A 144,179-nucleotide genomic window follows, 5' to 3' on the forward strand; every position below is an offset into this window, starting at 1 on the left:
ACAGTATGGCGTTGAAAACTAAGCACTCAAAGGAATTCTTAAACATAAACTAAGAAAGAAAAAGCTGGATAATAACCTGTTAAAGGATTTCAGACCAGAATATAATTGTTGCATAGGGTATATTATTTTATGCATGTATTTATAAAAATATTGAAATCACAATGAATTAAGTTTAGTGAATGCCAAAAATTATATTTCAAAAATCGGATTTAAAAACGTTATGTTTTAGCTATTTCCAGAAAGTATGTGGAAAATACATCACTGTGTTCGTTTTTAACATAATACCATTTTACACATAATACACATTTGTTAAGGGATGGAAAATAAAAAATTATGAGTTACAGTCGAAATAAAACTTGTATTTCCAAAAAGTATTGAAAATTTTTGAAACTAAGTACGTTAAAATAATTGTATTGCGTAATTAATTCTAGGGTTATATTTGTTCATAGCTAAGTTTTAAACTTGCATTCTTATTATCGTATAGAATATAGTAGAAAAAGAAATGCATTTCTCGTAAACAGTTTAAGTTTACACAACGACAAAATCATAATATATCAATTTTTTCAAACAGATTTAAAATAGATTCATTTCAGATGAAAAATATCTCGCCACTATTGCTAGTCTGATTAAAGGTTACATAGTACTTATATCTTTCATGCAACATTCTATATTGAATGTATATATGTGTATGATATTTATTACATCCCAAGCAAAACAAATATACACACATTATCATACTACATATGTATAAATATTAAATAAAACATTGCAATATAAACATATTTAAAGTAATATATAAAAAAGTAATACCCTAAAAAATAATAGTACCTATCTTAAACTGTACTCCACCTAAATAATAAAAAATAGTTATATTGTTATATAATACAAATACATGACAAGAGGTAAGCCTTAAATGTTTTTCTCGATATTACTTACAGATACATATTAAGTGCCAGGAACAAGGTGTTAATTAAGTTAAACAGCTATACTTAAACAAAATATTTTTTTTAATATTCTTTACGACAAAAGTTTAAAGATTTCGTTTTTTAAATTAATGCGAATTGTTGTAAACATCTTTGGTGCCTGAAAATAATAACTTTAGTAAAAAAATTGCTATAGCGTTTTGGTATATAATATTCATATTTGATACGCAATTTTAATATTTACTGACTGCACATTTAGAGAGTTATCAGATTATTAAACGGTTTGTTTCTATAAGTTTTTAAAAGCAAACTTTATAGAGTACTTAAAGAAGAAGAAAAAACTGTGTTGTAATAACTATGATGGGTGAAATAAAAGAGAAATGAAATGAATATCGTACAATATCGTTTTAAACGTCTGAAGCATCTGAGTAATGGGATTGCACATCATTGTAAGAGCATAAGATACGTGTGAAAACTTTGTTTACAACAGTTACATTGATTTAAAACTGTGTTTCAATATTTATGTATTCCTGTAAATTGACATTTATTTATGAATGCGTGATATATTTTAAAATAGGCAATACTAATGCTATTTGTAAAAGAAATTAAATAATAGATTACAGATAGTTTCTTATTATAAAATAAATTATGTTACAAGTAAGTACACTAATGAATTCAACTGAATTTTGCTTGTCTATTTTGTGTCTGTTATAAAACAGAGAGCTCATTTAATAATATGTTGTATTGCATACCAAGTTTATAAAGAACTGCAGTTACACGCGGCTTCTCACGTAATTTTATTTTCAAAATCTGGGACGTAGTGAGATATTTTTTAAATGGCATTCTTAATAACCCTGAAATAAGTGATAGTTACTGAAAGATATTCCAATCTCATGATAAAAATAGATTTAAGATTAAAGATGGAGCCCTGACATTTGTAAAAGCGTATGTCATTTGTAAAGTGTAACTGACTTTGACTGTGTATAACAATAACCGCTGTTGAGTAAGAAATATCCAGATAGGAAAATTAAAAGGTTTGGTAGAAATATACTTTTAACTGTACATTTAAAAAAATATTAACTGTGCAGTGCTGGGTCAGTACTGTACTGCAGATATCCAATCAAAGATACTATTTAACCTTTATTACAAATTTAGACTAATAAAATCCATCATAGTAGGTTCTTCATCCAGAGAAAAGTAGGTTTATTAAATCTGTGTATGTATATATATATATTTTATATATATATATATTATTTCCGTGATCGGGGAAACAAGGCAAAATCAACTCTAGCATAAAACTACTAAGACCGGAGTAAATTACAATGGCCATAAATATACAATTTTTGGATAGCAATCATGAAAATAATACAATTTTCTCTCAACAGGTTTTCTCTTTCTTCTTAAGAATTACAAGGAATATTATCTATATTAATACATTTTCTTTATATAACATTCCACCGTAATATAAAAGCAAGATAACTTTGTGATTTTTAATGAAGTTCGTTGATAAATCTTGATATTTACAAAGAGCCTTGAGTAATTCTTTTGCATAATAAACTCGTTTTTTTAAAGTCTTTACTATACGATCCCTATACTGAAAGGTATGATAACATTCCAAAAACTTCATAACAAATCGATTAAAATATTTCCTATTGTTTTTGTTTTAAATTTGTTTACCATATTTTTTCAAATAAAATGTACGTATATATGTTCTCTAAAATTTGTGTGTTACAATCATTTTATGATTTTAAAATCCAATAAATTCTTTTTCATTTAAATTATATAACGCGCATGATATCTTAAAATCTGTTCAAAATGTTCTGGTAGTTCGTTAAATTCATTAATATTTTATTGTAAACTGTTATTAAGCGTACGAAACTGCCTTAAAAACTAAGAGTACCTATTCTTTTCCATTTAAACTAAATAGCGAATAATTCATAAAAAATCGTTTAAGATTGACTGGAATTTGATTGAATTCATTATATTGGTTTTATTTTATAACGGGTTTAAGCGTAACAAGTGAAGAGATTTTGCAGAGTTCATTTACATAAGACGAGTTTTATGATTTAGTGAAATAATTTTCATTTAAGAAAGTTTTTTTCAAAAAATTTTGATAAATCTATCAAGATTAGTGAGCTATTCATCAAGTTTAGCTAGATTTTGTAGACAATTTATTGCAATCGTCTTCATGGTAGAACATAAGAATTCGACTTAAAGTAAAATAATTTTAAATTTAGAATGTTTTTCATAACATTTTGCTTAATCTTCCAAGATTCGTAATAATTTAGTACAAAATTCAATACCTCAAATGTTAGCAAATATCTAGAAACAATAAAAAGAAAACAAAGTGCTCTTATACGGATATTTAGCTACTTTGACAATTTTAGACGTAGCTTCAACGCATAAAATCGACAAAGAATACCAACAATGCAATAGCATCACAAAACATATCTTATTCTGTAGCCAGAAAGACTCAGAATGCAGTGGTAACCAACTTCAAGCGTCAAAAATTGAAATACTCCACTTGGTAGGCTAATTGAAAAAACTTGGTAGGCTAATAGCGTTAAATGTTATGATTTATGTTATTACTTATGTTATTATTTATTGTTATGACATTAAATTTAGGAAATATTATTTAAATTATAGAAACAAGCCAAGGAAAAATTTAAGACTTGCAAAGCTGTCGTATTATGCAAATGAGTTTGAAAAAAATGTAGGTAATGCTAAGGCCATATGGAACACTATGAACAGAATAACATGTCAGAGTAAATCTAGTAATAAGATATCTTTAAATATTAATGGACAAATTAATGATAATTTATTGTAAGGATATAGCTGAAGAGTTTAATAGGTATTTTCTTGGCGTTGTTCAAGAAGTTGTGGGAAGCTATACGATAAGTGAAAATTTGGAAAATATGACCTATTCCAATAGTTTTCCGGCACATTATGAAGTGAACAAGTTTTTTATGGAGCCAGTTTTAAGTTCAGATATAGAGAGGGTTATTAAAACCTTAAAAAAACTGTAAATCACCAGGATTAGATGGTGTCCATTCTAACATGATAAAAATAATACATCCAGCAATATTGGACATTTTAACTTTCATTGTGAATTTAAGTTTCGAAACAGGGGTATTCCCCCAAAAGTTGAAACACGCAGTTGTCATGCCTATTTACAAAGCGGGTCCGTCTAATGTATGCTCTAATTTTAGACCCATATCTTTAGTTTCAACCTTTTCTAAGGTTTTTTAAAAGATTATGAAAGAATAAAATGTTGCTTTTCTTAAATAAAAATATTTTTTTTTTTTTCAAAGAATCAGTACGGGTTTAGGGCAGGACTAAGTACTGAGTTAGCCTTGTGCAGCTTTATGGAGAAGATTAATGCGGGGATAAACGATGGGAAATTTGTAACTGGACTGTTTATTGATATTAAGAAGGCATTTGACACCGTAGATCATGAGATTTTGCTAGAAAAAATTGGGTAACTGTGGATTTAGAGGTACAGCTCAAAAGTGGTTTAGTAGTTATTTAAGCAAACGACAGCAATGTGTCAAAGTGGAAAATAGTTTTAGCGAAAGAGGGGAAGTTATTTGTGGAGTGCCACAAGGTTCTGTACTGAGTGCAATCTTGTTTATAATTTTTATTAATGATTTGTGTAATGGAAACTTCAAGGAGGAATTAACAGCTTTTGCAGATGATACTGCTATCTGCTATAAGGAGAAGACAAGGGAACTTATAACTTGCAATATGAGAATGGATTTAAATGCTCTTAACTGGTGGTTTAGAAAGAATAAATTGGTCTTGAAAACTGAAAAGACTACGTATATTAATTTTTCTTTGAGACAAAATTTTAATGTAAAAAATGACTTAGTTTATAAATGTCAAGTCTATTTAGAAAGTGGAATTTTATGTGATAATTGTGCTAAAGTTCAAAAAGGTACCAGCACAAAATATTTAGGAGTTTTATTGGACCAAGATTTAAATTGGAAGTTACATCTTACAAAATTGAAAAATAAAATTCTACAAAGTGTACGTCTGTTCTATTTTGTCCGCGACATGTGTCCCCAGAGTATTCTAAGAACTCTTTACTTTGCTCTAGTTAATAGTAGATTAGAGTATGGTATTACATGTTGGGGAGGAACCTACATTACAAATTTGAAACCACTTGTTACTTTGCAGAAAGTGTTTGTAAGAATTATTCTGAAGAAAAGTAGACTTGATTCGTCTTTTCCATGTTTTATCCAGCTCAGAATATTACCATTGGGATCTCTTTTCATATTTAAAACCTTGAAATTCGTATTTAACAATAAAAATTTTAAAAATAATGAAATTTTGCATAAAATGAATACAAGAAGCACTTGTAATATTTTTGTTCCGAAACCTAATTTAACTTTTTATACTAAAACATTTAACTTCTTAGCACCATGGCTATTTAATAAACTGAGTGATGATATTAAATTACAAACAAACTATAGATTATTTGTTGAACTAGTCAGGGTGTGGTTGCTAACTCAGGAGAATCCTGAGACTTTATTGTGTATTGTACGATGACATTACATAAATAAATTGACAAAATAGGTTTTTGTTTTAAGGAGACATTGTTAGGTAACAATGGTAGGCATCCATACAGGTTTCATGTATACCTATGTATGTATGCGGTATGTTTGTATATGTATGTATCTGTATAAGTGTGTGTGTGTGTGTGTGTGTGTGTGTGTGTGTGTGTGTGTGTGTGTGCGCTCGCGTGTAAAATATGATTGATTTAGGCATTTTGTTAAGAAGAGAAAGTATTTTGTTTTTTGTATGTTGTACTTGATTATTGTAATTAGTTATATTTTTAGTAAATACAAAAAGATATAATGCTTTGTTTTGTTTTTAGGCTATTTAATTAGTTCAGTTTGTAGATTAGTACATTGAAATGTATAAGGTTTGGCATAGAAGCACATCTTTTGTTTTTAATTTTTATTTGTTATATCACAGTAGAGTTGTTAATAAATTATAAACTAATGCTCCTGAACTCATTAATTTTTAATAGTTATAATTATTATTATGATGGAACCCCTAGATGGGCTAATTAGTAGCCTTAGGGGCCCTATTATTTTCCTTTTGAGGTCAGCCTGGGTCTTAGAATATGTATAATTTTACTATTCCATTGTTTTGAGATTTAAAAATGCTAAATATGTTTTGTAAAGTATGACTTCATGAGGAGAATAAAGATATTTATTTATTTATTTATGTTGGCCACTGGTGTGGTTGTGGGGCAATCGTAGTTTTTATGGTAGGTTTATAATATTTTGTGAAGTTGATAGAATAAGGTGTATCTAGTTACGAATATTAAGTGAAAAATACAAAACCGTTGTTCAAAAGTTCTGTGACACTGAAGAAGCATTTTAAAAGTAAATACTAACTGGTAAAATATATCCAAAGTCTTTTAGAATTTGATTCTTAATGTTTTTCATTTTCATTTTTGATTCACTTAATGAGAAAGAGGTAAAAGAGGCGAGAAAGGTACGTAGAGCACGATAACCCGTATAATTGCAGAAAGTACGTGATATCTGTTTGTCTAAAACTTACGAATTAAAATGGAATTGTTTTTGGTACCAAATTTTAATTCATATAAAACCACGTTTCCCTTTGTGTTTTCATTTACGTGACGGAAAATCATATAACAACAACAAACAACAACAACAACAACAATAATAATAATAATAATAATAATAATGATATAACGAGGATTGTATTGGATTATTGAAACATCGCGTTTGCACTAAGTGTGCACGATGACTTTTAGCCGAACAGGAACTTGGCAGAAGTACGGATGATGAATTGAGATGTGAATAGTCTGTTTTGTAATTTGTGGTTTGTTTAACCTTCCCAACATGAGAATGTTGAGCTAAGCTCCAATTCACCTTCCTCCTAGTGCAGCGCCTGGGATCTGACACTGTTACAGACTTTACTCCTGAAATCTGGAGTCATGTTCGTCTGGAGAGATAAAAAAGTCGGCGACGAAGAAGCTCAAAATAAACTCGTTGCGTCATTTCGACATGAGAGACACCAAGACCACAAGATATAGTATAATCTAAGTGAAGAGGTATTCTCATTGACTCATCAGGTGTGCAATTGATGATTCCCATGGAATTAACCCTTCCCAGCATAGATACTTTCCAACATGCTTATTTGCGAGCCAATCTTTGATGATTAGTAGCTTTTATAACATAATCCGTCATTGACACGAATTTTTAGCATTTCAAAGAGCATTTCAGAATTAGTAAATTGAGAGTCCCTGAGTATCTCTGAGCCATTGTAGATACACTCATATAATTTTTACCATAATGGCATTCCGATCGAACATTATTCATTGATGTATTCGTTAAAGTATAGCATATTTTACTGCGAATGCTCCACTCGTATCGAAACATTTTCCTCCGCCTGACGGAAGGAAGCTGCGGCCAGCAACGGATGCGGTAACCAACGGCTACCGACTGTTGGTTGTCTGTTCAATGGTCAGTATCCAGGATCTTGTGACCATGGATCGCGCTAAACCCGGCTCCTTCAAGAAACGGCTGACCCGCGTGTTGAGTCTGGGAGGGATTGAGCCACCCACCCTTCCGCCCAGCCCGGTCCGGAAGATCAACGGCAAGTTAAGGCCAATGTAAGTCATATATAAGAAAAAATATCTGCTCTGCTACATCATATCTTCTTTTATAGCAGGAATATTAAAATAATAACAATACAAGCTATTTTTGTGCAAACGCAGTTTGAAGTGCGTTGAGAAGTTAGTGATTTACTACATGAATCAATAAATGTTATTTGTTAAATTTATTAATCCAAAATACTATCAAAATATTTAAACATGAACGGATTTTTACAAAGGTTAGCTACGAAGATTGAAATCTATCCTCTTATTCAGGTGGATACAAAGGTTAAGCTAACATAAATCAATATAAAAGCAAGTAGGTTATTGATTTGTGCTTGCTTATTAAGTATTATGTACTAAGTCTTTTTACACCTTAAACAGAGCATAGATTTCAATCCTTGAAACGTAGTGTTCTGTCCTTGTAACATATAAACGTGTCAAATGTTGTAAATCCTGTTTTTCTCTCGTAGTATAACCTGTTTAATCACATTTTGATTATCAGATAATCTCAGGCCCATATAATATATATATATATAGGTGTAAATAATACCTATTTATATCTATAGGTCCATATAAAAACCTTATATTATATTTATACGGGTGTCTAGTTTTAAATACATATTTTCAAAATTTTTCAGAAAAGGTAATTGTGATAAATATATTGATAAGTCTATATATTCTGGATAATGCGGGTATTATATATTTAATTTAGTTGGACTGGATATATAATAAGTCTGGGTATCCAAAGATACAGAAGGAAGTTGGACTTTCCACTTCTATTAATACTTCGTGTGGGGGAACCATGACCTCTGATGGATTAATTATAGACGCTTAATAAATTGAACAAGATTTAATAAAACTGGCCAGTTCACTTTAACGATTAACAAGGCAGCCCGATTTTAGCTTTATAATAACAATTTTAAACCGAAAAACATTTCCGATTTTATTTTTAATCGTTGGTTTATGGGAGATGTCACATGCTAAAGATACAATTAGTACGCATACAAACCTTTTTATTACTATATTAATCGTTCAAGTACTAAAAAATATAAACTGTACAAAAAATAAAAAAGTAATAAAAGAATACGAATTAGTTATATGAGTGATCGTATTTGTTTAAATTTGGTAACATTTTTATAAACTACGATTAAAAATGGAAGCGTAAACTGTTTGAAAATCAACATTTTTCTTATGGGCTAAATCTCAAGGTCGTATCTTTACATCCAGCTCTTAAGCATAGAATAATAATGTTATACAATACCTTACTCTATGTCTTGACATCGTGAGAGCTCTTGGGTCAGCGAGGTCTGAAATCCCTCAGGGGTCGTTTGGACAGAGTATAATTTTTAATCCATCTGTAATAAAATTAATGCTATCAAAGATAATATAATGTTTCAGGAGTGATGGGGGAGTGCAGGGGGCAACATTCTACCTCCCATCTCCAGTCACCTCTCCTACAAGGTTAGTGGGATTTTATAACTTATTGCTTTTCTTAATTGAACGCTTACATTTTAAATCAAGTCACCACATCCACAATAGACTGTTGTGAAGCCTGAAGCCCTTCAGTCTCGAGTAGCAAGCCTACCACTAATCTGTTTACTGCACGGGGTAACTTTGCCACGCTCTCTACAGTTTCTTTTTCTATGGTAGCATTGTTTTGTTCAAGTTATAAAAATTTATTTCATCATAAACAACAATAAACAATTCATTTTAAGGTAGCAAAGAACGTGATTAGCTATAATTCAGTTCTAGCCCGTTGAAAATTACAACAATTACCTGATATTGACTGCACGATGGCAGTGTAGAAAAGATTATGTTTTAGTTGATGCTATAAGTCTACATCTTTGGTAAGAAATCAAACTGAAAAAGTTATATGGCGGTTGGTTCACAGTCAGAGGTTAGGAAGCATTGATCATAATTTATCTTCAAAAATTAATGTGAAAATCATAAAATCTTAATCAATATTATATATCACCTAAAACAATTAATCTACTAACTTAATTATTGCCATTGATAATAAACCATTACATAAACAAAAATAGTCAGTATTTGTATTTAATGTATTGCAAATAATTTAGTTGAATATATATTTGTCATCGGATCCTTTATTTCATAAACGAAATTTCTATTGTATGGAGATCAACGAAATTAAAACTAAAAATTATTTTATGGATAGGGCGACATTTTTGATGTTCATAATCGCCAAACTAATTAGTTTCCAGAAGAATTGGCATGTCTTCTGTTGAACTGTGAGGAAATCAGTTTAAAATAAATTATTTATATAAATGATGGCTCATTTACTATAAAAATAAAATGTAAATGCTAAAAACCATAAAAATTAATGAAATCTCAAGAACGATAAATATAGTGCCTGTTTAATAAATATTTAAAATGTCTTATAATCTCCACTTTAAAAACTTGTTAATTGATTTCCACGAACAAATTTTGAACTATTTTTCTCACAGCCTTTGGTTACAGTGAAACAGTGTTTGATTTCAGCTTTTACTATTTTAAGAAACAAAACAAAGCTGTGCTATTTTTACTAAATCAGCAGAAAAAAATAGGAATCCACAGAATTGAATAATGTCTGTGAAAGATTTTTATAGATAAGACGATGTTCAATGGAATCATCAGTTTCGGACATTTTGCTAATTATTGAAGCAGTTAAAACCTCCAATTGAAAGCCAATTTGCCTTTACAGTAAAAAGTGACATTAAGTTGTGTTATGTAGATGAACATTTCTATTTAGTTTTAAGGAATAGTGTTATTGCAATGCTTTATTCTATCAGTTTAAACACGTAATACATGAAGTAGAGCATATTGTAAGAGTACCGTAATACATTTTCCGTTAGGCTTATTGTTCTTGATATATTATAGTTAGCCAATAATACTCTACTTGGTTGAAATTTTTTTCTTAATTAAGTTTTGGGACTATCCACTAAAACTAGTTTGATTCGGTTTTTGTGGAACTGATGGGGGCAGCCTTGGCACCGACTGTTTCCCCCCAAATTCACTCATACTGTAGCTGATATCGTTCATGTCCCCATAACTGATTTTTAAAATTGCCAAAGAACTCTCATTACAAAAATCAACCTGGATCACTGATCAGCGCATCCATCTGGAGGCGACTGAACAGCTTCGTGCCCAGGGAGGACCGAATATTGAACTGAAAGCATTACGTTTGATAGCGCTACGTATAAATTATTATCTCATTGAGATTGTTTATTACCGCCCTCTTCATGTAATGTCAAATTTCAAACATAAGGTTCAGTACAAAGCTGTGGAGGAGGCAGCGCCTCATCAGGACCTGGAAGCATCTGCAAGCTGGTATTACCTGTCCGTCGTCGTCCGACAGTTTTCATTTTCGTTGACGTCTAACTCACTTGTACAAGGATCCTTGTTCAGGAATCAGTTCTTTGCTGCCGGTAGATATCCAGAATAGACCACGGCATTGATAGCTTTTGGTGAAATATAGGTAGTAAGTGCACAGCAATCACTCCAAATGTTTGAACGGGAGTGTTCTAGTGTATGGAATGTTCTAGCTTGGGTTCTCGCATGATTACCACCAAATAGGTGGAAGTGAGTTATAGCTGCGTTCTCCAACTGGTGTGTTGAGACCATATATACATAGTCGATGGATCAATCCAGCAGTAATCTGCCGTACACATCTATTGGGTTGGTCAGATGAAGGTTACACATCGGTTTTTGCTATACCCAGAGGAGACTCCTCTGGCAGGTATAAACCACGAAAAGTGAACACTCCTGGGAGATGGAGTGTCACAGCGCTGAGGAGCGTGAATTGTTCCTCCTTGAGTTCTTGTCCCGATGACATGTGGCAGTGACCAAAGCTAATTTACAACTAGTGTGTAGGGACGCTACAGAGTATGGAGTGTTCCAGGTCGGGTGTGAAGAGTGCTTATCCAACCTCTTCTCATTGTGGCTGGAGCTTTAAATAGAGCTGAAACTGGGACACGAGCTCACGTAGTAGTTGAGTAATGAAACATACATTAACACTTCTTTCTATATAAAATTGTATATCACTTGAATATTTTGTTATAGTTTTGGAATACGTATAAAACAAAGATGTACTCGTATAAGTAAAAGCAAACATTTCACAATAGGAAAATTCATTCCTCTGCTGTACATGTTCTGATTGTTGATTTCAAGAGTCAACAAATGCGATTCATTAATGCCATCCACTACGTTCTTGTAATTCCAATTAGTTTACAATGCAAACGCTGTGAATACCGCACTGCACAATGAATGTCGGAATCGCGTGCATAGTTTGCACAGTACCTTAAATTGTTAGTTACGTTTACTAACAAATAATAGCACCATTAGTATTATCGTTTGTAATGAATTACATAGTTTACTGATAATTCACAACTAGGGACTTATTAAATGTGAGCGAATGATTTAGTTGAAATTAAAATTAAATACCTAACTCTGCCTTTTATTTATATAGACAACTTTCGTATTAAATTTATAATTAGTGCAATTTTAAAATATTCAAATCAAATTTTAATATGTTTTTTGTAGACCTAAACTCATAATCAAGATCGTAAATTAACGAAATAGGTCCGAGAGGGAGTTTCGAATGTTAATATCTTGTATTGGAGTTTATGGAAAGTCAATACATTTAAAGCTGTTTAAATTAATTTTTACCCACTGTATATTTTTGGATTGCATGAATGGCTGATACGAGATAGTAACGTATAACGTTCGCCATTTATGGAAAGGATGTTTTGAAGGAGGTTGAAATCAAAATATCCATATTCATGTCATGTGAAACCTTTTGTGCTGTTTTGTTTGTCCCAGGTTAAGCGTTAGAGATGGTTTTGTAGCCTTAACGTCAGTCTGATAAAATAAGACATCCTTAAACTTTTTACTTTAAATTTAGATTTTACACGAAATGATTACAATGACTTCTACTACTACTACAATACACTGTACCACTTGGAAGCAAAAGTGTTAAAACAGGCTGTTACAAGGTTTTAACAAAATAAGTCAGTCATGAAAAAAACTAATTGTACCTATTTATTTCGACCCACTCAATAATTAATTAGTGTTCTGCAAAGATTTTGTCAAGATAAAAATATCAATCTTTTGGATATAATTGTGTAATATTTTTATAAATTGGTTTTTCAGTTGGGAATTATAGATGAGAATCGTACAGATAACATCAAAGTTCTCACAGCGTTGAAACATTGCTTACACAGTTAAATTCTTTAAATATTTCGGCTTCTCTCTGGAGAGTCATCAGTCAAAATATGTTAAACTGTAACCGCCATTAACAAGCGTTTGTCGGTATAGTCGTGTTGAAAGGGGTGGAGCTTAGCTGAAGTTTAACGAACCAACTACCAACCATGATCAATAGTGCTACTTATCAGCCAGCTTGTCAACGATATGCCATCTTGTTATTTAAACTTATTTCTTTTTTCTTATTTCTAAGATTTCTCTTAGTAACCTTAAATTATAATCATACGAATATTTATTTTTTATTGCTTCAGCAACGAACTAAAATAAATAATTTTATTCAGCATACTTAACAAATTCAGTATATATTTCTGTAGTTTAAATTGATTATTTTATGACAAAAAGAGGTTATGAGTTGAAATCTTTACATTTCGAATAATTGGATTAAAACCATTTAGATTATTCAGACTTTAACACTGTTTGATACATAGAACATGTTTGAAGAGGGGAGGGTTGAAATATAAACACAATTACCATAAAATGTGTTTAGAATATTTACGTACTATTTCAACCACAATCGTAAGAAAGGTAGACTTTATATGACTTTGATATTTAAACACTAAATTGAATATCCCATTCATAGGTAAAGGTGTTGCTTTGGCGAATCGAATAGGTCGCACATTTAAAGTGCAGTGTTATTTTCAGTTATTTAGAAGACCTGCCGTTTCGAAACCGTACAAAATACTTGTAAACGAGTAATAAAGTTATAAATACATTACTGGTTTCTAAGAATGTAGTTTTTTAATTCTTTATTTTTTATCAGTATTGAATCATAACCCAGATAAACATGTACTAATGTAAAAACCACAATTTTAGATAATGTAAACGATTGATTTATTTAGTGAAACAAGTCAATAATGTCCGCTATAATGAGACTGTAACTAATGGAGTCTCATAATAATTATGTAACTAACATAATTCCGAAGATTACAGATAGCAAAGTTGAGAATAATTACGGAATTCGCAGGCCATTTTCAACTTTTCCCTTAAATTTGTCTATACATCGTAAGAACCCTAGATGCCGGCCTTATTGAAAATTATACAATTAAATAATAGCAATACAAGTGAATACAATAACTATCGGTATTTCAAAGGAATTCCATCCCAACTGTGTATACAAATGGTACTTAAAAATTTAAAGATGGCGGCAGTCCTCATTTGTTTGTTTGAACGTTTTTAGGACGTTTTTAAAGAGGTAATTATTTCTGGCATACCTTATGCATCTTTAGGGTTCCAATATGGCGGTTGCTCAAAGTTTTAAAACCGAAAATTTAAACCTCACAGGGCGCCGAGAAAAACGGAAACGTAGTTTAAGAATTCTGTCATAATTTACAACTTTGTTTTATACGTTTCGAAATCTCCTAACGTTTGAACACGGGGTCAGTTTTGTTGCTAAATTCTGGAATTCCTCAGGGATTCTATTTAGGTCCTCTATTTTTGTTGTCGCTTATCTATGCTATAAACGTCCATTCTAAATTGTAAGATCCAGAAGTACACTGGCAATATTTAGATCTTATTACCGATCGCCTGAATGGTACATCAGTTAATTCTGCAACTAACCATTTATTCTGCTTTAAGATCAATTACATCCACCTCAACTTCAGGTATAACGGAGGTAGTTTCTTTTATTCGAACATTAATCATGTGTACTTTGTATACAGTTTTTGAATTTAGAGTATTGCACTGTATTATGGCAATGTTCGCCACAAAACTCCGTTTAGTAAAGTACACAGTAATTAAATGTAACGTGGAAGTGCAGGAAGCAGTTGGAGATATATCACTGTCAGAGGCGCTGGTTGTGAACCCAGGAACTAATAATACTAATGACTACGATGACACGGGCCGAGCTAACTCCGCACCGTGTCTGCTAGCAAGGTCACTGGCCTACACACTGCACTGACTAAAACTGTCGTACACTGCACGTGACTGAGGCCACGTGACCTCTCGTACCAGGAGAGGAGAAGGAATCGCATGGACAGATTTTGGTGTGGTTGTGGAGGATAGGAGAAGGGATTAGTATAAATAAATACATTAGTTAAAATAAATAAATTTAAACTGTTACAGTTGATGTGGAAACGAAAATAGAAGAACCGTAAAGATAAGATAATGGGAAACAGAAAGGAAAACTGGTGAATTAAATACTAGTTGTAAATGACAATAAAGCTTATTTTTAGGATGAGGAAAGAAAACCTGTCTCAGTTTATTATATAAAACATGTCGCGTTGAAAAGTTATTACTTATCTATATTATTATTAGTGTAGTGGGAAGATTTCAAGGTCATAACAACATTTTATCTACATATATTCTGTAAGCGGAATATACATACAGTCAGTCATATTTATTACAGCGATGTTACAGAGAATCATAGGCGTAGAATCGTCCAAATGAGTTGTAAGAACCATTACAATTAAGGTATATGTATTTAAATTTCTGTAAGTAAGAGCTAGTAGTGTAAGTAGAATTATTTTCTGCAAGGATGGAAAACAATTGCATTTTATTCCATCAATACGAAAAGTCAAAATCGAGCAAATTTTACAAAGGTTGTTAAACAACAAATAATCAGATCACAATTAATTAAAAACTAATTTATTATTTATATATTAATGTCTTAAAACTGTAGACAAACTGTACAGGTATACATAAATTGTATATTTTTTATTATACATTTCAAGATTTTTGTTCTAGGGAAGAATTGATCCGCGGGCCCACTCCACGATTTCGCTATGATAATACCACCCTTAGTGATCTAATTATTATATCTAAATTTAGGACATATCCTTCATTCATCGATGATTTTATTACAATGATGAGATTGTACTTAGATTTTTACTGTAATTTTGGTTATCTGCTTCCCAATTACGTGTTTGGCTTCAGTGCACTCCAAATTGTTTGGTATATTTAGTGTTATTATATATTCAATTGGCTTGACTATAAACATATTTTGATATGAAATAAAAAATTATAATCATAGCTACATTTTATAACTACCCTACATTAGTGAACATATCGAAAAATGTTGGTTAAATAATTGAAATAGTGTTTAAGCTTAACTATTTTATAATACTTTAACAGCATATACAACCTATAACTTGGAGGGAGGAGTTGTTATTTGATTTTACTATCACAAGAACAAAATAAAAAGTTTTTTAAAGAGAAACACAAAACTGATTTCGAGTCCAAATACACGTATACAAGGTAGGGGGGGGGGGGTAATCTAGACCACGTGTCGCGTATCAGGCTTCCCTAAGAATAGAATGTGGGACATCCCGTGAATGGACATCATCACCGAATTCGATCTTTCCTAACGAGAAATTAAGTGTCGTGATTAGTTTTAAGTCTTTAGTTCAATTGTTTCTGGAGACATTCTCCGGACAGAAATAAGAGAAATTTTGCATACCTGAAGAGTGATAGGCTTCGCTAACTTTTAGTAAAATAATTCGTAAGTTACAATAATACAATATTTAACTAGAATACTTCAATTAGAGAAAGTAAGAGTACGCCAGACTTCGTGTCACGAAACAGGCTTCCCTTTAGCTCAATTCGATCACGAACTATCCTGTAGGAAACAGACAGAAGGGTAATTTTGTAACCCTCCTGAGTGAAAGAGAAATATGCACAATTTCAAGTGAATCACTGAACTCATTTTCGAGATGCCTGGCAGTTAGTTACGCTTCCTTACATTGAGCCACATTCCATGGAGAGACATTACCATAATCGAACTTGAATTTTGCCTATATAGAAATGAAGTTTAATGCAGTATCAAGTCTATCGCTCAACTTATTCTCTAGATGTCTGGCGGACAGTTACGCTTCCTACCACTGAGCCAAACTCCATGGAGGGATACAACCAACATCGAACTTGAATGTTGCCACATGTTGCCTATGTAGAAATGAAGCTTAATTCAAAGTTCTAAGTCTATAGCTCAACTCGTCCTCGAGAAGTCGGACAGTCAGTTACGCTTCCTACCACTGAGCCAAACTCCATGGAGGGATACAACCAACATCGAACTTGAATGTTGCCACATGTTGCCTATGTAGAAATGAAGCTTAATTCAAAGTTCTAAGTCTATAGCTCAACTCGTCCTCGAGATGTCGGACAGTCAGTTACGCTTCCTACCACTGAGCCACATTCCATAGAGGGATACAGCCATCATCGAACTTGAATGTTGCCACATGTTGCCTATGTAGAAATGAAGCTTAATTCAAAGTTCTAAGTCTATAGCTCAACTCGTCCTCGAGAAGTCGGACAGTCAGTTACGCTTCCTACCACTGAGCCAAACTCCATGGAGGGATACAACCAACATCGAACTTGAATGTTGCCACATGTTGCCTATGTAGAAATGAAGCTTAATTCAAAGTTCTAAGTCTATAGCTCAACTCGTCCTCGAGAAGTCGGACAGTCAGTTACGCTTCCTACCACTGAGCCAAACTCCATGGAGGGATACAACCAACATCGAACTTGAATGTTGCCACATGTTGCCTATGTAGAAATGAAGCTTAATTCAAAGTTCTAAGTCTATAGCTCAACTCGTCCTCGAGATGTCGGACAGTCAGTTACGCTTCCTACCACTGAGCCACATTCCATAGAGGGATACAGCCAACATCGAACTTGAATGTTGCCACATGTTGCCTATGTAGAAATGAAGCTTAATTCAAAGTTCTAAGTCTATAGCTCAACTCGTCCTCGAGAAGTCGGACAGTCAGTTACGCTTCCTACCACTGAGCCAAACTCCATGGAGGGATACAACCAACATCGAACTTGAATGTTGCCACATGTTGCCTATGTAGAAATGAAGCTTAATTCAAAGTTCTAAGTCTATAGCTCAACTCGTCCTCGAGATGTCGGACAGTCAGTTACGCTTCCTACCACTGAGCCACATTCCATAGAGGGATACAGCCATCATCGAACTTGAATGTTGCCACATGTTGCCTATGTAGAAATGAAGCTTAATTCAAAGTTCTAAGTCTATAGCTCAACTCGTCCTCGAGATGTCGGACAGTCAGTTACGCTTCCTACCACTGAGCCACATTCCATAGAGGGATACAGCCATCATCGAACTTGAATGTTGCCACATGTTGCCTATGTAGAAATGAAGCTTAATTCAAAGTTCTAAGTCTATAGCTCAACTCGTCCTCGAGATGTCGGACAGTCAGTTACGCTTCCTACCACTGAGCCACATTCCATAGAGGGATACAGCCATCATCGAACTTGAATGTTGCCACATGTTGCCTATGTAGAAATGAAGCTTAATTCAAAGTTCTAAGTCTATAGCTCAACTCGTCCTCGAGAAGTCGGACAGTCAGTTACGCTTCCTACCACTGAGCCAAACTCCATGGAGGGATACAACCAACATCGAACTTGAATGTTGCCACATGTTGCCTATGTAGAAATGAAGCTTAATTCAAAGTTCTAAGTCTATAGCTCAACTCGTCCTCGAGAAGTCGGACAGTCAGTTACGCTTCCTACCACTGAGCCAAACTCCATGGAGGGATACAACCAACATCGAACTTGAATGTTGCCACATGTTGCCTATGTAGAAATGAAGCTTAATTCAAAGTTCTAAGTCTATAGCTCAACTCGTCCTCGAGAAGTCGGACAGTCAGTTACGCTTCCTACCACTGAGCCAAACTCCATGGAGGGATACAACCAACATCGAACTTGAATGTTGCCACATGTTGCCTATGTAGAAATGAAGCTTAATTCAAAGTTCTAAGTCTATAGCTCAACTCGTCCTCGAGAAGTCGGACAGTCAGTTACGCTTCCTACCACTGAGCCAAACTCCATGGAGGGATACAACCAACATCGAACTTGAATGTTGCCACATGTTGCCTATGTAGAAATGAAGCTTAATTCAAAGTTCTAAGTCTATAGCTCAACTCGTCCTCGAGATGTCGGACAGTCAGTTACGCTTCCTACCACTGAGCCACATTCCATAGAGGGATACAACCAACATCGAACTTGAATGTTGCCACATGTTGCCTATGTAGAAATGAAGCTTAATTCAAAGTTCTAAGTCTATAGCTCAACTCGTCCTCGAGAAGTCGGACAGTCAGTTACGCTTCCTACCACTGAGCCAAACTCCATGGAGGGATACAACCAACATCGAACTTGAATGTTGCCACATGTTGCCTATGTAGAAATGAAGCTTAATTCAAAGTTCTAAGTCTATAGCTCAACTCGTCCTCGAGATGTCGGACAGTCAGTTACGCTTCCTACCACCGAGCCACATTCCATAGAGGGATACAGCCATCATCGAACTTGAATGTTGCCACATGTTGCCTATGTAGAAATGAAGCTTAATTCAAAGTTCTAAGTCTATAGCTCAACTCGTCCTCGAGAAGTCGGACAGTCAGTTACGCTTCCTACCACTGAGCCAAACTCCATGGAGGGATACAACCAACATCGAACTTGAATGTTGCCACATGTTGCCTATGTAGAAATGAAGCTTAATTCAAAGTTCTAAGTCTATAGCTCAACTCGTCCTCGAGATGTCGGACAGTCAGTTACGCTTCCTACCACTGAGCCACATTCCATAGAGGGATACAGCCATCATCGAACTTGAATGTTGCCACATGTTGCCTATGTAGAAATGAAGCTTAATTCAAAGTTCTAAGTCTATAGCTCAACTCGTCCTCGAGAAGTCGGACAGTCAGTTACGCTTCCTACCACTGAGCCAAACTCCATGGAGGGATACAACCAACATCGAACTTGAATGTTGCCACATGTTGCCTATGTAGAAATGAAGCTTAATTCAAAGTTCTAAGTCTATAGCTCAACTCGTCCTCGAGATGTCGGACAGTCAGTTACGCTTCCTACCACTGAGCCACATTCCATAGAGGGATACAGCCAACATCGAACTTGAATGTTGCCACATGTTGCCTATGTAGAAATGAAGCTTAATTCAAAGTTCTAAGTCTATAGCTCAACTCGTCCTCGAGAAGTCGGACAGTCAGTTACGCTTCCTACCACTGAGCCAAACTCCATGGAGGGATACAACCAACATCGAACTTGAATGTTGCCACATGTTGCCTATGTAGAAATGAAGCTTAATTCAAAGTTCTAAGTCTATAGCTCAACTCGTCCTCGAGATGTCGGACAGTCAGTTACGCTTCCTACCACCGAGCCACATTCCATAGAGGGATACAGCCATCATCGAACTTGAATGTTGCCACATGTTGCCTATGTAGAAATGAAGCTTAATTCAAAGTTCTAAGTCTATAGCTCAACTCGTCCTCGAGAAGTCGGACAGTCAGTTACGCTTCCTACCACTGAGCCAAACTCCATGGAGGGATACAACCAACATCGAACTTGAATGTTGCCACATGTTGCCTATGTAGAAATGAAGCTTAATTCAAAGTTCTAAGTCTATAGCTCAACTCGTCCTCGAGATGTCGGACAGTCAGTTACGCTTCCTACCACTGAGCCACATTCCATAGAGGGATACAGCCATCATCGAACTTGAATGTTGCCACATGTTGCCTATGTAGAAATGAAGCTTAATTCAAAGTTCTAAGTCTATAGCTCAACTCGTCCTCGAGATGTCGGACAGTCAGTTACGCTTCCTACCACTGAGCCACATTCCATAGAGGGATACAGCCATCATCGAACTTGAATGTTGCCACATGTTGCCTATGTAGAAATGAAGCTTAATTCAAAGTTCTAAGTCTATAGCTCAACTCGTCCTCGAGAAGTCGGACAGTCAGTTACGCTTCCTACCACTGAGCCAAACTCCATGGAGGGATACAACCAACATCGAACTTGAATGTTGCCACATGTTGCCTATGTAGAAATGAAGCTTAATTCAAAGTTCTAAGTCTATAGCTCAACTCGTCCTCGAGAAGTCGGACAGTCAGTTACGCTTCCTACCACTGAGCCAAACTCCATGGAGGGATACAACCAACATCGAACTTGAATGTTGCCACATGTTGCCTATGTAGAAATGAAGCTTAATTCAAAGTTCTAAGTCTATAGCTCAACTCGTCCTCGAGATGTCGGACAGTCAGTTACGCTTCCTACCACTGAGCCACATTCCATAGAGGGATACAGCCATCATCGAACTTGAATGTTGCCACATGTTGCCTATGTAGAAATGAAGCTTAATTCAAAGTTCGAAGTCTATAGCTCAACTCGTCCTCGAGAAGTCGGACAGTCAGTTACGCTTCCTACCACTGAGCCAAACTCCATGGAGGGATACAACCAACATCGAACTTGAATGTTGCCACATGTTGCCTATGTAGAAATGAAGCTTAATTCAAAGTTCTAAGTCTATAGCTCAACTCGTCCTCGAGATGTCGGACAGTCAGTTACGCTTCCTACCACTGAGCCAAACTCCATGGAGGGATACAACCAACATCGAACTTGAATGTTGCCACATGTTGCCTATGTAGAAATGAAGCTTAATCTATAATTTATCCTATGGACAGACTTGCCAGAAATTATGAAAGCCTTCTCAATTATATTTTAAAAATCGTACAGTGTTAAAAAATACTCATTGTTTTTAACTGGTAATCAAAAATATTGTTGAAGAACAACAATTACTATACTGAAACTTCGTAGAGTTTTCTTCAAGAACATCTTCAACTAAGTTATTGCGTCTATCACAACGTGGTTTCCATATTATATATCTTCGACTCTTTCAAAATATATACAATTAATTGTCTAAAATTTAAAAGAAATGTAAAGTTATTGAAACAAATATATACCTTAATTACAATTATAAATAGAATAGATGATATTATATTTTTATTTTAACGTAACATATGATGAAATTTTGACATTAAATTACTCCTATGTCCAAGTATTTAATTTTAGTTATCATATTCCATGGTTATACTTTAGAAGGTGAGGGAGTTATGGACTCAAGCCCCCTTCCCGAAATTTTGAAAGAGAAACACTATTATTGCACCCAGTAGTTTGTTTTAAGCTAGAGCACATTATTTATTTAGAGTTGAATTAAAAGTTTGTAAGCTAATTTTATGTATCAAACTATACAATTTTGTCAGCTACTGTGTGATACCCATATTATATAATTGGTGTCTCACGAAACTTGTGTTTCCTCAAGACACAGTTGTTAAGTGAAACGATATTAACTTTCACTACATAAGAACAGAGTTAATCCTTTACTAAAACTATAGTATACATTTATAACCCCTTACTTTAGTCGAAGAATTGTGAGATGTCTCAATTTTAAAATAGTATGAATAATCTAAATTCAATTTTCTTTTAGTTTTTTGAAGTGTGTACTATTTTAGTACTGAAATAATAGTCTTGAATGTTTGAGGTATTTTCCTTGGTAAAAAATAAAAGCAAGACCAAAACCAAGGATTTAAAGCATTTAATATGAAAATAAGCACCGGAATAGTTGGATATGAAATTTTGTTGTGAAACTAATATTGTTAAAAAGTTATCACTCTAGAAGGACTTCTTTCTCATTCAGCTGAGATCTGCAAAGGTCATCGCTTTCCTGTAGATAAGTCATTTTCTATCTTCCAAACATTACTTCCTCTTTGTAAATATCTTTTTCCCTCTGTAAACTCACACATTTGTAAGTAAACAATAAACACTCTGTTTACAACCATATAGCATTTCAACATGACGTGACATAGTAATACATGTAGCCTAACAACCCCAACTCGTACAAAAATGTCGATTTTTATACGAAATCAAACATAATGGAGAAACTATGAATACATCATGTGGCAAGATATCACGAGAATGATGGTGCATGTTCAGCCATGGATCTGGTTGAGCGTAATCGAAGCCTATCGCTCAGTGAGCTGGCACAATTTATCTTTTGTCCGCCGGGGGATGTAAAACTGTCTTTTCTGTATGACGTATGTATGTCTATCTGTCTGCAGGACATCTCGTGAATGTGATGAGCTTTATACTTGAAATTCTGCACGATGTTACATTTGTAAATAGGCATATGTGGCAACGAATCCTAGAGAACTGAGAGTAGCTAACAAAACTGCGATTTGACAACGCAAAAGTGTTTCATATTTTTAACCTTTTCAATACCAATTCATTTCGACTCGCAGAAAAAAAAATCGCTGCTGACGTCGTTTTCCCTCTTACGGAAAATGACACTATTGATTACACGATAGACCATGTCGTGTACTTACACGATGCATGTTGGCTCTCGGTCCTGGACTAAATTAACCGAGTAAATAAGTGTAACAAAAATACAAGTCCAAGGTTATATTGATTCTGTGCGTGTTTTGACTGAGTGGTGGGACAGGGACAGAATAAAGGCTGTTGCAATGTTTGTAATGGCTAAAGCAAGTGTAACAATGGCGTCCGATAGCCATCGATTGATGATGACGCACACGCACGCGTACGTACGCACGCGCACACATCGGCTGCGTTAGCTTACTCGATCAGAACCACAACACGACGTTTAATGCCTGTTAAATTTATGGTTAGGGATTTTTAGATTGTTAGATGTGATTTAATGTCACTTTATGCTATTTTGTCATTCCTGGAGAGGAATACTTTATGAAGATAAAAAGACATCGCAATCAAATGGCATAAAAATATAAAATATGTTTATTGAAAACCACGTTCCAAATTTCCGGTCACTTACAAACGGTATTAGTTGTTTACATAGAGGCCGGAATGCCTTATTATAAACGGACGATTACAATATATCTTTCCATAACGTATAATATTATGAAGTGATTTATGTTTGAAGTATGAATAATTTATTGGCCAATATGACTCATAAATGATTGATTTTGAAGAATTTAAATATCATAATAATGTTTCAAAGTTGTTATGTGTACATTTTTATGTACTCATCTTTATATATATGATTGTCACTACATCGAACCTTATAACGTTTGTAACATTGTTTTTTGAAGTTAGTGTAGATTAATGCTTTGCTCACTGTAAATAAGTTACTGTTATCGAGAACGGTAAATTAGCATTTTTTTAATATGAGAATTTTCATAATGAACCCACTTAGAGTGTGCAGTTGTTCGTACAGAATCGTCTTCCATTTATTTACTTCTCTGTTATTGGTTAATATTTAGTTTAAAATAATTCCAAATTGTAAAAACACGATGATTTTTACACGCTAAACAAAAAATAAAAGAATCTATAACACGTGAAATTAATTAATTCTTGGTAGGATTAAATTTAAACGACATCAGTTAAAAACAATACAACGTAATTGGTCGAGCGTTAGTCGAAGCTTATCACTTGGGGGGTTGCACAAATCTCACTTATGTCTGTTTGTTTGTAACGATGTCTCGAGAATGTATTCATCTACAGCCTTGAAATTTCTAGTGAACATCGATTTCGATAATGGTTGGTACATCTCCGTAGACTTTGGCTGACTAAAAACTAATTTAGCTATAGACTTGAAATTAAAATATTTTGCTATCCCTAAGAAGGCTGGTACCATTCATATTTTGTCTATGTGTCTGTAAGTCAGTTTTCCGCAGAATACCTTGAGAACAAATTGAGTTATGAACTCGATATTTGACATGAAACATAATTTCTAAACAGACCAGATCTAGTTCTATGGTGATGCCATATCCCTCTAGCGGATTTAGTTGAACGTCAGTAATAAAGCTTATGTTAGTGGGGTTATAACAAATGAATTGAGCTATATGCATATATATTGCAATTAATTCTATTGAGCAATTATTCTTCATTCACGTTTGTTGACAGGGTGTTTAAAATAGATCGTAACCTGCCCTTTAACTACTGCACTGACAAAACTGGGATTTCTTTACGATATTTTATTATTACATACACGTCAACACACTTATTCACTAATAACAATTAAATATCGTAGGGAAACACAGTTTTGACAGTGCAGCAGTTAAAGTGCAGGTTGCGGTCTATTTTAAACAGCCTGTCAACAAACATGAATGAGGAATTAATTGCCTAATCTCCCAGCCGCCTTTCCTGAGCAGACAAAGTGTAGAGGCGTTTCGTAAATGGTGCTGACAATACTGACAGCAGCGTGATTGATGAATATTGAACTGAAAACTCTTGATAGATATGGAAACTAGGAATATTGACTGATACACTTTGACTAACAAATACAACGTAAAGTACCGTATGTCGTTACACTTTATAGTAGTATTTTCTTTAATAGATTGATAAACAAAAATCCGATGTATTATGTATTTGTAATAATTCTTGTAAGTTTATTATTGTTGTTTGTTTAGTAAGAGTTTATTGAGTTAATGTTACTAAAAGTGTATCGTGAAGAAAGTTGAATAACTCAAAGATTGTCAAGATCGTAAATCAAAATTTTGACATTGGGAGAATTGATAATACATACAGGCAAACAAGAACGAAACCATACAATTAAACAATGTATACAGAGGAAATTCTAAATAATATGGAGCAACACATACAATACATACTATCAAAATAAAGACATGTCACTAGTTTTAAAATACTCACCCATAATCATAAACATAGATGGCATTGTCAAATTTGTGCCACCAAAAATAGAAACACAATTTTAGGCCAAATCGCTACTATTTACATAGTAATGATTGTTTTTACATGGTGCATTCAAAATTTAGCAGTACATTCTTGGTAACTTACAATAGACAAAATGAAGGATACGGGTTAGCAGATCTGACAAGGCTGTCTGTGAGCGGCTTTCACACATAATCAGTGAGCTATTCTTCACACCGCGTTCGAGAACTTTATCTTTGTATTAGCCACGATTCGAAGTGCTGTGAGTATAGTGTGCTGTTCTAGACGTTCCACCAAAGTAGAATTAACCACAAGTTCTGCAAGTTGCTACAATGACTATCACACATTATAGTACGTAACACATATCAATTTAATTCACGTTTTGTCATAACCAACCCACTAATAGTACTAGTGACAATGGAGTCATGTTTTTTGTGGCACTGACGAGCCATTTTGTTTTTATCTTGATAAAATCAATGTCAAACTGCAAACACTTTTACTACCTTATGTTTAGTCGCACTATTATAGGAGATGTCATAATTTCTCGTTAACTATATCATTAATACGCATACAAAAGCGGTTTAGTTTTTTGATATTTTTATTCGTTACCAAGAAGAAGTTTCGTACTTGATTGTATTTCATTGTTTAAATATACATAAATGAATGTTTGTCTGTATGTCCTTTATAGAATCGTAAACTATGAGACCAATCATTATGAAAATTTGAACGTATATGTATTTTCCCACGGAGAAAGTTTATATGATATGCCCATTGACGTAACTCACCACCAGGTGGCGCTGCAAAAGATAAAAGTTCTTACAAGCGCCTGCACATTATAAACTGCAATTACGTGACAGTTACGTATATTAAACAGCCAAACACTATTTGAAGGCGATAAGTTATGATGTATATTTGTCTTTAAAATAAATGTATGGTCGAACTTAAAGCTTGAATGTTAGACCACTTTATAATAAAGTACATGTACTTGGATAATACACTTTTGACAGATTTCTTAATGGTAACATCAAGGCAATCTCTAAATCGGCGTTGGGAATATAATTTACTTGAACCAGAAATGCTCATACACGGGCAAAGATTACGAAAAGCGTGCAAAGACGCGGGAAACAGCTAGTATTCAATAAATATGCCTTTATAAGAAACTCAAAAGCATTTGAATGTGTATTAACACCATCTTTAAAATGAGACACCTCTCATAATTCTAAGTTCGAAAAGAAAGACGTGAATATTTCCGACATTGTTATTATAGAGTAAAACCCTAAGGAAAATGTCAATACTCATAACATGTACATGTATATAGCTGTAAAAAACCCTCCATTACAATGAGGAAATTTAAATTGATTTATCAATTTTTCAATTGTATCTTAACACCTATAATATCACGTGGTCAGACATTCCATTAATTCCATTTCTAGTGCTACCATTCATATGTGAAATAAGATATTTCTTCCTTACAATGTAGCTTTCGATTAAATTCGTACTTCGGAGAACACAGTAAATATCGTTGGTGGAGTGGGCAGCGGTAACAAAAATTGAATACGAGTGGGTTGTTGGGGAGGGGGGAGCTACCCACGCTGCACCCTGCAATTCCTGACGTCATCACTTTATCGCTTCAACTTTCTTTTACATGCCTGGTCGGCCATTACTGATGACCCAAAGTTGTGTTCACTTTTACTGAATATTAAAATTACGCACTTTTAAGTTACGTACCTATGTAATTTTCGGCTTAATAACAATAACCAAATACAGACAATGTGATTTATTAGAATTTTCTAAAACAACTGAACATTTTAGGCGGTATAGAGGACAACCGAAACAAAAGTTTATTTATTTCCTTTAAATATAGCTAAATCGGAAATATAGACACGCAAAATCAAGGAGTATTGGTAAAAAATCTGAGAACATTATTAGCGAAATTTCTGAGAAGTATAACTCTTAACTATTTATTTATGATGTAAATAGTTGTAATGAATCTGTTGTGTGAGTAGTTTGTGGAGGAAATAAGCAATATATAAGTGATTACCGTAATTTTATATTTTAGGTAAAATTCATTGTGCATTCACATCAGAAATTAACTCTTTTTAAAACATCTATACACTTTTCCCAATATTTTCTAGCTCTGCTACTGAAAATATTAGGCAGGGTGCACACCGAAGAAACCTGTTTCAGGAAACCGGTTTCATGAAACGAGAAATTTAGTTGCTTGCAACAGATAGGTTAGATTAACACAGGGCTGTGCACACTGCGTTTCATGAAACTGTAGTTTCATTGATTTCTTGAAACTGGTTTACATGCAACCCAAAAAACAGATTTCATAATGGCTTTAGTGTCATGTTTCAAGTGATTTTACTACCATGTATGACTTAAATAAAGTATTAAAAGTGCTTTCCACAGTATAAAAGTAATACTATAGTGTCGATACTTATTTTTTAGATTTTCGGTACCAATACCATTGATACTTATATTCATTAAAATTATGTAACGTTTTTAATGACACATCTCTAACCTAATATATCGAAAAGAATTTGCTGTATTAGTATAGCAGAAATTTCTTTCCAAGGGAAGTTAGCAGAAGCTGTCGAAAACCATCCTTGTACTACTTCCACTTTTGGAAGATCTTGCAATGCAGGAGCATTATGATTTTTCTGTCTTTCAGAACATTGGTTGCAGAGCGGGGAGATTGATTTCTGCTGTTTAAGTGGGTATAAAATGAAAACTGATGGAAACCCGTTTCTGCTGTGTGCATATTTAATTAAATGGTTTTCTTGAAACCAATTTCATGAAAACTGTTTCCTGAAACAGGTTTCTTCAGTGTGCACCCTGCCTTAAACTACGATGATTTATGTTTTACACGTACACAGGCGTTTCAACTACAAAAGATCTTCCGTGTAATGTAACTGCATTTTGCATTTGAAGGCGTTACAAAAATGCAGGCGTTGAGTTATTATTTGTTCTTCAAAACCTTGTTCTTGACTGGAAACCACCAAATGGACAATGGGGTTTCAGTAAGTGTCCAGTGCCAGTATTGTAGAATGCACATAAGCATTGTAGACTACCATAGACAACACTGTAGAGTATTGTAGACTGGATTGCGTGTATACATAGCGTGATAGTCGGCTCTTACTTACGCCGCTCTGCTATCTGCTTTACAAAATATACCGCCACTTTCCTGATGTCTTGTTTTACTCTTCAAATTCTATTATATCCATAGAGCATGTAAATAAATAAATAATAATAAATATATATATATATATATATATATATATATATATATATATATATATATATATATATTAATAATAGTAAGATTACATGAAAAAGGAAACTAATCACATATCAAATCACGTAATTATTTATAGAGAGTATTAACGATTACAGTATTTACTTATGTAGAGTATCAATACTCTCTTATTTAATTATTTTATAGGATATGAGCACTATAAGCTTTGCATTTGAGTACAATCCGAGTTTAAGTTTAATGTTTGGAAATCAGTTACAGCAGTATGTTCTACATAAAATAAAGTTACTTGTGATGGGTTACCTCACAATTAGGTCCAGAAATTCGTTTTCTAATTTGATACAAGAATTACAAATATACTTTCTGTCGAACGTTTGTGTAGGTGCAATGTGTTTTTGTTTGAGTCAATTTCTAACTTATTAACTTTTCTACTAATTTCCCCAAAGATAACTATTCTTTAAACTGTTTTATCACTTTAGTATAATTTACAGGCATCAGATTCAAAGAGAAACGATTGAAATTAAGAATGTGGTTTTTACAGTTTATGAATAGGTAATGAATGTATGGAATCACATGGGTTTTTATTAGTTTTTGAGTACATAATTACATTTTTCAAATTAAATGCAATTTAAAAGAAAGAAATGTTTTCAATGAAATATAATTTCATGAAACTATAGTTTTTTTTTAAACAAAAATGAGCAATATATTACACTCTCAATGTGTACTTCCTATAAAAACATCATATACTGGTCTACAATGGTTTTTTCTGTGGGGCTGATACAAGATAACTCTAATTACTACTTAGCACGCTTAAAATTTTGTCAAAAATAGTACATTTCAGTACTACCCCCTACCCCCAAATCCCCCCCTTACCTATTGCGAAAGTAAGACTACTGTACATAGAAAATACTATCGAGTCCCGCAATATAACTTTCGACACGAGTATTATACATTATGTCTCATCACGATGCAAAAAGCACACGAAATCTGTAAAAGATTATCTGATGTTTCATAGTTTAGCAATTAATCTTCCATTAGGAAGTGTAACACTGTTTTATATTTAATTTTGGTGTTAAAATCACCTGTTTAAACATAGGACTGACAAAATAAATAACCGATTGTTTATACAGGGAAAGAGATGTTTACGTAGGGAAAGAATTGTTTGCATAGGGAAAGTAAAGTTTGGGAGAGAGAAAAGCTGAGTTAGCTACGGAGGGAACGATTACCTTCGCAGATCTCAGCTGTATTGGAGTACTTTACAGGCTTTTTACCATATAGAGTGATGAATAATACTTTTAATGTCATTAAGAAACGTATATTAGAGATTCTGAGACTAAGAATAATAATCAAATAGAAAAATAATAAGTTTTATATAGGCTGCAGACTCAGGCACTCATAGCTGCGCAAGTCATTGAACTGACATGATGCGATGTAAATTAAAATGGAAAATTAAAAAATCAATATTATTTGAAACATTTAAAATGTAATAGTTTTAAGCCCACGGCGTACATTTTATACATAATCTTTTATAAATTAATAATTGGGTTCTGATCTAAGTACTATATTTCGCTTTCAAAAGTCATTTTATATCAGATGTTTTCAAAAATAAGATATTAAAAAAATAGATTATAGTAAAGTTTTAAGTCAAATTTGAAAAGTTTGCCCATTACGGATAATAATAAAATAAAATGTACTTATACGTGGCAAATTATTCATGAAAGGGTAGAATAACGATTTTTGAGTAAGTATTCTTATAATTTTGACAGATATGAATTTTGACACTAAAACATAACTCCTTTTTTGTAAATCATAGTTAAAAAAGGCCCAAAAGTTATTGCCCATTCCATTGCCCCTTTTTTACAAAACCTTAGACAATGATGTTATGACTGTGAGCAATTATTGATGCTGACAATCTCACAAGATTAGTGGACTCCTTAATTTCAAACTACAGCCGGAACGACTATGTTAAAGTAGAAATAGATATTACTGTATCCTAACTGTAAAAGCGTAAGAAATATTGAGATGTTTCTTAGATGATAAGTAATACACAGTAGTAGTTTATAGTGAATGTGTAAATGTATGAAGGTCTTTTCATCTGAGAAGTGGTGGTCGCGTTTGGGCGTCAGTGTTATTTTCATATTTTCCCAAATCACGAATTTCATATATTTTTCTAAACATATAAATATATCCTCCTTTGGTTTACAAAATAATGATTGAGTAGTGATGCACAAGTTTGATAAACAAAGATAGCTCGTATTTATATTTATTTTGTAAATTTTAAAAATATAGCCTTTAACGGTATTCCATAGAACGACCCAATTATTTGTAAGTCTGTCAAATAATACTGTTGCATCCTTACCTGAAATATGTTTGTAAGGACCGTCCTTATAGTTGAATAATAACGAAAGTGACACTTATTCTACAATAGAAAAAACGATACAGATTTATTTAATCTAAGTCTTTAATCAATAATTTGATTCTTACGGTAGTGTAGTTTAAAAAAGACGTATATGTATGCTATATTAGATATCTCTGTTACAAAATAAAATTAAGAAATTTTGTTATTAAGTCTGTGATAACAATTGATGAAAAAAGGTGGAGTGAATTTAATGAATTTTAAATCGAAAACTGTAATGTGCAGATAAAGTGTTATCAGTTGTTTACCACATTATGCTTGTAAATAAACCCATTAGGGAGACTTACCGCGCACAAATGCGCTTTAATACACGCGAAAATCGATAACCCAACACGTAAACGGTTTAATCTGGCAATCTTTTGATGTCAAAGGCTTGACAGATTGTTTGGCAACAAGTGGGATATGGGTCAATATCGTGATGGCAGCGGAGCAGTCAGCTGGCGGTCGAGTCAGCTGATCGATGTAGGGGAGGGGAGGGGGAACTGGGTCAGCAGCTCTGGCGGACGCAGCGTCAACTACAGCAACCCGGCAGTCTCCCTGCGTCGTCTGCTGTGAGACCCAGCGGACTAGGTCGCTTTCAGGTGAGGACACATTTTCACTATTATTACTCAATTTTTCACTGTTAAAAAACACATGTTTATAAATGCTAAATTGTTCCAGTAAAAAACTATCAATGCTTTCCCTGATGACTTATTAGGTTATTTTACTGAATTATAAATCATGTTGCTATTTAGTTTTGTGTTTTTTTTTTATTTATTTTTAGTTGGTAACGTTTGTTTATAGCCAAACCTGTTTGTCATTTAAAAAAAGCATACTATATGAAATCTGTATTAGATCAAAGTATACTGCTGTTTATATTTGACCAATTTCAGTAGATGTAGTTAATACACTGTGTTGATGTGATGTTATTCAATAATTTTCAGCTGGCTGGTTCATACGTGCAAGGTACACATGTTCTAATATTAATTTTATAATAACTCCTTACTAGTTAATTTATTATGTTACTTATAGCATTGTTGAATTGTAATTCACGATAGGGGTTGTTTATGCCATAGAGATCTTCTCATATATTCACATTTGTTTAACCAAAATCATGTAAAGGTACTTTGTAATGTATAAAAGGAAACGAAACAAGAGTCCAATCAACCTCGTCAACAACAGCGCAATTGGCACATCAGTTACCCAACATGGCTGTCAAAGGGTACTTTCAACTTTAACCCCTGCCTTGACTGTTTCATTGGTAAACAACCCCCACCACCACGACTCCTGCCTCCCTTCGTGATGTGGCAGCCTTTTGATCTATTATCCGTTTATATTCGTAACCACGAGACAAGGCATGTAACTATCTAATTAGTAATATTTGAAATTAGGATCTTATGTCACGTATTTGTCTTATTTATGAATTAACAAACCACGATTTGTAATGTTTTATAAATCAAAGAGTGTAGGTTGGAGAGAATAGTTTTTTGAGTTTTAATATTGTACGAAACACTTCAATATTTTTTCAGACAGCAAATAGCAGTTGAATGTGGAGCTGGACGAGTTTCGTGATAAAACATGTTTGGGTTAGTGACACGCATAACTTTTAACACCACTATGATGATAAACGCGTTACATGTTTTATTAACTACATTTACCCTTTTGATATCAACGTCTGATATACGGACGTCAGAAATGTCTAAAAAAGGTCCCATCCTTTATAAAGTAATCATATAAGTCCTTATATAATTTTACATATACCTCTCATAAATACAAGATAAAAAAGGCTAGAAAAAAGTTTTTAGGCATGTTATTTGTAGCATAAAATATTAAAAAAACAGTATATTTCATACCAATAAAAATAAATTTTAATCTAAAGTTATATGGAAAATATTAAAAATTAAATTTTTCAAAGATCTGCAAAACCGGCCACAAAAATAGTGCTGGGAGTTTCTCTGACATAATGTAGTAAATCACCGAGATTTTCGGGAGATATTCCAAAAAAGATGGCTGGGATCGAAAGGGAAAGATTAAAATTACATAAAGTAGATGAGTAAACAAAATCATCTGTTTCTATTGCCTGTAGAACTGAACAAAGACTAGACGACTTTTGATTCAAGATTGTTATTAATTCTTTAACATATATTGAGCTGTTTCTCACCAAGCCAGATAACATGCGATTGCGGTGATTGGTAGGACCTTCTTAACATCTTCTTTTCTTGTGCGATTCACTATAAAATGCCCTTTAGTCCACTTCTTGATATACTCTTTTTAAATAAGAACGGGCTCCTTTAAGTAAATGTTATTCTTAAAGAATTTTTAAAGAGTAAACTAATTTAAACTGATGTCAGCCAAGCATTCAACAGTTGTTGGAAATTGTATACGCAGTTTCTTGAAAAACATGTCAAATAAAAATATTTATTTTACTAAGATCTAGTATCATTTATAAGATTTGATATTGTACGTGGCCATTTAAACAAAACCAAGGTATAACTGCAAATTGTACATGCTGTTGTAACTTGTAACATACGTACGACTTCATATTGTAAAGCCATCTTGATTTCTCACTTATTTAGTCTTGGTTTGTTACTTTTAAAGTTTACTAAATCGTTGATAATTTATATGAGTGATACAAAATAATCGAACAAACCTGATGAATGTTAAGTAGTATAAATATAGGGTGATCGAAAATTATACGAGAAAGAAGATTTCGGGAACTGGTTGAACAAATTAGGTTAAAACAAAATCTTCATTGCAGCTTATCGCTTTTTGTTATGGCAAATTGGTGATAATTGTAGACATCGCCTTTCGATTGACGCCTATCTGTTTTTCTCTTTATTTTAATTAAAACCTTAAAACCGAATAATAATCCGTTTAAATTGCTAAGTGAATTTTGCATTGATGTTTGTCATACTAGGGCAATCAACAGCTTAGCAAAACATAACGACAGTAGTTTGATCAGTTTCAATATGGTGGCAGCAGATGGTAATAGAGCTCATGTAAAAATTATAAAGTAAAATTGTATGTAAAGGACCATTGAACACAGTGACGAAGTATTCCAAAGAGATACACACATGTTTGAATCACATTTATTATGATCGCAATTTTGGAACGGTAAAATGTTATACGAGCTGGCACTAAGCAGAACGTAACAAACTAATTTACAATTACAACACTGTGGGCCTAGTTGGAACAAGGCATTATTATATTTTAAGTAACTTGCACAACATACATGATTTTTGTTTCAATACTACAATAAACACAAGTCGACTGCTATAGAGTACGTGTAAAATGTCTGGAAACACATTAATATTTTTGGAATCATAGCAGATCAAATCTACTAACGTCGCACAATATTATACGGTTTAAATTGGGGGTACACCCAATGGGAGGGCCATTGATATCTTAAATACAAACCTAGTTCAATATGTATATCGTTCTACAGGCCTTTTTTTATTAAAAGATACTGCCGCAAATCACACTTCATAAACTTTATTCATTACGAAAGTATGATATCGAACCTTTAAATGATCACAATGTTGTATGGGATAACTCCTTTAAGAATCACTATATCAGAAAATACATCTTTTTGAATATTGAAAGTATTGAATTTCTAAAATTATTGAACTTTTGAGTTTATTAAAACGAATTTTTGGGTGCTCTTAGACATTTTACACAACCTGTATATTGAAATCATTGTGTTTAGTTTGTGGTCGACAATTGCTTAATTGGTCGCGTGAGTGACAGTTGGACGATATCAGTGGTGACGAGAGAGGAGGTGGTCGTGAAGGGAAAGGGTGGGTGTAGGCTGGGTAACTGGGCCATATCCCCGGCTATCTGCAGAGGGGGGGGCGTACTCATCATCACAAACACGCCTCTGCCATGCCTACAGCCTCCTATGTCCTCGTTCTCATTATCTTCCTAATTTACAATTCAGCACTGAATCGTCAGTGCCATAGGTTAACCAGAATCTCAGGCCCGCTTTAACACAATTACATTACATTACAAATGTGTGACGCTTTACCCGCAACACGTATTATTGTCTGTTGGCGGTAAACAGAATTTGGGAATGGGATTTCTTTAGGGAATTTAGAGATAGAAAAGTTCCGATAACTGCCCTGGAATTGTGGTGTGTGTTAGTTTTCAGACCTTGCCAGAACTAGAAGTTCAGTTACAGCCTCGAAACTTACAACTAACGCCATAACCATTGAATCGACTTTGCACAGACACGTGTTGTTAAATGACGGCCAGGTGACAGACGAGCTAGTAGCAGCCCTGGTGCCAGTATAATCACTGCCAATGAAGGAGAGGTGGGAAACTGACGCCATAACCATTGAATCGACTTTGCACAGTCACGTGTTGTTAAATGACGGCCAGGTGACAGACGAGCTAGTAGCAGCCCTGGTGCAAGTATAATCACTGCCAATGAAGGAGAGGTGGGAAACTGACGCCATAACCATTGAATCGACTTTGCACAGTCACGTGTTGTTAAATGACGGCCAGGTGACAGACGAGCTAGTAGCAGCCCTGGTGCCAGTATAATCACTGCCAATGAAGGAGAGGTGGGAAACTGACGCCATAACCATTGAATCGACTTTGCACAGTCACGTGTTGTTAAATGACGGCCAGGTGACAGACGAGCTAGTAGCAGCCCTGGTGCCAGTATAATCACTGCCAATGAAGGAGAGGTGGGAAACTAATGCCAAAACCATTGAACCGACTTTGCACAGTCACGTGTAGGTATATGGCGGCCAGGTGACAGACGAGCTAGTAGCAGCCCTGGTGCCAGTATAATCACTGCCAATGAAGGAGAGGTGGATAACTAACGTCATAAACCATTGAACCGACTTTGCACAGTCACGTGTAGGTACATGGCGGCCAGGTGACAGACAGACGAGCTAGTAGCAGCCCTGGTGCCAGTATAATCACTGCCAATGAAGGAGAGGTGGGAAACTAACGTGCCAAAACCATTGCACCGACTTTGCACAGTCACGTGTTGTATACATGGCGGCCAGGTGACAGACGAGCTAGTAACTGCCGTGGTGCCAGTATAATCACTGCCAATGAAGGAGAGGTGGATAACTAACGTCATAAACCTTGAACCGACTTTGCACAGTCACGTGTAGGTACAGCTGGCCCATTCGCCTTTTACTTTGCCGTTAAGTCCACTTATGTTACACATTACAATAATCTAACTCTTTCAGGATGCATTTGAAAGCAAGTGGTTTTGTTTAGGCATTAAAAACAACAAAAACACCGAGCGTAACGAAAGCAGGCCATCTCATTAATTAGGCTAAGCTTCTGCCTTGATGACGTAAATTGAGCTCAACAAATTAATTCTCTTCTCGTTAGATCCTGCTCATTGATGAAAAGTCAAAGTGAGTAATTGAATTGTACTCACTAAAGCAAAATTAATTAATCAATAATGTAATGTATGTGCATAAATCAATTGATAACTTAATTATAATTCTGTTAGGAAAAATTGTATAGTAGGCTAGTAAACGTCGGAAAACGTTAACGATAAGTAATTTTGCTTACTTCATACGACTGAACAATACTACACACAACTACTACAAATATATGTATAGTACGAGTGGATGGATATATGTACTTACTCTTGCCGTAGAGCCCGCGGCAATTCATGCAATATCCGTTGGAGAAACTTGGTACTCTGCGTACCGTTTTTGATTGTATCATTTGTGTAAGTAGTACGAACAAAGGTACCATACAAAGCTCACTATTGTTTTATCCTGTAATAGCAGTGGATGGTAATTTATATATATTATATTTTAAGTTTGCCTAGCATCAAATCAGGGATAATAAATGCCGGGGAGAGGACGGGTATGACTAATCCACTGCTGTGCACATTAGTGAGTAGTATTGCCGTGGCACATCTGTTGGCAACACCGTGAGACCAGAGCAATCAAGTAACTTTAACTTTCCCAACTGAGGGCAATGCAGATCAAGAACGAGGAATGATAAATGAACATTCAATTTTAAACTCTGCCAGGGACCTCAATTGTAAAAGGATCTCATCTTCTTCGGCACGGAATTAAAGTTCAATCCGAGTTGACATCATCTCTGGAAAACCCTATTATTACAAATCTAAAGAAAGGTATATATTTTCATAAACTGAGTGCGGGGAATTGTGACTAACTTAATCAACTTACTTTTGTCGGTTGGAAAAGAGCTGAAACATTACACTGAAATGTTTTGATGGTAAGTCTAGCGGCTAGTCCCAGCATTCGGGGTCAGGTGGTTCAATTTTTGTGGGAACGATAATCGAAACAGAAATACTTCTCGTAACCGTTGTAACAATTAATCAATAATAAATAAATGCTTATTTAATTTAAAAATTTGACTTCAGACGGTTCGCAAGCTGAGCTGCTGGTAAGTCACTAATACACACTTTGCCCCAATTTTTTGGATTCCAGGGTGTGCTAGCTTACGATTCAAGATGTCTCAGTATAGATGAGTAGTGGATTTGTCAAAATTGCAGCGTTATTATTCGTATTGAATTATTAGATGTGACTTTTCTGCACTACGGTAAGAGTAGGATGATATTTTACGAGCGGAACTGCCATTCCAGAAATAAAAGAGGTCGAGAACAGGTGATTAGCCATAAAACATTCACCGTCCATTAATGCTGCATCGCTGCGCTCGCTCAGCCTCTGCTCACGTAAATCTTGTAGAGCACTTTAGAGGTTCTTTAGTGAACCAAGCCAGCTTACCGTGGCATTTGTACTGTTTTTACAACTGTTTAGTTAGATATTACAATTCTTTATCGTTGCTCTAATTCCGAAGTCCCTCTCTTAACCCTCCGGAAATATTATTACATTTGAAATAATCAGTGAATATTTACTATACGCATGGGAAATCATTTAATTGTGTATCTCTTAAGACTTTTATCAGTCATAATTCAATAAATGCATTAAAGATATTTTTGGTAAATCTCTGTGGTTTATGTAACTACTACTGAAATGAATACTTAGAAAAGCTGTAAAACAAAAGAAAAAGTCCAAACAATTCTTAGTACTGATGATTAAATGCGTACATCGTGAAATATTAAATTCTATCGAGAAACTGTTTATGTATTTTTGGTCAAGATTAAAATGATAATTACAAACTGACTCTGGCGGGTGGTGGGATTGTACAATTTGGTCAACAGTTGTAGTTATCTATGTGTTTCTCCAATATCACACTATTTCCAGGAAGATAGATACGATCTGTCCTCTAAAATTTATATGTTTATCAATTTACGAATGAGATGATCAATAGTTATGCACTAACAACATTTGATTCGCGGAATCATGTTATTGTGGCTTGAATAAATTAATTCTGTATTCTACTAGTGTACGTATAAAATAACATCATATTTGTAAAATAAACGTTAATTACAAAGTATCCACAAACAATACAGTGTTTGTTATTCAATGCTAGATAATTTGTAGCCTTAGGTATTTCCAGCACTGGCTCATTTCCAAGAATTTCTGTCCAATTAGCTAACAATGGTCGTTGCTGTATAATATAACCCTAGCTGTGTGTATTACTTGTTGTCTGATCGAGAAATAGTGTGGAATCTTCTTTTGGAAAGAAACCAAGGATTACCATGCTATTATGTTCCCCAGTTTGACTATAGTGACCAAGTTCAAGTAAACGTTAGGGTATTCATGCTTTTAAATCAATACTCGACGTATTCCAACAACTGTGTCGTCTCCATATTCGTATTAAAATTTGTTCCCTAACGCTAACAAAATTGATTCCACAACTGTATCGTTATGGTAATTTGGTAATTTATCTGGTCTTGATATCCAGCAGGTCTTGATATCCTGCCAAAATAATGGACATTTTGGCAGGATATCCTGTGGTTTTCATACTTTCTTGCAGTCCTTCTAGGATGGAGGTTTATACTCTAAACCCACTTCAATGCGTTGCCACACATCCTCACTAGAAATCACTTACAGGTAAAGCTAATAATTGAGTCATTAAAAAATCCCATAAATTGACTTTTATTATGTCACAACTAAGTACTTTACTTTTACACCGATGGCAATGACTCATAACTTTATAACCTTCTCATACCCTTTTTTTGATACATTTCTTAAAGTCCACAATACCCGAAGAGCTTGTCTATGCACTATCCTTTTCCATACCGTATGGTATTTATTGCTTCCCTGGCAAACAGTGGAAGTGAAAAATAGTTAATTATAACTTTAGTCAATTAATTATTATGGATCTTCCTGACCGTATCCGTTCCTTGGAAATTAAACGGCCCTAAAATATTTGAAATGTTCAAGATTGAATTGTCCTTTTTAAACTGAATAATACAACAAATAATCAGATGCAATTAATGTAGGATGTTAAAAAATTCCTTGTACGCCTTGAAAATGAAACTTTCCATAACAATATTGCACATAAAACGTTCTTTTGTATATTCGGTGATACAGGTATGTCCTGCAAGAAGTTGTTGAAAACTACTAAAAGAAAGCATGGTTCAAAGTACATATCAGTTTAATTGTCTAAATAAAACAATTAAAGTATGTAAAAATACCATTAGGAAAACCGAACAAATTGTGCAGTTTATTAGAAGCTTGGCTCTATAGACTTGTTCAAGACAGCAACAGCCTTTTCACAGTTCCACAGCAACTGCCTGTGTTGAAACACAACAGTTTGGTCCGTTGGTAATTATCGAAAACTCCCACGTTTACCGACAGTCTGAGACACAAAGCCGGTAACGAGGCTGACAACTACATAGAGAAACATTCCAGAAGGCTGTTTTGTATAACAAGACATACCATAGCCAGCCTCAGTGACGGTGACACAAAGCAACATCCGTCCCACGGTTGGCTACGGCCTGCCAGGGGCGTACCCATCGGTGCATCAAAAGAAGCCCCCCCCCCGAATTTTTTGTTAATAGGGAAATATATTTATACTTAATCTGAGTTTTCAAGTTTGGCGAGTTCACAGCCATAGTTTTATTTGATTTTAATATTTTGTGCCCTAAGAATATTTTTACATCTGATGAAGAGGATAGCAATCCCTAAACTTGTATGTGCATTGAATCGTTTTATATAAATAAATTATAAATGTATGTGCATATATAAACATAGTTTAAAAATAATGAATTCATTCGAGTGAGAGTTTCGTTATCGATCTGAATTCGTTATTCATCACTAATTTATAAAATCTAAAGAAATATATGTTAGAGGTCCGAAGGAGCAGGACAAGCAGGCTTTGATAGATCATCGGTGAGGAGGAGGACCCAACACTTGGCTGGAGTGTTTGTGTTGGACGTGTTATTGATCAGATCTGCAACGCTGGAATATCGCCTTACTACGCACTCAAACTCCTGTCACAAATATTACTTAACTGCTTACTTCCACAACTAATGCTTTATCTGCAACGCTGGAATATCGCCTTACTACGCACTCAAACTCCTGTCACAAATATTACTTAACTGCTTACTTCCACAACTAATGCTTTATCTGCAACGCTGGAATATCGCCTTACTACGCACTCAAACTCCTGTCACAAATATTACTTAACTGCTTACTTCCACAACTAATGCTTTATCTGCAACGCTGGAATATCGCCTTACTACGCACTCAAACTCCTGTCACAAATATTACTTAACTGCTTACTTCCACAACTAATGCTTTATCTGCAACGCTGGAATATCGCCTTACTACGCACTTCAAACTCCTGTCACAAATATTACTTAACTGCTTACTTCCACAACTAATGCTTTATCTGCAACGCTGGAATATCGCCTTACTACGCACTCAAACTCCTGTCACAAATATTACTTAACTGCTTACTTCCACAACTAATGCTTTATCTGCAACGCTGGAATATCGCCTTACTACGCACTCAAACTCCTGTCACAAATATTACTTAACTGCTTACTTCCACAACTAATGCTTTATCTGCAACGCTGGAATATCGCCTTACTACGCACTCAAACTGCTGTCACAAATATTACTTAACTGCTTACTTCCACAACTAATGCTTTATATGCAACGCTGGAATATCGCCTTACTACGCACTCAAACTCCTGTCACAAATATTACTTAACTGCTTACTTCCACAACTAATGCTTTATCTGCAACGCTGGAAATGTCGCCTTACTACGCACTCAAACTCCTGTCACAAATATTACTTAACTGCTTACTTCCACAACTAATGCTTTATCTGCAACGCTGGAATATCGCCTTACTACGCACTCAAACTCCTGTCACAAATATTACTTAACTGCCTACTTCCACAACTAATGCTTTATCTGCAACGCTGGAATATCGCCTTACTACGCACTCAAACTCCTGTCACAAATATTACTTAACTGCTTACTTCCCACAACTAATGCTTTATCTGCTTGCTTGATAACACTGCAGTAGTGCACTTCTCAAGGACTACCTTATCAACGAGCCGCGAACGTATCGTCAACTGTTTCCCTTTTGTCGCTAACGGAGTGAAAGTAAAAACACTGTTTTCAGGTTAAGCTTAGATTCAGTAAAAAAATGAATCGCTTTACAGATTTATTTAGAAAGTTCTTTATAAAACTCGGAGATGTGAAACTAACCACTTCCATCCAACTTTTATAAATAAACTAATCAAGATTTACCTTAACTGAAGAGAACGATAGTAAAAAATCGTCGAACACGTTTTACCTTCAAAGTTTTCAAATGTAATGATAAAATACATTTTAACTATGCAAACTTTGGGTAAATCTGCCATTAAAACAGTAACATATCTCGAGTAAAACGGCAAATTATTTACACACTTCAAACTATAATAATATGCAATACAACGATGGTAAACGTTATAAATCCTCAATAATTCCACTATAAAATAGGAGCTTGTAACAAACCAATAACATTATATATAATTGTAAAAATTGTTATTATTTTACTGTAGAAGCTCTGTTAAGTAAATCCCTTAGATTACCTCAATACTCCAAATTAATTTGTTGCCTAATGATATTCTTTGGTAGTTATTTAAAAACAACTTTTTATTTCTCTAGCTTTAAGATGTTCTAGATCCACTAAGTGATGTTCTGTGATTGTTGACAACGAAAGCCAGATTGTTGTCACTGGTGTGTCTGACCCTCACTTCCTCGGCTATAATTCCCCGGGTATTCTTATCTGCCGTGGCTGGCAGCCAACTCCCAAGCTGACTCGTCTGTTACTAGGTGCACACTGTAGGTTCAATCTCCTCCAGCCACCATACAGTCGTTACATCCTTGAAAGTTTTATCATAATAATAACCCTGCAATGTTACTGTTGACAACGAAAGCCACCATGTCACTGGTGTGTCTGACCCTCACTTCCTCGGCTATAATTCCACAAGTATTCTTATCTGCCGTGGCTGGCAGCCAACTCCCAAGCTGACTCGTCTGTTACTAGGTGCACACTGTAGGTTCAATCTCCTCCAGCCACCATACAGTCGTTACATCCTTGAAAGTTTTATCATAATAATAACCCTGAAATGTTACTGTTGACAACGAAAGCCACCATGTCACTGGTGTGTCTGACCCTCACTTCCTCGGCTATAATTCCACAAGTATTCTTATCTGCCGTGGCTGGCAGCCAACTCCCAAGCTGACTCGTCTGTTACTAGGTGCACACTGTAGGTTCAATCTCCTCCAGCCACCATACAGTCGTTACATCCTTGAAAGTTTTATCATAATAATAACCCTGCAATGTTACTGTTGACAACGAAAGCCACCATGTCACTGGTGTGTCTGACCCTCACTTCCTCGGCTATAATTCCACAAGTATTCTTATCTGCCGTGGCTGGCAGCCAACTCCCAAGCTGACTCGTCTGTTACTAGGTGCACACTGTAGGTTCAATCTCCTCCAGCCACCATACAGTCGTTACATCCTTGAAAGTTTTATCATAATAATAACCCTGCAATGTTACTGTTGACAACGAAAGCCACCATGTCACTGGTGTGTCTGACCCTCACTTCCTCGGCTATAATTCCACAAGTATTCTTATCTGCCGTGGCTGGCAGCCAACTCCCAAGCTGACTCGTCTGTTACTAGGTGCACACTGTAGGTTCAATCTCCTCCAGCCACCATACAGTCGTTACATCCTTGAAAGTTTTATCATAATAATAACCCTGCAATGTTACTGTTGACAACGAAAGCCACCATGTCACTGGTGTGTCTGACCCTCACTTCCTCGGCTATAATTCCACAAGTATTCTTATCTGCCGTGGCTGGCAGCCAACTCCCAAGCTGACTCGTCTGTTACTAGGTGCACACTGTAGGTTCAATCTCCTCCAACCACCATACAGTCGTTACATCCTTGAAAGTTTTATCATAATAATAACAACCTTGACGTATGTATTGTTGACAACGAAAGCCACCATGTCACTGGTGTGTCTGACCCTCACTTCCTCGGCTATAATTCCCCGGGTATTCTTATCTGCCGTGGCTGGCAGCCAACTCCCAAGCTGACTCGTCTGTTACTAGGTGCACACTGTAGGTTCAATCTCCTCCAGCCACCATACAGTCGTTACATCCTTGAAAGTTTTATCATAATAATAACCCTGCAATGTTACTGTTGACAACGAAAGCCACCATGTCACTGGTGTGTCTGACCCTCACTTCCTCGGCTATAATTCCCCGGGTATTCTTATCTGCCGTGGCTGGCAGCCAACTCCCAAGCTGACTCGTCTGTTACTAGGTGCACACTGTAGGTTCAATCTCCTCCAGCCACCATACAGTCGTTACATCCTTGAAAGTTTTATCATAATAATAACCCTGCAATGTTACTGTTGACAACGAAAGCCACCATGTCACTGGTGTGTCTGACCCTCACTTCCTCGGCTATAATTCCCCGGGTATTCTTATCTGCCGTGGCTGGCAGCCAACTCCCAAGCTGACTCGTCTGTTACTAGGTGCACACTGTAGGTTCAATCTCCTCCAGCCACCATACAGTCGTTACATCCTTGAAAGTTTTATCATAATAATAACCCTGCAATGTTACTGTTGACAACGAAAGCCACCATGTCACTGGTGTGTCTGACCCTCACTTCCTCGGCTATAATTCCCCGGGTATTCTTATCTGCCGTGGCTGGCAGCCAACTCCCAAGCTGACTCGTCTTTTACTAGGTGCACACTGTGGGTTCCATCTCCTCCAACCACCATACAGTTACATCCATGAAAGTTGTATCATAATAATAACAACCTTGACGTATGATTGTTGACAACGAAAGCCATTATGTCACTGCTGTGTCTAATCCTCAGATTCCCGTCTGTAATTCCCCGGGTATTCTTATCTGCCGTGGCTGGCAGCCAACTCCCAAGCTGACTCGTCTGTTACTAGGTGCACGATGCAGCTTCCATCTCCTCCAGCCACCATACAGTTACTAAATCCATGGAAGTTGTATCATAATAATAACCCTGCCGTGTGATTGTTGACAACGAAAGCTACTTTGTCACTGTTGTGTCTGACCCTCACTTGCTCGGCTATAACTTCCCGAGTATTCTTATCTGCCGTGGCTGGCAGCCAACTCCGGAGAAGACCCGTTTGTCACGAGGTGCACTGTGCAGCTTCCATCTCTATCTTTCCCAGTTGTGATACAGTAAAAATAATTGTACTCCTAATAGATATTAGAATTCATTATGTTTGGGTTATAAGAGAGGCTCATTTATACAGAAGGAAGGCAAAAATAGATCTAGCGTTTTAAGTCGGTAGAGTGTAGGATTTACTACCCTTTTCATTAAAGTTCCCGTAGCGGCGGGATGTGAGAAGTTTTTGAAATATTTCTCTAATAATGTTTTTTTTTGCATAAATTATAAAGTAAAATATTCATATATAATTCGATATTGTTTTGTGAGATATATTACTACTACCAGTTATCTGTATGTTCTTCTTACCTAGTTCAAATGCTTAGTTTTTCAAAATTAAGTAGATTGTTATACTGTCACTAAGATAAGCGTTTTTGGTTTTGGCTGGTTAGTTATCTACTAATAGGCGAACATAAGACCAAGACCGGGAGTTGTGTTGAAATTTGAGAAGTGAAAGTGGAATACATCGAGTGTTAATGCGACCGAGGTTACAAGTAACAAGCGTTAAACAAAAAGTACTTAGTTTCTAAATTTATAAACATTTTATACTCCGAGTGTGGTTTATGTTGAGGAATATAAATGAGGTATACTTAGTAAAACGATTAATTTTGCGTACGTTTTGCCGTCAGTGAAGGAGGTTTGTACATGTAGCTGGATTATTGCCCGAAAAGTTCACAAGTACTACTTAAATGTTGGTCATAAGTAATGAAGGAATCACAAGTATCCTCCCTTTCCGTATCTGTTCATATTCTGGAACATTGCAGTATGGCCAACTAAAGAAAAGTGGTATAACAGAAATGTAACAACGTATTCTGACTCATATTAGATATGTTTGTTCGTTAGACTAAAACAAGGGAATAAGGTATAACAAAGCTTGGCACAGTTGGAACAGGATGTTTATGGCGATGTGTATATCTAAAATCGGTGATCAGTGATATTTGGGAGCAATTTATAACTAAGTTAGTCTCTTCGTATGAACGCATTTTTGTATTAAGACCTGAACATCACAGCTGAATATTTATTTCTCCCGACACCTAACCTATTCATATAGGTTGTAGGGTTTCTTCGAAGCAAATTCCCGATGATGTCTGTACAGGGTATTTTGAACTTTTGAGCACTATGCAGCTACAGTGTAGAGATATTAAGCTAACTGGTCAGGTGGAGTTTTGACCTTGAAATTGGGAACCATCAAAGTAAAATGTAATAGTTCGTAAATACTCCCTCCCATATTGGAGGTAAAACTGTTGATAAGGAGAAAAGACGTGGTTTAGAGCAAAAGTTCTCATGAGGGATATTTCGCGACCACTCAACATCCAGCAAAGATTTCTGATTCTGTTCGAAGTAGTTCCTGTGTCTGGTGCAGGAAAACGGGAGGATTATATTTGAGGGAATTTCTTTTACTGTTTCCAAAGATTACCCTAAGATATCTTAGTGTTCAAACAATAGTTCCTCATGATGTTAATATAACTATATCGATTTAAACTTCAACCTTTAATAAATGAAGCTTAGTAAAAAACCAATTTCTAATCAATTATACCACACAATTAAGAATATTTCCGGAAATTGTAAGGATGTGGAAGGAGTATCGAGGGATCCGACATAACTTAATGAAAGTAATGATAGAACTAATTGTAAGACGAACTTTGCTTTCCTTTACACTCCATAGAATCAAGTTTAAAGTCTATAGGACCTTTGTGTCAATAGTTATCACACAGACAAACAACAGCACGATTTCGAGAAGGGCATGTCGGGCCCTGAACAATAAACTGACTGACGGGATGTGCTTGACATGTCGCGACGCGCCGCGCCGCCACAAAGCAGTAAAGCCAAAGCGAGGACTCGAGTCTGCTATCATGAGATCATCGCTGCTACACTCCCATATCAGGTCGGACTGTGAGGATCTGACGTCATCTAACAACTGTTTTTACCGTTTGTATTACGTAATGACTACTTATGTAGCATCATCATAATTGATTCATAAATATTTACAGTACAATGTGAGTTGCGTCATACCATGAAGTCGTATTCAAATCAGCAATTCGAATGTATCCTCTTCGCTCTACCTATTACTGTGGAATTGACTCTGATGTTTATAAAACACTCATTAGTTTCCATTTATCGACGTTAAACTGTTTAATCTATATATCATTACTGATAAGCTTGTTTATGTATTGAAACCCCATGTTCAGGCACGTTAATGTCTTACAAGCCTCACACACTAACCCAGAAAATGTTGAAATAGCAATTTTTCGATTTAAATTTTGTCAAATCAACAAAGATAAAGTTGTAGATTAATTGTAATGTCTCTTTTTTCTCATGGAGTGGATTATAAAGAGCACGTTTAAATATTCTGTTCCTGCATCAAGCCAACAAGAGTACAGTCTGGTCAGGTGAGACTGTATAGAGTATAGTCAGGTATGATTTTTCGCGATCCAGTTTACCCTCATTTATTTGATCTCCAACCGACCTTGCCATCAGCCCGCATATGATAATTTACTTCCACATTCACTCCTCTAGTTAGACGTTACTTGACCGTTACTTATTGTGTTATAATACATAAGTAACGCTGCTATCAGTGCTGGGCTTGTGTTGTCTGCTACAATAATCTGGTCAAGGTAACAGGCAGTGGTCAGGAACCTAAATGTGACGACGAAAAGATTTGATAAACCTATTTTCATCTGATGCCAACGGGCATGTTCCACCAAATTAGGACATTAAAAACTTTCTAGATTGTTAAGATAATTTTTAATTCATTACTTCATACTGATCACGGAAATTGCTTTAAACAATTATGTCCACATATCCGATAGAATAATTATGTCACTTAGCGTTACTTATCACTTTTGAATGTAATTTCACACTATATATTATAGTTACTGATAATCATGTTTCTGCCTAACAACACAGTAGCAGAATTGGGCTGTCCACTGAACTGTTTAGGCTTTTCAGATTTCAGTTCCAACTGAAATTTTATATTAATGATCATATTGTCTTTCGCGAAACACCACCCCAAATCTGAATTAATGTGAAACCAATTTTGTATCTAACGAGGTTAATAATTTGAAGTATTTTGGATGAATAACCCACGATAAGTTTTGGAAACGTTTAGTTGGAGTTTCGTTTCAGTTTCCATTCTGGTTATGGCATGGAGCTTCTCCTATCTTAAGTCTTCCTTACTCCTGTCTCCCTATTGGTTTCATTCAAATTAACAAGCAAGTTTCCTCCATTCTTAATCACGAGTACGATACTACAGCCAAACGCAGCGTCTTAAAAGCAATAGTATTCACGTTCCTCTTAAAAAAGATCAAATAAATTAACTTAAGAGCAAAATTGGTTATTTAATCATTTATGAACTTATTGCATGACACTTGTACATATCCTGATCAGCCCTGAATATTACAATAATTGTGTAAGTACGAGTGAGTCATATACCACTATCTGAAGCACCCAGACTAATCGATTTAAAAAGTAAAATTAAACATGTTTTTCTACTAATCAACCCTAAAGATGTTTCAAATGTCTCCATCGATTCTAAAGTGAAAAGTGTTTTAAAAGCAAAGCCTACATAAAAACTCCGATACATAAAAAAGTTTGATAAAGTTATCAAAAATTGTATTAATCTTTGCGCCTGTCATATCGATCACTGAAAGTCAAAATTTTTCTCTCCGTTTCATCACTACTCTGTATTGCAGTTACTTGTAACGCAACGAACGAAGCTATATTATTTGGAACACACTCAGAAAGCTGTGTGATCCAGTTGTGTCAAATTAACCAGCTCTACCACTTGCATCGAAAAACGGAATAAATTAAAATACCTAAATTAATTTAGGTCAGGATCTCTAACCAGCGAGTTTGTGCGGAGTTGTGAGCGGAGGTAGGTTGGGCGGCGCGGCTGCGGCGGTCAGGGCCAGATTGAGCAATTGTAGTAGGCACGGCCGCCTGTCTGCCTGCACGTGTATAATAGGCCGAGATTGGTTTTACGATTATCGGTATAGCTCCGATACATTACTTGAAAACTGCTTAGGTGACAAAGTGTAATGCTTTCCTGAGTACTTTGATATTATCTTGGAGTCCACTATTTTTGGAGAAGTTTTTCTGACAGGAAACCTAATAAAACTACGTTATTACAAATAACAAACTTTTTTCTGACACTGTAAAAAATGACATGTCATTATGACGATCAATTCTTGTTTTCTACCTCTCAAAAGAAGCGATGCCATCGGGAAGGAGGTTACTCTGTCCCTATCTACTACTTGTTATTACGCGATACAGTATAAGTAGTTTTAGATAAGGTAATCAGAAATATGTTATTAGTAATACCAAAGTTAAAGATAATCTTTATGAGCGCTCACGTGTTCTGATATCGAATATGGGTATTGTCTTGAAGGTCTTCTTTCTTTTTTCGCCAGAAGTTTGGGGTGGTGCCGGCCACCAAAGCCTCTGGGACATTTCCTATATGTATTTTTCCCGACCTCAGATCACGTTCCAGATCGTCCAACTTTTTTGACGTCGTATTACGTCGCCAAGTGCCAACCCCCGGGTACCTATTAATTATTTACCTACTTATATTGCATAATAACAAGTAGTAGATAGGGACAGCGTAGCCTCCTTTCGCCAACTTTTGGGAGGGAAAAAACAAGACCCCATCGTCAATTGACATGCAATCTTCACAGTAAGTCAAATTAACATTGTTATTAGTAACATTAAATTACTGTTCATCCTGCCTGACCTCCGAATAATACAAAGTACCTTTTTCTTGAATACAACCATCTTATAAGTGTAAAATGAGGGTTTTATTTTGTTGTGTACTGGGTCATTCAAATATGCTAATGGACCATTATGAGGACGAGTATAAGCAGTGTTTTATGATTTACCCACAACCGTTCATCATATTATTTGAGAATTGGCTCAGATGATTTGTTACTGTGAGAAAATGCCTTGCCCAAACCGGGATTAGAACTCGAGTCCCAAGGATGATAAACTGAAATGCTAACCACTTAGTTTCTAAGAATGCAAAGTCACCAAAAGTAATAGTAAAGCATAAGTTGCCTGCAGTAACAAAGCGGCCTGAGAAACCACCTTCTTTAATCATATGATGATGATTGTATTGTAGTAAGGAAAGTACTCAAAAACATACGCGATTTAAAACAAAAATTGTGTCTACAATCCTTTTTTTATTTATCATGTTTTGATTGGAACTATATACATTTGCCATTAGCACACTAACATTGTGCGTACTTATATTACACAATATGGTCAATTTTGAAATCAATCAAGACACGAATTAAAACTTACACGTGTACGATCATAATTATAAACTTAAATTTGACTACTTACCAATAACTTGCAAATCCAATATGAGTGTGAGCGGTCGAAATTGTTTTCCCCCAGTAATATGTTAACGACGCCGGAACTTGGTGCAAAATCAGCTGTACGCAACAGTGGTGACTTTGCAGTTTGTACAATGCGAGCCAATGAACTCATTCGCTAGCCTTGAATTGCCAATTCCGGTATTACATTACAGTGATTGCACAGAATCAATGTGATTGACGGAGAATATCGGTGTTTTTTTAACAAATACTTTTACTCGTATAGTAAAATATTCGATGAATCATCATCACCTTTCACTGATATTGCACGTAACACATGATTTTATAAAATAAATGTAAACTGTTGTTTAAAACAATTAAAGATTATGATGAATAGTCACAGCATAGATGATAACCACATCATATTCACTACGGACATATGTAATGGAACAATTCATTTTTTCTTAGCAAGAGGGTTAGTTTTGGAGCTGATAAAAAGGTTAAACTTAATAAGAAAAAAATGTCCTGAATAGGGAGTTTTTATTAAAAACATTAGGTTTTCCAGTCATGAATAGAGATTGTTCTACACTGGATTACGAATCACAATTTATTGTATATATAAATATATGTACACGTATATATATATATATATATATATATATATATATATATATATATATGTATATATATATTGTGTCATATATATATACGAGTATATATATAAACATTAGGTTTTCCAGTCATGAATAGAGATTGTTCTACACTGGATTACGAATCACAATTTATTGTATATATATAAATATATGTACACGTATATATATATATATATATATATGTATATATAACACAATCATCTCATGTAAATTGTAGATTAATGAAATACGTAAATTAAAAACTAAGGAAAGCATTTATATGAACATTAATTTCTTAATATACATTTAAAAGAGAACTAGACGGGTTTTTAGCGCTGGCTGGGAAATAAAAGACATATTGAAACAGGTAGTAATAAAATAAACAAATTGTTATGTTCAAAGTATCCTATAGTTGTACCTGGTGGGTGGAAAAGAAGTATCACTTCATTGTATTTAAGTGTAATGTACAAAATGGAATGGAGAATTAAAAAGTACTGTTGATTTAGCCGGTTTTGTCTTTTGAGATTTATGTCGTCCATGAATTGTGAAGAATACTAGTTGTAACTGTATGTCACATATGGCGTTATTTGAATGTTTGCGAAATGACATAACAAGATCCCTAAAAGTTTTCTCTAGACAAATATTTTTTATGCTAGATAAACGTACACACCGGCTTACAGAACGTACGGAAACTAAAATATAAGATTTTTCAACCGATATTAGGATTTTAGCTTAAGTAAAACCTTTAGTGCAAGTAGAACATTCAAAGCCAATAGAAAACTTTTTATGGTAGCCCTATTACTCTTGGGTCAAAGGAAACCAAAATATCATATTCAAACTTAAAAAAATCAATAATTACCCAAGCTGCCACGATTTTTTTTATCGCTTATACATGCTGAATTTAAGGATGGCCTGTATGGCCTCAAACATAATTACAGAAAAATGTGTTTTCAAGCTTTATTTTAAAATTGTCAGCTTCTTAAAACTTTAAAACTAAAATATATTAAATACATATAATAAATTATATTTGAAAAACTGTTACAGATACTATCTTTAACTTTCACAATTAATTTACAAATCAAACGATATCAAGTTTAATATAGAAGATAAATTGCGGGATAATTATTTTTTTAATGAGAACTAAACAATATCTACTGTCATTATTTGCCCAGCATTGCTAGTAAGACTGTTTTAGCCAGCTCAATCACCTGTTTTAATTTTAATTTAATTGTTCTAACCAGCTGATAAGAACATTACAATATTGGATTGTTATCATAATTTTCTTATCAGTTGTAGGAATATGGTTTCTTTTGATTAATACACATTTTTTCAAATACTATTATTCTTACATATTTTAATAACAAATATAAGGTTTCAAAAGTTTTAATATGATATTTTGCTTTGTTTTTGCCCAGTAATAATAAATACCTAAACATTTGTAGAATGTTAAAAGTATTATAAAAAATCAAGTATATAAATCCTTAGTACTTGAAAGGCAATCATTCGATGGATCATACAAAATTAATACTGTGTGAACGTAGATTTTGAAAATGTTCTTTATAATAATCGCTGTTAATTTAACCAAGTAAAATGAAATGACTATGAAGGCGAAGAGATTTCCCTACAATAATATAAGGGTGAAACAAAGTACAGCAAGGATATCAGAAATGTTCTCATGGGATGATGCACCACAATAAGCAAGATTATATTTACAACCCACAACCACATTTCTCGTTGCGCCACGGGACTTGTCCGTGTTTATCACCAACTCGTGAAAGCTTCCTTCTTATCTACGATCTTGCGTATATCGCTTATTTCCCCACGCACTTTCTAGGTTACATGTAGTTGTTTGCATTTACCACAGTTGCCAGGCACGGTAATATTGAAAAAAGTGCGTTTTTAGCTGCATGTATGGATCAAACTACTTATATAGGTATTTTTAGGAGATTCCTTATGCCTTCTTACAATAATTTTGTGGTTAAATAATTTAGTTACCTACCTTGATTTTAAAAATTTATGTCAAGCACATTGTTCACGGAAACATCGACACCGAATAAATTTAACAGTAATCGAAATAAACCTTTATTTATTTATTTTATAAAAACTACCTGCTTAAAGTAGGGCGGTTTTCTGCTGAAACGTACTGAATTATTTATGCTACTTGCAGAGAGGGCTCAAGCTGTCAAATCGGACTAATATTTTGATTGTAAAGGTAATGGAGAAAGCTTTTTCTGCCGGTCTTTACGCCTCTTTTTGTTAATAAATGATCACTCATGAATAGAGAGGTGTCTTCTTTCTCTTTATCACGTGATGATATCACCATATTACACGCGTTTAACCAATCTGTGTTAAAATAGTTTTCATGGTCACAAAAACGAAAAAGTGAATTTAATCAATAATTAACACAAGAGCATTACTTTTGTCAGTGGATTGGAAGACTATTAAATTCAATATTCAAGATGTACTTTTTAAGGTAAATGGAAGATTTCTTAAGAGGATTTCATTTTGTACAATTTTTGAACGGAAAGGACATAGCGAATGAGATGAGTTCGAAAATTCAGCTCACCCATATAGGACAGCGTCCACGGCCCTAGGCACTTAACCTAGGAGGAGGAGGTAGATATTCCCTCTGAAGTTGGATGCACTATGCAGTAGAAGGATAATAGCTCTAGTCACTCATAAGGTCAAAGTAGATGATAGACGTTTTTTTAGGCTTATTCCAGGAATTTGGCCTTCACTAAGAGATATGAAGGGCATACAGTAATATACATTATTCGCAAGAATTAAATATCTATATCTAGCATTAACCCTTTTCCATGTACGGATTATTTCTTGGATATTTATTCAATTGCATAGAATGATCATAGTGCCTTAATTGATATTTATTTTCAGAATTTTTTTATTAAAAGACTTGAAAAATAAAAAATCGATAGTCTTTTGGAGATGAAATAGTTCGTTGTTTAAAAGAACAGTACACACATCTTGATTCATTAGATTTGTTTAGCTTTGGTTTTCATGCGGACTGGCCTAAATTGCAGTATGAACACAGATTTTTTTCACAGCTGTTTGAAATAATCAAACATAAGTGAATTTATTTAGTAAAAAGTGTTTGTTTACTGTTTGCGTTTGGTAAGGTTATTTAGTCAAGTTTTATACTGTTTTGTTTTATTCAATTGTTTCATAATACTTTATTGACAATGACTAGAAGTAGTAAAACTGTTCAAGAAGAGGAAATTTACTGGTAACCAGCATAAAAAGGTCAGTGAAGATCTACAAAGTTTCTGCTAAGCCTAGGCCTAGTGAAAACCAAGCTAGTACAGCTCACTCAGCCTCATTTTACAAAGTTGTCCTCTAATCTAGGTGAGCCTAGTTACTCCAATACTCATCCTTGTACAAATGTAATCATTGATTTGAAGATACTAAATGAAACTCTAAGAACCTTCAGTTTATGCAGAAAATGTGGTAATGGAAATCTTTCGATAAAAGAAATTCCAAGCAAACGAATGGGATTCACGACAAAAATATCTATGATTTGTGACAGTTGCAATGCTAAAAGTGACTTTATAACTAGTCAAAAGACCCAATCTGGCCAATATGACACCAATCTTAGAGCTGTGTATGCATTTAGGTCAATTGGTAAGGGTCATGCTGACGCTTTGATGTTGTGCACGATTCTCGATATCCCTGGACCTCCTGCTAAATTTATGAAGTACAACAGGGCAATTTTTCCTGTTATTAAAAAGGTGGCTGAGGAATCAATGATTGAAGCTATGGAAGAAGTTGTAGATAAAACAGAAAGTAAGGATTTGACTGTAGCTATAGACGGAACGTGGCAGAAGCGGGGTTTTAGTAGCCTAAACGGAGTTGTTACTTGCACATCCGTTGAAACTGGTAAGGTTTTAGATTTACATGTTTCTATCAAAATATTTCCATGGTGCCAGCTAGCTAAAACTGATGAAATGAAAGAAAACCACAAGGACAGTATGTGAATTAAACTACGAAGGAAGTTCAGGAGGAATGGAGGTTGAAGGTGCCAAAGCGAATTTCTGTCGTTCGATGTCAAACAGGGGTGTTCGCTACCTAACTTATTTTAGGTGATGGTGACTCAAAGGGACATGCAGCAGTCAATGAAATTAAACCCTATGGAGCTGATGTAGAAATAGTGAAGGCAGAATGTATTGGACATATACAGAAACGTATGGGCACCCGTGTCTGCGTAAACTGTGTAAGACAAAAAAAAAAGAAAAAACTCAGTGACGGTTAAGCCTATTAGAGGCAAAGGTCGCCTAACAGACTCTGAGATTGACAATCTTCAAGTCCACTATGGAAAGGCAATAAGGGAAAATTGCCAGGAGGTAGCCAAAATTGAGACAAGCTGTTTGGGCAATTTTACTATCACAAAATGTCTCCAAACGATGAACCAATGCATGCCCTATGTCCGAAGGGGTGAACAATCTTGGTGTGGTTATTTGATCATAAACATTCTCTTCCTAAAGCAGTGCTAGCTGAAATAAAGCCTATTTTCAAGGACTTCACAAACAACACAATCTTAGAAAAAAGTTGTTTTGGGAAAGGACCCAAAAATCCAAATGAGTCTTTTTAATACCATTATTTGGAAAAGATTGCCTAAGTAAATTTTTGTTGGGATCACAACCCCGAAAGTAGGAATATATGATGCTGTAATTTCTTTCAATAAAGGGGCACTAGGAAAATTTAGTGTGTTAAAAGCATTAGGCCCAAAAACAAGCAAATTTTGTGAAGCGCGCCTACGTCAGATAGACAGAGTGCGGATTCAAGAAGCGGAGAAAAAGGTTCTTGATGTGGAAAAAGGCAAGAGGAAACATAAGAGACAGGAGAAAAGGAAAAGAGATGATAAAGGAAAGCACAAAGACTATTGAAGCTGGGATGTTTTAGTATGTAAGTAAGCATTTTTTGTAAATACAGTGAATGGTTTGATCTTTTATTGCGTTTTCTGAAAATAAGTATTTTAAAGTCACAAAAGCCACCGTTTTCTCGGAAACCATTAGAGATAGACACTTCAAATTTTTACCAAATCTCTTATCACTATTTTACACCTATAGAGGCAGAATTATAATGTTTAATCAAATAGGTTACCTATGAAAAAATATTTTTGTGAGTAAAAACAGGGTTTTTAAAACAATATTTTAAAAAATTATATTTTGTTCCTCAAAGAGGTTACAGTTTTAATTCTGCCTCCATGTCTTCATAAATACCCCCCAAGTAAGCTGTAAAAATTTCAATGTTCTACCATTAATAGTTTCAGAGATAATGGGGCATGAAAAACAGCAAAATTAACATGGGCGTTATAGAGTGTTCCATGTCCCCTTCGTACATACTTTCATACGAGGTGATATTAAGAACTCAATTTTATGTGAAAGGCAATGATCATACCAGTAACATTGGATGTTACATAGGAAAAAGTATTCGGAATAGTTATAATATAATAATTTATGTTGTCGGAGTATATAATCTGATATAGCAAGATAGTAACAGTGAACCTAGTTACTTACCACCAATAACTTACCGTAAAGCGTCTCCCCAAGTTAGAGGCACGCGATATTGTCACGATTCTGCACTTACGTCGTACTTCGTTTACATTTGCTGTGTCGGACATCACATAGAACATTTATTTACATTAAATTTGCGGTGTGTACACAGAAGACACATTCACTTCAAATACCTTGGCTTTGCGAGATCTGTTACTGAAAGAATGCCTTTCATTTTGACCTTCGAGAAAGGCGGACAAAGAGAATCAATTTATACTCTTTTATTGTAGTGAGCGAAATGTCAGGATGTGAAAGACGCTCCGGAGTTATTTATAAGAGGAGGGACCTCGAGCTATCGATTTATCATCGAAATCAGAGAGAAAATTTCCTCGTGATTTCTTTCTTTCATTATTTCGTTGAACTTTCGCTTGTCATTGAGGAGAGGTTTACTGATGTACCTTACGTAACACAATTAAAGCTCGTTTCAGAGTTGAATGTTCAACAAATTCCTTAATTTGCAATTTGAAAATACTCTACATTTCTTACAATTGTACGTTTCCTTGTTTTTTTCTACTCCTTAACGAGTTCAATTTGATCCAAAACGGTTTTCGTTAAGACAATAACTTGGAAGATAACAAGATTATTCGAACATTTACTGCCTTTTAGTAAAACAAAATCAGTAACAAAACTTCCCGAGAAAGACGGGAGAGCAAAATGCAGATATTAGAACTTATTATTATGATTTTTTTGTATCGCTATGTGCTGGCAAATGTCAAACAAATCTGTCACATTTACAACCCTACCATCGTTATAAACGAACCTCATATAAGGAACTTGATTTTAAATAAAATAACAGTAATATAATTCGATATTCCTGACGAAATGGATAGGAACCGTTTATTCAGGACAGGTGAATTCCACGGTTATGTGTATAAAGTGTAAGAAACCCACCATTGAAATTCCCAAACACGATTCACACCAAAATTCGGGTGGACGAAGAGCGCAAGTCACAGAGGCCAATCAATATCAGCTACCTGCTGTCACTGTCACTCCATAACTGTGTCACTGTTACTTTTAACTCCCCTATTAGTGTTTGTGGAAACAAATAATGTCTACAAGCATGATAAACCATCGATAGAAGCTACAGTGTTTAAGGACAGAGAGAGGTTTGTTAACCGGTTCCAATCAATATCAGCTACCTGCTGTCACTGTCACTCCATAACTGTGTCACTGTTACTTTTAACTCCCCTATTAGTGTTTGTGGAAACAAACAATGTCTACAAGCATGATAAACCATCGATAGAAGCTACAGTGTTTAAGGGCAGAGAGAGGTTTGTTAACCGGTTCCAATCAATATCGGCTACCTGCTGTCACTGTCACTCCATAACTGTGTCACTGTTACTTTTAACTCCCCTATTAGTGTTTGTGGAAACAAATAATGTCTACAAGCATGATAAACCATCGATAGAAGCTACAGTGTTTAAGGACAGAGAGAGGTTTGTTAACCGGTTCCAATCAACGACAATATCAGCTACCTGCTGTCACTGTCACTCCATAACTGTGTTACTGTTACTTTTAACTCACCTATTAGTATTTGTGGAAATAAATAATGTCTACAAGCATGTTAAACTATCGATAGAAGCTGCAGTGGTTTAAGGGACAGAGAGTGGTTTGTTAACCGGTTCCAATCAATATCGGCTACCTGCTGTCACTGTCACTCCATAACTGTGTCACTGTTACTTTTAACTCCCCTATTAGTGTTTGTGGAAACAAATAATGTCTACAAGCATGATAAACCATCGATAGAAGCTACAGTGTTTAAGGACAGAGAGAGGTTTGTTAACCGGTTCCAATCAATATCGGCTACCTGCTGTCACTGTCACTCCATAACTGTGTCACTGTTACTTTTAACTCCCCTATTAGTGTTTGTGGAAACAAATAATGTCTACAAGCATGATAAACCATCGATAGAAGCTACAGTGTTTAAGGACAGAGAGAGGTTTGTTAACCGGTTCCAATCAACGACAATATCAGCTACCTGCTGTCACTGTCACTCCATGACTGTGACACTGTTACTTTTAACTCACCTATTAGTATTTGTGGAAATAAATAATATATACAAGCATGTTAAACCATCGATAGAAGCTGCAGTGGTTAACAACAGAGAGAGGTTTGTTAACTGGTTCCAATCAACGACATCGGTTCTAATCACCGTCGTCAGAGCTTGATGAGACCGGCATGGTGGCTTATCCCTGCGGGTTACGATATGACCTTGGGCACCATTTAACTGTAATAGTATATATCATTATTGATAGTAGAACTGCCATGAAGACGCTCTTTGTCAACGGCCACCCAGCACGCACTGGCGACATTGACACGCAACCTCTTCATTCTACTCGAGTTACAACTATTGTCTACCAAGTGGTCAATCTTACTAAGTGTTTCTAAAGGTTGCCGGAGGGCTTACTGCTTTCTGGGTCACGTTGTGGAGTCATATAATTGGTAAACCGTTTCGGATTTTAAAGAAATCAGATTGGCAATGGCCTATCTTTTTGTATAGACTCGTTTGATTTAGTAATTTTGTTTTCATATCCTCTGAACTATAAATATAATATATTGATTAAGTACTAAAATAACTTTATTTATTACATTAAATAAATAAATATACCCTCTCGGGTCAAGATCAGTGAGTATTAAGAGTACATACAATGTTAATTCTACAGAAAAAAACTCGTGCAGCTCTGTTTGATATAGGTTATCTTTATGATATGAACTAAATTATTACTATAGCATAGAAAATTTGAATAAAAAAGTTAAAAAAAACAATAAATAATTGTTAAAAAAATGTATAACATCAAAAATTGCCAAATTGTGTTACCAGTAATTTGATCCTAGAATTGTGGAGTAAAGCAGCCGCCAAGGCGAGTTCTTCTGATTGATTCATATGAGCTCATATAGTGTGTTAACTAATGGCCATCCGCTAACGTACTCTTTACATATATTAGTACACGAAGGGGGTTGAAATTTCGAGTTTCCATAAAGAATGGTTGAATAATGCATGCCGCAACCTTTTTAACAAGTAATTAAGGGCTGGGACCCAACACGGAGGCTGTATCTCAAACTTAATTCATATTGTAAAGTATATTCGTTTTAGTCGACGGATATGACGTTATCTCGTGAACTGCTACAAGAGCTAAGACGATTAAGAAAGGGACAAAGAGTGATTTCGTATTACCATCTTCCTGTAGTACTATGTAACATAGTATTCTAATATTCTACATGTAACAGATTCAAAAAGGCTAAAAATTTGATTGTAGTTTAAAGTTTCATAAAGGATTTTTTTATTGAATTGTATGAGTTAAGCTGGCACAAAAATAAATAATCTTGAGATACAACATTCTTTGTACTAATTTCAATTGACACAGATTACAGGATAGATCGATCCTTCAAGAATTTAGATTTATCTCAATATTTTTTATAAATTAAAGAGTTCACTTTTTACCTCTCATATATACATCTCACAAAGTGACACAACGGACTATTGAAGACCCCGACAAAACGTAACAAAAGTCTTGCTAACCAATCTAGCATAGTAACTTTAACACACGTGTTTCTATGCCACATTATACAATGTCAAATAAGTGCACTCAGTTTGTTTACTCTACAGTTTTGTCATGTTTGCCTATAAGGCTAACGGAAAAATGTTAGAATTATTTTTACATTTAATTTTACCTCTTGATAGCAGTATCAATAGCATTTTTCCTTGAACCAAGAGGGACCTATGTTCCAGCATAGGAGGAACATAGTTTCATGTCTATAAGAGCTTTCTATCAAAAGTTGTCGCGACAGATGAATATCAAACGACAATATTTAAAAAAAAATACGCGTCTGGTTCTTAATAAAGAGTTTTATTTTTTCTTAACTTTTGATAGCGCTACTGAAGGACATATACTGGATGACATGCTGTTAAAACGAACGATATAATCGACTAACGAGAAGTACAGTCGATTGTGATGAACGTTGAATATGAAAGAGCTATATCCGATGCAGCATATGGCAAAATTCACATTCAGTGGCCCAAACACACGCCTCCGCCTCCTCTGACGTTGTTACTTTCATTCACAACAGAGCAGATGCGCATAGCGCACGCGCGAGTCACAATCGATCCGCTGGACTGTCTCAATATAACTACATCACGTGCAGTTTCCTCCTCTTTGCTAATTGAAGCGTACTTTGCATAACACGTTGGGTAATTTATGGCCAACTAAAGGCAGAATGCGCGGCGAGGACCGGCGCTGGCGCAACACGCAACAATAGCCTTCGTACTGAACACGGTCCGCTTCGCATGGGAAAACATTATATCATAATTAATCGTTCTTGACGAGTTGTCCCAGGGTACAATTGTATAATTATTAAACGCAGAAATACTCTCGAGGCAAATCGCAAACGTGTCTGGCCAGAATTTGCTAAATATTTGGTGATTTGCAGAATTAAACCTTGTTTAATTAAACAAGATATGAGTATGCGCCATACCGCACGTTGTGTAAGACTTCGCCGATATCGCTTGCCAATTTTCAGATCTGGCGAATTTGATTGTCGAGATGTGCCCGGACAGATAGACAGGCAGAAATCATACAGAAAAGAAATTAAATCCCCTCCGCAGACGAAAGGGAGGATGTCAGCCCCACAGTGATGGGCTCAGTAATACTCAACCAAACTACATGGTTAGATATGTACTATCAAAGAACTCATTTTTCTCTGTGTAGAAATGGGGTTTGATTCACAGTTAAGTATTACCTGAGGTAATGCAATTTTCAACATAAATTATAAAGAAAAAGAAAGAAAAGAAAGAAAATATTTATTTCCCAAAAATAAAACATAGTTAATACATAATAAACAATAACAGATATGTATACAATAAAGTCCTTGACCTGCCAGGGTGACCCGACCAGAAAAAAATATGCTATAAGATTTACACTAAGATAATTGAAGCTCACAAAATTAAAATATTAATATTTACATAGACATCAATATAATCTAAAAGTTTAACTTAACTTAAACATTTTTAATTGAATATAAATACAAGTTCTTCTTGAAATAAAAATGCTAACGCCCCTAATCATATTATGCCACTCGTAAAACGTTCAAAATGTTATGTTCAGAAAATACTGATACGTATGGTTTCATAAGTTACAGCAATAAGTGTTTAATGAATTATAGTTTCAATCAGTTCTAATAGCCAAAATTATAATAAACATATTTTCTTTTATTTCAAAAATAATTACCGATTAAAAAAGAAGCATTTCATGGATATCGGAACTAGATTGCTTAACTGTCTACTGTGTTACACAAAACACGCGATTAGATAATTTGAACTTTATCCTTACTGTATGCTTTTGTTGCTTGAAATATTGTTCTGAACGAGCATAGTTTCTCAAAAAACACCTCTCTTGAACATCCGCAGATGCGTAAAAAGTAAACCATTAATTTTGAAAATGTGAAATAGATACATTCATTTTAGTTTTAGGTTTTTTAAGAAAACACTTTAAGTTAAATTTAAAGCATTTTTGAGAAACGCCAGAAAATGCATATTTAACTTGTATTGGTTATTGAAGTTCCTTACATGAATACAATTCGAATACAAAGTAAACTCTAAACTCTTTTCTGTCAGGCTTTGAAGGTAGGCATATACACTCTACAAGTCCACGGGTTTGTTGAAGTTGCATGTAAAATTCCAAGTATGTCTATAGCTGATTTCATTCTATAGACAAACAGACACATAGAAAGAAAATTCTTACAGCCCCCCAGGCAGAAAGACGAGAAATTTTGAGTGAAAGGCTTCAGCGTTTCATATAAATTGATAACACAATTGGTCAAAATTACCTCTTTTAACTCATAAGTGCCTACTTACATTCCTTCTTAAAGGGCTGTGACTACGAAATAAAAAACCAAACTAAAATTTGATTGCATCATCACTCTTACTATCCAAAAAGTCCCGGAGTGGTTAAATATTTTTGAACAAATTTAAGATGGAGTTACAAAAGCACTGTATATAATAAACTATTAATGGGATCTTTGTCATTTCATACCCAGAGATTATGCCATTGTAATGGAATTCAGCAATCATCAATTTATACAGTTCTGTCTGTGAATAAATTAATCAAACTATCATGAACTTGATTACGTTTACTTAATAACTGCAAATTCATGCCAACGGTTGCCATTTCCGGCTCGGTTTTCCGGTTGAGGTCAGGTTTGCGGCAATGTAATCTACTAATATAGATTTGTAATATGATGTGTATACTAAGCTATGGTTAAATTTAAGATTTTATTCTGACTCCTTGTGGGCCGTCCCTCTAAAGAAGTACGAGTAGCAGGTCTTTGGATATGTTTTATACTAGGTTTTTATGTTCAGTAACTGTGTCCCAAGTTATATAGCTCTATCTTAAATCGTTTCAATAGTATTTAACCGTCCCGAAACTTTGTGGACACCTTCTATATTAAAATATTCGGAGTTCCATTGTATAATAACATTAGTGTTTTGTTCATATCATTAAATCATTGAATTATGTACGATTTAGTGTTATGAACCTACATTTAAAGTAAATACCATATACAAAATATAAGTAAATCTATATAAAGAATGCTGTTGTTTTTGTAAAATTCAACATAATGCAACATACGAGTGCATTTCATTACATTTATAGCTACATTATTGTGAAGATGGATGGCTCTTAAGCTTTCGTTTCTGACATTTCTGCGAAATAGAAATAAAAGGTTTTGTTTCAAGCTCGAGTATTTGCAACTTTTCTATAATGAAATGTCTTAATGGGTGGAACAGAGCCGTGCTTTACATTTAATTATATTCACACTTCAGCAGAACTAGAGAACATTAAATATCGCACTAGCAATTCAGTTTTGTTACGCTGTCTGTTTAAATCTCCTGGACAATCTTAATAGTATAACTTAACTCTTAGAATGTACTGGAATAGATATTTACGTTTTATAGCCTTTAATTTTTATTTTACAAATAATATGGATGATAGAATTCAAATTTTGTGTTCGATTAGTACAATAGATATTTTATAAAAGTTAAATAATGTTACTGTTAAAATTAAGTAATTAAAATAAGACATAAACAATCAAAAGCTGTAGTTTAAATTTGTCGCAAGTGTCATGTAGTGACTAATATATAAAATGATTATATTTATTGTTCGTGCAGACGCGTAAATATCCTGCCTTATGTTTTGAAAATTTATTATGTTTGGAACCTCAAGCTTTTATTTTATGTGCAGTCCAATTTTTGACTTAAATATAAATTACTGAAACAATGCAAAGTAGACGAATATTAGAGAAAATTTCGATATTTTTAGGATGTATAATAACTTCTGATGGGAAACGTTTGTCAGAAGGTGTGTATTTTCCATTAATCAACTGAATAGCCGTACTTTTACCAGTCGTATGGGTACGTGACGAGCAACTGAAGCCAATTACAACTGACTAACATGGAGGACTTCAGTGACAGTGCTAAAATGTTACACTCAGTGTAATGTTAATTCACGATAAAATAAGTTGGATTAATTAGATCAGCTTCTTTCTTCTTGGAAGATAGACATTATGCTTCTGTGAAGTTCAAGACTTTTGAGGAGTAATATAATGACTTGAGATATACACTAGTGGTTTATAATAAATTCATTAACCAGGTAAGACTAATAGAAACCAAAAGACTGATTTTGGTTATCGTGAATTTCTAATACTTTCAGGGAGCCCATTTATTAGTCAGACATCAACTTGTGACATTAATATCCGTCTGTTATGTTGAGTTTTTGAAGGTTGTCCCTGCCCTAGTTTCATATCGGTGAACGTACCTGCCACGAATCAAAGCATACCTTGACTACATCAAGGATATACGTGGTGGCAGACAGTCATCAATAGCAACCCATTCAAAGAGTTCTGACAACTTTTCTGTTATTCTGACACATTTAAAATTCCTGAATACTCGTACAATTTTCACATCCCCTCCTCCTAAATTCTCACTCCATACGGAACATACACAGGCCACACAATGCCATTTAGGTCATCTAGATGTCTGAGTTAAAGGAAAGGTAAAAAAATTCATGAAAAATTTCTGTACCATCTGCGCCACAGAGAATTTTTCTGCGGAGCTCTCACTGAAGGAGCCCAGAAAGATTGCACTGCAAAGTTATTGGTGGTTTGTCATCAAACCATGTCCAATTGATCAGAAACAACACGGTTCGAGCCATTAGCCGTCTATGTGTGTTCAGGTCCATTTAGGAAGTAAAACCCGTTTGTTAGAGGAAAAATCCCCTTCTATATAGAAATAAATTTCAAAGCAGTTGGCTCGTAGTTTGGGAAAAATTAAGGATAAAAAGAAGAAGGCATATTCAGGATCAGACACAAACTAACATTCGTTGAGAGGTCTGGCATATTCTTCAATAGTCTCGTTAACTCGGAAATCGTAATCAAGTGCAGACTCTTGGCAAAGGTTTATCGCCCGATGCAAAGGTACCTCTCCATAGTATTTCTACAAAGATTATGCTGGAAGACCTAGGAGGTATATAAGTAGGCACTTTCCGTGGGAGTTTATCGCCTAGCTATGATTGTCTGCATGTCAGATTATTTCTACGATGATAGTGCTGAAAGAATTACGTACTTTGCGTGGGGGTTTACCGCCCAGCGATGATGTGTACCTCGAAAGTTTTCTTACGATGATTGTGGTGGAAGCTGTAGGTGTGGAGGAAGTTCATACATAACGAATGAGAGGTGAGCAGTAAAAGTAATTGCGAATGCGTACAATAACAAATAAAAATATGGCTGTCTGAATTGTCTTTAGAACATTTATACTTTACTCATTCTCTTCCCCAACACCAAATGTTAGGTTTAACTAGCAACGATAAACGTTGAGTAAATAGCGAATAAATAAAAAGTTATTTCCAAGAATATTCCTGAACAGGCTGTTATAAAATTTCAACATAAAGCGTCGAGGCCATATCTGTGAGGTGTATTTGTAGAGTTTATAGCTAGGTTATGTTTGTAATCTCGCTAGCTCAAAGCTCTGTTACAGCACCGGTTTCCGGCGGGAATGATTTCGCTATCACCGGCCTCTGTGATGCTGCCAGCCACCGGCATGTGAGCATCGCCACTGTTTATTCCATTTGCACACGTATATTCCACGTAAACAAACCCTTTTGTATCGTATTTGACTGAAAGGTTACTTGGGATATCGGTAATTTTCAAGCCAAATTAAGAATAAACATTGGATAGTAGTACGCCATGTCGCGTAACATTCTTCGCTGAGGTTGCATGGAATTTCAAGCTACTCAATTTTTGTGCAAATTTATTTATGTTTATCCATAAAAAATTATATTTATGTTTATCCAATATAAAAATATTCGCTAACGCTCAGCCAAATTAATGAAGCGACACGCATCATCAAAGAAATTAGTGATGCTTATAAAGAAATGAGGATTCATGCAAACTTTAGGTCTTTAGGTCAGTTTATTCTTCAGATATCGTGCGGCCAGGCAGACATATAGACAGACTTACAGAAATGAAATTTTTTCTCCCCTAGAGTGACAGGTTCCACTAAAGTTCAGCCAGAAATGACTACATATTGGCAAAGGACTGTGCAGGAGAGACTGTCTTCTATTGAAACTATGCAGGAGAGACGGTCTTCTATTGAAACTATGCAGGAGAGACTCTCTTCTATTGAAACTATGCAGGAGAGACTGTCTGCTATTGAAACTATGCAGGAGAGACTGTTTTCTATTGAAACTATGCAGGAGAGACTGTCTTCTATTGAAACTATGCAGGAGAGACTGTCTTCTATTGAAACTATGCAGGAGAGACTGTCTTCTATTGAAACTATGCAGGAGAGACTGTCTTCTATTGAAACTATGCAGGAGAGACTGTCTTCTATTGAAACTATGAAACTATACTGTCTTCTATTGAAACTATGCAGGAGAGACTGTCTGTATATGCTATTGCTATGCAGGAGAGACTGTCTTCTATTGAAACTATGCAGGAGAGACTGTCTTCTATTGTTACTCTTTCTCAATGACTTGAGCCACTGAATACAAGATACCGAGCTAGACATTTACTCGGACATTCTGTGGGTCGAGAAATCCGGACTTTGTTCACTTTTTAGCATAAAGTAAAAATCTCTACATGTAGTACATTGGAAGTAATATAACATTGCTATATGATCTGTAATTTTCATGGCTCGCCGAATAAAATTGCGACTTATCTATCCCTCACTGGCCAAAATAAAAATGTTTAAATTTTACAGTTAACAGAAAAATTTGACTAATATTATTTTAGATTAAATACATTTTGTATTCGTTTGTGTGGTATTCAACAGTATATACGATAAATTAAAATGAACCTAGGATTATGATTGTAAATAATACAGTAATTAAGTAAATGTATTCATCAAGTTTAAATATAACTTTAAGGTATTCTTTAGCAAAAAAGATATTCCTTACGTTACTTAAAAATAAACAACACGTCAACATGAAAAGGGATAATGTGATCTAAATTCTGATATGTACAAAAATGTCATAGCCATTAAGAAATAGAAAAGAGCTACATATTTTTGAGATTAAAGGCCGATGGAAAAGTGAGGATAGCAAAATTTGAGAAGTTAACAACACGACTTATTATTTTCTTTTAGTTCCTGTCTTTGAACTCACTCATTGAAATGTTTGGGTTTGAAACTTGAAAGGAGGTCACAAACATTGCTTTGATAATAATCATGTACGTTTTAAGTTTAATGTAGGCCTACACCTGTAACGTACGTATAATATGTCACAACAGGGTCAAGTACTACTGTGTGGAGTGGTGTTGACCTTAACAGTAAGGTCACAGCCATTTTTATACCCAGTTAAATCGGATCAGATAGTGAATGGAGAAAGGTGCCCAGTGTACGGGTATATTTTACTCGCGGGGAACCCATTCTATTGTATGGCATAAGTTCTTAGTTCCTTATATAAATTACCATACAGAGTATGATTAACCGTGACACTTTTCAGTACAGTTTGAATTCTTATGTATTGTATCACTTTCCCAGGTGGGTTCACTTCTGGCTAATTTATACCTTCCAGTTGAACCTACACTGGATAGAGCAATAACCTATGTGTCACTAAAATCTGGGCAACCATATGAATTCCACGAGCGACATATCACTAACCGAAAATGTCGAGATATTGGGGTGCAAGGATAGATCGAAAGATTTAGTCTACTGCGGGCCATGACTATGTCTGAGTTGGAGGGGCTCCCTGATTGTTAAAGACAGTTGCTAGACTATACATTAGGGCATGCGATCCCTGCCCGCTTTGGCTAGAGAGGCTGCATTAGAGCTAGACTTCCCTTCTTCCAAGGAGAAATGACTGAGATTAGTGCCCAAAATCCTTCCTCGTGGATCCTGACAGGCTGTCCCTACCCCCAATCTTACCCATCCTGAATATCCTGAGACTCCGAAAACAGAAACAAGGTTCTTTTAGGACATAGGGCAATGGGAGGATTCTCAACGTACTGGCCTAAGAGAACAAAACAAATTATGTCACTTCTTGGTTCGTTATGTAAATTTTATACACAGTATTTAGCCATGGCTCTTGTATAGTACAGCTGAAATACTTATTCACTGTGCATTCATGTGGCTAATGGACAAGCCGCATCAGTAAAGTAAATATGTGTCTTATTACGTTGTAAAATGAATAATGATGTAACGAAAGAGGAAAATCATGTACTTAAGATTCTTATTAGGACCGAGATAAACGTAATAAAGGAGAGTAAAAGTCCTATATTGCTTTCTGTGGCTGGCCAACAAGACGTTCCTGAGTTGACAAGGGTCTGGTCTGGCCACATGTGGCTTCAACGTTACAGCTCTAATGTAGTGTGGTGTAGCAATAGTCCCCACTGTAACACCAGAATGGACCACATTACAGTTTGTCGTGCATTTTATGAACACACGCCGCTCAGTTGATAAGTACACAGATGCAGTGGTTCACTTGACGTCCATGGAAGCAGTACATCAACGTTAACAAGTTCAATCACTGTTATAGCCATGTCACTAATTGAGGCGTGGATTGAACCAGTTAAAACCTGAGTGGATACTTGGCCAGCTCTGCGCCAATACACAAGGTTCAGCAACCCTCTTAATAAACAATGATCGAGCCTGTTCACCTCTTGAAGTTTAATTACGGCGTAATATGCAATATGTCAGTCGGTACCACAAGGTCATTTTGACATAACAATATTTGTTTGTATTACGAGTATCCTTCAAAGCTTGTTAATCCTAAAAAGTGACAACATACCATTACTTAATATGCAAAGTGCTCGTAAATAAATAATTATATGTAAATACATCGTTATCGTGATCTAATTGTAATTAAAAAAAAAACATTATTAGGCTATGATATAAAGTAATTAAAAAAATGTTTAAAAAATGATACAAAACTTACATTTTACAAACTTTTGAATTAAGTAAGGGTTTAGTACTATTCTAAACTAATGGATATTCGTTAAATATGGCTTTCCATATCTCGCTTAGAACAAATGGATCCCCACGAGCTCCCTGTCCATAGAAGAGTAGAAGTTGAAGATCTGAGAGACCACGTTTCCCATTTATATAGCTATCACTAAGTGTGGCACCATGATACTACACCTGTATATGACTGCAGGTGGCTTGCGATACCTGTATTGCAATTGCAGGACGGTATTAATCAACGATCTGTTCCAGAATAGCTCTCTCCTGTTTCCTGTTTTTGGACATCTTTCCCAGGGAATATCGTCTCCAGAAATACACTATGCACAATGACGTAGCCAGCGAGGGGGTCCAAGGGATCCGGACCTCCCCCCAAGTTTTCAATAATTATTTTACTAAACGGTTATAATTATTTAAATAATTTGGCATTACTGATATGTACTGCTGAAAGATCGTTCTCAACAAAGAAACGGTTCAAGAACTTTTTAAGGAACAAAATGGGGCCTTACTCTCTGACCACTACTGGAAAATATATACTCTGTGGACCCCCCCCCCCAAACTTTTTTCATGGCTACGTTCTTGACTGTGCAGTTTAACACATTGTTTCAACAATAAATTTCATTGTAAAATGCAGGATAGCATTTGGTTAATACCAATACATTTTTTCAGAACAACCCGGCTCTTGCTTGTTCCCTGCTTCCAGGCAAGCCGAGAGAATGACTATTACCACAAGAAACATACTGTTTAGCACAACCCATTGTTCCAAGTATATATAATCGTTCTTGTCAATTGCAGGATGACATCAATTAACAAATTGTACCAGAACAAGCCGGCTCTCGCCTGTTTACTGTTCCTGACCAAGAGTCAAGCGACGAGACCCCTAGAAATGATTTGAGTACTAAATACATGTCTATATGTAGAGTAACCGTTATGTTAAATTGCAGGATGACGTCACCCAACACCTCACCCCAGAACAAGCCGGCCCCCACCAGCTCCCTACCACTGGGCAAGTGGCAACTGATGATCCGAGAGACTACGGTCCCCAGCTCCCAGCTGGTCGGCTGGACACGGGTCTGGCGACTCGCTCGTCTCCTCCTCGATACCGGCTGTTGAACAGTTAGCTCTCCTATAGGCCTTGTATCCCGCATCCTTATCCGGGACTCCACAGGTTCACTTGACAATACGTTAGTTTCTCTAGTACTTATAGACGCACCATCCTCCTTCCAGATTCGGGGTGAACCTGTCCCGTACACACTTTACGTTGTGTGTAGTTTTACGATTTCATTAGTTAATTTTCATTCTATGAATGATTTCTAGTAACCCCCTCATGATGAGTTTAAGCCTCATCGGTTGTATTCGTGTTTGGTTCTGTCAATAATCTGGTGATTGTAGGTGCTAAGCTAAGCAATAATAGACTACCTTATCGATTGTTCACTTCAATTTGTTTCAATACTATCACTTTAGTAATAATTATATTTATGTTTATTTAACAATATTATGTTTTTAATCATGAGTTTGTAAAACTTAGTACTATTTATATACTTTTATTTTTTCAATAACACTACTAAATGGTGTTTAAAACTACTACTACTTAAACTATGTACATTTGTATTGTACCTTAGATACATTTATGAGGAGATATAGTCGTCTCCTTTGTTATTATAGTATTTACAGATGGAGTATATTTATTTTCCCTTATAATATGCCTCAGTGTATTATAATATCATTAGTATATTGAAGGCGAAATGTAGTAAAACTACTAAATAGTTAATCGTTCCCTATTACGTTCTATGAGAAGTCATACACTAAAATCTTGTGCAGAAGCAGCAGCCCATGTAAATGCTATAACTGATGATGATGAGTTACTTGCCGTCCTTCTGGGTTAATCTCCGTACCTGAGTCCTCGAGTTTACAGAGGTGCCAACTTAAATCAAAGAAATATTTTAGTTAGGGACGTGTCAAGTGGAACTCCCCCGCCCGCTCGCCGCCCACTAGAGGCTGTGCCGAAGCTTTAAGTTACCTCCCAAGGTTGGCACCCCTCATCCCCTCTCGCCCTCACTAGTTACCACCAAATGACACTTGCCGGGTTAGATTGCTAGTACGTGTTCTACGGCTCTGTATAGTTTAATTCCAATAATATATTTTTGTTTGTGTTGATGTTACAATGTTGATATTGGTTTTGTAATAAATTATTAATTACCTAAATGTTGATGAGAACTTTTATTTAACCTCTCTTCCACATATCCCTAATCTTTTCTAATATGCGGTGTTTGGCATTATAGCTATTGGGAGTTTGGCCTGATGGTTATAGGCCAAAAGTAGTCTAGTAATTAAAAATCCGATTTACTACTTTAGAAACACCACACAGGTCGTATATAGGTAATTAGTTAATTAATTGTGAAGCAACAACTACAAAATGCAAATAGCTGTGCATAATCTTACGTACATAAACCAATATGAAATTCCGAGAAGGGCCCCCCTTTGCTGCAAAATGACCCATTGTCAGAGTTTCATAATTAAAATAAAAATTTAAATCATCTATCGACACCAGTACTTCCGGAACACGGTTAAGTATCTCGTAGGAACTGTAGAATTGTTTTAACATTAAAATAAAGCATAATTTTCCATTTTTTTCATTGAAGAGGGTTGGATGACCCTATCCAGCCAATTTAAATTGGCATAAGTGAATTTAATCATTGGTTTTTTTCTAAGAAAATATACACGATATCAATATAATTCTGTTTTAATTACACTTTTAAAAACTGAATTGACAGAGGCCTTTTATGAAATGTTAACAATGATTAAAAACTAATTATATGATTGTATTGTAGAATTGTACCAAAATACTAGTTCAAAGTATGCAGGTTACATATTCTTAATATTTAAAATTGTATTAGAATTGTAAAGATATTTTGAGCGATTTCCCAGAGAACTGTAAATAAATAAAAAGAATAACAACTTTCGTAAAATTATATTTAAAATTAAAAGCATGTGCTAATAAAACATACATGTAAATCAGCACATACTGTCCATGCATACTGAATTGTCTCCTGTTCTTCATACTCATCTTCTAATTGCCTCTCCATTACAACATTTCTTCAATTTGCCTATAGCTTTCTGAGCTATTCCATTTGCATCCTCAAGCTTGGGCAACAACACAAAGTACTCCCGGACAATTTTTATGGTTTCTAAACCTTAACTCTATCTATATTTCCCAAATGTACACAATTAAAACCACATACACGCCAAAACTAAGTGTGCTCCGCATGACAAGTATTGTTTTCGAAATGTCAGACCAAATCATGTTACTAAGCGATTTTTGTAACCACTTTCATGTAAATTTCCTTCTGAAGTTCTGAGGAGAGTGGGGTTTTAAAATTAGTTTATATCGGACACGACAGTGACCTCTCTGTGTATAATATGAAAACATAGAGGTATACACAATACTGTATCAAAATTGTATACTTATTAGTTATTATTATTACAACTTTACGTAACCAGGCCAAACGAAAACGTAAGTCTTTTTTTATCCACCTTGCAAATTTTATAACAGAACAACTCTTAATTACACTTGTTATTTTGCTAACATAACGTTTGATCGCAACTTTTGTTTCAAATTATACAAGTACCCATTTGTACAAATGATTGGTTGATCTGAAAAAAATCTTATCGTCTTTTACTTCTTCTTCCTCCTCCACTCCATTTCATATCTTTCTATCAAATCTTGAATTCCGATGATGGTTCTCTCAGATAAGAAAGACGCCAATGAGTCGTCAGATGTGGAATCATTCTTTTTCCTCTTAATTGCAATTGCTTTTTTCGTGTCATCATTACAAAATGCAGGCTTGATTTCCTTTTCTGTTACGTTAATTATTTTCTTATTCGGTTTTACTACATCTTCTGAAATTTATTTTTTCGGTTGTATAAGTTAGTATTAGTTAGAACCCTAAACTTACCAGGTTTACGGCCCTTGCTTGTAAGTTTTGTGCGTTCTGCTTTCGGGAATGGTCTAATTTTCTCTGGAGATATTATTGTTACAATTGTTGTAGACTTGCCCTTAGGAGTGGTGCTCACTGAACTAGAAGGACCTTGAGTAGACATCTTTAAACTCAAAGAACCAGGTACAGAACTAGGTGCATCTGAATTGGAAGCTATTGATGTAGATTGATCAACAGTTGAAACCACAGTTGAACCAGAAGGACTTGCACTAAACATCTGGGTCACCGATTAATTCATCATTTAACTTTTCTGGGGCCGTACGTGGATATGAAGATCCACAAGGGTTGGGACTATCAGTGCCTAAACTAGCGAAGTATTCATGATAAGCAAATACATTTTGGTAATAAAGCCACAACCCAGAAGAAGAAAAACCAGCATTGAAATTTGAGGGGGTAAAATCAAGGGGATAAGCTTTTCCAAAAATTCCAGCAATGTCATAATTTGTGAGCGATTTCCTTGGGTTGGGGAAAAACCAGCTTTTACAAGCTTCGTTCCCCTGTCAAGGGGTTGTAGTTTATGGTTTTTGTGTGATAGAATTGTTAACATGACAATTCCGATAGCTCTAGCAAGGTCAGTGGCTTCAATGGAAATATAAGATTCGTGGCTTGATGATATGGTCTAGGAATTATAAGAAGATGTCAGAGTTAGACAATCCAAAATTATAGCAAGTTCCATGACTTCTAGGACGGGCTCCGTAAAGCACACGGTTTTTTAAAATTAATACATGGAAACACAAAACCGGTAGATTGGAATTTCCTAATGCATTAATTCATGCAAACATGGTTTTATTGGAACATCATTCAGTAGACGTGATGACGCCAACTTGATTTTTCTCGAGGCTTTTACCTTCGGGGGTGTGTGAACAGATGTTACACCTGTTTCATCCATGTTGTATACTTTATCTGCTGTTAATAGGTGTTTTACTAATAAAGTGACATATTTATTGATAAATATTAGGCTTGTTAAACCCACATTCACGAGCTATGCTTGTAGGTCTAGATGTTCTCAATGACAATTTTGGGTTCCTTTTGCAACAGTCGACAAGCCATTGATCTCCAGCTGGGCAACTGGCATCCCAAGACGCAGGATATATCTTTTTCTTTGCTTTGGCAAATTGGCATGCCAAATTTTTTACGTCTTCTTTTGAAGGGCCATAGTGTATTGAACTAGCAGTCAACAAATAGTCTCGAAGAGACAACTCTTCTTCTCTGAAAAACACCTGCCAAACTGAGCAATTATTTTTATACGAGAACTCTGTGCTCCCGCTCTCTAAGTGCCGCTGAAGAGTTGTGCGAGACACATTTAACTGCTTCGCATCTGTTCTGACGGATAGGCCTGTTCCCTGAATAAGTTTTACAGCGTCTTGTAAATTTTCTGCATAGAAGTTTGGTCGCTTAATTTCCTCTTTACTCCTCGGCATCTAGAAATAAAAGAAAACCACTGTATGAGAATAAATTAATTTGGACCTTGGGCCGGCCCATGGTCCAAGCAAGTCAGAAAAATATTTTTGGTTATGTTAAGTAAAACATCATTGTGCCGTGTGACTTCATAATAACATGATTAAATACCTAGGAAATGCTATTTAGAGATAATGTGTTAACTTATTCATAATAAGCATACCTTTAATACAGTAAAACCGTGATAATGAGGTCAAATATTTACTTCGACATAGACCAAACAAACTTTGATCACCTATTCACAAACAAAATGCGCCAAATTTACAGAAGTTAGCTGGAAAAGGTTTCAGCAGTGCAGCCAACCCAGTATTGGTACAAAAACAAAATTTCCTCAAAGACAACTGTTATTTCCTTAATGACCCAAGGTACAAGGATCTCTTCTACTATTAATACGTAAATGTTTTAGATTTATTTTTGAAACCCCATTTAAGCTACAGTATTAAAATTTTATCAGTATAAAACACTAGAAAAACGGATGATTGAGGAATTCCAGTCATATTACATTTAAAGTACTGCTTGTTGGTAAAGTTTGCAAAAACATGGAGCATTCATTGTATGTTGAAAGAAGCTCGTTTCTTATCCCCTAAACGAAAGTAATAGACACTTCGCGTAACGCTTTAAGCGCTTATATAATCATAAGCGAGATGGGGGTTCTGCCGCATTTGAATAATAAACAAGTCTTCCCAGGGGTGCAATATTAGCGCAGAAAAGCGCGCAGTACTAGCGCATAGCCAGCCAGCAGGCGCTCGCATCATCAATAAAACATCAACGTCCGTCTGTCTAGAGTCGGACAGATTCGCAATATGTCAGTCACATTTGCATGATTCAACAACTCAAGAGTTCATTGACTCGTTGAACTTCACTGTCCCAGCATGAATAGACTTTGATTGTGCTCAATATGTGAAATGTCAAATATGTAATATTACTCGTATATAGCAAGTTTTCTTTCAAACGTTTTGCAACTTTGTGTAAGCTCCGTGAAAAATCGTACATTTAAAAGAAGTGTAGTATAAAAGTGATAATAGCCTAATTTTATATCAATAAAGATAATCAATAAAATGTTCTCGCTCCACCGGAACTCGGACCCGGACATCCCACTTGCCGAGCGAGAATGTTGTTACACTAATTGAGCCCTTATTATTTGTCCATGAATTATTTCGAGTTTGGCTATTTCTGTACATTTCTATACATAATAATATATTAATATATTGTATAATATATATTAACAAAATAAATTTAGTCAATCCTAATGACGACATTCTCTAACCATAAAATCTGTTTCCAAAGAAGTACTGTCGGTGATTTAATTTGCACTTACACCGTTGGTACAACGACGAGAAATCAGACGAAACGACTTTATTATAGTCATAAGTCAAATATGTATCATTTAAAAAATATTTTAAGAAAGAAAAAATATTGCAGTTGCAAATATAGTATATAAAAGTTATAGCCTTTAATTATTGCATAAATGAGTTTATGAAAAACTACAACACGTTGATAGTTTTGAAGAACTTGATAAAACATGAGCAATGATAATGAATTTAAATCTTTAAATTTGTTCTTTTAGATAATTAGCGAAACATTTCACATTTCAAATATAACCTGGGCTTAAGTAATTTATTTAGAGATTTTCGCAAATAAGTTGTAAAATAGCGGCATCAGCTACGTAGCGTTGAGCTTATTAAAGTGACCTTAATTGCCGTCGAGAGGATTTAAAATTAGATTCGATTTCCCCCTTGTCACAGACCTTAATTAGCGCACTTTCCCCAATCAGTCAGCTCACCTCATCTATTATAATGCACAATCTTACTTGGAGTCGTTAATCATATTTTACGTAAGTCTAGTTGATGTTATGATTTATTTAATTTTAGTGTGATTCAAGATTTGTGTAACATAGGCTTTTTTTCTAAAACGCATGTGGGCTAGTCCTTCTTGAAATTGCACTAAAAAGTCACCTGGAGAACAGTTCAAGTTTGTCAGTACATTCACTTAGCAAGTTGACTGCGGCGAACTTCGTTACTCGAAAACAAACGTCTAGTGATTAAAATTAGTAAATTGTAAATTAAAATTTCAAATTTAGTGAATAAATCTACATCAACCTTCGCAGTTTCAGAACGCGATGCAAAAAAACATCTTCTAAAAATATCAACCTCCTTTTTGAATAATTTTTCAATGAAAATAACGAGTATAACAGAAAACAGAAATATTTGAACTAGCTCCAAAATGAAGAAAATGGGACAAGTTAAGCAATTTAGTATCTACAATGCACTTTAAACGGATCCCACAAACATCCTTAAAGACCAAAAACCTTTCACAACTATATTATCATTGAAAATTATATATAATTTAATGAACTTTAATTATAATACTTGAACTCCCTATTTATGACAATCATACGACAAATTAATAACATTAATGAAATGAACACCACTAAATAAAGTTCAAATAATTATTCTAGTTTCAAAACCAGATTCTAATATTTTTTTATAAAATTTTCAGTAAACACAAAAGAGAATTAAAATCCATTATTAGCAAGAAAACTTTGTGCCTTCTATTTTAATAACGTAAAGGCTCTCTTAGTATTTGAATTATTTATTTGAAATAATAATTTTAGTTTAAAAAGATTTATCTTTCAAACATAGCCATGGAAAATGAATTAAAGTTAAAGTTATTTTTTAAAACTTTTCCCAAATGGAACATCCATCATGTAGAATGCAAAAAAGTAAAACGTACTTCCGTTTTATTACGAGCCTATGCCTACCAATAATACAAACACTATAAAGCAATCAGTTTTGTAGACTTAAACCATCGATAAATATTGGTATTATATTGATTGTGTTGTGACTTATAAATTTACAAACAATAAATTTTACAACAGTATCCATAATAATAAAAGTATTTTGGATCATTGGTTATTGACATCAATCACGTACGCTAAAATTGATAATACCTGGCATTTTAAATCTTACGGGGCTTCTGGAATCTAACCCTTGAAAGCCTGCAGCTCATACTAGTTGTTATAATCATCCAGTTATTACTTCTACCTTTTTGAAATCCTGTTGTCTCAATGCTTCTGGATTCAAAATTATTCAGCCTCTATAAATTCCTGGTCCGTGATAAGTTAAGTGCATTAAGAGTGAGATCTCGGAATCTGAAAGCAACTCGCTTCAGGAGGCTTTCCCCTTCTACAATCCTACAAACTTTAGAAGCTCCTGGCCTTTGGAATAACCGGGTCTCTGGGTGATCCTGGTTTTTATGATCTCTTGGCATCTGAAAGTTCCCAGCCTCAGTTTATGGGAGCTTCTGGCGCATGTGAGTTTCTGACGTCTGGAAACGCATGGCATCAAAACAATAGACGTTTTTGCGGGTTGTTAGAAGTAGCAGTTTTGGGGGAGGGGGAACTTACAGGGTCCATAATATTATAAACTCCGGAAGATTCAGGGCTTCTACTCCAAACCTGTGGTGATTCCACCCTCTATTATCCTAGGGTAGTGGATGGAGCTTGGCTTACCAACCGATCCCTAAGAACTCTCCGCCTATGATAGCTCTGAATCTGAGAGCATTAGATCTCCCTCCCGAAATGTATGAGCTGGAGGCCTCTATAAGCTCTCCGTCTCTAGGAGCTCACTACCTATTTGACATCTGTTCATGACATATGGCGTCAAAAGGAAACAGAATTCGACTTAACTGGTTTCAGGAAATATGTTGCCGTCTTGATGCTGTTCACACATGCATATTTGAGCCCCTAATGTCTCCTCAAGTTTTTGTCCAAAGATTAGATCCTCTAAATATTCCGATATTCGGATGATTTTGGCCAAAAGGAAAATTGACGTCTCTAGACATTTTCGACCTTTAATAAGCTTTAATATTTTGTATTTGTTTTCGTAAAGATCTCTGGGAGATTCCAGTTTCTAAAATCTTCAGAAATTACCAAAGGACCTACAAACTTTCGGTTTTTGGGAGCTTTTGATGACAAACTGGACGACTCCATTTTGTAGGCTATCTCGGATTCTGGAAGCTGCCAGCTTGTAGGAGACCTCTGTGAGTCCTCGGCGTATGGGATTATTGTGATTACTGATATTTCTCGGCAATTGGAAGATTAATTCCTATATTTAGGATATCCCTAAGTCTGAAATCAGAGAAATATTTATCTCCAAGTGATACCGGACTTAAGTCCATAACGACCTTCGGGTGCCTTTGGTGTTCAATAAGTCTAAAGCCTAAAAAATATGTATCCGACTTTTATAAGTTCCCGAAATTTGCAGTTTCTGCCTCTACACCTTAAGGGCTCCCTTGCAATGAGATTTGTGTATAAAAGGACCTTAGATCTCACCCATTTCTTGATTATGAATGTACAAAGTAATATTCTTTGATAAACTTTAAGTAATACATTACTTATTCAGCTTTTTAATACACTCCGTTAATTGGAAAAACTTGAAATGAAAACACGTTCAGGGAAAACAATTTTTGCCCACAATACCACACCTTTTTTGGTTAAATATTATGCTCTGAAGATCAGTAGCTATAAATGGTAAAAATTAGTTTCATAAAATATTCCTATCAATTTACCTTACATTCCACAAATCTATAAGACACCCTGGCAGTTTTAGGGAAAGCGGTTGTACGTAGAAACGGCTTCCACATTGCTCGAAAAGAGCTACTCTTATGTGAATACTCCTTTAATACAAAGCACATGTCAATTTTGGTACTAACCTATGCATTTTTTGTAGTGTAGACAATAGCGTGGAAATGTGTAAATTCACAAACTCTGCTTCCGAGCACAAAAAGCAGTAAATAATTTTATATTGGTACATATGTACCTAGGACGTCGAGAATTATTTAAGTTTTGGAAAAATGCTATTGTCACTGGACCATGGTCCCATTGGCTCTGTAAAGGCTAGTTCATCAAATATCCACTGTTAATATTTTATAATAGTAGGCTACATACCAAGTTAGGCTTAAGTCAATGCACTCACGAGTTATATACGGTGCAAATTATACACGCTTGCACCATACACACTTTATAATTTAAAAGGCCGTTCTGTACATAGCGTGTCTATGGCAAAACGTTCACCAACACGTTCGAGCACTTGTCAGCTGCCGGGGGCCATTGATGGCTATCTGACGAGGAAAGTTGTTTTTGCTTTATTAGATTTAGCTTGCGGCAACATGAGTATCTACTGATACTTGTAGCCAATTAAAGATAAGTGGTCATTCCCGGAAAGTGTTTAAATGCCGTTCCAGTATCTCAATACTACTTGGTTCTCGCATACGGAAAACTGTTGTTACTTGAAGTTGCCACTTATTTGTAGAAGGCCCATACAAATATCGATTAATATCCGTAGATAGGTAGAACGTCCAGATTGAGATTGTTGTTTATAAAATGACTTTGGCCCTAGGAGTGTAAAAATGCTGTCTTCTTGACTCCAAAGTCGCTTGGACATCCTTCGTAACTACTCTTGGTTATAGTCTTTCCCATAGAACATTAATTCCCATTTTGGTTAAAATTAATTCGACCATAAGACGTCTAGAGTAGTTGTATATAAAACGTTTTTGGCCCAGAGCTTCGCCCTATTCCATCCGATTGGCCCCTAAAAACGAACTTTCCAATTTACTTGTAGAATGTTGATGCCGGTTTAATAAAAATTCGTTAAGAAATGCAGCCGGTTACAAAAATACATTTCAAAAGGTACATTTTGAATATTGGCTCCTAATATTGCAGTGAACGTGCTGATATGCACCTAATAAACTATATTTACACTCACAAAATACATTATGGATATGGCGTTGGTAGCAAGGATACAGTGGGGAGTGGAGAGTTAACCGTACTCTATGTGACAACTGGGACCCAGTCCGAGGCCAGAACCGAGCTGCAGGCGGTAATTATACATCTCAATGAGGCTCCTCTCTGCTCGGCTCTCACAAGTTTGGGGAGTCAGAATCGGAATCTATTTATTCCGGTCATTTTTCATAATATAAAACAAAGTGTTCTATTGGAATATACCTTCATAAGTCTTGTTGCGGTGTTGGGTTTTTATTAATTAAGTACTAAGTTTCCGTGATTGAAATAACTTCTCAAACAATTTTTATTCAGACAAGAAAATTACCTGAAACGATGATGAACACTAATAAAAAATAGAGAAAAATTAATAACACGAATAGATTATAAATAGAAATCCACCTGATATTATACAATTATCTAAATTATTTTCCTAGTGTTAGTAAGGCTAAGAACTTAATGCGTGTTGTTTGCTATCGCACCTGTCTTTTCTATTATGAAATGATTGTCAGTGTGTTTTATGGGCTTTTAAACGGCCTTTAACTTAAACTGAGTTATTAATTGAGGACTCTTGGAGCAATTGGAAAATTCTTTAAATATTACTAAATGTTAATGAAAACAATACTCTTCCAATTGTTTATTTTCTTGTGCGAGGTCTTTCGAAACGAAATGTTTCATCACCAGGCGACTCCACGAAAGTTGAGTTTTTTGTGGAGTCGCCTGATGATGAAACCTTTGGTTTCGAAAGGCCTCGTCCAAAAAATAAACAATTTTGAAAAGTATGGTTTTCATTAACATTGAGTTATTAATGATTTTTTTGTTGTCACCGCAGTACAGCAAAGAACTCATGCAAGTGTCAATTATATATTTAATTATATTTCATGGCATTATTTTGATAGATCTAACTAGTAGTAGATAGATCTAAAAGTAATGCTTTACTTTTTAAAAGCGACATAATGTATAAAATATGTATTTAGAAAAGTCTCTGAAATACAGTGTTCGTGTACAGGGTATCTTATTTTAATGAAGCATCATTGTGATCTTGGAAACTATAGGTGTGAGAGTAAAAGTTAAATGGGGACCCATTCCTTATTTTTAGAGAAATTGAAATTTATACATATGTGTTTCAAACTGCATTTTAACGGAGATATGAGAGTTCAAAAAATTGAGGTTCCTTATCTAAATTAATGTTTAGAGAAAACACCTTTTATAAATAGGCGTCCCTTTAAATATTCTAAAATGTAAATCTAACATCATACACTTGGGAACTTTCTTTTGCTTTTAAGATGTGTATAACTGTGTAAACAAGAAAGAAAGTGTATTCATGTTAAGAGCGTCTTCCTACGTTCAAAGTGTATGAATATAAAATGACGCTGTGTTCAATTAAAACTTTTTATTTACTTAAAACTTATCCAATTAGTTTAAGGCTTTGTATCTTATATCTTAAAATATCTTAAAGGAAAGTCCCCATATTTAAGATGGTAGAATATTTCAATGTCTTTTCAGTTATTTCAAAGGATGTTTTCTTAATGTCAAACTACATAAGTATTCTCAACTTCTTTAGGTCTCATATGTCTTTTAACTAGAGGAAATATAAAGAATAAATAGCCTTAACAACAACTTTCTTATCGATAATAGTGATAAAATACAGGGTACTCCCTAAGAAAAACAAAATCGCTTTTATATTGGAAATTGGCGTCCGTTTTTCAAAATTCGAAATATATTATTTTGTAGCTACTCTAAAAGCAAAAAAAAAAGATTCGCCATTTAAAGTCTGCTGTGAGATTATACTTTATATAGTTGATATAGTTTATTTTAGATTATATATTCCAAGATCACAATGGTGGTCCATTATAAAAGCCGCACTCTGTATAATATGTAAATAAATTATGAATGCAAATCTAGCACATCGTAGTGTGCGCTTACATCACATGCTTTAGAAGTATATATTAGTAAACTGACATATTCGATGTAGTAAATCCTAGTATTATTTAACACCAAAGACGGAAAGATGGATATTTTCTTCTAATGTGGTCAAACTGAATATGTACTAATATGTATTATTAAGTGGTAGTATTAGTAAGGCATAGTGAAATAAATCTCCCACTGAGAATTAATACGCGTACAAGATCACTCAATATGACATCGAGGATGACATACGGAACTGTATCCTAGCAACCCACAAACTTCCTGTACCATACCCACTTTATAATTAAGGCCGTTCTGCACAAAGCGTGTTTGTCTTCTGCGATACGTGAAATATCATGTTGGCGCGCTTGCCACAGAGGGGGTCATTGATGGCTATCTGACGAGGAAAGTTGTTTTTGATTCATTAGATTTGCTTGCGGCATAATATCTATCTACTGTTGTCTATAGCCAATTGAAGAAAATTGGCCACTCTGAGAAAGTGTGGCCATACTTATCTAGTCTCTCAATATTACTTGGTTTGCTTCGTATTTTCTTATTAGAAAATTAAAATTTGGATTTTTAAGATCACAATGACAGAGTGAGATAAATTTCTATAAAGCTTAGTACTCTTAAGTGACCACCACTCACTTTAAGCTTATTAACATTTATTAGGAGTTTGAGAGACGTTAAGTATTACAGTTTAAAGTTAGGTTGCTAGGCTGGTGAAGGGCGAGTATAGTACGTTCACCCGTCTTTGGATAGGTACATTTCAAGCATGCACAGTTTTATCCGTCTGTAAAATTAATATACACGTTCAGATAAGGGAATTATTTACGTATTGCTTAAAAGTTTAAAATATGGTAACACAAAACGTATCCATATTAAGTATAAATAATTCAAGAAACATTAAGTATGGTTATATCCTACAGAAATATACCTGCAAAGTAAGTTATAACGTTAATAACTATGTGTTTGCTTGAAACCCTCTCCGTATCTTCGAAGTGCGTCGATCCTACTAGGTAACAAAATAATCACAAAAGCTCAGAATGTTCATCTAAAAGAGAAGTACAAGTACAGTAATCGAGCATTTTAAAACTTTGTACAGACAAACTGAAAACAAACATTTTTAAGAACCTGCAGTTCTGTAAATTTGTCATATGGTCTCTAAAAGTATATTGATTTTTATACGAAAATTATAAAAAATACACTTTTATAGAATTAAAAGCTCAAAACTAATCAATAAAAATAATATACTGTAATGTTCTTACATAACGGGTTTTGCACCAGTCTGTCAGATTTAACGACTTCTGTAACATTTTCAAAATATAGTTTTGTTTCAGTGTTTTTTCATAACAATGCAAGTTTTATTTAACTGGGTATTTCATTATTAATAATTAATCATAGCCAGACTGGGTTTTATGATACGGTCATTGGTATTAGAGGTTAAAATTGGGAGGTTTACACATTTTTACAAACAACTTCTTTATTAGATTAATCTTTAAACATATACTCAATTCAGACATTAATATGCACAAGTTAAATAGCCAATATAATATCATCTTTGATACTATAAAATAATTCAATTGTTAGAAATTGTTCGAGTTGGTTTAGTACTACTAGTGCTTGGGTAAGACACAGCTACTGCTTGGATACCTGTAGTCTACCCACTGTTCTGTCAACAGCTTCTAGAAGCACATTAGCGACGTGTTATCACTATCAGTGATTAGAGAGAAGGCGTTGACCCCTGTGGAGGCGTGACCTCTCCCCTCACACCTGCGTGCTTACACTGTCGACGATAACATTATCTCTGCCTCCTACAATTAGGTCATACCGAAAACACAACTCTCGACATCGTTTATATAAAGTTTATGACATCAAATCTGTATTTATGGGTCTGTAACGTATATTAAGAATGGAAAAGTAATTTGATTCCGGTTATAGTTTTTTGACTGTGCAGACAAATAATAATGTTGTACATTTAGAGTAACACATTTAGAAATGTTTTTATATAAAACTAGACTGGGATTTGGACTGATTCAGTATTGTACCCTTCTAGATGTGCTATATACTTAAAATTTGGAACATTTGTGTAGTTCGGGGTGCCCTAATGTTTGAAATTAATTTTTATATTGGGGTCATATTATAGAGGTAAAAATATCCCACATTTCAGTAGTTTAAAGTTTTAAATATTCTTTGGGATTTCAATATATTTAAATGTTTAAAAGTCTGATTATTTAATTCACAATGGAAACATTTTCACTTATATCCAAAATCTTGGAAAATGTAGATATTTTACAACTTTTTCGTTAGAGGCAGAAGATAAAATTGATGCTGTCAATTAATTCGAATAGAACTCAAATTAGGAAAGGCATAATTATTTTATATTAAAATTTATATTATATTTTATGAACATTTAATAAACTTATTCCTGTGGGAATATTAAAAAATTGTTTTTCTAAATACACCATAATACGTGTTTCAATATCAGAATACCTAAATTATATTTTTGTATTTTTGGGTTGGTATGTGTGTATAATATTGTTATTATCTTAAGCCGAGCGTAGATTAGTCTAGCAAAAACAACGGGCGAGAGCTGACAGGCTTTTTCATAATTGATGTGATACATATATTATGTACATATAAGTGAATTTAACTGTAGCATCTGCACTGTTGTAGTCAGATTTCGTCACCTTAACATTAGTAAAGGTATCACTGATATATCAAAGTTTTATAAAGTAGATCAATACAATGTATAAAATATGGAATATATAACAAATGTTAATAGTGATATGAACAACCCAGTTCATTTTTTTAAATGTAACTATAAAACAAAAATATTTTCAGTTTCACTAGTTTTATTTTGGCGGCCGTATCGAGTTCACCAACTTAGATTTAATATTTTGAATATGAATATCATCCAAAAAACGTCGGCCCACGTGATGGTATTTTCATTATTGTATTTTTGGAATTGTAATTATTGTGTTATATTGAAAATAAAGATTTATTTGATCTGTATACCTTGCTGTAACATATAATATTTAATTATTTATTTAGTATGAGTACAGTGCTATAAACTGTTGTTCAATATATCAGTAAAACAGTTATCACGAAAGATTACATTTATATTTATTTAAGTTTTATTACCCTTGAAAGACTTATAAAATAAATGTATACGGTATTGACTCTTGCCAATACATCATAGCTGGCCGCCATAATTCTAATTGCTAATCCTATCAATCGATCTCGTGGCGTACTGAAACTAGATTTTATACGTCTTATGCATTACAATAACTTTATATAATACGTTTTCTCGAATAAAAATAAAGAAAATGAGTCTAAACATGCAATAAGTGATGAAATGGTTATTTAAATATTAAATCTGTTAGAATTACATTACATTTATATTTTAGTGTAAATGTCTCATTTTCAATACAATTAACGTAAATGTGAACAAAATCAACCGCATAAAATGAAGGAACACAACTAGCCACTGTATATAAATAAAGTTCATATACACACACTGTCTGGGAACACAGTCTACAAATTTATATGATAATAGAAAATGTGTTTATAATAAAAAGAGAGTTCTAAATGAAAAATAAAACGTAAAAATCAAAATTAAGATTGCATTGCTTCTAAAGATTACAATGTGACATGCGGCGCCGCTGAAATTATCGGAAATTAATTTTATCTTATGTTTGGTTGGAGTTAACTAATACAAATTATAATTCCTTAATAAAATTATAAGTTTTTAATTTGAGTACTTGAAAAAAAAAACTAAAGAATTTCTAACAATACAATATTTAACACAAACAAATTGAGGATTTTATCCTAGTCCTCAAAATTAGGCATTCTTCAAATCACATTTAAAATGCTTAAGCCAGGTAGGTTTTTTGAAACAATTACGTATAATTCCTTTATCATGTTTCACTACATACTGAAGACATTTTGCTTTGGTCTTCAAAACAATTCAGTCAATTGTCACGATATCAGAATTCAAGTAAAAAGTCAATGATTTAAAAATAAAACGACTCGTACAAACTTTGAACACATTTATATTAAACTCTGTAACCTGTCTTATCACATTACAAACTTACATACAAAATGATTTCAGTGTTAAAATTAATTAAAATTCTCATGCCATCGTTTAAAATTGTAATTATTTCTTTGTTTCTATGATAGTATAATCCATCAGTATTACAATGCATTAAAAAGAATAATTATTTCCAAACATTGCATACATATTACAAGAAATGTAAAAAGGTTTAAAAATCCAGGAATACAGAATGTGCTTGGATCTTCATGAAGTGAACTATTCAAAGCTCAGAATAGTTGCACGTTGAAATGTATCACAGTTTGTTTGGTTAGGAGCTCGAGGTTTGCGTATGTACTCGACTCGTCTGGGCTGAATATAAATGTGAGAAGTGCGGCGTGGCTGTGTTTACTGTACGTGTTATTGTTGTTTACTACCGACACCCGTTGTCGCTAACTGTGTACCTCCGTCATTACCGCTCCTGTGTCAGTGTGAATGGCAGACGAACTGCTAAACACGTCTTCACTGATCAACAGTACGAATTAATATAGAAAAACATATCACAGTTTGTTTGGTTAGGAGCTCGAGGTTTGCGTATGTACTCGACTCGTCTGGGCTGAATATAAATGTGAGAAGTGCGGCGTGGCTGTGTTTACTGTACGTGTTATTGTTGTTTACTACCGACACCCGTTGTCGCTAACTGTGTACCTCCGTCATTACCGCTCCTGTGTCAGTGTGAATGGCAGACGAACTGCTAACACGTCTTCACTGATCAACAGTACGAATTAATATAGAAAAACATATCACAGTTTGTTTGGTTAGGAGCTCGAGGTTTGCGTATGTACTCGACTCGTCTGGGCTGAATATAAATGTGAGAAGTGCGGCGTGGCTGTGTTTACTGTACGTGTTATTGTTGTTTACTACCGACACCCGTTGTCGCTAACTGTGTACCTCCGTCATTACCGCTCCTGTGTCAGTGTGAATGGCAGACGAACTGCTAACACGTCTTCACTGATCAACAGTACGAATTAATATAGAAAAACATATCACAGTTTGTTTGGTTAGGAGCTCGAGGTTTGCGTATGTACTCGACTCGTCTGGGCTGAATATAAATGTGAGAAGTGCGGCGTGGCTGTGTTTACTGTACGTGTTATTGTTGTTTACTACCGACACCCGTTGTCGCTAACTGTGTACCTCCGTCATTACCGCTCCTGTGTCAGTGTGAATGGCAGACGAACTGCTAAACACGTCTTCACTGATCAACTGCACGAATTAATATAGAAAAACATATCACAGTTTGTTTGGTTAGGAGCTCGAGGTTTGCGTATGTACTCGACTCGTCTGGGCTGAATATAAATGTGAGAAGTGCGGCGTGGCTGTGTTTACTGTACGTGTTATTGTTGTTTACTACCGACACCCGTTGTCGCTAACTGTGTACCTCCGTCATTACCGCTCCTGTGTCAGTGTGAATGGCAGACGAACTGCTAAACACGTCTTCACTGATCAACAGTACGAATTAATATAGAAAAACATATCACAGTTTGTTTGGTTAGGAGCTCGAGGTTTGCGTATGTACTCGACTCGTCTGGGCTGAATATAAATGTGAGAAGTGCGGCGTGGCTGTGTTTACTGTACGTGTTATTGTTGTTTACTACCGACACCCGTTGTCGCTAACTGTGTACCTCCGTCATTACCGCTCCTGTGTCAGTGTGAATGGCAGACGAACTGCTAACACGTCTTCACTGATCAACAGTACGAATTAATATAGAAAAACATATCACAGTTTGTTTGGTTAGGAGCTCGAGGTTTGCGTATGTACTCGACTCGTCTGGGCTGAATATAAATGTGAGAAGTGCGGCGTGGCTGTGTTTACTGTACGTGTTATTGTTGTTTACTACCGACACCCGTTGTCGCTAACTGTGTACCTCCGTCATTACCGCTCCTGTGTCAGTGTGAATGGCAGACGAACTGCTAAACACGTCTTCACTGATCAACAGTACGAATTAATATAGAAAAACATATCACAGTTTGTTTGGTTAGGAGCTCGAGGTTTGCGTATGTACTCGACTCGTCTGGGCTGAATATAAATGTGAGAAGTGCGGCGTGGCTGTGTTTACTGTACGTGTTATTGTTGTTTACTACCGACACCCGTTGTCGCTAACTGTGTACCTCCGTCATTACCGCTCCTGTGTCAGTGTGAATGGCAGACGAACTGCTAACACGTCTTCACTGATCAACAGTACGAATTAATATAGAAAAACATATCACAGTTTGTTTGGTTAGGAGCTCGAGGTTTGCGTATGTACTCGACTCGTCTGGGCTGAATATAAATGTGAGAAGTGCGGCGTGGCTGTGTTTACTGTACGTGTTATTGTTGTTTACTACCGACACCCGTTGTCGCTAACTGTGTACCTCCGTCATTACCGCTCCTGTGTCAGTGTGAATGGCAGACGAACTGCTAACACGTCTTCACTGATCAACAGTACGAATTAATATAGAAAAACATATCACAGTTTGTTTGGTTAGGAGCTCGAGGTTTGCGTATGTACTCGACTCGTCTGGGCTGAATATAAATGTGAGAAGTGCGGCGTGGCTGTGTTTACTGTACGTGTTATTGTTGTTTACTACCGACACCCGTTGTCGCTAACTGTGTACCTCCGTCATTACCGCTCCTGTGTCAGTGTGAATGGCAGACGAACTGCTAACACGTCTTCACTGATCAACAGTACGAATTAATATAGAAAAACATATCACAGTTTGTTTGGTTAGGAGCTCGAGGTTTGCGTATGTACTCGACTCGTCTGGGCTGAATATAAATGTGAGAAGTGCGGCGTGGCTGTGTTTACTGTACGTGTTATTGTTGTTTACTACCGACACCCGTTGTCGCTAACTGTGTACCTCCGTCATTACCGCTCCTGTGTCAGTGTGAATGGCAGACGAACTGCTAACACGTCTTCACTGATCAACAGTACGAATTAATATAGAAAAACATATCACAGTTTGTTTGGTTAGGAGCTCGAGGTTTGCGTATGTACTCGACTCGTCTGGGCTGAATATAAATGTGAGAAGTGCGGCGTGGCTGTGTTTACTGTACGTGTTATTGTTGTTTACTACCGACACCCGTTGTCGCTAACTGTGTACCTCCGTCATTACCGCTCCTGTGTCAGTGTGAATGGCAGACGAACTGCTAACACGTCTTCACTGATCAACAGTACGAATTAATATAGAAAAACATATCACAGTTTGTTTGGTTAGGAGCTCGAGGTTTGCGTATGTACTCGACTCGTCTGGGCTGAATATAAATGTGAGAAGTGCGGCGTGGCTGTGTTTACTGTACGTGTTATTGTTGTTTACTACCGACACCCGTTGTCGCTAACTGTGTACCTCCGTCATTACCGCTCCTGTGTCAGTGTGAATGGCAGACGAACTGCTAACACGTCTTCACTGATCAACAGTACGAATTAATATAGAAAAACATATCACAGTTTGTTTGGTTAGGAGCTCGAGGTTTGCGTATGTACTCGACTCGTCTGGGCTGAATATAAATGTGAGAAGTGCGGCGTGGCTGTGTTTACTGTACGTGTTATTGTTGTTTACTACCGACACCCGTTGTCGCTAACTGTGTACCTCCGTCATTACCGCTCCTGTGTCAGTGTGAATGGCAGACGAACTGCTAACACGTCTTCACTGATCAACAGTACGAATTAATATAGAAAAACATATCACAGTTTGTTTGGTTAGGAGCTCGAGGTTTGCGTATGTACTCGACTCGTCTGGGCTGAATATAAATGTGAGAAGTGCGGCGTGGCTGTGTTTACTGTACGTGTTATTGTTGTTTACTACCGACACCCGTTGTCGCTAACTGTGTACCTCCGTCATTACCGCTCCTGTGTCAGTGTGAATGGCAGACGAACTGCTAACACGTCTTCACTGATCAACAGTACGAATTAATATAGAAAAACATATCACAGTTTGTTTGGTTAGGAGCTCGAGGTTTGCGTATGTACTCGACTCGTCTGGGCTGAATATAAATGTGAGAAGTGCGGCGTGGCTGTGTTTACTGTACGTGTTATTGTTGTTTACTACCGACACCCGTTGTCGCTAACTGTGTACCTCCGTCATTACCGCTCCTGTGTCAGTGTGAATGGCAGACGAACTGCTAACACGTCTTCACTGATCAACAGTACGAATTAATATAGAAAAACATATCACAGTTTGTTTGGTTAGGAGCTCGAGGTTTGCGTATGTACTCGACTCGTCTGGGCTGAATATAAATGTGAGAAGTGCGGCGTGGCTGTGTTTACTGTACGTGTTATTGTTGTTTACTACCGACACCCGTTGTCGCTAACTGTGTACCTCCGTCATTACCGCTCCTGTGTCAGTGTGAATGGCAGACGAACTGCTAACACGTCTTCACTGATCAACAGTACGAATTAATATAGAAAAACATATCACAGTTTGTTTGGTTAGGAGCTCGAGGTTTGCGTATGTACTCGACTCGTCTGGGCTGAATATAAATGTGAGAAGTGCGGCGTGGCTGTGTTTACTGTACGTGTTATTGTTGTTTACTACCGACACCCGTTGTCGCTAACTGTGTACCTCCGTCATTACCGCTCCTGTGTCAGTGTGAATGGCAGACGAACTGCTAACACGTCTTCACTGATCAACAGTACGAATTAATATAGAAAAACATATCACAGTTTGTTTGGTTAGGAGCTCGAGGTTTGCGTATGTACTCGACTCGTCTGGGCTGAATATAAATGTGAGAAGTGCGGCGTGGCTGTGTTTACTGTACGTGTTATTGTTGTTTACTACCGACACCCGTTGTCGCTAACTGTGTACCTCCGTCATTACCGCTCCTGTGTCAGTGTGAATGGCAGACGAACTGCTAACACGTCTTCACTGATCAACAGTACGAATTAATATAGAAAAACATATCACAGTTTGTTTGGTTAGGAGCTCGAGGTTTGCGTATGTACTCGACTCGTCTGGGCTGAATATAAATGTGAGAAGTGCGGCGTGGCTGTGTTTACTGTACGTGTTATTGTTGTTTACTACCGACACCCGTTGTCGCTAACTGTGTACCTCCGTCATTACCGCTCCTGTGTCAGTGTGAATGGCAGACGAACTGCTAACACGTCTTCACTGATCAACAGTACGAATTTAATATAGAAAAACATATCACAGTTTGTTTGTTTGGGAGCTCGAGGTTTGCGTATGTACTCGACTCGTCTGGGCTAAATTTAAATGTGAGAAATGCAGCGTGACTGTGTTTACTGTACGTGTTATTGTTGTTTGCTGCCGACACCCGTTGTCGCTAACTGTGTACCTCCGTCATTACCGCTCCTGTGTCAGTGTGAATGGCAGACGAACTGCTAACACGTCTTCACTGATCAACAGTACGAATTAATATAGAAAAACATATCACAGTTTGTTTGTTTGGGAGCTCGAGGTTTGCGTATGTACTCGACTCGTCTGGGCTAAATTTAAATGTGAGAAATGCAGCGTGACTGTGTTTACTGTACGTGTTATTGTTGTTTGCTGCCGACACCCGTTGTCGCTAACTGTGTACCTCCGTCATTACCGCTCCTGTGTCAGTGTGAATGGCAGACAAACTGCTAACACGTCTTCACTGATCAACAGTACGAATTAATATAGAAAAACATATCACAGTTTGTTTGGTTAGGAGCTCGAGGTTTGCGTATGTACTCGACTCGTCTGGGCTGAATATAAATGTGAGAAATGCGGCGTGACTGTGTTTACTGTACGTGTTATTGTTGTTTGCTGCCGACACCCGTTGTCGCTAACTGTGTACCTCCGTCATTACCATTCCTGTGTCAGTGTGAATGGCAGACAAACTGCTAACACGTCTTCACTGATCAACAGTACGAATTAATATAGAAATATATCACAGTTTGTTTGGTTAAGAGCTCGAGGTTTACGTATGTACTCGACTCGTCTGGGCTGAATATAAATGTGAGAAATGCGGCGTGTCTGTGTTTACTGTACGTGTTATTGTTGTTTACTACCGACACCCACGTCTTTACAGAATGTGTGGTGAAAAAAACCAATATGAACCTGTTCTGATGCTAAACTCCAAATGATGATCCTTCCAAATGAAATTTTCCTTCTTCTAAAGTTGGACTAGAGATTCTGTATAAATTGACGGTGGAGATTTGATTGGCATAGAACGGTTGGTTCGTTTCCATGGACAGACTTTCCATGACATTTTCAACTGCCAATATTCTTGGTCACTGATCTGGTCTCACATATTTGGTTTTCTGGTCTGGTAGTCACAGCGCGGTAGAGTAAACTATGAGTTTGGCGGTGAGTTTAACGTTGTTTTGATGCCATGTGTCGGTGGGACCACCGTATCTGGCAGCGTCACTTGCTTCTCGAGTGAACAGCGAGTCATGATGGTGATGGACACTTTGCAGATGAAGCGACTACTCTAGTTAAACCAGGAAAACCTGAAGGTTTATGTGGAAACATGTGTCTAAGAACCTCTTGGAGAGAGAGTTACAGTTTAGGATCTTTACTTACAACCAAGAACCCGTGCGAGGTCTTCCACCCATCCTTCTCCAGTCTAGAAGGATGGGTGGAAGGAGAAGCCTCAGGAATGAACATATACGGGAACACGACGACCTTGACTATCCTGGGAGTTGCAACTGAAGTGATTATGAAAATTCGATCTCTTCCCCGGTGTAAGAAATATGATTCAACAGTGTTCCCACACTTTGAGTCTGGCGTGGATGTGGGTGTGTGATCCAGGCAATGCTGCCAACAGGTCAGTATGAATCTGATGGGTAATGAGCAGATCCGAACTCTTTGGCCAGACATTGGAAGACCTTTGGATCACTCTAGAGAAGCCTCAAGATGAACTTTTTGATAACATTGTAGGATTCAGCCTAGGACAAATCTGCGTGACGACTATTTAATAAAGGAGACCGGGAATTGTTAATACTTTGTAGAGAAGAAGATCTACAAAATCACGATGCAGGCAAACCAAGATTCTAAGTTCTTGCAGCAGGAGAAAGTAATGACAAATATTTATGTTCTCTACTATTGTTATAATTTATATTAAGAATTTGGCTTTGAATTGCGCTGCAGTGGAAGCATTCTGGGCTCAAATCGAGGTCTGTGGATCGAAACCACGCTCTGTTACAAAATGTAACGACTTTATGGGTGTGCAGTGAATTATGCAGACGTAATAGGGCTAATAATTCAATCACAAAGGTATAAGCTCCTATATGGAGATTATGGATTGTTAAATAGCACCTTTCACTGAGCACTAAGAACTATGAACATCGAGAAACTTCCAGAACAGGAGATTAGATTCAAAAACTGACACACGACATGACCATGTGTAGCCACACAGAGAAAGGTCGCTCTGTACCTTGCTACTAACCCAATCGCCACCAGACAAAATAAAAGAGAAGGAGCCACAATATGTATATAAACTTGCAGTTAGTAATGATATTAGAAATTTAATGTCATAAAGTTATGTGTATGTCTTGTAATCATCTTGGTGGTGTTAGAAAATCCTTTATGAAATGTACTAGTTTATTCAGAAGTATATTCTCTAAGCAATATACTTTAAGTTCAGTGCTGACAAAGTTTAAATGGAATTCTTTGTCAGATTATTGTGGTCTTAGATTGAGTAGATTGAATGTCTTATTTTCAACTGAGGTTTTGAAGCAGCATTATTCAACAAAGTCACGAAGCTATGTCAGTAGTTCCATCATAATGTCAGTAATTCCATCATAATGTCAGTAATTCCATCATAATGTCAGTAATTCCATCATAATGTCAGTAATTATGCCAGCTAATTAGTTATGTAGTTTATGTCAGTAGTTCGATAGTAAAAAATGTCATTCCATGGAAGCTATAACTCATGTACATATTGTAGAACTTACACATTATTATCTTGCTCCATTTTATTAGGGCTTGATTACAAAATTACCAACATTTCCTATTTAAAATGCCTTTAATTCCTCGAGTTGTGACCAAAATAAGTCTTTACCTTTTTGTCTTCAGGGAATTCATCTGGAGGAACTAATAACTAAATATAAAAAAATATTTCCCAATCAACAATCGATTGTGCAACATTAAATTTGCTCAAAGAGGCTAAATAAGAATTCTTCAACGTAATATATTCTTTAACATTTTTACTCTTAACCTGCACAGTGTATTATATCGTAATATTAGTAGCGTACATAACTTGCTACTTTAACTTCTGTAAGCTGTGTGAGCTTATACAGTGTATTTGATGACAATTAGGTAATACTGTATCAAAATAATAATGTAAGTGATGCAGTGGTGGGGAGAGTTTATTTAACTCTTTCTAGCAACGTTCATTTATTATTCATGACATTTCATGAATAATAAATATTAAATGTTTAATATGTACAATTGTTTCGTCTACATCGTATCAGGTTTTGTTGTCCAGGCTTCCCAGTTACGTTTAAAATGAACTATTTTACGATACTGAATGGGTTCTGGAATGAGGGTATACCATGAGTGCTTTGGTTGCTATTTTAAGAAGAGTTCGCTTAAAAACTTTTGTATTCTACAAGAAAAGCATGTAAAACCGTAGGAAGCAGCCAGTATATTGTTTTTAATTGTAAATTATGTTCTCAAATCAACATGTCTACTGTCAGTTTATTGGGATAAAAAATAACGAATTTTGGGTACGATAATTTCAAAAATATACTCGCAATGATATAAAAGCCAAACATGACTATTATATATATACTGTTTATGGATTCTTTTATTTAAAATTTTAAAATATTCGAATATACTTGCTAGGGGTTTATATAAAAGATTTTTTTAACGTAACCCCAAAATACCCCATTTTTAGGGGTATTTTCATATATAAAAAACTTCTCAATTGGTCTTATTAACATTTTAAGACGCCCCACTTTAAAGACACCCGGTATTGTATACATTTCTTTGCAGATTATTCATTCCAACGAATTCACAAATTTTAAAACCAAATTAGAGTGGATATTGCTTTCTATTTTCAGTCATTTTATGGGATAGCTAACATTTTAATATAGTGTAGGTATTCAATATTACATTTATTCAATGTAACAGTGTAGTTCACGTAGTTGGCGAGTTCACTCTAAGTCAGCGAGATAGCAGCACTGTGCGTACCGTGGTTATTTGCGGTTAGCACCATCTCTTGGAGAAACTGTCAACAATTTGTTACTCTCATTGGATCATTACTTGTATAGTGTTCATGTGAATCACGGATGTTGAATGATACAATGTGGAATCATTCCAAGCATTCTTGTGATGATTTACAGAGGACGGTTTACAGAATTTCCAGAGAAATCCATAGGAATTTCGTTACGTGTGGATGAAACACAATTCATTACGAAATTCATGAAATCAAAGGGCAAATCAAAGCAGAGCGTGTACCACCAATTAAGGCCAGACTACTGCATCAGAATTTACATTTTAACTGCGCCACCGATGGTATCACGGAAACGGCCAAATTCACAGGAAAGTTTAAATGGGAGATTCAACTAATTTTTAATGAATGTGGATAATATGAAATTAGAATTTCAAATTTTGGTATTTTCCAATATGGTGGCCAACAAAAACTCCTTATGGAACCCCTTTTTTAAATTTCATTGCATGGAACAATTATATGTTTAAATTCTTGGAATGTTTTTACTTATTTGTTTAGGAGCTACTACATACTGAATTGATTAACAATAACATGTTTCGAAGTGTAGCAACCTAATGTGGCTGGCTATATGAACACAGGTGTACACACATTACTTACACAGAACATAGTCACTCCTTGTATTAATGTTTGCTGTAACGGGTTAAACTAGTTAGTATGTCTATTGTTTAAGAACCTGGTAGGGCAATTTGGAATTCATCTTCTTATTGGCCTTGAAAACTCGGTGGTAGGTGCTCACTCGAACATGGAAACAGTTTTTTTTATTTTTATTTTTTTTTTATTTTTTGGGAGTTGTTATATGAAAATCCTTTTTAAATAGTTAGTTATATAAATCAAACACTTTAATTTTGGTTCAAACATCCATACTTTCTGTGATTTGTAATCGTCAGTAAAAAGATAAAAATGTGGGCTGTGAGTGTAGAGGACAGTAAGTCCTCAGTGCGAGCAGATAGTGTGTGATACGTCCGCACGCAGTTGAGTGCTCTCGGTGACCTGCACTTACTGTAAGGGCACTCTAACACTCTCACAGCACAAGCCGCAGTCGACACGGGGTTGTACTCTCACGACAGACAAGTGTTGAAACAGTTATTCAAGCATTTATTCACGTTATATTTGCGTTGGGTTCTTTACCGCCAAATAATGTCTTTCACTCTGGTTATTAATTATGATAATTTATTATTTGCGTAAAATCTATACCGAGGTTGGCGTACTGTTTTTCAAGAAGTCTTTCAACCAGAGCAGCAACTAGAGGGGGGCAGGGGGTCGTTTCCCCCGGGCGGCAATATTTTAGGGGCGGCGGAAGTATAGAAGATTGAATCGTTGCGTCACAACTAGTTTTCTCAGTCTCTGCACAAACCGCTTTACTCTAGGATCATAAAGTATAAATGCCTGAGTCCGAACGTTAACCACTGAATAAATGGTCCAGTTACTATAACGGAAGTTATATTGAAAGTTAGCTTGTTTATTTCTGCGTGCAGACGTTTAAAACAAATAATAAATTTCAACCAAACAGCAACAATAATAATCCATAGCTCGGAGATTTTAGATCTGATTAAAACCAAATTTTTGTACAAGATAAGTACAGGTTTTTATATGTTATAAAGTTTCAAATGTTATACTTACCTCTTCAAATTCAAAGCGACAAATTGTGGCTAGTCATTGTAATAGTAAAATATAAACATGTCGGTCTTTCGAAAATTAAAAATATGTTATTATCATTTATAAAAGTAAAAGAGTAATTTTTTGAATAGTTTAGGTTAATTCTTTTTTGAGGTGTTTAACTCTGACTATAAATATTTCTAAAATATTTAAAATTTGACAAAACATTAAGATGTTTCTGTTTGGTTTTTGTTATCCTAGGACAAAAAGTTGGAGGACACGGAGGGTTAGTATTGAGGTGTCATGAGCCACTTGAAACGGAGTAGGACGCCGAACTTAAATGTTATGTCTCACAATACCCTTCGGAAGTAAAAGGTCCACCTTTGCGCATACAACGGTAAATTAACCTAACCTTAATATAGTGATCTTATGTTTGTTTGTGTTGTTTAGAGTTCTTTTCAAAATGGCAAAGATGATATTGGTGAGTCGGTATTTGTGGACGAACCTTTAGTAATGGTAGAGGCAAAACTAATGCTATACGACAACACTAGAAAAAAATCATCACAGCCAGTGTGAAATGTATTTAACATTTGGACAAACTGCCGTAAGCACTCTGCACCATTAAATTATTCTTGTTCATTTACGCTGAAGGTTAACAAGCAACTAGTTATTTTGACCTCTCGACTCTTTGTCTCAAGCTGGACACACTGGAGGAGCAAACAGTCAAAATACTATCGAAATAAGAGACTGACGATAATTAATTGCTTCAGACGCTTTGCTCCTTATAGTGTGTGTTCAGCCTAAAGGAGTTTCGCCTTCTTTTTTGCCAATGACTGCGCACCATTCAACGTTTCTTTTTGGATACGTCACTGATCTCAAATAAACGAAATCGATTGAAAGGCTTTAACAGTCAGAGCAAAGACATTGGTTGACAGATATCTAGAAATTTTATACGTCAACCGACTTTTAAAACTATTTAAGAGCAACACTTAGACAAAGGTTACCCAACCATCACAATATAACTCCAAATATGGCTTGCTCTTCCAGTCTCTGTTGTTGCAGTGGACAACAAGCTGAAATTTATTAAAGATTGTTTAAGAAGCACTATGAAACAGATTAAAAAATTTAAGTACCGAATCAATTGTACATCAAGGAGCATAAAAATCTCATTTGACGTAATCAATATATTTGTAACAAAATATAGAAAAATTAATAAATTTAAGCACCATATCAGTTGTACCAAGTACCAAGGAACATACCATTTTAATCTAATATAACCAATATACTTTCGGCCAAAAGTCTTAGAAATATATATTGTATTAAGTTTAAAAACAATATTCATTCTATTTTTATTACGTAGCAATTTATAATAAAATTTCCATGCAGAGTTCAATGTGTTTATTTTTTTTAAATAAAAAATGTGTGTTTGTTTCGTTTACAAAAACAGATAGTGGATTGTCTTAACTTAAAATAATGTTAAATATTAGTTATGTTGGTTGTGCCATTGTGCAATTTTAAAATAATCGCATTTTGCTTGTTTTTGTAATTACTATCATATCCTGAAGTTGTGCCAACCTTTCGCGAAACACCCTTTTCGAATATACACTTCAACAATGGCGTCGGAAATATAATTCACTCGAACCAGAAGTGCTCATACAAATGAAAAGTTTACTCAATTTCGTGCGAAGCCGCGGGTAACTGCTAGATGTATAAATAAACATGATTAGCTACATAAGTTGTAAAGCGCTAAACTTGAGAACGGATTGGCCAATTCAGCTATTTTTTCTTAAAATATTAGTTGAAATATGAGGATGGTTCTTGTAAAAATAAATCTTGAAAACAGTTTGCTGAAATATTTTGAATTCAGAAAAACAATATTCCTATTCATAAAACATAGTTCCAATTTAAGTGATACTACAAATTTGTTGAACTTTCAGCTGAAGTGGCTGAAATATTTCGTTACATTACTTACACTTACTTCTTACATTACAAATACTTCTGATTTCAATTTTTTCTATAATCACTGTTTAACCAGAAAAAATAGGAAGTTTAAATAAAAATATATTTTAAACTGTATATGTTTGCAAATGTAAATTATACAGCGTTCTAAGTATCTGTAGTGTAATGCAGATAGCATTGACAAATTACTATCAAACTTTTATTGCAGTTTGCTGCTATGACGAATTTAAACCATATAGTGAATTGGAAATGCTATTTAAACACGATTATAACACCCACCTTTGATAAGTTACGAGCGAAGTAGGTTTCTCAGACCTGCGTTTATATATATATATATATATATATATATATATATATATATATATATATATATATATATATATATATATATATATATATATATATATATAAAATAATATGTACATGAATGTAGTATATTTTCTAATTGGAGCAACAAAACAAACAACTATGCCACCAGAAATAAATTATCTAAATTAGACAATTTTCTTTATCAAAGTAGGCTTCTCAGTCCTGAGTATGTGTATATTTTCTTAATCGGGCAACATGGCAAACTCAACTATAATAGCAACAGAAGTAATACCTTAGAGCTGAGTAAACAATAGTGACCAGACAGATGTAAGTTAAAACCCTACTTAAGAGTCTATATTATTTACTTCTCGATCGGGAAATACGCCAATCTCAATTAATTATTGCGCTGAAAATAAATTAGACCGGAAGTAGATTACAATGCCGGAAGTAGACCCTTTTCGACCACAATAGAGATTGGTGTATCGGTCAGTGAGCATCATTTCAATTGGTAGTTACAAATAAAACAATACCAACTAAGAAGTTTTCTTTATTCATGTTACCTCGTTTTCAGAAACACGATTCTTTTAACACAAAGAGTTAATTATCTCAACCCACAGTGTAAAAGAGTGTATGTTACCTACAAAATTAACTAAACAAGTTACACAATTTTATTAAAAAGATTGAAAATATGTTTTACCTCTTTGGAGCGAAAGAAAATTGTTGCAACTTTCCGAAGCGAAACAATTGTTTTGTTATAGTTCGATTTATGCAAAAAATATGATTTTTCGAATGAAATACATTTTAGGTCGATTCCTCTAAAAGAACTTGCTATAAATTCGGCAATAGTAACCATGGTGGAGATAGGAAAAAGTAAAAAAGACATATATACCACAACACAAAGTGTACATTTATATTGTGTGGTATTATCCATATATAATTATTATTACATCAAGAACATGTTCACTTTTGTAAACACCTTCCCAAAAAATTACTTAATAATTCAAACCATATTGAGCTAGCTACATAAAAGTATATATAAGTATCTATAGATCAAAGTACTTAACAATTTATATAAACTGTTAATAGTTTTGTGAAATAAATTTAAAATATGTGGGAGCATAAAAAATAACAGATTTGGACTGATAGTGTACTGCTGCTAGTTGATATACCATGTCGCAGTATTTCTCTGCTAGAGACGCTCCAATCTAGAGACTGAATTAGTTGGTGAAAGTGTTGGTAGGTAGCAGCACTTACTGCACAATGAAAACATCGATCTGTTTGTTTATATGTAAAATATTTTTTTACTCTTAAAAAACTAAACAAGCAATACTGTGAAACCACATTCGCCTAAGCTATTTTAAATTGATTATTTGCAATGTAGTTACCGTAAATATTGAAATAAATTTATATGCGGTATAATAAACATCATAATCGTACATACAATAAGGAATGTAGTAACAAGCTTTTTTAACACTTTAATATATAAAGTACTTATTTGTATTTTAAAGTGTTAAATCCAACATTACAAAATAAACCCATATTACAATAATAAACGTAAAAAGTGTGAAGCATTATAGAATAATCTGCATTTTCTTCAAAACGTGTGCGAAATTCAATAACATTCCAACTTTATTTATTTATAACTGAGATGTATTCTATTCAAGGCAGTTAGTTAAGTTTGTCAAATATTCCCTTAAACCAATTAATTTTGCATCATGAAGCAATTGAATTAGTGTAAAAGAATTAAAATACGAATACATTATGTTATACTGACATAAAGTTGAAGATATTAGTACTTACATTTAAAATCTATCCTTATTTCATATGACAATTTATAAAATAGCCCTTTTTTATAATCCTCCTTTGTGCTAGTATCAAGTGTGTTTTCTGATGATGAAAGGATTGAGAAGGAAACAGGATTTTCCGGATATTTGCCTTTGTCCAGTGATAAAAAGTAACATTACGTTTCAGAGATCTGCAATCTGATGTCTTCTTCAGGTGAATAACACATAGGCCTAACTACAAATCTAGGATAAAATAAACTTATCATATCTAAGCGTTGTGACACGCGTAATTCAGGAATCACAACACACGTATTTGTCATCGACAAGCACAATATCTCTAAAACTGAGTCTTTGTGATTGGTTCTTCGTGGTACCAACATATTTTTGTGCTTGGTCGTTCATTACAGGCCTATTGTGACCTGTAGTCTTAAGTTAAGATTTAAAATTTAGTTTTTATTAAGTGCATGTTTTAAGGACTTAAATTGGAATTGACGCTTCGAGAGCTATCTTAGTAGGTTCAGTTTAACATCAGTTGACAGATCTCCACAGCGAAGCCAACATATTTCAAGAACTCAAATATCTATGCAATGTTTTGAGACAGTGTCACCGGAAAATTTAAGAATATTAAAAGTTTACATTATTTATTAAAAAAAAACCATACTACTTTTATGTAAGATATTGGTAAATCCAGTTTATTATCATCAAATTATAACACACTTTCCAACAAACAGAAACTGGCAATTAGGAATTCTAAAGAACTCTGAGATAAGTGAGTTGTCATTTTGAAATAGGCTTCTCTGTAACTTAATAATACCCTATAAGTATGGTAGCCTTCTTTTTTGCAAATATGTCATGTGTAACAATTCGTTGTGCAATTAATGTTTCAAACGTTTTTTAGTCATCACAAACAAAAGGTGTACGTAAAACAATTTCACCAGTCTCAATTCGTAGTACTACTTCACGCACTAGTCAACAAACAAATGAACTGATCACTTTAGACAACGGTCTACTAGTTAGCTAGTATCGATCAGCAAATATCGCAAGAGCAAAGGTAGTAAAGGTTAGCCTAAGGGCGTGTTATTACAGTTCAATTAGACTGGAGAGGCTGCTCCCTTTCATCCAAGGTGACATGACTGAGATGCCCGCTGGTGTTATCCCCGTTTATGGATCTCGGTAGGAGGCGGTCCCTTCTCCCAACCTTACCCATAATGAATATTCTGTCACTCCGGAAGAAAGCAAAAGTTCTTTTTAGGACTAAGTGTAATGAGAGGTTTATCAGCTTCTTGTTCTAAGAGAAAAAAATCATCAGAACTTAACTTTAATTTTATGTTTCTAAAGGCTGAAAACCCCATCGAGTGCATCTACCCATGATTTAGAGATGAGGGATACGATAACGATCGGATATACTATTCTTAGGCTGAAGACGAAGACCAAGAAATTATAGAGCACATGAGAGGTTATCAAGGAAATGCACTATATCAGCTTAACGGTGGCCTTATTCTTACTTTCTAAAACCAGAGCCGAGGAAAAAATAGCCTAAGGAGTTAGACTGTTCCTCGCAAAATAGTCATAACTGTCTTTTAGACTTCATAGAAACTGTTTTGTCCTCTATCTTCATAGTACAGACACATTGGCCCTTAAACTTATACACTAATTCATTAAAAAGTGGATTCGGAGATACAATATCTTTCAATTAATTATGTATCAAACTATGCCAAAAATGTGCCTTTTCAAAGGAAATTTCTCATGACACATTTAGAACAAATAAATAAACTTTGACATTTTTAAATCAATTTTTGATTGGTATTTAAATTTGGGCATCAATATTAGGAATGCGCATTGCAAACTACTGTTATATAAATAAGTACCATACGGATATCTTATGTCAGATTCTTGTGCTAAGTCTATGTCAGTTTGATACAAAATATTCATAATAACACCAATAATATATTATTCTGTACATAAAACTATAGGTATGCATTTATTATCAACTATTCGAATAAAACGTTGACTATTATTATAATAAGCATACTATTTTACGAGTGAAACTATTTTAAGAGTTTAAAAAAATTAGTATTGCCTATAAACTAAAAACCTAGTTATTTGATGGACGTTCTTGTTATCAAAACTAATAAAAGTATTTTATTACATGCATATATTATTATATAAAAGTATTCAGTGTATTTGTGCTCATAATAGCTGTGGTAGTAAAAACTGTTTCTTATGAAAGAAATGTTAATGTTTTAAGTATTTCTCTGTTTTCTTTAGTTGCATTTGATTTACGTTATACACATGTGATGTAAATAATTGTTATGTGATAATATTAATGACTTCCAAATACGTTTTAAATGTATTTGTAACTTTTTATGCTTACAGAGAGTAACGTAATATAAATGTAGGTCGTTGAGTTAAACAACTCGTAAAAGAGTAAAATGGTATCAAATATGTTACTGTTGTGTAAATATTTTCTTTTCATTATGAGTTGGACATCTTTAATGTCGTAAATTTACTATTGGTATCATAATTATTAAATCTTTGTAAAAATTAACGTTGTTCCTGGTGCCAAAATAACTGTAATTATAAATATATGTTAGAAAACACAATTAAAAAGTAGTACGCTTACTTAATTATAAGCTAATTAAGGGTGATTGAAAAATTAAGTATATGCTCTACGAATTGTCCAACAGGTTGAAATAAAAACAAAGGTTTTTTTCCAAATAGGAACCGGAAACTAGAAAATGTCGTTGCCTGTGATCTTTGGGAAGAAGGTTTCTACAACGCAAGAGTGCGCTGAAATCAAATCTCATCACAGACTTTTAACATTGACTTTTCACTTTATTAATTTTTCTTTTACACTTAATGGTTTTATCCCTTAGACAACAGTTTGTTAAATTTAACTTCACACGCTACAAAAATAAATCTATGGAATCGTCATGGTGAAAATTCTATCCTAAATGAGCATTTTATACAGCCCAGTGTGTTATAGTTAGTGTAAACTCTGGCTTGAGACTATACAATGTCTGTGTCAAGCATGGATTTAGTCAAGTTTTGTAAAGGGCCCTCCACTAAAACCGCTTTCATAACAGTGTTTTTAAACATTTTTCATCCTGAGGCTAAACCTCCTTTGTCTCCTAACATGTTCATTATTATATATAGGAACGTGAGTCATAACAGATCCACGTGAAAGTGTTAATTGCTCCTTCCAATAATAATAGTTTCAGACCAGTGGCTCACTTCACTGCTACCTCTAAAACTAGTCGCCAAGAACAATATGTTGTCTCTTACGTCTTCTGGACAACCGAACTGTGTTAGGAGCGGTACATCAATAAGCGCTAGTGTCAGAATAATATTTAAATATTCGATTGTTCTCTCAGGAATTTTTGAAATACCGTCTAGAATTTTATTCTGTTACGTGAAAGGCACTATCTTAAGCAGTCGTTCTCGCTTGCCTCCATCAGAGCGGAACTCTTCCCTACTCCCATTCTTAGAAAATAACGTAAATATACTTCTCTCCCACATGATATAACATCCGATTAGTAAAGAATACAATGTGATGGCTTTGCATAAATAAGGCTTAGCAAAGTTGGGTGTAAGCAAAAAAGTAAATCCAATTTTCTTAGCTAAACCATAAACCATGTAGTATCCATTCAAAATTCAAAGATCAGACAAATCAAAATGTTCCAAGACCAGTTTTACTGATTATATTGTTGGTCTTGTAACCCAAAAAGATTATAACCACCTTGTTGGTTATATTTGAACGAAACCCTGAAATTGCTGAACATATTTTGTATAGAAGAAGTCTTCCCTAGAGGTTCAATTGGGTTTCTTAACGAACTAAAGTTTTATTTCTACCACAAGAAAACGTTGCACCAAGTTGAGAAAATCACGGAAGCTGGAGAGTTTATACACAGACTGACATAGAGAGAGCCAAAGTTTATCGTTGCATGTCACTCTTAAGCTTCACTACTTTCATTTAGTTGTTCATTGCGATTTTCTTCCAAACTAGTAATCAACTTCCGAATTTTTAAGGCCCTGAAGTCGGAGAGTGAAACAGTTTACATAAGTATTTGTGAAATAACTCGCATTTCTCTCCAATATTTCATAATACTTGATTGAGTAGCTCCAACGATTTCAGTAACAAATGCACTAGTTTAGACTATTGTAAAGAAATCCTAAAGTCGAAGTTCTTAGCTCTTTAGTCAACGCACTTATGATGTAATAAATGGTAAGCTTCAATATCAAACGGAAGTAGGGACATTTTAGGCACATAGTATTACAAATTTTATTGGTAAGAGCTTTATTTGTTAAGGGAAATTGTGAATGGCTTTTACGCTCGTGTATGTGATCATAAAAATTGTGTATAAAATCGAACATGTGATCGTATTGTCATAATTATTATACTGTTTACTTACAGTAGTTAGTTCACAGGTTCTTTCAATCAATAACATGTCTTTGCTGCAATACATTTCTTATGTGTATTTTCGAAACTTTAGAGGCCAGTGGGACGGAGTCCTGAGGTTGAAGAGAAAAATCCTTCATTACTGCATATATAGGCAAAAAAAAAAAAAAAAAAAAAAAAAAAAATATATATATATATATATATATATATATATATATATATATATATATATATTCATCTACATAAAAGTTTGTTGGGATTTTCACTAATTAAATAAGAACAGAGAAACATAATGTAGTTTACTTCTATACTATCCGTTATTTGTTCTTTTATTGTAAAGAAATCAGTTTATTGTTTGAATATTGCCAAACACTTTCTACATCTCAAAAGGGTAGTGACAGATTAATTTGATCCATTAAACAGCAGCCAACCACGAGATCGTTATTAACTCCACATTTTCAGAGGACAAAGAGATCTCCGAGAAGCATTCGGTAATTAACGGTTATTGGCGTATTCTATTACGAAGAAGTGGAGTTTTTTTCTAATTCCAATTAATGAATTTAAGAAAGAGGCTCAACTTTAAATTACTACATCACACGAAGAAACCTGTACTGGAATGTTCACATTCATTGATGTTTTTCTTAAGATATCGTAATTGCACTCGTTCTGTCATCCACGACGCTTTAGAACACCACAGCTCGCCTTACTCTCGGATCCAAAAGTTTAGATGTCTGAGTTTGAAAGTTAACTGCAAACTAATAAGAAGAGATACGATAATGATACCTTTATCACAGTTTAACTCGTTGTGCGTGTATAAATATAAAGAAAATAATTCCAACTTCTAGTTTTTATGTCAATACAACGAAAATGGATTCCGGTTTTGGAAATATTTCAACCAAACTGCAACTTTGAAAATTCATAACTTGGAAACTTGTTATCAAGGAAGATTTAAATTGAGAGTGTCAGATGCATGTATGCACTCTATCTATATCTTCATATAGATTGATCTCTGTCTATGTATGTCCTCTTTCCCTATGAACATCCTGCTGTGTTTTTATCACGGTAAAGGCATTGATTATTTAAGCTATTAAAGACTTAATTTTAGCCTTTTTAAACAATGATTCCTTTTACTGTACAGTACTGTGAAGGAAACAAAGTGAAACAAAAAATCAGTAACACTAAGTTTCGAGATCTGCAGTCTGATCTCTTCTTCAGGTAAATAACTAACCTAACACATAATTACAAACCATGCCCTCGTCCTTCGTCGTTCCTTCCATCGTCAAAAATAAACTTCAAACAAAGAATTGTACAGTACTGTTTAATGTTTTCTATTATTAAAACTAGTTAAATTAAAAATAACGTTTTTAAATTTGTATTTTACTCTTACAATACACACTTTTTTTGAAAATTGCGTTTAACTGGCTGAAAGATAGCGAACCCCATCACGTGATAGGCTGGAAAAACGTCACTCTGCCTGCCCGTCTATCCACACGACATCTTGAGAACGAACTGACCTACAGACTAAAGTTTGCATGCAACATAATTTCCATACGACCAACATCGAGTTTCATGACGGTGCTTGTCACCCCACGGGATTTGAATGAGCGTTAGCGAACATTTTTACATGGGTCTTACAAGTGAACAGTATGAGCGATAACGAGAAAATTACTGAATAAATAAATTTACAATGATAATAAACAAACTGATTAGAATATTATGACATTTTAACGTTCGATGTAGTAACACATTTGGCCTAATTAAATGTGTTATGGACTAGACTGTTACGCTATAGCCTATATAATCTGGCGTAGTCCATCCTTGTATGTAATGAAATACTGAAAAACACGAAACACAAGGAGATATTCGTTTATTTTATTTAAAAACCATACAGCCTTTTTTATCGTACTAATAACGCAGCTGCAAATAAAATTAGATATAACCCTTATAGCTTAATTGTATGAGTTTGCTCCATGGTAAGTAATAGCTGAGCATCACGTAGATATGTCACCTAACTACACGTCTTGTACCATTTGCATTATTTTCCATTACAAAAATTGTTAACTTTGTTTTAAATTACAGTGAAATTAAGTTGAGCATCTTTTGTTTTGCCTGTATTCTCTTTAACTTGGATTATTTTAAGTTTTATGTGATTCAGCATAAAAGAAACATTTTTCTTTTAACTTGCTATTACATCTGTACAGTTGTTTCGAAAATAATTCTTGAACCTCACACAGCTCTGAGATACAACAAATCCTTTACATTACCAGTAATATTATAAAGGCGACGATGGGAACGTAGGATGGAAGTAGGGGAGTTCGAATGTCTGAGGTTTCTTTGAAGATTATGATCTGTTAAAGTTTCCTAGTTAATGTTTTTTAATTGGGTACCAAAGTGGTACAGTTTTAACACAGAGTTGAATTTGCGGGTTGATCTGGTAGTCTCAATTAGTTTATATTTGGAAAAGTCTGTTCTCAATGCATTATATTAACTTCATCTTACTCCACATGATGATTTTCAGACCAGAAACGCAGTACAATTGTAGCCTTTTCTAATTGTTCTTTTCTCGTATTCTTTTTGTGCTCTTTAACTGTCACGTTTAGTGGGTTCTCTTGTCTATTCATTCTTTATCACAATAAAATGTTATACTAAGAAAACTTTGTTTGAGTCTTACGTGGCAATGTTTTGTTTGGGTTTTATAATAATTTTCCTTAGAGTATTTTAAGTTCGGTTCTAACATTGATTTTTCTGATTAACCTTCTAATTTTCTCCTCCTGCACAAAAGGGATTGTCATGAACTCAAATTTATCTTTGTTCTCTTTTTCTGATTCACAATGTTTCCTTATTTCTTGTGAACTAATTAAAACTGACTGAGAGTATGCGTTTTGTATAAGATCTAATTTTTTTCAATCTATCTTTCCTTGTGTGAACACAAGATCTTCGATCTGTCAAACAAATGGAATAAGTAGTACGGAACCTTCTACATATTTTTGATGGTTTGATTGTAAATTTAGGTCTTGACGCTTATGTATTTTTTTACATACATTTGTCGTAACACATTCATCGCCATGACATAAAACAAACTGTCCACCACAGACGATCAAGTTTTCCACTGCATGTTAGTAGGACATGTGTATGAAACCTATACACACCCCGTGTTACCAAGTGGGCCGCGTGTATAGTTTTACATCCGTCAAAAAACTGTAACATAGCATGAAACTGGTACATCCGCCAATTTTTTGTGGGATATGTATTATATGTATTACAGCTGAGTTCTTGTACAATGCTTTATCACTATGGATTGAATCTAGTATTCCAGAAGTACCACGGTATCCTAATAGTTCTTTCCCAGATGGTCAGATTACTGTTTATATCGCACGTTTATAATCAAGTATAGACAATCTATTTCTACACATACTTTACTATATGAATGTGTATGCACGACTGGCAAAACTTGTCAAAACATAAACAAATATAATACTAATACAAAGGTTACCACGTGTGAAAAAATAAACACGTGACCCATAACAGTAGTGCTGTTGTTTTAATTTTTAACTCTGGGCACTGAATACATGAAGGACGGTCCTATACCTACTACACAAACGTATAAAAAGGGAAGCTTGATTTAAACCTCTATCTGGATGGTTAGGTGAATGGAGGAGGAAACGCCATTTATCTGGGGGAAAATATTTTGTTAAGATTCTGCATGGGAATATAGGATGAAATTGTCATTTAAGTAGCCTACCTCCACCAAATCCCCAGTTAGAATTAAATTAATTGAATTTTGCTCAAATTCTTTTATATAAATATTGGGGGAAATGTGCGATAGACATGATTACTTGGCGGTAAACATGATTTTATTTATATATATTCTCAATTTCATTCAATAGAACCATCGCTGGATACAACAGATGAGACCATCTGTTGCGAGAGCACGTGTTGTTGTCGCGCGTTGCCATGGTGACGGAGACAGCGGCGGCGCGGGCGTGTGGAGGATAAGGCCAGCTCAGTCGGTGTCGGGACGTGGTCGGTCGGAGGTGTTAATGCAGTGGCAGTGCGTCCACTACGATGGTGACCACCTCGTCCCCCTAGACTGGGACCTGGACCTGAACCTCGAGCTGACGGCCGACTCTCGGACCAAACTGCACCGCTACTTGTCCGAGGGGCACAATGAGCTGTTCCGCACTATGCATCCTCCTCGCCGGTCTACCACCATGACCTTCCATGACAGGTCCGCACTCCACCGACCTTAACTTACATTTAGTTTCACTATTTTACACCTTTCATAAAGCAAAATCTGTAAGCAACAATATTTCCTTGCTTTGTAGACCGCAAGCTCTCGAACTTGAAGTACCGTGATATGCCAATCCTTGACAAAAGCAACAAAAATAAGTGAATTGACGATGTAATTAAGTGACTGAATTAAAATTCTAACTTTACCACGGAAACTTAAGCGGTTTGTTTACAACTCACAGTTCTATTGCGCAAGTACACGAATCACCATATGGGAGAGTGTTTTGGACCTTATTCCCAACAAACGTTAGCTATTAATGTTTAACACGTTGAAAACACTGTAAAAGGGTTGGGTAAATCACATTGAATCACTTCATTTACACAAAAACAGCAAACACTGAGTGTTGTAACAGACAACGCGCCGTGCCGGCCAACTAATGAAAGGGCTGATTTAACTACGCAATTAAACAGAGCCGGGTTATTATAGCAGCGGAGGGCGTCAGTAAAACAAGCTTGGCCCCAGTTATAACATCTGCGGTCTGCAATAATACCGGCCTGCGATAAATTGCGACCATACAGCCTCCGGCGCGTAGCCCGTCGCGACGCTCGCCCTGGTGCGGGGTTGGCGAATATTGTGCCCCGCCGCGCCGCACTGCTCCAACCCCCCGCAATATACAGTAACAGCCAGCTTGCTCTTTCCCTTCTCTCATGAATAGAAAGTACGCTGAATCTACTCTATTTTTCGGCACATTCAACAACCTTATCGTTGTAGAGCAGTTCTTTATGTTTTGTTATGATTACACTACAGTATGCTTTGTTAATGAAACTAACATTATTTTGGTTTCATTCAGATGAGGTAACTGAGTTAAAAGAGAGAATCGTAACGAAGTTCAGTATTTACAGCAGTTCATTTAGAAAATATTGTAAATAAATAACGTGTACTCAATACGTTTACGTTTGTTTAATACGAGCTGGTTTATATTTTTATTTAAAAAGATGCTACTTACGCAGTTGTAAGAAAATTCCATTTTTTTCACTTGTCAGTTTTCAGCACTCAATAATAGCTAATTTCGTAGCATCTTTTCTTAGAAAATGTATTGTGATTTGTATAAAAAAATGTGAATATGCGTAAGGAACGAAACTAACTTAGAACATAAAGTTCATAACTCAAATTTGTTTATAGACTACATATAATAAATATTATTATAATTTCTTGTGAAAACGATTGCAATTAAACAATTTCCTTTCAAGTGCGAATAATTGAACTGTAGTTGTTAATTTAGAGCGCAATTGGAATATTGGAAACATAATTCAAAAAGTTTTCTTCGTTTAGATGATTTTTTTATTTTGTATGTATTATGTTTTTAGCCTATTAACTTCAAAGGTTTTGACTTTTGCGAATTCTTACTAGAGTGAGGGGATAAAAAAGCATTACGATTAACAACACAAAACTTGTACAAGTACGGTACTTGATTAACTTAGTACTGTTCGCTTGTCAAATCATTTATTGTAATTTAGCTGCTATTCAAAGTTGCCATACAAATTCGTAGTTTTTGCATTGAAACCAAATTTAACAAACTTTGATCGTCGGTATTTATAACACAACGAAGTTTATAACATAGCAATGTTTTAAAACGATTATGTTTGGAGTGAGACGGTGGTGTTAAGGTGCAATCTACTTTTGGCTTGGTAATAATTATTGTTATGAATTTATAGATCTTTAAGATATATCCCTTGAATACAGAAAAATTGGACAACCTTTTTATCACTTTTCGTGAACTTACAGGAATTTAAAATAGGAAAATGTATTCGTAAACAATGGTTTTATTCATTTGTGAATAAAGGAAATTATATATTTTAATTAAATAAAATGTTTTAAATAATGTATTCCTAACAAAATCAGATATGTTTATACATAAAAAAACTCATGTACATTCTGTGAAAATTTTAAAATTTTACCTTCATTCGTCATTATATGGGCCTGATTACAAAATGCCTAAATTTGCTAATTTGAATGTCGGTAATTTCATGTGGAACGAAAACAAACGTATCTCCTTTTCTATATTCAGTTAAGCTATTTTAAACAACTATTAATGTAATATCAAGCATATTTTTCAAACCCAAAATCGATTTTAATACCTTAAGTGATTAGCTAGGTCGCGAGTATCTAGTCAAACATAAAATGCGCTAACTGTATAGAAAATACTACATAAAAACAGTACAAAAATATCTTATCCTTGCACACGATCACCCGTTAAGTGATTTGGTTGATTCGTAATATATAGTTTCTTTGTGAGTTGCAGTCAAATCCTCGGTCGCTTAATAATAAATTGATATGGCCTGCTTAAAAAAATCAGAGTATATGAAATAAAATTGTGCAATTTGTTTGAAATCGGTCAGACAATACGTTAACGTTCGTTTTTACTCATAACGTTTCTATATTATCGTGCACTCTTCAAAATTCTGTGCGGCCGCTATCTTTAAACCCAATATGATATAAAAAAAACTAATATGCGCTTGAAGATATTGTGCACGTTATAACAACTCTAAATTAACTATTTTCTACCTTTTTCCTACAATTAATTACTATTCACTTAAGATAATTTTAACCATTTTCAAATTGATGGTTAATAAATGAATAGTTAGTTATTAAATTCTTATATTTTGTATCAATATATTTTAGTACAAAATCAAACGATCACCATCTTAATCTGTTAGTTGAATGAGTTCGGCCAATGAACATATTTAAGACATGTGTAAGTAATATTCTGTTACAAATTTAGTACGAATGAGTTAGAAATTAGGGTCTGTATTGTGTTCAGAAGCCCGCATTATAATGTATAAGATCATAAAAATATATATTTTTGAACGTGAAGCATTTTGGAGTTTGGGAGTCATAATCGGTCGAGATATGCGAATATTTCTGAGAATTCTATCATGACGGAAATTGTAAAAGGCATATTTCTAGAAAGTCTATATACAAATGTGATTTGTGATCTGTGATGACAACCGAATTATAACTATGTTGGATTACTAAGTGAATATATCATGAAAATTGTTACTTAAAATCTTACAGAAATGTTAGCGTGATTATTTGAGAAGAAACTAATTCATCAGATAGAAACGTTAAGCTTTCTTAGACTGAAACTAGGTCACGTGATCAGATTGTGCCGGTAGTCAGGTATTGCTGAGTGAACACTGGAAATCATCAGCTCAACTAATCCCTACGCTGAACATGTATGTTATGTTATGAAGTGTATATATGGAAGTACTAGCCTAAACCCGCAGCTCCGCTCGCGTGGCAGTAGAGAGGGCTACATCAATCAAGCATCGAAAAGAAATACTAATTTTATTATACGTTTTTCCAATTAATTTATTGCTCTACTAATACATCGTAGCATATCATAAAATATATTATAAAAGTTTTTTGTTTATTTTAATGCGTTTTTGGTAAACAACGTTATTAGTTGTATTATTTGGAGCATAAATATAAAGGTTCTTCGGGTTTCCGACTCTTGAGCAAGCGACGTATAATTGACCGTGCGAGAAACATGAGGGTTCCAGATGGATTCCTGCGACGTTAAGTGATTGTCCTTGTGCCTTATTAATCGTCATTGCGAACGCAAGTCGAACGGGGAACTGAAGTCTCTTAAATTCAAATGGCAAGTCGGATGGAATTAAGGGGATGCGAGGGATGACGTTGTAAATGTCAAAAAATGTTTGTTTACATAGAAACGTCAAAAATATTTATGTTTACTTAGTTACTGTCAAAAATAACAACAATTTTTTGTCGCATTATATATGTTTACAAAGAACAGCTGATTAAAAATTTGAAAAGACTCTTTCACTTAATAACATATGTTTGCTGCAATGCATTTCTTACGGGTATTTCTGTAACCAGTGGGGCGGAATCCTGAATCGGGAAAGGGATAAAAAGTATCCTATAACCTTCTACAGATCAAGACGAACAAATTAAAAAAAAAAAATAGGCGAATCCGTCCAGCCGTTTGTGAGTGATGCTGTTACACACGAACAGTTTCATTTTTTATATATATAGATAACTTTCTTGTACATTTTATAAGAATCTGCAAATTGCAATCCCTGTTATTGTGGAATTTCCGGCAAAGTGTTTCGCATTTTTGACGATTATGGCCTCCATAACACAAATCCGCCATTAATAAGCAAAAATTAGAAACCATTTCATGTGCTTATTTCGATTTTAATCTTGTAACGTTTCAAGAGTTTGATTGTATTGTCGTTTTATAATCATACAAAATTTTATTCCTTTCATCAATAGTATTATCCAAACTACCAACTAAAGCAACAATGTATCATAGTTGGATATTTAAAGGTGACACAACAATACATAAAATATGTTTCTTCCGACTGTGCTGACGGGATTTTTATATATATATATATATATATATATATATATATATATATATATATATATATATAATACATTTAAATATTTTAGAAATTACATATCGTTACACATTAAACTATAAATTATACACTACAAAAGAGTTGCTTACTTTTTAAACTCAGATCAAATAAAACCTGGTTGGAAAACTCCCTCCTTCAGTAGACCATAGAAAGTTTATCAATACAGCTCTTATTAGTCTTTTATTTATATTGTTTTTTTTTTTAATAGTCTTTCAAACCTAAATTATCAAACCTGTTAAAAGTCAAAATAAAACATTACAGTCTGCACGAATGAAAATATTTTATTATATTAAGTAGTACCGTTCCTATGAAAATGGTGAATACATAAGGGAAAACAAATCGTCATAATTTATAATGCACAATTTCCCATAATCGTCCGTAATAGAAAAGATTTTCTTTGCGCTCCAATTTAATGTCAGCGCCATTGCCAACGGTTTAAACGTTAAATGCATCGAGGCATGCACAATTACTTTAGTTTCGGATCCAGAATACAATTGTTTTAATATGCAGATTATTATTGGAATTTCCGACAGAATGTTCCATAACCTACCCATGAATTATAATAGTGCGAAATTAACTAAATTGTTTAATTAAAAACATTTTAATCGTTTCTTTAAATCTTAAAAATTTACTAGTAAACAGTGGTTTTATTAATTTGTGAATCAAGGAAATTATATATTTTAATAAAATAAAATTTATTCCTCACAAAATTATGTGTTTATAAAAAAAAACTTATGTACATGCTGTGAAAATTTTAAATTTTAATCTTCAGTACTTTTTATTTGGGCCTGCTCACAAAATTTCTAAATTTCCTATTTTCAAAATAGGAAAATTTAGATTTAGGATTTGTGTGAATGTCGGTAATTTCAAATGGAACGAAAACTCTATTATATGAAAGATAATAATTTTTGGAACAGTAAGGGAATTGAACCGTTAAAATGAGTTGGGATTATCCAAAACTAAAGGGAGGACATAGTTTTTTTTTAATATGTCTTAAATAAGAGGAATATAATTAGGGCAATGCATATTTATTTTGAGCCATCATTTACTTATACAACACTACACTTAAAAATTGCTTAATGCCTATGATCTCTGACGCCACGTTTTGTTTAATCGACACTAGCAGTTTCCCGCGGCTTCGCACGCAATTTACACTATATTCACTTATTCTTTTTCTATCACATTCTAAACATTGCTGAGATAATTGACAGTCGTTCCTTCGTTAGCCTCTTGGGCGCATTATGAAGGTATGTATCATATTCCTGCCTCTATCTTTCGTGGTTTTTGCTAGGTGTTGATAAGTTATTCAGAACAGTTACTGTATACGGATGAATCTCGGTAAACTAATTATGTTATAAAGAATCACATTCGGTCTGTTAAAATTAATTTTCTGTCTAAGATATTTCCAGTATTATTTTAGGAGTGTGCCTTCAAGAAAATGTATCAAAGAAACCAAGTTTCGATCATAAAGTGTCTTCTTTCGGCTCTTTTCATTTACCTTCGATGTAACCAAATTCGATTACCTTATGTGCAAACATTCACGGATTTGTATAATGAGGTTGTTTTCATAATAGCGTTTAATAGTATTTTCTTTGAATTAAATAGTTTATTGATCATTGATGCAATATGAATTTAAAAACACTACTGATCAAACACTTTACAATAAAAATGTTTTAAATTTTAAATGTAAACAAATGTTTCTGCCTCTTTGTATCAGCTGTTAAGTATCAGTTCGCTTTGAATTACGTGTCGTAGCGCAGTCTGTCGGATCCAATATAAAACACACCAACATCAACAACAATTTATAATTAAAAAATTAATGAAATAAACTATTAAAATTGGACCAAATACCTCTCTAAAAGTATGCCTATGTTACTTCCAGGAACGTGTAGAATCACTGTACAAAATTTTCACGATGTTTCGTGCATTGGTTCCAGAGTTATAACGGAACATACAAACAAACATTCGCATTTATATATATACTAGCCTAAACCCGCAGCTCCGCTCGCGTGGCAGTAGAGAGGGCTACATCAATCAAGCATCGAAAAGAAATACTAATTTTTATTATACGTTTTTCCAATTAATTTATTGCTCTACTAATACATCGTAGCATATCATAAAATATATTATAAAAGTTTTTTGTTTATTTTAATGCGTTTTGGTAAACAACGTTATTAGTTGTATTATTTGGAGCATAAATATAAAGGTTCTTCGGGTTTCCGACTCTTGAGCAAGCGACGTATAATTGACCGTGCGAGAAACATGAGGGTTCCAGATGGATTCCTGCGACGTTAAGTGATTGTCCTTGTGCCTTATTAATCGTCATTGCGAACGCAAGTCGAACGGGGAACTGAAGTCTCTTAAATTCAAATGGCAAGTCGGATGGAATTAAGGGGATGCGAGGGATGACGTTGTAAATGTCAAAAAATGTTTGTTTACATAGAAACGTCAAAAATATTTATGTTTACTTAGTTACTGTCAAAAATAACAACAATTTTTTGTCGCATTATATATGTTTACAAAGAACAGCTGATTAAAAAATTTGAAAAGACTCTTTCACTTAATAACATATGTTTGCTGCAATGCATTTCTTACGGGTATTTCTGTAACCAGTGGGGCGGAATCCTGAATCGGGAAAGGGATAAAAAGTATCCTATAACCTTCTACAGATCAAGACGAACAAATTAAAAAAAAAAAATAGGCGAATCCGTCCAGCCGTTTGTGAGTGATGCTGTTACACACGAACAGTTTCATTTTTATATATATAGATAACAAACATAATGTAACGTCTATTTCTTTTGGTTGACCAAAATATTTACCTTTAAATTAATTATGTATTTAATTGATGAACATATTGAGCTAGGCAACACAAAGTTTTTAACTGTATATGTTGTGCTATTAAGTTAAATATTCAAGTTTGATTCCTGTCAGTAATATATAGGGTGTTTCTAACCTATTCCTTTATGAATGATTAGGAATGATTTCTTTATGTGCTACAGGATAGCTGCTAGACTAGGACTAGGACTTATCCTAGTAAATCGTTTTACCGAGGTGCCTTTAGTTACTATTGTGAGTAAAACTATATAAATGAAGAAATTGTATGCTCTACTATGGCGTAGACGGTACGTCGATGCGCAAACGTAACGTGGCTGTCATCTTCAAACATATAACTAAAGGCCCATTTTTATGGTTTTAAGTTAAACTTTGCATGTACGTTATTTTGTAGTAAACTTAATTCCAAATCAATTTTTGTACAATACATACACAGAATAAAAGGTATACATTTTATACAATAGAGGGGCTCTATTATAAGTTATAATAAACTGGAGTTTACCTTTGTAAGACACAAATGGTACAGTGAAAGGTTTGAAACAATTGTAACTCGTCCTTCCCTGCCCTAATAGCCTGACACATGTACTTCATATGTGGGATATACACATTAAAGGGTCAATTCAGTGTGTATGTTGAGCTTAGCTCTAGTTCACATCCTTCTTAGTACAGACTTGTCTCAGTTGCGACTGCAGACACTGCACGAGAAATGTGTAGCTAAACTCAACGTTCACCTTAATTTTTCGTCATGATGCCAGAAATCCTGGCATAATGGTCATAATGTCTGCACGCTAAAATTACCGTATGAACGTAGCCTAAAACTAGCGATTAACGGTTCTAGGCTTAAGCTTTAAGTTTCCCCAAACACCCCCTCAAAAAAGGAAAATTGTTTAATTCATCTTATTTTGAACATAAATTATTTTTTGGAGTTCTTTTTGACAACTAATAACTTTTTGCAAGTTAGTACAGTAGTAACGGCCTTACTGTAATTTTTTTGAAACATTAAAAAAATGTTATAATAATAAAAATGCATAAATTTTTTTTATATATCTGTTAGGACATGTTTGTACTCTTAAACAAAACAAATCACAAGATGAATGACGGTAGTTTCAATTTGAAAATAATCTGGCCCAACTTTTATAAAATCTGTTAAAACAAAAATAAAAATGTTTTTTTCTAAAGGTAGTAGAGACAACCGTCGTGAAGTTGTTGCTTTACTGCCCAACGGAGGCAATTGGACGGAAACGCTGTGTTTATCTCCGCGTCCACAAGATAACGGTCGAATGGATCGAGGTCTGTTCTCTTTTATTTTGCACCGATTGATTTTATTGAGATTTTCTCAAAAAGAAACACGTGTAACTTAAAAAAAAATGGTCATGTATATAATAAACAGGTTGAAAAAAGGTTCAAACATGAATTAGTGTAATTTAAACGTTACAATAAATTAAACATCACGAATAAGGAAATTATTGCTTCAAACCTATCGTAAACTGATCCATTCAGAAACGGAGGGCAATAGAGCATACACATAGGAACGGATGATTAATTCTTAGGTATATATACAGAAATAATACAACAAGAGCCGCTAAAAGTGTAAAGATCGCATACGAATTGAGGGGCCCTCACAACAGGTGATTAGTTCTTATACCACAGTAAGCTGAGAAATGAGCCGCTAAGATCGAGTGATCTGAGATGAACAGAAGGGCCCTCTAAACAAATGATTAACACTTTAAACACACAGGAAACTATGCCAGAAGAGCCGCTGAGAACATAAAGATCTCTGTGATGATTAGCCCTTAAACACAGAGTAAGCTTGACAGAAGGGCGACTGAGAACGTAAATATCGTAGATTAATAGAGGGGCCCCTACAGCAGATGATCAGTTCTTATACCACAGTAAGCTGAGAGATGAGCCGCTAAGATGAACAGAAGGGCCTTCACAACAAATGATTTCCTCTTATACACACAGGAAGCTATGTCAGAAGAGCTGCTGAGAGCGTGAAGGTCGAAGATGAACTGAAAGGCACTTAAAACAGAGTCCGGCTTTGATGAGACAAGCTGTTATTGTATATAGAAGAGCGTAGCGAGGCGGATCAAGCGTCTATAAATTATTTTAGAACATGTCAAGAAAACATGTATCTGTATCGAAAGCGTATCTGTGCAACGTTGCATCTACCTCATTAACTTAACGATTTGTTAATACAGTTTTAAGATGAAGGAATTGAGACTACCAAACAATATATTTTGAGTGGAATATGTTTAATACTAGGCCTACCCTTCTAGAGAATTACAATTAATAAGTTTTTGTTGATGTACCTAAATAAAAGTGTTTATTTATTCGAATTTAGTATACTCAGGGATACTGATCCTCAGTTTAAATAAGCATGCCTTTTGATACTATCCTAAAGGTGTATATTATTGACAAATAACATTTCAACGTTACTAAGAAGATTATCCTTACGCTCAATAAACTCATCGTATCGTTGTTTCATAAACCACCTGTACAAATAGAATAATGCAACAACAAAATCATAATGCATAAAAAATAAATAGAAAAAAAACCATTGCATGCATTCTCTAAATAAATGTATCATACATTTATCTGCTTTGTACTCAAGGTATATTAAATCTATGTAAAAAGAAATCAACTTTAAATATATCCTTCAGCAATTTTATTTTACCAGTGTTTTACGTGGTTGTAAACGGACTCCGGGTTTACTATTCATATAACCGCTTGTATACGTATCTTGCCGCCATAGATTACATTGGCTTAACGACGTTTATTACAGCTAGAGTTGTGTTATAGTTTTATGACATGTGCTTACGGCAAGAGATGCGTTGTCGTTTAATGACATGTGCTTACGGCAGGATATGTGCTATAGTTCAACGACTGTAAACTTATGCTAGATAGTCTTCAGTATAATAATCTCAATAATGTAGGCTTATCTGCTGTAAAATGTTCAGAAACTAAAAGCATACATAAATAAATAATTTTATAACACATTTTTTACAAGTTTTGAGTTCTTTTTGATATTATATTACTGTAGTTACATTTGGTTAGGATATGGTAAAAGGAGAAAAAGGTGAACTTGTATGATAGTATTTTTTCACCCTAATGTTTTACAAGCCTGTGACGAGTAGTGTAAGGCATGTATCCAGAGATGAATGTTTCTTTTTGAAAATGTTTATTAATACCCTTGAAGTATAAATAATATACCTCCATATTAAATTTAATGATTTCTCTGTTTTTGCCAGGTGTTGTATTTTATTTTGATTGTTTTTCGTAAACACTACATAGAACAGTTTTCTATATGTGCAAATCAAATCGTAGAAAAAATAATTTTATCTATAAAAATACACTCGGAACTATTTCCGTTTTTGCAATTGAGTCTGAGGGATCAATTCCCTAAAACTGGCAGATGGGAAATATTTTCGCAAATGGGTTTGTCTAGAAGTTTGGTGAACGACGTCAAACTATCAAGTAAATAACAGTTGTTCCTAAACCAACATTGACAATACGAGTTAGTTTAGGGAATGTTATTATTAACTTGACAAGTACATAGTTGAACTGCAACTTTCTTCGGGCTTGAAGGTGTTTTTTGCAATTTAAAAATTGTGTTACTAAACTTCGTTTGGCTTTATAACACTAAAAAATAATTTACAAATAAGAAATAATCATGAATTGTATACTTAATAAGGAGTTAATTTATTGAAATTTCTATTATATGCAATCTAATTTAAAAGTATTTGTTTCATTTCGGAAAAAATATATGTAATCGAGAGGTACACAAATTTACACGTTTAGCCTTACTATCTTATCAAACAAAGTACGCAGAGTATTCACGATCGGATAAAGCCAGGGTTTAAATCTTTCCCGAATATTCAATTCAAAAATTTATCCAGACAGATACTGTGTCCTATAAAACGACAAAGAACTGAGATGTCTTTAATAACCTCCATTGTCAAAATGCAATAAAGAGATTGAGATTGGTCTTTCAAATCCTGCCGTTGTATGTATGTCCGTATGTGTGATAACCCTTATAGAAAAAATTTAAAAACTTGAAACTTGGTATATAACAGAATCATCTTTGTCCCAAGAAGAAACTTATTGATTGGTGGTCAATGGGCCAAAGGGCATCAAAGTTGCAATAATACTGAAAAAGAGTAAAAACTTTGTAACACTCTGTCGGTTTCACAGATACTCCTGTGTATTGGTTCACTGTCAATGAAGTCGAACAGGAAACTTTTTAAGCTAACATATCCTTAATTACTTAATGAAAGTTTACGGTTGGAATGTTTAAAGAAATTTGAAAAGCCTCGATATACCTAACTTTTCTTATATTGTATTGAAATTCACAAATAATACACAGTTAAAAAAAAAAAAAAAAAAAAAAAAAAAAAAAAAAAAAAAAAAAAAAAAAACGTTTTGAGAACTGTTTTAATAGCAACGTAATAACCAGAAATAACGGAATAATTTGGAAAATAAAACCTTAAGTTCATTTAACAAAATAGTATAGTCTGCTCATATCACGCCACAACAAAACAGAATCATAACATTTTGAAATGTTGGATACACAATTATGCAATGGAATTTGTATTAACTATTTAGATAAATGCAATACAGAACTTTATAAATGCAATGTTTGTTTTTTTCTCAGATTGAACAGTCTGTGACGTGTTGACTGAGGGTGCTCTAATCTATTTATATTACCTCAAAATAAGATAATGAGGCGACGAAAATATACATAAGTCCACTCTTATAGAAAAGGGCTATGGAAGGATATGTTTTGACCAAACAGAGAAAATGTTTTCTGCAAATGTGCTACAGATTCTTGTTGTTAATTACAAGGCAAATCATCACATTCTATATACATCACCACTGCTCAGATGCGTTATTTCTTCTTCCTATGGAATCTGGTAACTAAGGATGTTGTAATTTAATAGTCAGATCGCAATACATTTTTGGTTGTAATAATTGTTTTAAATTTTAAATGTATTTTCTGAAGACATGAAATACAGAAGATTGTCATAACTCCACAAGAGGCTGCAGGTATTTGGAATAGAATTTAGGGCAATTTTACAATTAGGTCCAAAGAAAAACTGTTGGGCTTAAGAAAGTCTTTACAGTATGTATATAAAATATTTCTTTAAGCCATTCAATATTCTTTAAATCACGTCACTTATTCTTCAAATCATTTGAAATCACGTCACTTCCTGAAGATATACTTAATATGTATCCTGTATAAATTCACGTTTTTATCTTCAGCCGTTTTTACTTGGGTTATGTAACACAGTTGCCTAAACTTCCGACGTTAAATGCCTATAATTCCTCGTCAATAATGAAAAATTATTTCTTTTCTTTTTGGTGCATAAAAAAGTTATATTAAAGGGCTATCACTGTAAAGTAAAATAATATAAGAAGTGATAACAAATGTAAAATTAACTGAGAATTTTAACATTACCCACAGAAAACTATGTTTATTTCTCACTTTATATTTATTAAAGTGAACTGAAAATTTGGTAAATTAAAAATTAAAAAAGGTATTCGAATTTTAATACAAAATGTGCTATTATTTATGCGAAATTTAACAGCGTGAGTTACTGCCGTATAAAAAGAACGAATGACCATACTATAATATGTTAAACATTAACAGAAGAGTTTTTCATGCTGCACTTTTACAATGGAAAAATGCTTACACGGATAACTACTATGATCGTCACGTGTACAGGTTCTTATATGGTTTCTACAATATTATCGGCATAACGCGACAGAGAGAACAGTTGCATTTAAACGGTTCAAAATTGTACGGAAGCCTCGGAGCCTCGTCTTGGCACGTGATACGCTCCTGCTTCTTACCACGTACTTTCGTTCCTGTTCTCAGCGTATATGTATGCCAGCCAGGCTTGACCCTTCCAGTTGTATCATTTCCTCCGGCCACTCTAAGCTTACATACTCTGATCAGAAATATTGTTACATTATATTTTCAATATGTTTTTTTATAATCAAGATATTCTTTTTTATGTTTCAAAAGATTACAACGAGTCAAAAAATTGAGTTTCTTCTAATAAATCTAAAAAAATATATAACAAAATTTCTGATGAAATATTTATACCTTTAACAGTTTTGGCGAAGGTTTAAAGTTGTTATAAATAACAGTTTGAAAGTTGTTGAAATGATTCCTGTACTTTTCGGGCATCTATATATTGGTATATTCTCAGCCTCGTCATCAGACACAGAAGTATCAATCAGTATATTTATGTTACCATACACATTACTGGTATATCAGGGAACTCATGTGTTAGGTAGTCTCTATTTTCGTATTACAAAAAAATTAAAAAAAAAAAAAAAAAACTGTCGCAGTATCAGATCAGAACAGAGCTCTACAATCTATTACTTCAACTTATCGTAAGAAACCACAAAGTAAAAAATTTGAAACATTTTTGTATAATAAACAACGTTTCTGATGAAAATAAACCGATTCAACGTACTATCGAAGTGTCCGACAGAACTTAACAAAAATTTTACCAACCAATACGAAAACACTTAATTATACACTATTATACTAAATTGTATCATAAAAAGAATATAATAGATAAATGTTGATAATAAGCTGAGAGACAAGTTGCACTGTATAAGCACACACCTTGGTATTTCTTAAAATCCTTCCAAGATTTCTTCATAATAAGTTGGTACTCGGTACCGTTAAATTGGTGAAGGTTAAAATGGGGATAGATATAAGAAAGGTAGAACATTTTTTTGCGTTATTTTTTTGCCTTATACACTCAAAACAAACGTGCCAGCCAGATACACAAATAAAATAATTGTTATATTATTTTCAGACTATTAGATAATTAGACTGAAATTCGCCACTTTAAAGGTCTGTATATGGTTAATTGACGCTGAGTTGTTATTTATTTATGTGTATAATGATTCACTTGAAGTGTGCCAAGCCAAGAAAAATATGATCTCAGGAAAATCTTCCATTTCTTATTTTTAAACATTTTAATATCCTTCCATTTCGACTTCTATTAAATCCAACACGACTGACGATTGATTTCGTTATTAGGGAAAAATTTCTATCGTTTCTTAGTTTTTAAAATTGGCTTCCGGCTCCTAGAATATTATACAGTAAAAATTGGTTCTCAACTTTTATCGGAGTTAAGAAAAGTCAGATTGTGTGCTAATTGGCTCTTGGCTTTGGAACTATAACTATAATTAGATACACTTTACTACAACCGTATGATTGTACTCAATCTGTTTTAGAATTTGCTTATTCTGCGTTTATTTCATTATAATCATGGTTATAGACTTGAGACCAATGTAAAAAATGTTCAAAATTCATTCTTATCTTTAATGTAGGCCTTTTGACGAAAATTTATGGAGTTTTTAATTAGACCAAGAGGAACATATTTAACACGTTTCAGTTTCTAGCACCTTTCTATCAGGAACTATCGCACAGACGGATAGACATACTGTAGATAGTAAGAAATTAGAAAGCAAAACAGTTTTAGAAATTTTTTCTGTTTTATAGAGAAACAAGCATTGATTTCAAAAATACAAACACGCATCTAATCACACGGTGCACACATAAAAAACATATTTATACGTATCAATTCTCATTTTAAAGGAATGAAAGAACCAGATATGATTACAATTTTTATAAACTTTTCTACAAGTGTAGCCTACTTCTTCAGAGAAAAGGTTTACCAATGGTGAACGACTTTCCATCTCAATAAACAATACTGCGACCTTTCAATTAAATCAGAAGGAATAGTGCAAGAACCTAGAGCCGATTTACATTATATAAGCACACAAACTGGGGTATCTTGAAATAATTTTCTCCTAAGAGAGTAATATAGTATCACTTAAAACCAATCAGCCACCATATACATATACATATGGTTTGGCTCAAAGTGGTAACTAATTTTCTCTTTGGATAGTTGAGTGACAGGGGTGTAGCTATTTTTTGTGTATCTGATGGTCGCTTTTTGTGTTTCAATCTAAGAAAAATATGATCTCGGGTAAAATTATCGTTTCATATTTTTAACCCTTTTGATACTCTCCCTTTTCGACCTCCAACTCCACTAGCACCCAACTATCGAGTTCTTACTTGGGGGAAAATTCACTATCGATTTTGAAGAAAGAAAAACAAGTTTTGTACTTATAAAAAGAAAATTGGGTTCTCGGATCCTAGACTAACATTTTGAGTTTGTGCCTAAATATTGTTTGTTACAAAAATAAATATAGACACATTATATTATATGCATGTGTACACCTGTTTATTCTAGAATAACCTTATATGAATCCAGTCATATTCAAATACAAACAACTAATAAACAAAATAGAAGACTATCTGTACGATAAGTGTATTTTCGATTAACCACAACCAGCCACATGCGGTTCTGAATTCAGTCTGGTAATGGGGAGAATAAAAGAACAAGAGATGAAAGAGAACCAATGAAAGACTTGTAAAGAAAGAGCCGTACAGTCACTCATTCATTTAACAAAATTAGTCGGGAAGCGAACAATTCCTCAGTAGCGATTTTGTACTGACGCAATTCTTTGAACAATTGTTTCAACTAAAACTAATTAACTAGCTACAGATAGTAAATGAAAATTCAAGTTCAGTGCACGGAATGTTAATCCAAGGCAAGTATTTCTTCAACGTTCCTGAAACAAAACTTTTATATAAGAAAGATAGAAAATGAGGATTGAAAGACTAACTTCGACTTGAAGATAACAATAAAGTTAGGTGGATCTTGATAAGTTGTCCGAGTTCATAACAAGTTTTCCGAGCTTTTGACGAGTGCCGAAACTGGGTTTGAATAGTTTAATTACAAAAGTTACCGAGCGATTCTATGTTAAAACTTTGATCAAAATATCTCTACTATTGTTGAGGTTCGCAGAGCACTTGTTATATTATACAGTTTCATCAATATTTATTCAAGCCAGTTACGGAAGAATAACAGAGTTAAATGGATCACCATTGGCTGTATAAATAATTGCTTGTCGATGAATTAATTAAAATTAAAAAGGTCTGTTAGTATTACAAGAATACTCTTCTGGTAAAGTAAAACTAGTTAATACGTATAACTATGTATTTCTACCAGCAAATATCGAGATAATACAAGACATCATGTTGTTTAATTCATGTTTTGTATAACTGAAGTTCACATGATTTATGCTTTATATTTGTTATGTTTTTTGGAATTTTTAATATTAACAAAATGTTATAACTGATAGTTTTATTACACAGTATTACACATTGCTTAGTAGCAGTTACAGTAGATTACATATACAGGGTGTCACATGAAGAAACGGAGAAAACTGTCAGGACTTGTTCTTACGGTGAAAATAACGAAAAAAAGTTCATATACACATAGTCCAGCAACGCTTAGTTAGCGAGCTATACAGGGTGAAAGATTTCGCCCAGATTTCAGTGCCACCGTTAAAAAGGAGCCCTATTAAATTATTTTGGGGCGTTACCCAGGACGTAAAATTTAATGTATATTATGCAAATTGAACTGAAAAATTGAATAAAATTGGTACCAGACCTCTAGCTGCAGTAATTTTTAAGATATCTGAAGAAATACGCAAAATTCTGTGTCCAAAAACAAGTTTCATTTAGGTTTCAAGTAGATTAACTTTGTTAAATGTGTAACAAACGCGTAAAATTCTTTAACAAAACTTGTAACGAATTAATTTCTTAAGATAATGATGTAAAAATAAGCCAATAAAACTTGTACGTAAACTTTAAGAAAATCAATTTTTTAATTAAAAAAATAACGTACGAATAATAGACAAAATCAGTTACAACTTTTTTTCTTGCTGAACGTACATGTTTTTATAAACTTTTATTTTAACTTACTATTGCAAAAAAAAAATAAATGCTAACAAAATAACTAACCTTAGTTTTAGTAACTGTTCGAAATTCCCTCCTTCACAATGCACACAGCACTCTGCTCGACGTAAAATATTTGTGGTGGCTCTGCGAATTATGTCTGGATTGTTTCTTATACTGTCAAATGCGTTGCGAATTCTAACGAGTAATTCTTCCTTGGTATCAACTTTACGTTTATACACCATAGCTTTGATATGTCCCCATAAGAAGTAGTCAAGAGGCGATAAGTCAGGCGATCGTGGTGGCCAGTTGATTGGTCCACCACGCCCAAATCCCAGTTCAAGAAATTAGCATTCAAATGATTTTCTAGCTACTAAAGAAAAATGAGAGTTGCACCATCGTGTTGGAAAAATCATTTTTAATCTTTTTTGTAAAGAGATATCTTCCAAAAGAGCCGGTAAATCATTTTTCAGAAATTGTTCGTACATATTTCCTTTAAGATTTCCTTCAAAAACGAATGGTCCCTAGAAATTTGTCATCAATAACGGCACACACCAAACATTAATGGTGAAATTTGTGTTGGAAAAAGGTTTTTACGGTACCATGTGGATTTTCTTCGCTCCATAATGACTACAATTGAAGGACCCGTTTCTCGTGAAAGTTGCTTCATCAGTAAATAAAATTGAATTCACCCTATCAGCATTGTTTAGAAGCCAATGAGAAAAGTTTAACCGTAAAGGGCAATATGTCGGCAGCAAATGTTGTACCTTTTGCAGGTGAAAAAGGATGAAGTCTCTCTTTACGCAAAGATTGCGCCACACTTTGTTTCTCGATAAACCAGTGCGATACGCAATTCGCCTCGTACTAGTACCCGGGCTACGATGAATATGTTTGAACCACTTGAAGTTCATCGTTAACGCGATGATGTGCCTGCCGTTCAACCGAAAACGAAATTGTTGGAAATGATCCATACGTTTCTTAAAAACTGAAACACTGAAGAAAAGGTTTTCACATTCGGAATCCGCCTTGCAAGGAAATCTTTCCTGATATTCACGTCGAGCAGCTTCCGCATTTCCATTAGCATATCCTTAACAGAACATTATGTCGGCATGTTCTTCATTAGAAAATTGAAACGGCATATTAACTTTTATACTGTATCAATATTTACATTTAACTTATCTGTATGACACTTCAATATAAAATATTCAAAAAAAGTTCGTAATTGTGATTGTTTGAACAGCTGTTAGTACTGCCAAGCAATGAAAATAATATTTTTGTTACAAAAGTTGTAGAATAACGTAAATTAATTCGCAATTATTATTAAGTTTCAGATTTTATGACACTAAAGTTTTTTACTAGTATGTAATTCATTAGAAAAAATAGAAGATTGTTTCAATAAATAAAATCTATACATAATTATTTTCAATAATATTTTTTCAATAATTAACACGTTTTCTCCAAATATTAGGATGTACATTCAGTAAAAAAAAGTGTAACCGATTTTGTCTGTTCTTCGTACGTTATTTATTTAATAAAAATTTATTTTCTTAAAGTTTACGTACAATTTTTATTTGCTTATTTTACATCATTATCTTAAGAAATTAATTCTTTACAAGTTTGATAAAGAATTTTACGTGTTTGTTACACATTTAACAAAGTTAATCTACTTGAAACCTAAATGAAACTTGTTTTTTTGGACACAGAATTTTGCGTATTTCTTCAGATATCTTAAAAATTACTGCAGCTAGAGGTCTGGTACCAATTTCATTCAATTTTTCAGTTCAATTTGCATAATATACATTAAATTTTACGTCCTGGGTAACGCCCAAAATAATTTAATAGGGCTCCCTTTTTAACGGTGGCACTGAAATCTGGGCGAAATCTTTCACCCTGTATAGCTCGCTAACTAAGCGTTGATGGACCTATGTGTATATGAACTTTTTCATTATTTTCACCGTAAGCACAAATCCTGACCAGTTTTTCTCCGTTTCTTCATGGGACACCCTGTATATATAGTGGTTTGGACAACATAATAATAAATTAATAGCCCCTATTGTATTTAAAGGGCGTAAGACAATTTTATTATGAAAATACATTTCCTAATACGTAATTCTTACTATACCAAATTAAACTATTATACCACAATGCTTCTGAAACATGATACTTGCCCTACAAATTTCAAATTAAGATAGTACCTAAATGAAACAAGTGAATTCAATTTTGTAATTATAACTTTAAAATTGATCCATTAAACAAAAATCACAACCACTTCTTCGTCGCCGACTTTTCAGACAAATATGACTCCAGATTCTAGGAGAAAGGTTTGTGACAGCATCAGATTTCAAAAACTGCTCTAAACAGTAGGTGAAATGGAGCTGAACTCAACATTCGATGATCCAAGACCTCATCTAGAAATTAAAAACTATACAAAAAAAAAAAAACTAGAAATTATGAGAACTTACTAAAATAAATAAACATGTTTAATCGCTATTACAATTTTTTGTAAATTTCATATTTTAAAGACATCATGTATTGTATTAAGTATTTCTTGAAGGAACATTCAGTAAAGAATTCAAACAATCTGCGTCATTAAATTTTTTAGATTGGGAAAACCAGATTTATGCACTTGTTGATTATATCATGCTACGTACAGTAACAAAAGTGTATTATGCATTTTACTTTTGTTACTGCTAAACTACAGTAAACTTATTATGGATTACTTAACTTCCAGGTCTATAATGTTAGAAAAACATTTTGGATTTCTGCTAAGCATGGTCACAAAAACATATTCATATTACACAATATGAAGAAAGTAAATAATAGTATTTACTCTACTAATTAAAGTAAATAGTATTTGTATGCATTACCCCAGAGCTTAAATAATCTTTATCTACTTCGCCAATGTAACTGTTGTGAGGTAGTAGATTATGGTCTAGTCTGGCTGGGTTTCTTCTAAAAAAGATGGCGAGTACTTAGAACCAATATTCAAAGAAATTCTTTAAATTTGAAAAATTTAGATTTTCTCAGGGTAGTGAACTGCACCTATTTATGTTCATAGTATATATTAATGACTTATTTACAAACTCATCTGAATTAATAAATATTTAAATATACATTCGCGTGTATTTATTAAGTCTTATTTACTACCTTCATCTGCTTCGAAAAATTCCAAAAATAATCATATAAAACTTGAAATTATGAAATATTTTAGACTCAGTTCAACATTTTTTAGTCTCTCTGGCATGAACCATTAAATAATCGTCCAAAAAAGACATTTTACACTTTTCTAAACGTCTTAACATATATTTTTAATATATATTTTTTACGTCGGCATATATTTAAATAAGTGACATTCTAAATATATTGATGATGGGATTTTCATGACAATTTATAAGATAAATATAGATCATGCATAGTTAAATACAATTAACAGAAACAGTAATATACATGAAACAAAAAGAGTATTTACAGTCCACATAATGTATTAAATAGTATTTTAATGTCGTAAATTGACATATTTATAAAATAAATTATCATAACAGAGTTTAACAAAATAACGCAGTCGTTCCCATTTTGGTAATGGTTCTTGTTTCAACAAATTTAAAATTGGATCAACCTCAATAATGCATTGACACGTGAAACTATTACCAACCAGGAAGCCCGAATGAACGTAACCGAAGGCGGTTTATTTTAATTAATTATCTCAAGATCTTAATTAGGATCATGCAAGATCCCTTGCGGCAGGCTGCAAGCTACGTCATGTGCAAACATAACCTTTGTCAGACTTGGTCTCACACACGAGAGGAGAGCAGACGCACCGCACCGTCAATATTGGTTTACATTTATCAGCAGACGTCAGGGCTTCCGTTGTGGGCTCACCACGATAACAGGACAGGTTTTATATCGCAGTTGCATTCCCACATGCTCCCACTTCCTTTCGCAAGTAATACATTACATTTCAGCCATTCTTTCTTACATTGAACATGGAGATAATGAGAAATATACTCCATGTTGTTCAACCATTTCGGTTTAAAATCTGAACTGATCAATTTTATTATTGATTGTATATTTAACACGCATGCATGCACAACACTCACATGATACTCAGATTAGCTTATCATTAGTTATAGTTGCTTTATCTTTATTTGTTCTTGTAAGTTATTGTTATTGTTTAATTTATTGTATACTTTGTCAGTAAGGTCTCGTAGTTTACTCTCGTCATAGACCTATTCTAATTAATATTTTATTTGCTCTACTAACTCTTGTTATTATCTATATCAGATCAATTAGTTGTCAATTGTTTGAACTCATCTTTAATTTCACATGTTTCATTTATTTACTGTACCAGCTATTTATAGTATCAAATATTTATTGGAATTTTCGTTTGAAATAACAATAAAAATATAAATAAAACCTTTTTTTGAACCTAATTCATTTTTAAGTAATGATGCTTTATGTAATAACTCACCGGATAGTTCCAGATCTTTACACCCTCCCCCCACAAGGCTCCTTCAACCAGTGTCAATTATTATTGGGTGTTAGCTGCTAGCAATGATATCACTGTAAAGTGCGTTATTGTTTATACACATACACTCTTACTAACAATCCCGTTATCTACGTTTGCTCGAACACAGACTCGTAGCATAGATAAGAAAGTATGTTTTATCTATAATTATAGCTTCTTTTACCAAGTCCTTAAAAACTGGTTTGAGGAAGATAATACTGGTGTTTGACGAAACTGGCTTTGTCTTAAATAAATTAGTTAGGTAGACAAACAGATTTAAACCGATCTCTTCCTAAAATTAAGGAATTTGCAAATGTACTCTCTGTAAGCAGAGTGAGGAATGGTTGAAATACAATTTAAAAATCTATCTTTAAAACTCTTAAGGGATCACAGTCATCCATTAAATAGAAAATAATCGAGAAACGGTTAAAATCATGTTTCTATAATGTTTATTGTCTGATTTAATTTGTTGTATACCTTGTTTATGGAAATAATTGATTTTTTAAAATAATTACAATTTCACTATAGGTTCCATATGAGTCGATATTTGCAAACTCTCACTGTGTGTTAAATTTGATATATTTTGAATATGTTTTCATTCTGTACGAAGAGTAAACATATTTGTACTCTTAAACTGAAGGTAAATTCTAATTCAGGAAGAGAATTCTTTCGATTTATACAACCCAACCTTGTTAGATATCCAACACAGAAATAATTCAGTATACTATGTTCAAAACGAATGAGATACGAATCAAAAATTTAAGTTTATGGAATGTTTTTTTTGTTTACTTGGACGCAGTTTCCTCGAACTGGTGCCTTCGTGTCATATTACAGAACGCGTAGGTTTAGGATTTCCTCACCATCAACTATTATCATATCTACCTGTCTATCTGATTTCATTATTTTTATCTAACGTCTTCCCTTGAGCCACTTGTCGCTCCTATCTTTGGGGATCATCAGCTCTGTATTATTTGTGTTCTGCTCAATACTAAAATAAATTGTTGTGCATGAGAATTTCTTTAAAACTTTTGTATATGTATAATGTGTATTTATAGATAAATTCAAAATGACAACTTAGTGAAGAGTTTACCTATAGTCCAGTACAGGTGCGAATTGAAACGTTGTTACAGACATTTTAGTAATTAAATACATTTTTTACATAGTTTCTGATTATTTTAAGCTTTAATATACGTGTTAAGATGACAGCCGTTGAAGTTAATAAGTAGTAAAATTTTAACTTAATAAGGAAGCAATGGAAAGTATAAAGGGTTAGAAGTGTTAAATATACGTGTTAAGATGACAGCCGTTGAAAGTTAAGAAGTAGTAAAATTTAACTTAATAAGGAAGCAATAGAAAGTATAAAGGGTTAGAAGTGTTGAGGAATACTTACAATTACTTGTTTCATTATACATTTAAAAATATCTTATAAGATTTTAAAATGACACGAGTACATAGTTTTTTTTTAATGATGCAATTAAATCACCAATGTGATATGATATCTACCGTAATTTCTAACTGATACTGTATATAATTATACTTGTTAGGGAAATATTTATTAATATATCTTACATACATTTCTCAACCAACTCTATCAACCAAGCTTTTTCTAGACTAAGAACGTTAAAATTACTTATAAGTGCTGTTAGAAATAAAAAAAAACTGATTCAAAACAACTTAGAAAGCTTAATATATGATGCACTTAAATATGGCTCAGAAAAGGTTCGTAAACTGTCAGTATCCAATTAAAAGTTTCAATATTGGCAGTATTAAACTTATACAAATCTGTTCTGTGATTATTTCACGACATACATCAATCATTTAATGTTGAGATTTGAAAGTACAATATTTCTCCCTAATTATGGAAGGCTGTAAAAAGATGACTGTCAAAATCTTTAGGAAACGTATGTTAGCTATTTCAAAGTCTTCGACATGTACATGAGCGAACAACTTAGCTTTTTAAAGATCCGATTCTCTGATATACAAAACGATATTGAAGTACTCCGGAAATCCCAATTAATTATAAGTGTACATATCATAAATAACTATATTTTTTAAACAACGTAACTTTTATCAACCAACTGTTGTACAGATTTATTAGAACTTAGTTTAACTTAGTAGAACTTAGTTTAAAGTGTATTATATAATAATAATAATATATTCGCATTGCTATAGCTTATAAAATACTACCACAGAATATAAAGTCCATGGCCTAATGGGTATTACGGTGTTGTATAACTTATTTATATAATAACAAGCATTTTCTAATTAAATACTTCTTTCAACTGTACTCTATCATGGGCTATATGTCGATTAATAAGAGTAAAGGAAGGCCGGTAAACCGATTATAGACTCCAATATCTTGGCGTATATTGAGGAACAAGGGGTTGCGTGCTAGGGGCATTATGATTTATATAGAAGGGAGAAAATACAATAGAGATCAGATCGCTTTTGGGTGTGGTCAGTAAATCTAATCCTTATGGCAGCCAAAATAGCTGCAGTCTATTATAGTCACTAAAAGGCGAAATGTTTTGTATCGCGTTGCAAATTTATCAACACAACTATTTTCTGCATCAATGAACATGGAAAGATTTAGATAAATTTAATTGTATTTCAAATTTACCATATGAACAATTTAGCATGTACTATATGCAATGTAAACTTTAAATAGATAATACCCACAATCCTTTCGGCTCAGTCGGGAAAAAGTAGATAGCTAAAATATTTCAGAAATATAATATTCAAATTAAATTTGTATTACATAAATTTTTATTAGGTCCGGAAATAACAGAGTTTAGAGTAAAAAAAGTTTAAGCGGCCGCCATAATGAAATAAAATGGCGCACCAAGCTGTCAATGAACTTAATACGAAATATTAATAAGATCAATTTGTGTGTCAGTGTGTAAAAACTCAATTTAAGATTTCTCTTTTCATAATAAATGAAAGTAGAATAAATCATGGTAAAATGTTTTAAAAATAAAGAGGTAGCTTTGTCGGCTGCACCAACTCCGAGTGTACCGGTAAAGGAGTAGCCCGAGGCGGCAGCCTGTCATTGCCATTTTGCCATTACCTGGCGCTACACACCCCAGGGCAGCCGATGTACGGTATCATCCTAACCGTTCCTTTCGCAAATATTACTATTTACAGTTTCCATTATTTACTAGATAAAGATCTGTCAGTTGACAATGACTGAAATTATATAAGTTTTTCGTTTAAAGTACCTCAAATGTATTGTGAAATAACTAGGGTACTAAACTAAGCAATTTCTTCGTAAAATCAATCCTTGAGAACATTTAAACATTATTTTCCTGAATTTTAAAGTACAGGGTGTGTTCCAATCTATAGGTCGGAGATCCGATTCATGATCTTATATTGATGTTACATGTATCACTTATAAAGGTTTGGTAAACCAAACATTGGTGAACCATTTTTAATTTTTAAATGGTGGCCAAAAATAATTATTACATTTTTATAAAGTCAACTGTGACTATTCCCATAAATCACTGATTGTATGTTTTTAGTACTACATATAAACATCTAAATAACATAATTTATGTTTATACATAAGTTTTATGAATGGTAATCCTCTATTAAATTCAAACCAACTGTTCGTAAAACAACAATTGCCATTTATTGAATGATTGATAATTATCAGAACAATACATCTAGGATATTCATGAGCAAAAAACCAAGTTTTATTCACAATTAAACTTTTTATGTAATAATACATAAAGTATTATATTTAACCGTATACAGTCGCTATTATAAAACTGAAAATTATATAATTAAGTTTCATTTTCATTACAATGTATGGCTTACAAAGTCTTAAAAGTGGTATATTTCTTTACCGTTGAAAAGCTCAATCTCGAACCACAACCATACAGATTTTGGCATATCCTTACTATACAATAAAAAAAAAAAATGGATGGTTGCCTGTAAAGTCGGTTTTACGGGCGAAGATTTTACGTGACAACGTCTTTTTCTCGGTAGAATATTTATTGATATGAATATTATTAAATTGCACAATAGGAACAAGGAATTGAATGAAAATAAGAATTGCACAAATTTTAACTATAGAAATATATTTTGTTTACTAAAACATTGTACATAATTTGAAATTAATTAAAATTTGTTATTGTAAATGGTAAAGTTGAATAAAACATTTACTAAAATTGGAATTTGAAATTCTTGCTAAACACAAACTCCGCGCGTGGTGATTGGTCGGTTTAGTTCGTTTGTTTGGTCGCACTGTTATGACAGGTTAGAGGTTATAATTTGTTATTTTAAATGTTTGACTAGCAATACGCGCTGTTTCTTCTCAATCGACTGAATTACGATTGATTGCAGAGTGATTTAAACTAATAATTTACTTAACACTATCAACATTTGTCAATAGTATGACATAACCTATAAACTCAGTTTCTCAACTTTTGTGTCAATCTAACAATTAATCAATCAATCATAGTTTACGATAACGAAATATCAGTGTACAATTATTTACCTTTATTGTTGTAGTTGTTGTAAATGACGAATCTAAGCACTCCACATTTTCACGAATAAACATAGTTATCTGCTTTATCCCGTGCGGCGGACCCACAGTTATCTGCTTTATCCCGTGCGGATCCCGTGCGGCGGACCCACTGGACGGGCATCGTAACGTTACCGGGCGTTACACTTTTTCATGAGTGACTCCGAGCCGCAACCTAATTTAAGACGTTGTCACGTCAAAATCATACAAATATTGTAAAACTGTTCCAAGGGTGAATTTATCAGGGCACATTTCAGTATTCTACTTTGGTATGCGATCAATAATAAGTGATTTATTTGTACTAACAAAATGCAAATACTTATTAATGCAATATTTACATTTTGCACACTAGTTCACGTTAATTTTACGTAGAAGAGTGGCTTAGTTTGTTTTATAAGATACAAACAAAGTATTTTTATGCCTTTGTAAGCCATAAAGTGTAGTGAAAATGAAACTTAATTATATATTTCAGTCATAAAATAACAACTGAATAAGGTCAAATATAATACTTTATGTATATTACATAATGAGTTTAATTGTGAATACAGCATGGATATTTGCTCATGATTATCCTAAATGTTTTGTTCTAATAATTATCGGTCAGCAATATTTGAAATTTTGTATTAGTTGTAAGAGAAGTTACTCACTGCAAACATCTTTATAAGCATTTGGCAAGCACTAAGCTAAGCACTTGGCTCTCCCCTCATCACTATGACTTCGCACGGACTTATCAGACTACGCTCATAATGATAACAGTGCCCTTGTCGAGACGTTTCCGCCACGGTATCTTATTTAAGACCTGCTCGTCGTTACTTCTCGAGTAAATCTTTGTTACAAGTTTTCAGATGTTTGTGACACTCTGGTGAAGCCAAGTATGTAGTGTTGCCCTGTTACAAGAATGTGTTCTTATGGTCTACAAGTGGGGATAGTGTTACCACACAAGCTGTGACGTGTTGGGAATAACCTTGCAGCGATTCTTTATTACAGTAATAGTCCAGGAGCCAATTAGATAACAACGACACGATAGTCATGTCAACGATAACTGAGGTATCGTTGACATGACTTATGCAAACTTTGAACAGCCGCCGTCTTGAAACCAGCTAAAGAGATATTGACAAAATCGAAGGAATTTCGTTATTTATGGATTGCTTAATATGTTTATGATACATGCTTTTGGGTCTACGTCGGGAAATTGTTGAGTACAGAATTTTGCCGCTACCATGAATGGAGACTGGCTAACGAACTTATCGAAGCTAGGTGCATATACTGTCTCAATATTATTGTAGAACCCGAGACACTTTAAATTGTATCAACCTGGTTTTTCTTGAAATGTCCGTCTGCCACGTGTAGAAATAGGAGAACCTCGAAAGATTTACCAATATGAAACAATAATGAATTTCTCAGATAATATTTATCTTACATTGACACACTTAAACCCCTTCGTCAGGCACATAAATAGTAATTACATCACAGTCAGACATCCAGCTAAACAAAGTCCAGCTAAACGAACGGTCTGTATGTGGCTAAATGGTTTCTGAGTGTATCTTTATTGAATGAGCATAAAATTTGTTTCCGGTCAGTCAGAACATTAAATATATACAGACAGTTAACGCACACATTTGTTTTTTATCTCTCCATATAAAAGGCAAAGACCTCACTCACTTAATTACTCGCATATCACTAATTATCAAACTTTCCGATGTTAATGACATTTTTTCATTCGATGTTAAACTATTCATTCAAAAATTATGAAATGCTGCAAACCATTTGAAACACAAAAATTAATATTTGTTTTCAAGAGTATGTATTTTGCCATTATAAAAGTAAATGCCTATGGCGTAGATGTCACTTAATAGTAAATCGCGTGCAAAGCTGCGTGTAACTGTTAGTCTAAAGCATTTTCATAATATTCGAATATCCGTCAGGGTTAAAATGGGGTTGTAGAACTATATTTAAAAGAAAAGAACTATATTTTTGTTTTTCAAACATCCCAATGTTATTTCTGGAGAGATGAAATTTGATACTTACCAATCACATTGACAATCAAAAGAAATTTCATAAAAACCAAACATTTATAGGAATTGAAATGGGCTTACTATTTTTGGAACAAATGTATTTTGTTTTTAAATTCCCTGACGTTCTACAACGATGAAATTTGACACACCCCTGTTTTATGCTCTTAATGGAAAATGGAAGATTTACCATGTAGATGAACCACCCACAGGGGATCGAATGGGGTTGAAACTTCTAAACTATATTATTTGCTTTTACAACTTCCCAATGTCCTAGAAAGATAAAATTTAGTACACATGTCCCTCATCACCTACTTAGAAAAACAAACTACCACTTTAAGAAGATCATCCACCCACATGGAGTTGAAACCTTCAGAAAAACGTTATTTTTAAATTTTCAGTTGTCCTAGAAATTTGAAACACGTTTGTATTATTGTCTCGATAGACTATCGGCATCCGAAATAACTTAAAATGGATGTAGATTGTAATTGACCGGAACTAGCTGCTATGTGACCGAAGAATATTTTTAAGTATATTGTATGTATTTAAAAAAAAAAGAAAAAAGTAAAGAATGTCTGTAAAGAATGTGTTTATTTTACCAGGCGAAGTTAGGGCTAAGAAGCCCTCTTTAACACTTAACCTGGGGACCAACGGCTTAAAGGTGACTTCCGAACCACCACAGTATTTCTAATGGGGACAAAAATTGAAAAAAATACTACAACACCGGTAGACAATTTTTGACCGAAGAAGATTTTGTTATGTATATATTTTCTTAATTAGTGAAAAATATTCTCCCATAGCACCGAAAACAGTCTGGAAGTAGATTACAATGATCAGAAGTAGACGCCTGTTTGTTAACGTAGACTTCCAACACTCTCCAACATCAGGGCCATCAAACATTGCTTTATATAATTAAATTTTAGGTATTCTAAAATTAATCAGAAGATTGTTATATCTTCTAATGTAGAATCTTGGAGCATTGGAATTGTATAATACTGGAAAACAAAACACTGCAGATGTAAGAATAGACTTCAAAATAGATCTTAAAATAGTTACTTTATAGCTGTGAAGATTTTGAATACACGACTTTGAGATGTTTAAAAATTTGGTGTAATCCTTGCTAAAGGAGACGATTCTCCATTCTTAAAATCCCTAAAACGAAATTACACTATAGAAAAAAGAATGTTTCAACCACGTGCAGAACATGTATAGAAGTAAGCATGCTAACAACTATGAAAAGTAATGTGCGATAAGCTCTTTTATCTGTTGATGAAATTATTAGAGGTCGAGGCCCTTATAAACAGGCACATCAAACAATAAAATACATTATTATAGTCAAACTATAAGAAAAATTTGCTCAATCTTTCAAAATATAAAATAACGAGAGATGAGACATGTTTTAATCAACACTTGGTTGTGAGTGTTTGAACACGATAAGCACTTTCATCTGAAAAATCTTGTAAACGAAAAGTTGAAGCTAAATTGTTTATCATGGAATCTTTGATTCAGAAAGGCCTTGCACAAAATAAAAAATTATATATTGGAAAATGTTGTATTCCTTTATCTAGTGATACTACAATATCTTCTAATGATAATGAACCATTTTCAGGAGTGATTATTATTCTATTAAAAAGGATGTGCCGATGATAAGAAATTGCATGTAAATCCGCGGATAACCGCTGAGCCCTCACTCATCACTAATTCTCCAACTCTCTGGCTTTAGGGATTCTGAAATGGGTCAGGAGGTTTTAATATTATTCTTTGATCAATATTTTTTTAAGTATTCTTACGTTATTTAAATAGTGTATGTATTGAACGTTTTTGTTACCCAATAGGAAATTGCGTGCAACGCCGCGAGTATTAAATAAAATACTAAATTAGGGTGTGACATAAATTTATTAGTATAGGTATTGAAATTCCTTTCTCTTATATAAATGTTTCTGTATGAGGTAAAAATATTTTTGTAGTTCTTGAAAGATTTACCTTATGTGATAAACAATTTAGCTTCAACTTTTCGTTTACAAGATTTTTCAGATGAAAGTGCTTATCGTGTTCAAACACTCACAACCAAGTGTTGATTAAAACATGTCTCCTCTCTCGTTATTTTATATTTTGAAAGATTGAGCAAATTTTTCTTATAGTTTGACTATAATAATGTATTTTATTGTTTGATGTGCCTGTTTAAGGGCCTCGACCTCTAATAATTTCATCAACAGATAAAAGAGCTTATAGAAATAAACCTCCCATACTTTGTGATTTATCAAATTATATACCACACTTTCTATCTGTTTTGTAATGTACAAGACATAATTATCCAAACAAGACACCTTTATATTTTTGAACTGTCCTACTATAGCAAAGTAGATAAGGCTCGTGTCGTTAACCTCAGTAGAACTACGCATAAATTAAAACCATTTGTTTATCTAACCTCAAACACGCAATTCATATATTTCTGTACATCGTGGCTCCGGATACCACTACTTATAGGTTTCCGTTATTATATAAGTTTATAATAACGGCATTAACGCTAATAACGGCTTTTTATTTATGTATTTATATAACGGCTAACGTATTTATATAAACGAAGAATATCTTTTCAAATTGTATCCAAAAAACTCTCTATAAAATAATGTGACTCGAAAACAAACGTAAATTAAATTCCGAAAGCAGAATATTAAAAAAAAAACAAACAGTACTGCCAACAGTATACAAAGAAAAGTAAAACTAATTTATAGTATTACACAAAAAATTATATCAACTTAAAAAAACATCTGCTTCAACTATAGAAAGAGAATATAATATGAGTTGAATTTAATTGTCTTGTTTTACTCTGCATACACTAACTCAACATACTGTAGTGTTTTTATAAGTAACAGAATTGCGTAATTTTTGTATCAAATTAAAACTAATATAATATATAAATAATAACACAAAAATGCCAAATTTGAATGAGAATTATCACCAGATAATTTACTTACTTTTACAAGTTGTTTTTACATTTTTACATCGTACTTGTTTCAGCTACGCAGCTTGTATATAAACTTAAAATATAGAATATACAATACACCGACTGGTTATGCATCTGGATCCTCTAATTGTTTTAAGAACAGGATGATAAATGCCGTACTTGTGATAGATGCTGCATGCAGGTCTATTAAATTCTAGAAAAATTTGATTATTTTAGTTTTTATGAGGTTGCTATGAGACTACCAGTTAGGATAATCAGATGTTCTTCACAAAGTAAGTTTTAATACTAAAAGTTAATATAACAGTTTTAAAATGTTCTAATTTATTGTTTATATACATATAAATGAAACATTTTATGCTCGTGTTCGTTATTTAATAGTTTCTTTCAAAATAATAAGTTATAACATTACGTTATATTTCTGTAATTAATATAAAAAATATTCTAGAAAACAGGCAAATTTGAACAACTTTGACAAAGTAAGAATTATTTGTACAAACTATTTCATAAATAAGCCAGATATCACCTACTTTTCTAGATAATAGGAAAACTTTTCAAAATAATCTTCTAATAATTACAAATACCAATTTGGACCACTTTTTATGTTTTAAGATTTCTGTCACTTGCTAAAAAGCAAGTTTTGCACACAAATTATAACAATGGATACAAATATAAAATCATATATATATATACTGAATGTAGCCTAATGTAGTTTTACTAAAAACATATTTTAAGTTATTAAAATATTTTTTGTTACATCATTATATTTTACAATGTTTATAATATTAATTATGTATAAACAAACTCAACATTATATTGTATAGTAAATTAAACTAAAAACCTACAGGAAAAGAAGGAATATACAGGGTGATTCATGAAGTTCTCCCCCCACTTCTACAGCACATTGTACTAGTAAAAATAATGAAAAAAATGTTATATAAACATAGGTCCGAAAACGCTTCATTAGCGAGTTACAGCTAGCGAAAGATTTCGCCTGAAATTCTGGGTAAAGAGTAAAATTAAAGCCATACTGAACTTTTGGAAAGGTTAATTAAGCAAGAAATATCGTGGATTCTTATGTATTTTTAACCTGATAAAGCTAATAAAATAGGTTTCATAACTGTACCTGTAGTAGTTTTTGAGGGATTCAGGGTTAAATGCAAAAAATTGGGCAACGAAACAATGTTTTTTTTTAAGTTTGATGTACAATAACTTTGTTAAATTGGTAATAAATACATAAAATCAACAAACATTAATTGTAGAGAATTTAATTCTGAGAAAATTGATATAATCAAAGTCTAAAATAAAACAGAAATAAGTACCAAAAAAATCGATTTTATTCAGTATAATACATTACTAGCTGTAAAGAAATACCGTACGGTATTTAGTTAAAATAAAACAAAAACAAAATGTTTGTTCCTTAATGATGAGATAAATTGAGAAAACAAGATTAACTGTTAAATAAATTTGTTTGTAAATAAAAATATCATGTTTTATTACGTTGTATTTTTTTTTTATAAAAATTTACATCAAATGTTCGAAAATAATGAAGGCAAAAAATTTTCCCATTATTGTTTACTAATCATCGAAAGGCAGTTTTTTGTTTTATTAATTTCTAAGTTGGTAACATACCGAATAACAGCTGATCAACAATGGTATTCTGTACTGTTACGTTAGAACTGTGTATTAGTGGTGTTTTTGCAAGCTACAGCAGGAGATCGGGTTCTGTGAATCGTGTTATTAAATGCAAATTTTTCTGTGAGTTATAATTCGATTGTTTATTCAGCGAAAAAAATGCCTTACTTATTTACATCAGAGGAATACGCTGATATGGTTTTTATTTTGGGTTACTGTAATGGTAATGCTAGAGCTGCTGTAGAAGAATATGAACTACGTTACCCTAATAGGAGGATTCCAGATATACCAAAACAATTTCAGGGAACTTTTTGGTACTCTTCGGGAAACAGGATCACTAACCAAGTACTAGAACCAATTATGAACGAGCTGTCCAACTTGATGATGATATTGTTATTAATGCTGTTCATCGCAGTCCAGGTGTAAGTACACGACGTATATTCTAGGCGGATAGGAGTTTTCGCAGTCAACCGGTGTGGAGGTCACTTAATCGAAACAAATTTTATCCGTTTCATAAACAAAAGGTTCAACATCTACAGCTAGGGGATGGTCCGCTTCGCTTGAGTTTTGCAACTTTTTGAATATTAATAATCAACTCTACAAGCGTATTTTGTTTACGGATGAAGCACAATTCACTCGGATGGTGTCAATAACTTGCACAATGAACACTCATGGGCAGAAGAAAATCCACATGAGGTAGTGGAACAGAACTTTCAACACCGATTTAGCGTCAATGTCTGGTGTGGCCTTTTGCACAATCGCTGATTGGGACCTTTCATATTACCTGGACGCCTAAATGCTGAGTTCTATTTGCATTTCCTTCAAGAAGAGTTGCCGCAGCTGTTAGAGAATGTTCCTTTACATCTCAGACAAAATTTGTACTTCCAGCATGACGGAGCATCTCCCCACTTTTCACGTGCAGTTTCTGCTTACTTAAATCATCAATTTCCTGGACACTGGATTGGTCGTGGAGGGCCCTCACCCTTGGCCAGCAAGATCAACCAGATCTATCTCCATTGGACTATTGCATCTGGGATGGATGAAAGACATTGTATACAAGACAAAAGTGAATTCTCGTGATGAATTAATTGCCCGTATTATGGATTCGGCTATGCAGATACAGGGAAGTCCTGAAAAATTAAGAAACGCAACAAAAGCAATACACAAACATGCTGCAAAATGTATTGATAATGATGGCCTCATTTTCGAACATCTATTATAAAAAGGTGCGTACGGTTGGCCCAACCTGATTAATTTTGCTTAAAACTAGTAATGTATTCTACTGAATAAAATCGATTTTTTGGTACTTATTTCTGTTTTATTTTAGACTTTGATTATATCAATTTTCTCATAATTAAATTCTCTACAATTAATGTTTGTTGATTTTATGTATTTTATTACCAATTTAACAAAGTTTATTGTACATCAAACTTAAAAAAACATTGTTTCGTGCCCCAATTTTTTGCATTTAACCCTGAATCCCTCAAAAACTACTACAGGTACAGTTCTGAAACCTATTTTTATTAGCTTTATCAGGTAAAAATACATAAGAATCCACGATATTTCTTACTTAATTATCCTTTCCAAAAGTTCAGTATGGCTTTATTTTACTTTTTTTTACCCAGGAATTCAGGCGAAATCTTTCGCTAGCTGTAACTCGCTAACGAAGCGTTTTCGGACCTATGTTTATATAACATTTTTTTCATTATTTTTACTAGTACAATGTGCTGTAGAAGTGGGGGGAGAACTTCATGAATCACCCTGTATAGCTCGTGCTTGATTCTAAATCAAATTATGTAAATTCTTTTCAGTACGAAATAAAATTTTAACTATTATTAGTGTTTTTGACCGTTTTCCATATTTTACTAAACACTAGTTTGAGTGGCTTGAATCTTTTTTTTCTTCCTTCAAATAAATAATATTTATTTCTGAATATATTTATAAGTGCCTCTTTGTATTTTGTTATTAGTTTAATTTTGTAATTTTTCTTATCAGTTAGATCTAATTTTATCTAAAAACATCGTTCTAATCTTTCGTAGTTTTTTTTCCTTTTCCTTTGTGGGTTACAATTATTGTCGGAATTATATAAATGTTGTATATTGTGTGGTATTATATCACATTAATGGTATAAAGTACAAAACCATTAAAATGATAAATCAATTTCTGTATGATAAATTAAACCAGATTGCACTATTCTAAATAATCAAATACTTCAAATATCGTTTTATATACCCATTTTCCTAACTTATTCCCGAAGAAATTCTAATGATTCTTTGGGGGGTTTAAATTTAAAATTGCATTTCCACAAAAGTATGTACAGTTTTTGTGAAGGTATCAA

The 144,179-nt window shown here is 34.2% G+C and overlaps 2 protein-coding genes across 2 annotated transcripts; both read left to right on the forward strand.

Annotated features, from left to right (window-relative positions):
- Positions 1–7,427: 7,427 nt before the first annotated feature.
- Positions 7,428–70,644, forward strand: LOC124362681. Its single transcript, XM_046817382.1, has 3 exons — positions 7,428–7,572; positions 8,956–9,018; positions 69,380–70,644. The coding sequence occupies exons 1-3, from the start codon at positions 7,448–7,450 to the stop codon at positions 69,546–69,548; spliced, it is 357 nt and encodes a 118-aa protein (XP_046673338.1). The 5' UTR covers positions 7,428–7,447; the 3' UTR covers positions 69,549–70,644.
- A 38,118-nt stretch (positions 70,645–108,762) lies between these two features.
- Positions 108,763–109,954, forward strand: LOC124363575. Its single transcript, XM_046818831.1, has one exon. The coding sequence runs from the start codon at positions 108,763–108,765 to the stop codon at positions 109,102–109,104; it is 342 nt and encodes a 113-aa protein (XP_046674787.1). The 3' UTR covers positions 109,105–109,954.
- Positions 109,955–144,179: the final 34,225 nt, after the last annotated feature.

The sequence above is a fragment of the Homalodisca vitripennis genome, chromosome 5 (genome assembly GCF_021130785.1).
Source record: "Homalodisca vitripennis isolate AUS2020 chromosome 5, UT_GWSS_2.1, whole genome shotgun sequence".
NCBI classification, from domain to species: Eukaryota; Metazoa; Arthropoda; class Insecta; order Hemiptera; family Cicadellidae; genus Homalodisca; species Homalodisca vitripennis.

Excerpts from the sequence above, each read along its gene's own strand:
- LOC124362681 (XM_046817382.1), top strand. The coding sequence starts at position 7,448 with ATGGATCGCGCTAAACCCGGCTCCTTCAAGAAACGGCTGACCCGCGTG. Across the intron at positions 7,573-8,955 it reads AACGGCAAGTTAAGGCCAAT|GAGTGATGGGGGAGTGCAGG; the intron begins GTAAGTCATATA and ends ATAATGTTTCAG. Across the intron at positions 9,019-69,379 it reads CCAGTCACCTCTCCTACAAG|GATGACGTCACCCAACACCT; the intron begins GTTAGTGGGATT and ends GTTAAATTGCAG.
- LOC124363575 (XM_046818831.1), top strand. The coding sequence starts at position 108,763 with ATGAGACCATCTGTTGCGAGAGCACGTGTTGTTGTCGCGCGTTGCCAT.